This window comes from Pteropus medius, unplaced genomic scaffold (genome assembly GCF_902729225.1).
Source record: "Pteropus medius unplaced genomic scaffold, Ma_sr-lr_union100, whole genome shotgun sequence".
In the NCBI taxonomy this organism is placed as follows: Eukaryota; Metazoa; Chordata; class Mammalia; order Chiroptera; family Pteropodidae; genus Pteropus; species Pteropus medius.
The window spans coordinates 46,140,496-46,284,674 of NW_024349800.1; the positions used below are offsets into that span (position 1 = coordinate 46,140,496).

At 34.6% G+C, this 144,179-nt stretch overlaps 1 protein-coding gene and 1 pseudogene across 4 annotated transcripts; one reads left to right on the forward strand and one right to left on the reverse strand.

The window, feature by feature from the left end:
• Positions 1 to 2,188: 2,188 nt before the first annotated feature.
• MEMO1 (mediator of cell motility 1) lies at positions 2,189 to 97,662 on the forward strand. Of its 4 annotated transcripts, XM_039887465.1 has the most exons (9): positions 2,189 to 3,020; positions 34,191 to 34,272; positions 44,267 to 44,335; positions 51,270 to 51,382; positions 53,198 to 53,309; positions 67,323 to 67,465; positions 75,520 to 75,596; positions 84,304 to 84,408; positions 85,753 to 97,662. In XM_039887465.1, the coding sequence occupies exons 1-9, from the start codon at positions 2,960 to 2,962 to the stop codon at positions 85,882 to 85,884; spliced, it is 894 nt and encodes a 297-aa protein (XP_039743399.1). In that variant the 5' UTR covers positions 2,189 to 2,959; the 3' UTR covers positions 85,885 to 97,662. The 4 variants fall into 4 exon arrangements, with proteins under 4 accessions (XP_039743399.1, XP_039743400.1, XP_039743402.1 ...); XM_039887466.1 differs by lacking the exon at positions 67,323 to 67,465 and having other exon boundaries at positions 2,194 to 3,020; XM_039887468.1 differs by lacking the exon at positions 67,323 to 67,465 and having other exon boundaries at positions 2,194 to 2,257.
• On the reverse strand, positions 94,635 to 94,753 carry LOC120622241 (uncharacterized; annotated as a pseudogene).
• Positions 97,663 to 144,179: the final 46,517 nt, after the last annotated feature.

Consider the following 144,179-nt stretch of genomic DNA (forward strand, 5'->3'; position numbering starts at 1 on the left):
TGATTACGTCCTAGTTTAACAAGTCTCAGATTGATGGACATTGTGGTTGTTTCTGATCATTTGCTAGTACAGACTAATGCAGTAAATAATCCGACATGCTATTTCAGAAGATATGTTGGGTTATTAATGTTGGGTTCCGGGACTAGTGGTGCCTTATTTATTGAAGATCTGTGCTTCATAAGGAAGATTTCCTTCATGCTCTTTATTATAAATGATGTTTATGGAATGTCAAACCCAAATCCCTGGTGAATATAATGGAAATTGTTAATAATAACAAGAAAATTGTACAGTATTGCCAAACAGGCTTCCCCTGGGATACAAAGTAAGTATTTTGCATTATATGGATTTTCTTTAATTTAGAGGAGATGGGTAAGTAAATAGTTTCAACTTATTTCTGAGTAAGGTAGTCAGAATAAGATGGACGTGGGGGAGTAATGATGGGATATATTGAGAGCATACTAGAGATTATAGAAGATCCTCTAACTTTTCACTTAGCATTGTGATCTTTGCTGAATTTTATCGTAAGAAAAAATCCTTGGGGGGTGGGTGGTGGATAAAATTAGATTACTAGTTTGGAATGAGACCTAGGATTGTTGCTAGGAGCAGAGAATAATGATAATATTTACAAAGAACAATTTATAAATTGTTTTCACATACCTTAAGGATTTTCACAGCAAGTCTATGAGTTAGATATTACTGCTGTTTGCATTTGACAAATGAGAAAACTGAAGCTTAAAAAGATTAAATTGCTAGATGTCCATGATCATACAGCTGATGAGTAACAGAGCCAGGACTAAATCCAATTTCCTAATATGACCTGCCTAAAATATGAACCTTTCTTAGTTCATTGTATCCAATGCTCCCTCACTTCCTTTTTTTGGCCATGGAAACTGAATCCAATAATTTCAAGAGCTATCATTATTATCAGCACCACAACCATATCAAGTTATCTTTTCTTGAAATTTACAATGAAAAGTTTACCATTTCATCAGTTATCACTGAGTTTTGGTACTCCTGGCAGGGTACCACAGAATCCGGCTTTCCTTTTTCTGTTAATCCCTAAATGATTGATTACTTGGCATGTGCTCCCCTCATCCCTCGCAGATCTTACTATTTGGGCAGGTTAATGGTGAAGTGAGAGATACATACATTTAATGGAGATATGTTAGCCTAATAACAGTGTAGGAAAAGGTGTGAAAGAGTGAGTGTTCTAGTGACCAGGCTTTAGGACTGGGATCTCACACAAGATCCTTGGGCCTTAAAATTGAAAAAGGTTGGGGTGTGTGTGTGTGTGTGTGTGTGTAGGAACAGGATAGTACTTTTTTAAAAAATGTAGATTATAGTGTAGGGAAACTTGAATATTAGGCTGTCAGTTGTCCGCTTTGGACTCTATGAAGGATCTATTTAGTGTGAAATTCTGATATAACAATTTTATGGCTTTAAACCCCAAATCTTTGATTGAAGATACGCAACTTTCTCTTACTCTCTTCCTAGTTTTGGAATGGTTTACTTCATAACACTTCTTGGGAGGTCCAAGATATCCTACTTTGCTGTGATTATTCTATAATTTTAAAGGAATTTTTTGTTCCTGACACTCAGGTGTAATGCTGGAATTGATAAAAAAAAAATGGAGAATTGGAAACAATGTTGTATGCCGACTGTAAGGCTCTGCATTGAACTCAGCCCTAGGGACATCCCTTGAGTATAGTTATCCCCATTTTATAGATGAGAATAACTGAGGCCAGCTATACCACACTTTAGTGAGGGAGTTAAGAAGGCACCTAACAAATGTAACACGAAACAAGATACATGTTTACAGTATCGAAGCCAAGATTAGGTGGTTAGGGTGGTCCTGTGAAGCAAAAACTAACATTTGCAGGACCACAGGCACACATTACCATGTGCCTGCTTCTACAAATGAACTTCCCAACGTGGCCACAGATTTGCGTCCCTAGGAGTGAAACCTGGGGGCCAGGGGGGGTGCGAATGCATTAAGGATTCCTCTGTATGATGGGGGTACGAGCTGGACTTTCCTGGTGGAAAGCCGCATCTGCGTACCCTCTGTACTCTTCATTTAAGGAAGTTGGCTGGGGGAGGGGGCTTGCCCTGCGGCTGCGTCCTGCTCCCCTCGCCCTCCCCCTCCCATCCTCTGCTGCCTCTAAACCCCGGAGAGCGGAGCGAGCACGTTGAGATTCCTCGGCGGGCCTGGCAGCGGCTGCTGGGCATGCTCAGTGGGCAGGACCCGTTAGAGTGGCGAGTAAGGAACCGTTGGCTCTTCTCCGGGTCTGCCTTCCCCGGTTCAGGCCCCGGCCCTGGGCTTTTGTGTGCGCGGAGCTGCAGCCGCCGCTGCTTCCTCGCGGGGCCGCTCGACCCCTGATGCCGTCTGGCCTGTCCGGTTTCCGCCGCTAACCTCGCAGCGCGGCCGGAGGAGGAGCGGGGCGGGGCGGGGCCGGCGGCCCGGCGGCCGGGCGGGCAGGAGGGCCCTGCCGGGGCTTGGGGTGGGTGGTGCGGGACCCCGCGGGGGTGGGGGGGGGGGGGCGCGGAGTCACGGGGGTGGGGTCACCGGCGGTGGCTCCGGGAGGCCAACCGGGAGGGGAGGGGGCCGTGGGGGCGGCTCGGCGGAACCAGCCCCGGCCGGGCAGCAGCGGCGACTCCAGGGGCTGGGCCAGGGCTTTCCGGGCTTGGGTGAAGCCGCCGCGGGCCCCATCTTCCGGCGGTCGCCGGAGTTTGTGGTGATTGTTGCTGCCGCCGCCACCGCCCCGGCTGCCATCTCCTCCTCCTGGGCCGCCGCCACCTCCTCCTCTTCCTCCTCCTCCTGGGCCGGGCCGATCCCCTCCCCGCTGCCGCCTCCTCCTGGGCTGGGCCCGCGGTGTCTCGTCCCCTCGCGGAGCCGCTCCTGCCGCCGCCGCCGCCGCCTCCTCATTCATCCTCGTGCACCATAGGCGGCACAGGCACCAAGATGTCCAACCGAGTGGTCTGCCGGGAAGCCAGCCACGCCGGGAGCTGGTACACAGCCTCAGGTAGGGCCCCAGGCCGGCCGGCTGCCCGCCGCCGCCGCCTGGCTCCGCGCCCGGCCGGCCGAGGTCGGCGGCCCTGCCCCGCGCGGCGGCGGGAGGGACGAGGGCGCGGACGGCCGCCGGCCGCCGACCGCGTGCGGAGGGAGCGGGCCCGAGGCCGGCCTCGCCGCCTCGCCCGCCCGCGGGCATCCCGCCGGCCAGCCCGGGGCCGGCCGCCCTCGCGCTCACCCCGGAGTTGGGCGAGAGCGAGAGTGGCCGCCCCGGGCCTCCGGCGCCGTCCCTCGGGACCGGCCTCGAGGAAAGAATGTGCTCCCGGACCCGAGCCTCCTCGTCGCCCCCTCCGGCCGCCGGGAAGCGGGCGGCCGAGCGCTGCCACCCCGCGGAGCACGGTTCGCCCGGCGCCCGAGCCCCGCTGCCCCCACCTGGAGCCGGGCGACCCTCCGCCCTCCCGCCCTCTCTCCTCCCCGCCGGCGGTCCGGGACCCGGGGAGTTCTCGGAGTCTCTCTGTGCACACCCGCTCTGCTCGCCGGCTGCTGAAAGGAAGTCTCCCTTTTCCTCCGGCAGTTTAGAAAGAGGCAGTATTTCCCCCTCCCCTCTAAGGTGCTCAGCTGTCTTGAAGAGTGAAGGGTGGTGCTTTCCCACGTTGCCAGACTAGAGACAAGGTCTCCGCGGGTGAGATCTGGAAGAGGAGGGCCTTTTAAACTGGGATTTGCAGCTTTGTTTGTGGGGGGTAGGGTAGGAGTATTGCTAAGCAGAGGTTCGGGGTGGCCTCCCAGTTCTTTTGTCAGTGTTTGCATTGTTACTGTCATTCACGAAAGGGGCAGCTGGAGATGGCATCAGCACTTTTTTCTGAGCAGCCTCACCAGCCTCTAGTCGCTCAACACCAAGCAGGTGCTGAAACTACCTAACAAATTAAATTAGGTTTTGAGTGAATTAGTCTTCTGTCCACACTATTTAAAAACATTTTTGAGCTCTTTAAGAAAGTGTAGGGACTTTCCTTTTAATAAAGCTCTTGTTAGAATGACTCTTTTCTGGGATTTCTTTCAGGAGCCACATTCCTGGTATGTTAACAAAGAAAGTTCCACTGTGGATCCTAATAGTGTTCAGTCATTTGGTGTTGGCTTATCAATAACTGAGACCTAACTTTAATGAAAATCGGATCACGTTTCCCTTTGCAAACTGTTGGGTTGGAGAGTGACATGTTTTGTGAGAAAACAGAGATTGGAAGACAATTCATTTCTCTGAGGTTGCTAAACTAGCTCATTAAGTACATGCACTTTACTGACTTAAGATTTGCTGTGTTAAGAAGACACAAAAAAATCATGATGATTGGATTTGCAAGCCCAACAGGTAGCTACAGTTTTGTATCAAGCACATGACATTTAATGATTATGTCAGCTTCCCTTTATGTTCCTAAAGTACTTCATAAACATTTGATCAATTCTAACAACCTTAGAATGTCGGTTAAGCTTTTCTTGTTTAACATATGGGGGGAGGGGGCAATGTGCCAAAGACTGTACTAAACCAGAGGCAGAATAGGAATTGAGAAATGGGAGTCCCTGGTTCCTGGGTTTGTCCTCCAGTTAGTGCATTATTAATATTAAATTTATCAATGAATAGTAGTCTCTTCAGGGTTGTAAATTACTAAGCTTTCTTCAGTGTGTTTTAAAGAGTTAAAAAGTCTCAGTATTCACTTTCATGGTTATCTTTTGGTTAATTTTTTGTTTTTGTTTTCTCTACCTTTCTCTAAATGTTTTAAACTTATTTGTAGTTTGTATTGAAATGTGGGCAAATGATTATGAAGGTTTTTTTTTATAATTTTTTGAACATTCTTTGTGTAGATAAGGCATAGTTCACACTTTGGACTTGAAAAAGACTTCTTTAGTAATCTCAAGTAGAGGAGGACATAATCTAGCTCAAAACATTTTGTGATTGTAGATGTTTATCAATAGTGAACTAAAATGTACTATTTTCTAAAAATTTTATAATATACTTTCCCTGATTTCTTAATGAAATCAGTAATGCCATTTTGGTAATGCAAAATTGTCACAGAGAATCTTGTTAAAAAGAATTTTTAATGTAGCCGAGTATACTTTGATGTGGTCTTGTAATTTCTGTATTTAATATCCCAGTGTACCTATATTGATCACATTGACCACTGGAAAAATTCTACTTGTATTATTATTGTTTTTCTGGTAAACTAGTCCTAAAATGTGTAATAGGAGAGTGATGTGCTTGTGGATTGCCATTCTGTGGTTCCTACAGCATTCAAATTGTGTCTGAGGTTAAAGTGTTCAATGGCTGATATAAATAAGGGTAAAATCACATTTGCTAGTTTAGAAGAAGTGTGTGTACATATATATATGTTACATACACATACACACACACACACACACACACATCTTCATTTTTATTTACCCCTTGTTATATGGTAGATACATTGATGGAAGTATAAATTAGTCCTTGCCCTCAAGGAATTTAGTTTATTTGAAGTAAGTAATAGCTCAAGACAGCTATTATCAGATAAATTGAGACAGTGCTCTTAGGAGTTCTGAGGAGGGTGGAATCACTTCAAAGTAGGATTTGAATTGTACTTTGAAGAAAGATTTGGGAAGTAGGAAAGAACATGGAGGAACACCACAAAGATACAGAAGCAGGTAAATGTAAGTAGGTCAATTTGATAAGAATGGAAGGTTCACACAGGGGTGCAGTTCATGAGACTGGTTGGAGCTAGAGTATAGATGTCTGAATGCTACGCATCATAGGGATTTGACTTATTCAGTAGGCGGTCAGGACCAATGGAGAAGTTTCTGAGTAGGGGACTAATATGAGCGTAGCATTTTAGGAAAATTAATCTCATAGGAAGGTTAATCCTTACTTCTTTACGGATATACAGCAGGGATCAGCAAACTATGCTCACAAATCCAGCCTGCTGTCTTTTTCTTAAAGTCTACTAGCTAAGAATGGTTTTTAAATTTTAAAGGGTTTAAAAAACAAAATCCAAGATGTGCAATAGAGACCGTATGTGGCCCGTAAAGCCTAAAATCCTTACTGTTTGGTCCTTTACAGAAAAAATTTGTGGATCTCTAGTGTAGGTTAGTGGCTCTCAGAGTGTGATCTCTAGGCCTGCAGCTCGTGTTTATACTCTGTACTTTCTCCAGATTTGTTACTAGCTTTCATTTCATTATTTAAGGCCCTTGTTGTCTGTCAGGACAATTATAACCGCCTCCTGACCGGCTTTCTTTCTGTCAGCCTTATCCTCCTTAAGTCTTTTGCTCCCTGAATAACCTATCTGACCACAATTTCTTTGCGTAAAACCTCACTTGTCCCATCTTGCCGGTTGGATAAGGTATCAGTCCCTTTGTGACTTGGCATCTTCCTATCTTTCTTTGGCCACTACCCTCCACCCATCCCAGTTCTTGCCTTTAACTAACCTTAAACAGCATCTAGCAGCTGTTCATTGTTTCGTTAAATACACTGTGCTGTTTCTTATCAAGCTGTTCCCTCTGTTGGAGTGCACTATTTCCAGGATAACGCCTACTCACCTTTTAAAGACTCAGGTGTTAATACCTCTATGAAGTCAACCCTAATGCCTTCTCTTCCCCAGACTATTTTTGATGTTCCTTTGTGCTCCCATAATATCCTTTGCTTATCTCTCTACATATATTTGCCTTGTTACTTGTGGTCTTCTATAAGATTATGAACTCCTCTAAGGCAGAAACTATGTATTCTTCATTTTTTAGTACCCTAAGTACTCTGTACAGATTTTGTATATAGTAGATATTCAATAAATATTTGAGTAAATGAATGTTAAAGTGCTTGGCATATAGTATATATGGACAGAGATATTAATGTTTAAATCCTGAAGAGCAGGGGTTTTATAGGACTGTTTCAGTTAAGTCTCTGAGCATAGTATGAGTGAAGACTCATGGTGATAAGAAAGTATTAGAAATTTTGATCCAGCAGTTGGGGGATACCTTTTAATGTAAGATTTTTAAGGAAGTATGACTTACGTAAAGGAAAGTGTACAGCTGGATGACTTTTCACAAAATAAACACATTCACGTAGTCAGCACCCAGCTCAGGAAACATCAGTAACTGCAGTTCTCATCCCCCACCCACCCCATCCTTATATTTTCTTGTATTTTAACACTATAGAAAAGTTTTGTCTGTTTTCGAACTCTATATAAGTGGAATCATATACTAATATGTCTTATTTGAGCTTCTTTTGCTCAACATTACAATTATGAGATTAGTTTGTATTGTAGTTCTTTCTCATTGTTGTAGTCTATTGTGTGACCATACCACAGTTTGCCCATTATACTGTAATGGACATTTGGGTTGTTTAAAGTTTTGCTACTATCAACATTTTTGTACTTTTTTCCCCTTCGTGAATGTATGTGTATATGTATGTATTTGTGTGTATATACCTTGGAGTGGAATTATTAGGTCTTGATAATCGTTATATGGTATGGTAGTTTTTAGATTCTGCTAAAGTTTTTCAAAGTGAGTTTACAAAATACACAGTCCCACCAGTAGTGTGTGAGAGTTCCAGTTGTTCCACATCTTTGCCAATGCTTGGTACTGTCAGTCTTTATTTTTAGTTATTATAGAAGGGTGTGTGGTGTTGCATTGTAGTTTTAATTTTATTTTCCTGTTGACTAATGAAGTTGCACACCTTCTCATTGTTTATTGGCCATTTGGATTTCTGGTTTTGTGAAGTGTTTAGGCTTTTACCTTTTTTTCTATTATGCTGTTTACTTTTTTCATATTAATTGATTCTGGATATAGTCTTGTTAGATATATGTATTGTAGGTATCTTTTACTCTGTAGGTAGCTCTTTCATTATCTTGGTGGCTTGGTGAATCAAAGCTCTTGTTTTTAAAGAAGTCCAGTTTATCAATTATTTAGTGCTCTTTTGTTTCCATTTATGAAATCTTTACCTACCTCCATGTCAAGAAGTTAACTTTCCTATGTTTTCTTTTAGAAGCTTTATTTTTTCACCTTTCATATTTAAATCAGTAATTCATCTGATTGATAGCTGTATCTGTATGAAGTAGTGGTACATTATATTTTTGTTGTTGTTGAAGTAAACATACATATAGAAAAAGTATACAAATCAAGTGTACACTTTGATGAACATGCACAAATTTAACATATTCCATGTAACCAGACCCTAGATCAAGAAATAGAACATTTTTAGTATCCCAGAAGCATCTATTACATTTTAATGTTTTCTGAAATTGATTTTTTTATATCTAAGTGTATATTTAATGTAAGAAGGTTCCCTCACCCCGCAAAAATGGTTGTTATATTGATAGTACATCTTATAATTGCTGGTGTCATGGAATTGAGGAAATATATCAAAGTCTAACGATTTCAAAAAGCATTCTCGACATGTTTGCATGATATATATCTTAATTTAAGTTTTACTTTTTAAGTTCTTTTTATTCATATTTCTAAACATACTTAATAAAATTATATCAAGTTTCTGTAGTTGGAAAATCATGACTTTTTTTGGCATATAACGAGTTCTAGAGTGTCAAAATAAATCTCGGTATGTGAGAAATTGAAAAACTAATAAAGATATTCTTCTTTGAAGAGGAAAGACTGTAATATTTAGTTTTGAAATGAACTTTTTTAGGTTATGAAATAGGGTTTTCTGTATGCTGATTTTTCTTCGCATCTCATTTTATCTTGGCAAAAGGCAAGAAGGAAAGAACAAATTTAATAGGCAAACTGTTGAAGTTATTGCTTGATTACCTCCAGCTCTTTCTCATTTCTTGTTCTTTCACAAGCAATTTCCAAGTCAAAATCATCATCTTCCCTCTCTCTGTGGTGTAGTTTGTATTATCTGCTTTTGAGGTTTTCTCCATTGGAAAGTAGAACAAGACAGCAACAAATAAAAACGTTGTTCATTAAGTGTGTTCCATAGGCACATCACATATGTATGTATATTATCTTTAATCTTCAAAAGGATGCTACAAGGTTGGTATTATATCCGTTTAGGGATGTGGAAACAATGACTCAGAGAGCTTGAGTAACTTGCTTAAGGTACAGTAAGTAAGTGGAAGAGCCAGTCTGACTCTAAAACTAGAGTTTAGTGTTAGGAGCAGAGAAGTGTGGTGAAATATGCTGCCCCAAACACTGAACTCTTCTGTTCCATTTCATAACTTTCACAAACTAGAGTATAGACATTTAACTCACATTTGTATATCGTTTACAGTTTATGAAGCATTTTCTCATACATTTTTGATGTTTACAATAATATTATGATTAGGTGTAGGATAGGTAAGGCAGGCAAGTCTTTAATCTACCCGCACATTGGTATTTTATTGTTGAAAAACTAAGATTTGGAGGAAGCTAAATCGCCTGAATCATGCTGCTGGTAAATAGTGGAGGTAGGATTTGAACCTAGGCCTTTTAGCTGGAGCCTTCTGTTCTTTCTATTTATATTAATGGCAGAGTAAGTAAGTTGAATTGTTTGGAATAAGTAAGCAATCTATAATTGTCTGGTAAATATGTCTTAGATTATAAAATAGTAAAAGCATAACAAAAACACTTATAAATGTTGAATATTATTCATATAATATAAATACTGACAAAGGAATTGATATATTTTAATTAGATTAGTCCCAGAATTTGAATTGGACCTAACAAAACTTGGTACTTCTGGAGAGGTTTTATTTAATATTCAGTGATTTAATATTGAACAAATTAAGTTTTATATGAAAGGTACTGCTCTAGGGAGTAGGTGTATAGCAGGAGATGAAAGACAGAAATCCCAAGAGTTTATATTCTAGTTGGAGGAGACAGACAAAGTAAGTAAAATATGTAGTATGTTTGATAGAGGAAAGTACTATAGAAAATTATAAAGCAAATCAGAGCTGACGCATAAGGAATGTTAAAGGATGAGCGAAGTTTGCAATTTTTAAATGGCATGGAAAGACTTAACTGAGATGACATTTGAATGAAGACTTGAAGTAGTTGAAAGAACAGGCTTGCATTGTAGATAACTTTTAGGGACTAGAAGGTTTTAGGCCGTAGGACACAGCAAATTTAAAAGTCCTGAGGCTAGAGCACGTCTGGAGTATTTGAGAAACAGCAAGTATGCCGTTGCAGCTGGAATGAAGTGACCTGGGGCAGAGTAGTTTGATATGAAGTTAAGAGGTAAAGGGCCTGGAGCAGAGGCACAAAGATGTGTGGTCACATGGTTTTAGGTCTCGAAGACCATTGTAAGGACTTTGACTTGAGTGAGATAGCCATTGGAAGGTTTTGAGCAGTTGATGACATAATGTAATTAAGATTTACAGACTCACTTGACTGCTGTGTTGAGAGTAGACTACAGCTGGGAAGTGGTGAAGGCAGTGGCAAGGGCAGAACTAGAGAGACTGGTTGAAAGGAAAGGAGTAATCCAAATGAGATGATGATGGTTTGGATTGAGTAATAGCAGTGGAGGTGGGTGAGAACTGGTTGGCTACTGGATATATTTCGAAGGTAGAGCTGAAAGGATTTGCTGACATACTCGAGGTGCGGAGTGTGAGAGAAAGAGAAGAATCATGGATCTCTTTAAGTTTTATCCCTGTGCAGTTACAATAGTGAAGTTGATATTATCTCAGGGAAGATTTAAGGGAAGCATGTTTGGAAGGGGACGATTAGGAGCTCAGTTTTGGTTTTCGTTAAGTTTGAGATGTTTGCTATATAGTCGAGTATATACATGAGTCTGGAGTTTAGGGGAAAGGCCTAGACTGGACATGTAAAATTGGGAATTATCATTATACAGATGATATTTAAAGTCAAGTATCAGGATAAAATCACCGTAGGAATCAGAATAGCTAAAAAGAGGTTCAATTACTGAGCCTTAGAATATTTCCAGCTTGAAGAGGTTGGGGAGGTGTGATCATGTAAGGAAGATGGATTAAACATCTCATGAGGAGAATGACATGTCCTGGTATCCAAGTAAAGAAAATGCTTTAAGGCATCTCAACACAATTTATATAGATTTCCTTGGACATTTTTTCTTTGACAAACATATTTAAGTCTGGTCTAAGCCACCTCTAACAATGCAGCTAAAGGTTCCTAACTAACCAGTTGCCTACCTAGTTTCCATTCTTTTGTTTACACAGCATCCTGGAAGATCCTTTAAAATGTAAATAAGATAATATTCTTTTCTCAAAACCCTCCCATCATACTTAGAATCACATTTAAAATTCTTACTGAGGCTTAGGTCTTACATGCTTTGACCTTTATTTAACTTTTGATTTTATCTCCTACCACTATCATTTACCTTCTGCTGTTCCAGCCACTCTGACCCCCTTGCTCTTCTCCAAATATGTCAAGCTTATTCCTGCTTTCGAACTTTTGCGTGTACTTCATAAGATTGGCTAATCCTGGCTAGGTAGTCAAGAGAAGGTTATTTTTATTGATTCCCTTGTTTTGTTAGTCACAATTAGGAGGAGAAATAGGAAGAGGTGTCGAAAATGGGTGGCATAGATTTTCCCAAGTCTTCTGAGAAAAGTTGTCCTTGGAGAAGCCTTTGCAAAAAGGGTTAATGATAAAATAAGTTTAGGAAATGTTGCTTCTGATTTTCTCCCTTGGGCCAAGACAAGACTTGTTTTATGGCTTGTTTTATGGTCTGTCTTAGTGAGTGTTATGTGTTCCTTTGAAAATAATGTATGTTTTCTGTAGTTGTGGGGTGGAATGCTCTTTAAATGTTAATTAGATTAAGTTGGGTTATTGTGTTTAAATCTTCTATATTCCTATTGATTTTCTATTTATTCTGTCTTTCAAGTCCTGAGAGTAGTGTTGAAATTTTCAACTATAATTCTGGAATTGTCTTTTTTTTTTTTTATGTTACTGATTTGTTGGTTTCATATATTTTGAATCTATTATATGATGTGCACGTTCAGGATTATGTTTTCTTGATAAATTAGCTCTTTGTCATTGTGTATGTACCTTTTTATTTCTGGTAATAATTCTTCTGAAATGTTCCTTGTTTTATATTAATAAAGCCAATCCAGCTTTCTCTTGGTTAATATTTATGTACTTTTTCATATGTGTCAGGGGTCATTAAGACCACCTTCAGGTTTGATGATTAGAAGAACTCACAGAACTCAGAAAAGCTGTTGCACTTATGGATACGATTTATTACAGAGAAAGGACACAGATTAAAATCAAGAGAAGGAAAAGGTGCATACAGTGGAGCCCAGGAGAAACTAGGCGCAATATCCAGCTGTCCTCTCAGTGGAGTTGTTTGGACAGTGCTAATCTCCCATTAGTGATGTGTGACAAGTATGAAGAATTGCCAATCAGGGAAGCTCACAGAGGCCTTGGTTTCCAGAGTTTTAATTGGGGGTCTGTCATGTAGATATGGAGCACCCTTGTGACTGACCTTAGCTACTCAATCTCCAGCCCTCCTCTTTCCTGCAGAGGTCGTACTGATACAGTGTGGCCTAGGAGATATAGTGCGGTACCAGGAGAACAAAAACAGTTCACCATAAATCATATTGTTAGCATAAATTATCTGGCAGTGCTCCAGATATACAAAGACACTTTTTTTGTGTGTGGTAAAATTTATAGAGCAAAATTTACTGTTTTACTGATTTCTAAGTGTACACTTCTGTGGCATTAAGTACATTCATATTATTTGCAACTATTACCAGTATCCATCTCTAGAACATTTTTATCTTCCCCAGCTGGAAGTCTGTGCCCATTAAACGCTCTCTGTTGACTCCTCCCCCAGCTGCTGGCAACCACCATTCTACTTTTATCTATGAATTTGCCTATTCTAGGTGCCTCATTTAAGTGGACTCTTACAATTTATATATTTTTTATGTCTGGCTTATTTCACTTAGCATGTTTTCAGGCAAGATACATGTTGTAGCATGTATCAGAATTTCATTCCTTTTTAAGGCTGAATAATAGCCATTATATGTATATACCATATTCTATTCATCTGTTGATAGACCTTTGGGTTGTTTCCATCTTTTGGCTTTTGTGAATAATACTGCTATGAATATTGTAAACAGGTACCTGCTTGAGTCCCAGCTTTCAGTCTTTTGGTTATCTATCTATGAGTGGAATTGCTGGGTCATATGGTAATTCTATGTTTCACTTTTTGCAGAACCACTAAACTGATTTCCACAGCAGCTGCACCATTTTACATTCCTACTGGCAATGCACATCCTTGCCAACACTTATTTTGATAATCGCCATTCTTATGAGTGTGAAGTATCATTATGGTTTTGATTTGCATTTTTCTAATGACAAATGATGTTGAACATCTTTTCATGTGCTTATTAGCTACCTGTATATCATCTTTGGAGAAATGTCTGTTCAGGGCCTTTGTCCATTTTTGAATTGGGTTGTTTATGTTTTTGTTATTGAGTTGTAAGAGTTTTTTATATATTCTGGAAATTAATCCCTTATTCGATACATGATTTGCAAGTATCTTCTCCCATTCTATAGATTTTCTTTTTGCTTACTTGATAATATTCTTTCATGCACAAAAGTTTTACATTTTGATAAAATTTAATTTTACTTGCTTTTTCTTTTGTCGCTCATGCTCTGGTGTTATATCCAAGAAACCATAAGCAAATCTGAGATCATGAAGATTTGTTTGCCTCTGTATTTTCTTCTGAGTTTTATAGTTTAAAGTTTTACATTTAGGTTGTTGATCCATTTTAAGTTTTGTATATGGAGTGAGTTGGGGTCCAATGTCATTCTTTTGCATGTGAATATCCAGTTGTCTCAGCAGCATTTATTGAAGATACTGTTCTTTCCCCATTGAATGTTCCTATCAATTGGGCATAAATGGGTTTATTTCTGGTCTCAGCTCTAGTGCATTGACCTATATGTCTGTTTGTCCTATGCCAGTACCACCAGTTTTGATTACTGTAGTTTTTTTTTTACCCCATTTTTGAAAGGTAGTTTGGTAGGCATTGAATTCAGTGGTATGTTGACATTACTTTTTTTTTTTAGCACCTTATAAAGGTTCTATTGTATTTTGGCTTGCATAGCTTCTGAGGATTCTGTTATTTTTAAAATATTTGTTCCTCTGAATACAGTGTGTCTTTTTTCCACTGTTTGCTTTTTTTTTAACATTACTGTTTTCCTGATATTTTATTATCATGTGCCTTTGAGTAATTTTTTTTGAACTTATCCTGTTTGGGATTCGTCAAGTTTTTTGAATCTGTGGGTTTTAGTTTGCAGCAAATTTGGGAAAATATTTTTATTATTACCTCTAATATTTTTTCTTTTTACTCTCTTTTTTTCTAGACTCTAATCAGAAGTATGTTAGATAGCTTAATATTGTCTCACAGTTCACTGAGAATTATTATTTTTTATTTTTTACTCTGTGCTTCCTTTTGGATAATTTGCTTTGCTTTGTCTTCAATTTTACTGATTTTTTTTTCTTGTGCAGGATCTAATTTTGCTTTTAATTCCATCAGTAACATCATTTAAGTATGAGTTAATAAAACAACTGCTGTTTCACGTGAGTTTTTTATTAATCATTTTATTCATTACTATTTTCTTTTTTTTCAGATGAGAGATTTATTTATAGGTTTAAAAAACATTTCCCTCTTGTATCCTAGAAATCAGATTGACCAATGCTATTCTTCTAGTATAAATATTTAGTTGCTAGTAGTACTATTTTGCTTCAGAGCCTATAACAAGAGTAAGATTTTTTGTTTTCTGAGGTCAGAGTAACCTAGAAATTGAAAACGTATTTGAATTATGGTTTAACATTGGTTTAGGATTATTTTCTAAATTAAATTATATTTAGATTAAATTGTAACTAAAAATTAAAGTTATCCATCGAGAAGTATGTTTTTCTATACTGTCCTTGTGTATTTCATGTTCCCTTTCCCTTATAGGTAGTTTTTATCAATTTTTTGAATGTCAGCCCAGTGTTCATACATATATAAGCACATATGAATATGTCATCATTTCCTCTCCCCTTTCAGCAAACGATAGTATATTATGTAATTGTTTTATTCTTTGCCTTTTATACTTAACAAATTTAATAATTGAAGACCTTTTCATATTATAACAGAGAGTCATTCTACCTATCGCACCGTGTTTTTGGTCATTCTTGTTCTTCAGTGGAAGATAGTTATGATGCATTCAGTAAGGTGAGCCCAAAGAGTAGCTAAATAAAATATTATATGTCCAACAATTGTTTTCAAACTTTTCAGTCTCAAAATCCCTTTACACTTCTTCAAAATTATTGATAACTCCAGAGAGATTTTGTTTATGTGGGTTTTATTTATCAATGTGTATTTAATTAGAAACTAAAACTGAGAACCTTTAAAAATATTTACTTTGAATTAATTTAAAAATAATAATCAATTATACATTAACATAAGTAGCATTTTTAATGACAGTCACGGTCTCTTCCAGAATAAGGAAAATAAGAGATTGGCATTTATTAAATTTTTGCAAATGTTTTTAATGCCGAGCTTAATAGAAAACAGCTGGATTCGCATATCTATTACTGCATGCACTCTATTGCGATAGGTTCTTTTACTTGAAACATATGAATAAAATCTGGCCTTGTAGAGGTATGTAGTTAGAAAAAGGACAGATTATTTTAGTAAGTTTTTCACAGATTGTGGATATCCTTTGATGCTATAGTAAAATCCAAGTGTTAATTTTTTAAAAAGAAACTTTTATTGAAATATATTTGACATACAGCTAAGTTACACATCTTTAATAAATCTGTGAAAGTGTCAACACAATCAAATGGTGTATCTTTGAAGACAGTTTTGAAAGGATAAATTTAATTGCAATGTGGAATTTGAAAACATAGCAATGAAGTTTTCATATTCTGTTTTCAGTTGGTCTGTGCTCTACTTTGAATGGATCGTTCATCTGTACAGGGTGTTTCTTTTAATACCACACATTAGTCAATTGGAATATATATTTTTCCTTTGGTCATGCAGATCTTCCACATATTTACATATTTCATTATTTGTTGTCAGGGAATCACATTAATATCACCATTGTCATCAGAAAATTTTTTGATTTGGGAAGCTTTCAAGCCCACAGTGGTAGAAATGAGTTTGCAAAAATTTCTCAAAGCTTGAATTTTATAGTTAGCAATAGATATTGACAGTTGTTTTTCTTGATATGATAAACTCACTGTTGATTTTCAAGGAAAAATCTGCTAAATATCCAAGATTAAGTAACCATCATTTATTGTTCAGTCTTTCTTTTAAGAAAAATGGTGCTCCATAAAAAAGCTGCCAGGTCAGTTTGCAGCTTAGTCAGACAAGTGCTTTTCCTTGAGACTACCATTGATACTTCCCATTTCAGCACAGAACACCAAAATATGTGTACTCAAGGACTGAGATTTAATAAAATGTAATATTCAGCTACAGTTACATTAAAGACATTCTTAAATGAAACCTGCTTTTTTTTGGCAATTAAACAAACCCCAGAAAACCCTCAAGAACTCTCCATTGTAGTGGTTATCAATCTTAACGTCTTGCTCTACACACACACACACACACACACACACACACACTGCGCCTAGTACACACTGTGCCATATTATATACTCTGTCCGTTAATTTACGGGGGCTCATTTAGCATGATTCTTAAGAGGACAGTGGGGAGATGTGATTTTTAAATTATATATGATTTTGATATACTTTCTCCCTCGTTGTTTCTGAAAGTGTATTGAGAAATTATTGGAAACCTATGAATTAGAATTTCCCAGATACCTGCATTTTTTACCATACATCACAGGTACTTCTAATACACAGCATAGATAGAGAATCACTGCTTTGAGCCTTTAGGAAGAAAATTGGGTTGCTCAGAAGATGACATCACCATTATCAGTTTTGTATTTACCACTCAGAGTAGAAGGTGGTATCACTATTATCATCTTCGTATTTCCAGTACTCAAAGAAATTGTCTGGCACAGAGCAGGAGCTCACTAAATGCTTTATGAATGATTGGATGATTAATCTGATTAGTTATTAAATTATTGGAATGACTCTGACTTGCCAAATATATGACAAAGTTAAATTATATATTTAATTATGTTTCTTAGTGTGCTTACCTTACTAGTGTATGTTTGATAACTAAAAAAAATGTTAATCAGATAATGTACTGCTTAATAATTACTGCTTCAGTGATTTTCTGTTTAAACTTCTGATTATAGATAGCTTACATGATTTGGTTTATGCCTGCCTATCCTACCCCATCTTTTGTCATTCTTTCTCGTTCACTTTTTTTTAGGATTCATGAAACTGGTCGTTTTTCCTTCCCATTTCTCTAACATATTAATAAGCTCCTTACCCCAGGGCTGTTGTACTTGCTATTCTCTCCTCCTAGAAATCTCTTCCCCCAGCTCCTTTCTTGCCTTTTCTTATTTTTTAGGTCTCAATACAGTTGTCACATGCCTTTCCTGTTTTTTCTTTCTCCCTCTTCTTGTACTGCACATAGAATGACCATGAAATAAATAATTGTTTATTTCTTTCATGGTATTTATCACAATTTGAAGTTACTTAATTTGTTCACTTACTTACTATCTGCCTGCCTCCCTCTAGAATGTATGTTCCATGAGAACACAGACATTTCTGTCTTGTTTTTTGTTGTCTCCCCAGCACCAAATATGTAATAGGCCTGTCTTGATGTGTAATAGGCATTTTGTAAACTTTTTAAAATAAGTAGATGAATGAATGAGTGAAAAGACTATATGGAAGAAAATTATTTTTGTTACTAAATAAATATCTTGAACTTAATAAAGGTAATGGTTATACTTATTAATAATTGAGGACTACGTTAATAACTTAGTTCTAGATTATTAAGTTAAACATCACATACAGATTAGGGTTTCTGGTTTATGCAATAGTAGAGTGGAAATTTTTCTATTTATAAGTGAATAAGTGTGATTCTAAATGGTTATTAACACTAGTATAAGAGGGGCAACATTAATTTCTGGTGGAAAATAAGTATGTAAAAAGATAGAACCTTTGTTACTTATTACCATCCAAGAAGAAATCATTTTAGATTAAGTATTTAGATAAATTATCACTTTCAGCATTATAACTTTTATTTTAGGGACTTGGAAATACATGATGTCTTCTATTTTGAAAAATAATGACATCTTTTTTCTGCATTATGGAAATATAATTGACATGTAACAATGTGTAAGTTTAAGGTGTACAGTGTGATGTTTTGATATCCTTGTATGTTGCAAAATGATTACCACAGAAGGGTTTATTATATCCTCCATCACCTAATTACCATTTCTTTTTTATGGTGAGAACATTTATGACTTACTGTCTTAGCAACTTTCAAGCATACAATACAATATTGTTAACTATAGTCACTATGGCTGTACATTGCAGCCTCAGAAATACTCATTTTATAACTAGAAGTTTGTGACCTCTGACCAACTTCTCCCCGCTTTCTCTTCTCCCCAGGCCCTGGCAACCATTCTGCTGTTTCTATGAGTGCGATGTTTTTAAATTTCATATATAAGTGAGATCATACAGTATTTGTTTCTGTGTCTGACTAATTTCACTTAACATAATGCCCACAAGGTCTGTTCTTGTCATAAATGGCAGAATTTCCTTCTTTCTCATGGCTGAATACTATTCCATTGTGTGTATATACCAGTGTTGTTTTTAAATAACTAAAGACATTTTATGTTTTAGACTTAGATACAGTCATTCTGCAGTTTGTTCATCATCTGATATAGTAATAAGTGGTTTCTACATATAAGTTAATCAGAAATATTTATTAAATACAGGTAGTTTATTTTTTAAATAAACTAAGAATTTGCGGAGATAGAAAATAAGTACAAATAAACCCCCACCAAAATTCAGATGAGCCAACGACTAGTGGTAGAGCATCTGGATTCTATTTAATGATTATAGCCAGCGTTAATCAAGTCCTTACTGTGTGTCAGGCATTTGTGCTTGCTTTTCTCTCTTAATACAGCAACCACGTGAAAAAGCTGAAGCTTAGGTTGTTTAAGGTCATGAAGTTTGTGCTGGCGTTCTAACCAGCTGGCTCCAGAGTTGGAGCTCTTAACCATTCTGAATTGCTTCCTGTTCAAAGCTTTTCATAAATTAATATTCTATATTATTAAACATATTTATTTGAAAATAAGTGTTAGGAAATCATTTGACTTGTAAAATATTTTATTTTGTGGATTTCTTAGTATAAGATCAATAAAAGCAAGATAATCTTACTTAAGAAGTATTCCATATATGTAAAATTAAACTTTTTAGCAATAGGTGTTGCATAAACCGTACAATGCACATGTTTCAATATGTCGCTCTTATAATTAAAACACATTTTCAAGCATAAGAACTTTTGGTGGCTCCCCGTCGTCTGTCTGTATGGAAAACTAGCAAACTCCTTAACATAGGGTTCACTTATAAATAACTAAAGACATTTTATGTTTTGGACTTAGATACAGTCATTCTGTAGTTTGTTCATCATCTAATATAGTAATAAATGGTTTCTACATATAAGTTAATCAGGAATATTTATTAAATACAGGTAGTTTATTTTATAAATACACTAAGAATTTGGGGAGGTTAACATAGGGTTCATTTAAGGGTTCACTTATTCCAGCTCTCCACTTCTCAACTATGCAGCCTTCTGTGTCATGCAGCTGGAATTGTCATGACCACCTCTGTGCTTTTGTTCATAACTTCCTTCTGTTGGAAATACTCTGCCATCTTCTGCTTCTCTGGTTTTACTTTAAGACATAATTTAATTTAAGTTCATTTTTCTTCCCAGCATTTTTCTTTCTTCTCAACTCTTAAATCCTTCCTCAGGCACTGTGTATACCCTACCTTGTGTTATTTAGCCTTTTCCCCAACTAGATAAGCCTCTTGATGGAAATGGCTCTCACTGATACCTTTTTGTAATTAGTGTCTTATTGCAAGGGGCTCAGTAATTGCTTGCTATTAAAAAAGAGGATTAAAGCCATATATGCAATATCAGTAATGTTTTTTTGATAAACATTTTCATTTTGTTCATCTTGTCTCATTATAAGTCTTAAGATTATAATCTAAAGATTTATTTTCTTGTGGAAGATATTGGTGTTTAACTTCATCAGGAAGGGAAAAGTTGAAACTCTAAAAGGAAAAAGTGTGCTTTGTGTTTGTTGATCTGTATAAATAGCAAGAATACGATCATAGTAATTAATATTGTGAGTTTTTAGAAATGGATATCCCTTTGACATCTGATATATTTAATTATTCATACTTCAAAGCCGTTTTCTTGAATACTTTATATTGGTTTTGAAAATATATTCTTTATAGGTTTGACATATATTTCTTTCTGAATTTGGAATGTAAATGGAGACTCTTTTAAGCTCAGTATGTTTGTGCTGCTGTTCATGAGTGCTTGTCTCCTTGCAACTCTGTTTAAAAATTTTAAACTGAAAATTTGCTTCCTCATTTGCCACTTTATTTTTCCCCTGTTCAAGTGTTCAGTTGAGGAACACTAATTTCAGGAGAAACATTTTTAAAAAGTAGTTGAAATTACCTATATTAAGAGGCAAGAGGCTAGAAGTTAAATCTACCTAGTTCACAGTTTATGGGCCACTTGAGGAGAAAGTTTACAGTTTATGGGCCACTTGAGAAAGTGGTTTATATGTGCAATCCAATTTTCTAGACAGTATGAGTTCTTTTTCATTGTCTAGATTTTTAATATGTGAGAGTGCATTTTTAGTAACTTTTAGAAATGTGGCTTGTTAGTGACCAGTAATGCTAGGTCATTATAATGTATATATTTTGACATTTTTAGCACTTTTATTTTTGCCACATTTAAATGTGTTTGAGAGTGGAGACTCCTTTCTCTGCTCATTATTGCTGTGTACTTTTTCCTTTCTCTCCTTTCCTTTCTGTCTTTCTAGAGATAGTTTGTTTCTAGGCAAAGACACTTTGTTTTTTAGTACTCAGCCCACATAGTGGGTGGGGAAGAAATGAAACTAGGACACTACTGCCTTTTTCAAGATATACCCACCAACGGATATGTAAGCTAAGGACTCTTGAGATCTGGGTGGCATCTCCCATGGTCTAGGTGGTAGGGCATGAGTTTAGGAGGAGTGTAGGTTTTCACTTAATTGGGTCCAATAAGACCTTCTTGTATATATATTGCCTGCTGACTCCTGTCTCTGTCACATAGATTGGTAGATGAGAATTTTCTCCAAACTCCACCTTTGTCTAGTTAAAGGAGTTTTGTCTCAGGAGAATGCATAATTTAGGTGTTGCACTTGCTACACTGGTATTTACTTATTTTTAACATTTCAAATTTTTTTTTACATTAGCTTTACTTTCCTTTTGCAAATTATTTAGATGGGAGAAACTTTTTTTTTTCATGTTATTCTTATTTTGGCTTAAGAAAAACCAATGTACCCCCTTAGAACTCTTAGGATTTCACTACCTATTTCTGTTACTCATGGCCATTGTTTTATTTTTCTGTGTGGCATGCAGTTAGAAATAAAAGATTGAGTTGATTTAGATTTTGGTATTCTATATTTGTCCATAGATATTTCATAAGTTTATTGGAGTTTTGTGGTTTAAAATGCTGGATTTTTCAGGGATGTTGAAACCGTGAGAAAACAAGCTATGCATGTGCATGTGTTTTAATTTTTTACTTAGCAACCAATTTGAGTCATTAGAAAAGTATATAACCTTAAGTTTCCATTCATAAGTCATCTTTGAAAGTATGGAATTTAGAATGCAAGGGTATGAAGTGGAGGGTAGTTTTGTAATCAAGGAGATAAAAAGTGAGAGAGAGAGGCCTCCTTTGTAATTTATCTGAGGTACTTCTTAGAGAATTTATCACTCTATAGTTTGGCCACTAACAGACCAGAGGCTGTCTAATAACAAGAAGGTTTGCTGCTAGGGGAGGAAATCTGCTAATACTGTTAGGGTAATACTGTAAAGCAGTGCAAGATTCAGAGACTTCCAGGTCAGGAGATCAGCATTAGAGTTTCTGAGCAGAGTTGGTGATGCCAGGGTAGAAGCTGTTTGCAGTCAGCCCTGGGCCCCTTGGTGTTAATTGAAGCCAGAAGGCACTCAAGTCGGTAGATGCGTCCTGTTGCCAAGTGAGGCAGAATCAGATACTAGGATTACTTCACAAGATGAGATACCTGAAACTCTTTAACTGATGTGAGATGGTTTCATGAGTTGGCTGGGGGAAGAAATTTAAGGTTTATAGGAAGAAATAAAATAATCTTTGATGAAGTACTATTTGCCACGTCCTTTCATACTCTGATTCAGTCTTTTTGGGTTAGGCTGTGGTGGTGGGGGTGGGGGTGGGGGTGGAGTGTCTGAATTTTTAATAAGCACACCAGCTGATTCTGTTTTGAATGTGGCTCTTAAACCACAAATTAAGACACACAAGCAGGACTCCCGACTCTTGGTTGGCACTTGTGCATTTTGATGCCTATTGTCTAAGTATCCTGAACAATCCCTTAGATGACTCTCTAAGATATTTGAGAATAGAGTTCAGAACAGTAATTTCATAATTTCATACTTTTAGAAGTCTTTATGTAAACAAACTGAAAAATTTTAAACCTCCCACTAACCATGAGCACACGTTTTAAAAATTCATCATTTTATTAAGTAAATATATTTCTTTTAAAAATAGTTACTATTGATTGTCAAATGATTGGGACATATGAACATTTCTTACATGGCAGTTTTCACTTAGTGAAATTATGTCAATAACTACAAAACAATTTAGTATTCGTTGTTATTTCCATCTTCCTCTATAGAATGAAGCCCTGTATTATCCTATATTCATATAAAACTTTTTTTTCTCATCATAAAAATACTTGGTTACTATAGAAAAAATTAGAATGTATAGAGAAGGCCAAAATACTGTATCCACAATTTGACACCAAAAGATAACCACTGACAGAATATTGGTTTTATACTATTTACAAATGTGGCAACATCTACTGAATTAGGTTGTTTTGCTTAAAAACAATATTCTTTACAAAGATTTTTAAACTTATTGAATGGGGCTCACTCATATTTAGGGAGAGCAGTCTGCTTTATTCAGTCTACAGATTCAAATGTTAATCTCATCCAGAAACACCCACCCTGGCAGACACACCCAGAATAACCTTTGACCAAATGTCTAGACACCCCATAACTCATTCAAGGTGACTTGAAAAAATTTTATATTTTTTCAAATATAAAATTAACTGTTGTATCTGGTATAAGGTGTTCCAGGCTCATTTTACATTTTTTGCCCCAGATGTGAAGTCCACCATTTTCCCAAGGAGACTTGATCTTTCTTAAATCAAAGTAGCAAGTCTCCTAAATAATGTTGGCAATTAATAAATGCCCTCTGATAATTTTTTTAATGATTAAAATACAGCGAGATTCATAATTTTCAAAACTTTACCATAAAAGGCTTTATTTCAGAATTTTTATCAAGAAAGGTGTAAGGGTCATTAAATTGTCTTATATATACTCAGTTGTCTTATATATACTTAATTTTCTTTTCTTACTTTGGGTAAAGAGGTTCTTGATATTTGCTCTGTCACTCTTATGTTGACTTTCTTAATTTTTTAAAATATTTTTTTCTAATTTTTCAATTACATTCGACATTTATTCAGGCATTACAACATAGTGATTACACATTTTTATAACTTAAGAAGTGACCAACCTGATATTGACTTAATAATCTTAGTTTCTAATATAACACTTGAGGAAAGCATAGAATTAAAGCTCATGGCACACAGTCATACCTAGTACTATGCATACACATGATTGATAATTATCTTCTTTAAGCATCAACCTAAACAATTCTACCTCTTAATATATTACAGTAACCTACAATTAGAGACATAGTTGAGTTTGCCCTCTTCATATTACAGAAAAGGAAGTTGAGGCCCAGGTGTGTGAGAAAACTAGGACTGTCACCTGAATCACTTGTCTCTTAGAGTAGGCAGTGTGTTGTGTAACAGGACAGCCCCACATTTCAGAGACAGAACAAAATGGCTCAAAATCTTGTCATGGCCATTTATTTGCTGTATGAATGTGAGGAAACTGCTTTTTTTTTTAGTCTGTTTATTTTAAGCTAGAGATCATAATTGTGTTATGTGATTACTATGACAGTTAACCAAGAATAAGATTTTTAGGAGCCCAGTACTGTGTTACATTGTAGATAAACTGTAAATTTTGTTTTTAACTGACCTCCTAGTTTACAGTTTTTTTCTTCCATAATATCACCTCCTTTTTAAATTGAGTATCAAGTATATCTAAAGTAGCTTAAAACAGAACACTTTTGTATTTTTTACCACTTGTTCATAGTGTGAGGGTAACATGTCTTTAATAGAATAAAAATATTTAGACTTTTTTTTTCAAATTGTTCTGGATGACGTTACTGAAGTTTAGGTTGAGAATATTTCACTTTTCACTCTGAAATATTTTATACAAAATAACTTTTGTTGCTATATCCCCATTAATAGTAATTATTGAATATTAATCACAAATGTTTTAAATTTCATGTGTCACCATGGTGGAATGTAATCATGTTCATGCTTGTACTCCACTGCAGCAAACAGGATAATTTAGAAAGGCCATAATTAATAGGTGTTTGAAAGTTGCTTTGATTTCCTTATGAAAGCTGTGCTACTAAGACCAAATGCTATATTTTTAATTATCACTCTATAACATGAAATTCTGGCTTGAGTTTTACAGAGCAAGCTACAGGATTGTTAACCAATAATACAAGTTTAATGTGAATGTTAGAGAAAATCTTAGAAACTGTGTATCTTCCCCCAAATGCACTCTAATATTCAGGTTGTTTGCTATCTATTTAGATAAATTCCAAAAGCATATTTGAATGTTGACTTGCCCATGACATTAATAGATGGCTTTCTTTGTTGTGAGGTATAAAATTACAATTGTTAATGCCTGTCATATTTCATAAAATGAGTGAATTGATATATTTGAGGTGTTGGATACTTCATATTGGGAGATGCAGAGATGATGAAAAAGGAGGCAGTGTTAGCTGCTTTGTTTTTCTTGAAGTGGTTGTCATTTGCTATCTCCAATTAAGATCGGTGAAATGGTTATGTCTGTCTGACTATCTGCCTGCCCACCTGCTTATCTACCTACCTACTTACCTACCTACCTACCTACCTACCTACCTACTTGTCTTCTATCAAATTAGCCTGTGTAAAGGGGTTTGGGAGGGCGTTTTTATTTCCTTAATGGAATTTTTGTGGCTGCTGTGTTTTAAAAGAAGGTGCCAGTGACAGTTGTCTAAGGCCTCTTAAAGGTGTTAGTGCCTGAGCATGGCTACAGCTCTCAAAACTTTTCTGGTATAATCTTCTGGGAATGGGAGAGGGCCAGGTCCCACTTAGGTTTAAACCCAAGTGTTCTTCAATTTGGACACTTTTACATTAACACATTTGCTTCAACATTAGGTAGTTCAGTGAAAACAGTCCAAAGGGATACGGAAAGGGTTTGGCAGAGTGGATGCACACATACAGCTCTACTTCTATGTTAACTGTGCCCTTTAGTTTCCAAACTTAGTTTCCCCTCTAAGTAATCAATCTCAGAATTCCTTGGAAAGCCTTTTGTATTGATGGCTGTAATGCCTGACTACTTTTTCTTTTCTGCCTATTTGATACCTGGCATGCCCATCTCTTAGTCTACATTAGGCAGGTTTTCTTGGCTAGTTATCAAGGAAGAGTTTGCTGAGATTCCTTTTGTTTGCATTTATGATTGCAAAATCAGAAACATAATTCTTTAGATGGGTGAGCTAGCAAATGTAGTACCAATGCTTTTAGTGAAAGAAAGAAGGAAGCAGGCCTCAAACATGCCATAACAAAAGTACAAAAACAGAAATTGCATTAAATTATAGTTAATTGCTTCAAAAAGCAATTTAAGTTCTCTAGATTATCTGATAAATGATTGCTGAAGAAGTCAGAGTGGAAAATAACTCAAGTCCTTGCGAGATAAAAGAAAAACAGCCTCCCCCCCCAAACACACAAGCTGTTGAAACAATTACATTTTATTCATTGGGAAGGAATTATACAGATATTAATAAGATATTTAATGTCCACTTTTCTAGATCATACTTCTCTGGACTGTTTCTGTGTTCTCCGATTCTGTCAGAAATTTGGTGATGGATATCATACTTATGAGAGTGAAGTAAAAAGGGGGAATCCCTTTCTGATAATAGGGAAGTCTTGTCATATTGGCCCACATATATCCTGATACTCTAATGTGTATATGATATTGGTCAAATAGCAATTCTCAGCAGTTTGGTTTTATTTATTTTAACCTAGATTATTAATGTAGGTGTTGTCTTAGGTCTAACAGTGGTTTATAAATTGGACTTAGCATTTATAGGATTTTTTCCATGTCATTAAATATGTCTGTAGCATCATTGTTTATGACTACATGGTATTATGTTATATGACTGCACCATCTTTTTTTATACTTCTGGATAGGTAGTACTTGTACATAGTGCAAAATGCCAAAGATACAAATGGGTGTACAGTGAAAAGTAAAGTTTCCCACTAATCTTAGTTCCCTTGTGAGGATGCGGTCACTGATCTATTCCTTTTGTGTTCGTCCAGACATATTCTACATAAATACAAACCAGTACATAATTATGTATGATATATATTCACACACAAAAATGGTAGTATATTATACCTTCTGTTCTGTACCATGCTCTCTTTTTTTCTTCAATTATGAGATGTTCCATAGAGGGTCATAAAATTGTGCCTCATTGTTTTCCAGTTGCTGAATATTCTATTTTATGGATCTACCATAATTTATTTTACTTATTTATTTGGTGGTTGCTTAAGTTGTTTTAGATCTTTTGTTCTATCAGTTCACACATATGCAGCCATATTACGTGTTTCATTTTGTGTAGTCCACTGGGCCTGATCCATTTTTCCTGACCAAACTCTGTAAGTGAAAACTCTTACAGAAGACAATCCGTATTACACAGAATAGGGTGAGAAAGTGGCAATGTCTGCAAATCTGTTTTGTGAAAATATATGAAAAATGAAAATTCTAATGTTTCTTTTTATCTTAAGAAACTTTTATTTTTTAGCAATTGCCTGAGAAGTGTTACCTTATGTGGGAAGTGTTATCCTAGTCCTGATTCTTTCCAATAAGACAGACTTGTTTTATTTTTCCACAGATTATGTTTTGGAATTGGTACCAAATTATGCATCTTCACTAGTATCAACTGGCTGATTGTAACCCAAAGGGTGGGGTGGGAAGAAACATGCTAGCTGCAGTTTGAAGAAAACAATGATTCCTGGTAGATATGCATTAAGAAAATATTGTGGACCCAACTTTAAGCATTTGACCACTTTAAGTGGTTGCCTTTTGTGATCCAGGTTTGTATTTCCCTCACTAAAGTATTTGACCTTGCGTTAGAGTATAAACATGGTGTTATCTTCTTGCCTCTGTTTAAGCTGCTAGTAGGAGCATGGGAGTTTTGAAATGACTGTGGATATTGTGGGAATGTAGTTAGTCTACTACATTTTATGAAGTTTTGGACTAAAACAAGATTTAAAAGAGAATTTGAGTTTGTAGATCTCTTACTTTCTGTGAATCTGAGTTCATTTTCCTTTGTCATCAGGATTGAATGAAAAAGCCGGGGAGGCATTTATTGAAGTGAGAGGCTAGAAACACTGTTAAAAATAAACTTATGTAAATTTTAAAAAGTGGATCACTTATGGCTTCATAGTATTTTGGATGTAAAAATTCATCCTTTTATGTATTGCTAACTTATAGATTATGTGATTTATTTATTGTAATGAAAAATCTCAATTATAAACCTTGCAGCAGTCTGCTAGTTGTGTTCATTCACATGTTCATTTATATAGCAAGTGCACATAAACTCGTTTATGTTGGTGAGCCTCACATTTTAATGTATATCACAGTCACTTGGAGAGCTTGTTAAAAGCTTGTTAAAAGCCGTTGGTCACCATCCTCAAAGATTGGGGTTAAGACCCAGAGATCTCTCTCTCAAATAAACACATCAGAAGATTCTGGTCCGTAGACCACTTTTTGACTATTACAGAAGAAAAAGTTATGGTTTCTAAAAGGATGAAAAATTATATCACATTAATTAAAAAGATTTAATTGCAGGAGCATATAAAAATCTTCAGGTTTGTGAATAATTTAAAACAGCAGCATAATGCAGCTTAATGGGCTTTGTTTTAAATTTGACTTATCTTCTGTAAAAGCAATAGACAGTAGTTGTTTGCTAAACTTTAGTAATAGATAACTTGTGGCTTGCATGGTTCAAGTAGAGAATAAATACCTTAGAAGTCAAAATACATTTTTCTTCGATTAAAGAAATGGAATATTTAATTTATTTTGAAATGATAAATATTATTAAGGTAGGACATTAAATTTAAATTTTATCAAATGAGGGCATGAGTTAAATTACTTAATCTTTTAAAATACAATTTTGAGTAGTGAGCTTATGGTCATGCATAGTGCATGATTATGAATGGATGCAACTTTGGATAACATTTGGAATATATGTATTGAAATCTTAAAAATCCCTTAATGATTTACATCATTGCATTTCTGAGAATCTCATGAGGAAATAATTTTAACTATGGAAATGGAGATACATATTATAGAATTGTTTATGATAGTACAAATAATTGGAAACAATCTAAACATTATTAATATAAATAATGTTTAAGGAAGCAGTGATCCATTCACATAAAAATATTCAGCCATAAAATGTCTTTATTTAAAGAGTTCATAATATAGGGAAACGTTTATGCTATAATGTTATGTAAATAAAAGCCAGTTACAGAATTGTATATCATTTTAAAGCTTAGAAGGAAATTTGGAAAATATTAAGTTTGATGCCTTTTATAATTGTGGAATTATTATTTTTCCTCCCGAATATGTATTCCACCAGTTTTCAGTACTGAATATATTTTTTTAATAATGAAAAAATGGCAAACAAAAATCAATACTTTGATCTTTAAGAAAGTTTAGATAAGATCCTATAACCAGGCAATATCAAGGGATATAATGGCATCATTTGATAGGGAGGGAATTTGTTTATAAACAGGAGTGGGAATAGAGAATCCACATTAATAGGTTGTTAAAGGGATCCATGCTAAACCTATTTTCAGATTACAGTTTGTAAATGACCTGGGGGGGGTGTGTGTGTGCGAGTACCCCGTTATTTTCAAATTTGCAGCCCTTTTAGGTTTGAAATGCCAATGGAACTGGTTTTAACTATATGAAAATTTTGAGAAACTGTGTATGATTGAGTAGAATAGTGGTGATTTCCAGTTGGCCAAATATGAGTTGGTTGGTATATACTAAAGATTGTTTGGATGGTTAATTGTCCTTGTGGATTCTGAACTACAGAGTTTAGCTGAAAATGTAAATAAATTCTTACAATGTTTAAATAAATTATTGGATAAAAAGGAATCTAAGATATTTGGATTTGGCCTAACCTTTGAGGTTTTATATCAGAGACAACAATCAATTTCCTTCACAGCAAGCGTTTTTGGTTTGATACAGAACTGCACCGAATGGGTTTTGGGTCAGATTCGGTGTGACAATTCTTGTGTTCTTGTGTTCCCAAGGGCATACTACTTTCTGTGTGAGGAGAACTGTCATAGATACATAAAAACAAATAGCATCCCTTGAGATGTATCTAAAAATAAGAGAAAGTTTTGTAAATAGTATTGCAATAAATTCTAAGTATGTGGTCACAGAAAGGCGTCAGTAATGAAAAGATTTCAGGAGAACTGCTGAACTGTTATTTATTTTTAAAATTAAATGAGATTATTGTAGTTGGACTGCTTCTCTGAAACACTTTCATTCTAGTGAGAAGTGGTTCCCAAATGCCAGTCTTTGATGACTTTTTCATTCTTCTGCATAAAATATATATTAGAACATAGTGAGTATGGTTTTCACAGTGCTGCTATATTTCATCGATTTCGAGATGTACATTTTCCCATATTTTAGCATTTCTGCAAATGAGGTCTTTACAGTTAATGGCATCTTAAAATCATTGTCAGTTGTGAAATAGTTATCACTACCTACACATTCATGAACTCAATAATTACTCCTACTGATATGACTAGACAACTGCAACCCATTGATATTTCAGTTAACATACCATTTAAGGACTGTTTATGGAGAAGATGACCATTTCTGGGTTGTCTTCTGAAACCTGTTAAATCTTCTGGTGATACCTTTTGGTAAGATCAAGAAAGGTATGGCATCGAGACTGGGCAGTGTGTGTTAGTTGCTTGGACGAGAGTCCCGGAGGTAATAGAGGAACACTTTAAAAAGAAATTTTGTGTTACTAATTCTTTAAATGGTGCAGAGAGATGATATTATGGAAAAACAAGGATTACCGATGACTCTGAATTAAAAAGAATTTAGATATCAGATTCTGAATGTGAAGAAGATTTTAAGAATACCTTGAATTTCTTTTGCTTTTTTTATGAAACCATAAGAGTATTATATGAAAAATCATGTCTAAATAAGTTTAAAAGAGCTTTTAAAATAAATATAAAATAAAAAATTCTAAGTGATAAGAAAGCATATGTCTTAGTTTAATTGGTAGGTATTTTTTCTTTTTAGTGGTACACAAAATAATGGTGCATCTTACTAGTGATAACATCTTGGAGTCAATGAAATGTAGTTAATTTATTCAGTTTAAAGGATTGAGATTATCTTAAAATTGTGCTCTTACTTTTTGGTGTTATATTTGTTTTATGAAATCATGATCATAGATAAAGTTGAAATGTTTTAAATATCTTGCTTAGTAAAATAAAAAATTGGCAACCCTATATTGGTTTTCCAAATTTCTTTTTAAATTATATTGGCCTGTGAAATTCAGAGATCCACGAGCCATTGTTATAAAAAGTCTAGCATATTAACCTTATTTTTTGTGTGTTTTTCACCACAGGTCAGAGTTTATTTCTTAGTTTGATTTGAACAGATTTCACAGAATGATTAAGAGCAAAATTCTAGAGGCTGACAGTCTACTTTCGTTTGAATTTATGATTTTTGCTTCTGCTTTGTCTTTTGTTACTTTGCTTTAACCAGTCCTGTGGAATTGAGTTTATTGTGCTAATAAGCAGGTAACCACTCAAAAAAGAATGATAAAAAAAGTTGTGACAATAGGTCATTCTTTACCTTATATACATGGAATAGTTTGAGCCACACTGGAAGGCTCCTCCCCTAACCAAATATCTCTCTCCTACTAGCTTGTTTTAGTGGCTGAAATTTTCATCTGTCAGCTATTTTTGGGATTTAAAATATTGACAATTATAAGCTCCATGAAGGCAGGTATCAACATCTGTCTTTTTTATTGCTGTAACTCCAGCATCCATCTCACTTCCTGGCACATAAATAACTGTTTCATAAATATTTATTCAATTAACAAATGAAGGCAAATGTTATTTGCAACATTAAAACATTATTAGTCATAGTTATCTATAGTTTATTAAATAACTAGTAGAAAATGAAGCTGTAAGGTAATTGAAATGCAGTTTGGATAAATTCTGGGAAAAGTAAGTGATAGGTCTAGAATGGTTCTCAGGCTCTTTGAAAAGTGTATCCTCCTTCCCCTTCTTTTAGGAACCTTCTTCATGTCAGAAAAGTACAGGATTTCTTACAGGACAGTAGTTCTTTATTATCTGTTGATTGAGAAAATACATGATTTAAAAATGTAGAAGAAATTTCATTAACACTTTTAATTAAATGAATATTTCTTAATCCATTAATTGATAGATCTTATACTTATCTAGACATTATTTTATCTCTAGATAAATCTAGGTATGCATATAGTTTCGTGGAGCCCTTAGAGTCCAAGACCCTTTTTTGGCTGGCAGCCATTGATCTAGACTTGCTACTGGAGTGTGGTTTGCAGGCCAGCAAAGATTGCTGTCACCTGGGGAGGATGTTAGACATGCAGAACCTCAGGCCCTGCTTCAGGCCTATAGAATCACAATTAGCATTTTAACAAGATTCTCAGGTGATTCAAGTGTACATTGTTTGAGAAGAGTTTATAGAACACATGATTTTTGTTCAGATTGAGGTGGTTGTTGAATTTTTTTTTTTTTTTGCAAAGCAGAATAGGAGGAACAGGCCAGAGATAGAAAAGTGTGGAAAACCAATTTGGCTTACTTCTCATATCTTAGAATGATTTTGTTAATTAGTTGCATAAGAATTCCTGAAAAGCAGGAGTGTGTGAATAAAATCTCTTATTTTTATTTGCCTTTACACTGATGCATAAATTAATCTGGCTGCTTTAGTGCGCAGTTTAGCAATTTAGTAGTTGAATATGTGCATGCACTTATGATCTAGTACTTTTACTCATACATTGCAATACTATACAGCATTGAAAATGGATGAATTAGAGCTACATATATCAATATGAATAATTTTTTAAAATAATATTGAGTGACTGTAACAAGTCATAGGTGGACATTTACAGTATATATAATGTTTAAAAACATGCAGAACAAAATAATATACATATTATTTCTGGATACATATATTAATAAGCGTATAATGCAGTGATCGACACCACACTCAGAAAGTGATTACCTCTCCGGTGGGAGGCGTATAAATGGGATCAGCAAGGGATTCGGCTGTGTCTTTAATGTCTTATTTCTTAATAACAGAAGATCTTAATAAGACAGAATGTTAAGATTTAATTTATTTGGAAAGTAGGCCCATGGTATTTGTTATTATTACCTAGATTCTCTTTGTAATGTTTAAATATTTTATGATTAAAAGTTTAAAGAGCCAGAGAAAAAGGGCCAGAGAAATGGGGTGGTGGTTGGGGGAAATCAGTTTGCTAGTATTGCATATTTGCACGATAGTGGTAATGACCGAGTGAAAAAGAGCATACTAGTGGAGAAGACTGAGACAGCTGGTAAGAGCAGGGTCCCAGAGCAAGAGAAACGGTGGGATCCGGTGCAGAAGTAATTGGTTTGGCTTTTGATAGGAGCAAGGACAGTTTGCTGAAACAGGAGGGAAAACAATAAACGGTGGGAAAAGGAAGTAGTTCTCTTCTGAACTTAGGGTGACTGATGTTCAGGTTTACCTGGGCCTGCGGTTTTCCAGAATGTAGAATGTTCATTGCTAAAACTGGGAAAGTCCCAGACAAACCAGCATGGTTGGGCACCCTACATCTGCTTGTTTTTCTTTGGCAAAATGAAAAATGTGATCATCTGCTAGGTGTGAGAAGAGGCTGAAAGTTTAAGGTAAAAGGAGAAGCTATATGAGATAATTATCTTAAAGATGGGAGAACAAATTCAGTAGGTTAATGTGGTATGATTTCTGAGCTTTGCTAATCGTCTTCTGAAATTTATGGGTATAATTTCAAAGTTCCTATGGTTGTGTTTCAGTCCCATTCAGCTGTTCAGGTGGAAGTACTGTGTTAAGTGGAAAGTTGGTTTTAACTATGATTTGACATAATGGAGGAGGAGAGGAACAAAGGAGTGAGGCCATAGGCAAAGGAAAGATCACGTCTCAGGCTGGGTAAGAAGTGAAGAAGAGAGGGGATGATGGACAGTGGGAAACGGGGTGGTAGTTGCGGGGAAAATCAATCTGCTAGTATAACATATTTGCACCTAATGGTAAGGACCTAATAAAGAGGGACAAGTTAGTGCAGAAAACTAGGACAGTTGTAAGAGCAGTTGTAGTTACTAGTTATTGATATGATCATGCGAGTAGGAGATTGGAGCGGAAGGAAGAAAAGGCCATTGAGTGTGGGAGTGATCACTCCATGGATGTGATTTTAGTGATTAAAGCAGGTTTTGATGCTCTAAGAAATAGTCACTCGATTATTATCTTTTCATATACTAACATTTTTCTGTTTCCTTTTTTTATTTTGTTTAAACACTTTCTCAAATTGTACTTTATATTGTTGTTTTTGTTCTGGAATAAAGATGGTTGTAAGTAAATAAGCAAATAGATAAAAGCAAGTTTTGTTTAATCAGATCTTGGCCTTACCGTATGGCTTGGTAGACACTTTGTATGTCATTGGTTAAGTTTCAAACATAAACGTCCATACTGATGATCCCACTGCCCATTAAGCTATTTTAGTCACAAATAGGTTCAGTGAGGGCTTTGTGTATCCTTCTCTACAGTACATTGCTTTGCTGACTCCAATTTCCCTCTCTCTTTTTATAGGACCTCAGCTGAATGCACAGCTAGAAGGTTGGCTTTCACAAGTACAGTCTACAAAAAGACCTGCTAGAGCCATTATTGCACCGTAAGTTTTAAGGATCTTTACCCAGGATTGTTCTTGTGTTAATTATTAATAAAGAATGAGTATCTACTGGTCGAACTAAAAATCAAAAGCCAATTGCTGTGTTGAATTGACAAAATTATGTTCAGTAATATTCATGTGACTTTCACTTTAACTCAAGGTTAAAGGAAATTGGCTATTGTATTTTGTCAGATGGAGTAATTTCAAAATTTATTCTTGATAATAAAAGGGTTTTAAAGCAGAGAGTTGCTTACATTAGGTAAACTTGATGATTTCAGTAATAATTGGTTTAAATGAATAAGTTCTAGTTTAATCATTAAAAGATCTTTAATCCAGATAATTTGTAATTTATAATGAAGAAGATGCTTTAAAGCATAATACAGTGCAATCTAGAGTGATAACTAGAGTTTTGGGGGAAAAGTAGATTTAGGAAAAATATTTCAATGATTATTGTTCTTTTAAATATTTTTTTCAATTACAATTGACATTCAGTATTTTATATTCGTTTCAGGTGTATAGCCTAGTGGTTAGATATTTATATAATTTACAAAGTGATCCTTCCGATAAGTCTAGTGCTCACTTGGCACCGTACATAGTTATTATAATATTATTGACTATATTACCTATTGCTGTACTTTCTATCCCCGTGACTTTTTGTAACTACCAATTTGTTCTTCTTAATCCTTTCACCTTTGGAGTAGATATTTTTGTGATGAAAAAAATCTGTGATGATTTTGTCTTTGACTATTAGAGGGTTTTTTAGAACTTAGAGCCAGCAGATACATAGTTAATGATGTGCCTGTGTGTGATATGAATTCAATTAATTTTGATTTGGTTTTCAGTGCTATTCTTCAAAACATATTGTTTTAGGCACATGTTCACTTTTTTCTGAGAAGAGTAAAGGTTGGAGTTTGTGCCATTTCTCTCAGCAGAATCTTTTATGCCACTTCTATTGAGTTAAGGGTGGTACCCTGATAAATATTAGTGAAAAAAATAATAGGAACCACTTATTAAACAGTGTGAGAATTAAATGAATAAATACACATAAAGAGCCTACGTTAATGTTTGGCACATAATAAATATTTCATAAATATTCGGTATTTTATGTGCCAGACATTTTGTTAAATACTCTATTTGTATGATCTAATTTGATTTCCTTTAATAGATACAGAAGACTGACTGTACCACTTACAAGTTATTGTGCTTTTGTCTCATTGGTATAGTTGGAATAATAATAGTACCTCTATATAGTTGTTTTGATGATTAAATGAACTAATCTTTATAAAACTTTTAGAATAAGAACTTGCAATTATTTGTTTAGTCATTCAGCAAATATATACCAGGCTAAATGCCAAATGCTCTTCTTTGTGCTGTTTTTTGAGTAAATCAAAATTACTATTCTCATAGTGTTTGCATTTTAATATTTGGGAAAGACAGACGGTAAACAATTAAATGACAATATCTGTGAGGTACTAAGAAGAAAAATAAAGCAGATCAAGAAGCTTGAGAGTGACAGTGTGGGTAGGAAGTTGCTAGTTTATGTAGGATGGTAAGAACAGGTCACCCTGATGAGGTAGCATTTGAGCCTAAATGATGTGAGAGAGAAATTATGCAGATACCCAGGGAAAGAGGGTTTCAGGTTGAGGAACAGCAAGCACGAAAGCTCTAGGACAGGATAATGCTTAGTGTGTTTGAGAAAAAGCAATGAGGCCGATGTAGCTGGAATGACGTGTGTGAGGAAGAGAATAGTGGATGAGATAGGCAGCAGGGGCTAGATCATGGAGAGGCTTTGTAGGCTATCATGCTATCATAAAAACTTTGGTTTTTATTCCAAGTGAAATGGCAAGTCATGAGAAGTTTTGAGCGGAAAAGTGACATGATCCGACTTAGATTTGAAAAGTGTTACTCTTGCCTGCTGTATGGATGTTCTGTTTTGTGGGAACAGGGAGTCCAGTTTAGGAGGCTTATTACAATAGTAGAGAAAAGAGATGACGTAGTGGCTTTGACTGAGGGTTAATGGTGAGAAGCACTGTATTCTGGCTATATTTTGCATGTAAGGACCAATAAAATAGAAGAGTCAAGGATGATTCAAGTTTTGGCCTGTGAAACTAGAAGAATGGAATTGCTTTTATACTGATAAGAGATAGAGAGGAGTGATCATGGGGAGTAGAATTGTTTATGTAGAAGCTAGGATTTGACTTTGACCATGTTAAAGCTGAGGTGCCTATTAGGTGTCCAAGTAGAGCTTTCAAATGGGCAGCTAGATACAGGAATCTGTAGAACAGGGAAGAAGGGCCAGGTTGTGTTGGTATATATATCACACTTAAAGTCTAAACAGGATATAGTTGCCTAGGGATTCAAATAAAGATATGGAAGAGAAGAGGTTCAGGGACTAAACCGTTAGGCAATCCAGCTTTATTTAGAGGTCAGGACGAAGATGGGCATTTACAAAGGAGGTCCTTTGGAGGACCAGTGAGCAAGGAGGAAAACCAAGAGTGAGTGGTGGCTCTGGGAGGCAACAAGATGAAAAACAATTTAAAAAGGAGAAAGTGATCGCTGTGTTAAAATCTGCCAATTGGTCAAATGAGATAAGGACTGAGAATTGATAACTGGATTTTGTAATGTGGAGATTGCTGGTTACCTTGATAAGAACAATTTCTGTGAAGTGGTGAGGATGAAAGCAGAGTCGGTGTAGGGTCAAGAAAGAATCTAAGAGGGAAATAAAGATGGTATAGAAAGTTTTTTTTTTTTTTTTTTTTTTTTAATGAATTTTGCTGTAAATGAAGGAAATAGGGCAGTGGGAACATGGTGTCAGGAGAGAATTTTTATTCAAGGTGGGAGGTATTAAAGTGCTATGATGTTGACGAAATAGTGAAATAGTCTGGTAGAGAAAAACAAAAATGATGCAAGAATAAGAGGGGACGTTTATATAAGTGAGATCCCTGACTCGGTGAGAAATAATGGCTCTCTTTTTAGGATCTCGTGAAATAGGTTGTATCATCTTTTCCATTAGTTTGCTGGTATTTGACTATTACCCTATGCTACCTTCCTAGGTAAAGCTTGTTCTAAATCTGGGAGCTGAGCTGAATCAATATATAATTAAGTTGAGGTTGAAAAAGTAGCTAGACTTGCTTCCGTCTTGTAGTAAGTTTAAAATCGAAATCATTGGCAGTGGCCTGGGAAATGACATGTTTGAGCTAAGTTCCAAATATACTGACTTGTAAAAGATTTCCAAATTACCTTAAGTTCTAAAATGGATATTTGAAAATATTTTTGGCTTTGCTGTGCATGTTTCTGCTATATGGTGACTCTGTAGTTATGTTTATACATTCACAGGCAATTTCCTTTTTGTTAACATATAAAACTTTAAGTATAGTCATTTATCTTATATGGTTTCTAGAGGTAATTATTTTCTTTTCCAGAGTTACTTTTTTTTGAGATAGAAAAGCAACAACAAATATTTTATTGTTATAAAAGCACAAAGGGGTCTTTGTAAGAATATGCTTATATAGGAATTAGAAAACTTAAAATTTTAAGATTTCTAATTTTATTTCCAATCACATTTATCAAAAACATACTTTAAATTTTATAAATTCTAGCTCTCTGGGGCCAGCTTTTCATAGGTTTTGCCTTGATACATAAATCATATAAGGGGTACCTTAAAAAAACAAACTCAGAACCTAGATAACATACTTTTGAAAGGACTTAAACAGATTGCTCATTTTTATATTTATGTCAATTAAATAGAATGATGCCACTAAGGAATGAATATTGACCTGTAAGCCAACCATTGATCAATCTTAAAGAAGTCTAACCTATATGACATATAGGCAGCCATATTTGGGGGAGTCGAGAAATTTAATTTGATTAAAAAATATCCTTTGTTTGAATTTAGAACTGCCTTATCTTGAGGCACAGGAGACAGTATGTGGCCCAGGGATATATATTGAAATAATCTCATGAAATAGGAGTTCCAAAAGCCTTCCTGCCATGACTGTCAGACATCTTGATGCCAGAATTGTTGTCTGTTCTGCAGTCTGCAGGAATATCTCAACGACCCTTAGAATGGAGCTGTACAGGTATGCATCACTTAAGAAACCTCTTACTGAATATAAAAATATAATCAGATAATTGGGGAAGGGGCTTATATATAATAAAATTATTTTTTTACTACAAAGCAGATACTGTGAATACTGAAAGCCCCTGTCTCATACTTTTAAAATAGAGGTTGATTTGTTAGTAGTTAACCTAGTAGGAATAGTATGGAATAAAGGACACTTTCACTTTTCATTTTATACCCTTCTTCATTGTTTGACTTTTTTACTGTGTACATGTATTACTTTTAATATTAAAACTAGTTTAAAAATTTTAAAAGCTAAGAAACGTTTATATAAAAGACCAGTTTGTACATACACACACACACACACACACACACACACAGAGCAAAGCATACCTGTAGAGCTCTACCAGTGTATATCATGAGACAAATGAATCTTCATAAATTATGTTGTTACTTTAAGTTACTGGAGATGTGCAACTTGTTTACTTCTCATCCTTGTTTATGTTAGCAGCAGGTTACTCATGGCAGTATCTCAAATCCTATAAAGGCTAGCAGTAGAAAAAAAGTCTAGGTATGCAACAGTGTAGTTTATTCTTATTTGACTTGAATAACTTTAATAACTTTAATTAGCTCATAGTATTGTTTACTTAATATTTGTGAGATTCCATTTTGTAAAAATAAAATATTCTGAATAATGACTATCTAATCTGGCCTTTTTTTGATATAGTTATCTAATATTTTTTATTGAAGCTAGAATTTTGAGGGCCATCGAGCACAGCAAAATAAAACTTGAGAGAGGCAATAGGGAGGCTGCTGCCTCTGAAAACAGTTATCATTCAGGTTGATCGCATATGTTCACAGCTGTTTTTAAATTTGATTTCTAGCTTTCTAGGTCATACTTTAGGTTAAGTATATCTTACAGACTTTTCTTATTCCTGGAGATCTTATTTCATTTGGTCCAATCTTTTTATTTTGTATTTTGCTGCTATTATAGAACGAGGAATACAAGAACCTGACTTTGTCTAATCCATGCTAGTGTTCTTTTATTATTTCCTATATCCTCTTTGATGAAAAACTTCTCATAGAATGTGTGGTGGATTCTTGGCAGTCATAGTTTATACTATTCACTTATAACCTTGAAGGTCTCAGAATGAACAAGTGAAAGTCCACGTCATGTAGTAATTGGTAATTTTCCTGACATAGGAATTTAAATTACACCACACTGCAAGGTTGCTGTGTGGGAAACCGTCACTTAACCTGTGAATGATCATGGACAGTGGCCTTGCATCCTCATTTGATTGCAGCTCTGTTGGCACAGAAATTCTATAGGGTTAGGAACTGGACTTACTGATGTAAAGGGTCTGCTGTGTGGGAATAAAGTGAGAAGCAAAAGTAGGATCAGTTTTTAGAGGCATGGTTTAGCCTAATGACAGATTGTAGGTATTAAAGTATAATTTTGTATTCGCCTGCATGAGAAATTACATTGAGAACCAGAGTGACCAGGTAAAGCTAGCAGGGATGACTTATTGGGTATTTTAATAGCTTTTAAAAGACTGACTGGGACATACTTTTATGATGCATACTCACATATCTGTAGAGCTCAAATTTTCATTGATCTCCTGGCTATTATGCACAAAAGAAAAAAACCTTAGATGTTCCCTTGGTGAAGCCTCCTTTATTAGGAGTGACCCCTTAATGAAACCTTGTTTCCACATGCATGTAGAATCATAGGTTCTATTAGCAAGAGAAGGATGTAGAAACAGGACCAGTGGTGAGATTTGATGATTATTGCTGTATATCTGGGCCAGGATAAAGGGAAGTATTAGAAAACCTCTTTTTTGAAAATAGTCTTGGTCCTTTCATGAGTTGGAGTTCCTCATGATGGGGGATACAAGGGATGGTGTACTTAATGATTTTTTTAAAATGCTCTGCAATGTATTTTCTCTCCAAATTAAGACTCTTCCTCTCTTTTTGTAACTATTTTGTTTTTACTTGAAGCAGACTTTTAAATCTTTAGCTTCGGAAAGACAAACCATGAAATCTGAGTTCTACTATAAAACATATTTACCTCAATCATATTTTCAAAACTGTCTTCCTTCCTTGTAGTCTTATAGGATAGATGATTCTGTAAGTATCCTTCCAGGTTTTGGGATCGTTGCTTTTCCTGCTCCATGGACTTCTTACCTTCTTCAAATATATAAAAATCTCTTTGGTGGTTAAGAATGGGTTCTAGAGGTCTACTGCCTGGCTTTAAGTCCTGGAGTAGCTACTTCATATCTGTGTGACCTTGAGCAAGTTTCTTAACCTTTATGCTTTAGTTTCTTCATCTTTAAAATGAGGAAAATAATAAATCTATCTCATAGGGTTGGTGTGAGGATTAAATGAGTTAACACTTTGAGTCACAAGAGTGCCTGACTCATAGTAGGCACTCAGTAACTATTAGTTATTACCATTATCATAAGTATCCTCCTCATCCTCCCATACCTGCTTGGGCACTAAGTTGTAACAGCACTCTAGACCATGACATTCCTACTTCATGCCATAGTTTCCAAGAGAGCTTTACTTAACATTTCCTGCTTCTAAGGTGTCCTTTGTGCTCATGTTTTTCAGAAGTACTGGACTAAAAACAGTTTTATATTGTCACCCCTCTGTTCAAGAGCATACAACAGTTTTTCAGTAGCTTGTGTTATCAAGCCCAGATTCCTATCTGACTCTGGCTTACCATTACTTTCTTGTTCCACTCGGGACAGTCTCATATTTTCTCATCTGCATCGCACATGGACATTTGTTCATGTTCTTTATGCCCTTCCTTCATGCCTTTGCCCTTCTACTCTTACTATTTCTGTCCTTCTCTTACTTCAAGAATCCAGTACTTTCAAGAAGCCTTTTTGACTTCTAAGAACCGAGCTTGGATAGAAACAGGATTGGTAAAACTGGGAGAGACTCGGACTAGAAAGACAGGTTGATTTAGAGATCAGAGTATGGATTGGGGGTCAGAACCTTTAAATTCAAGAATGGGAAATACGAACTAAAATCTGAAAACCACATCTAAGATGGTGGGACTGGTTTAAGGTGTAAGGATGGAAGTGAAGGGATGGGATATAAGTGACAACTTGAGAGCAAAGCAGTGTTGAAAATCTGAGATGTCAGATCCAGTTTTGAGATAGAACAGGGCAGATCCAGATGGATCAGATGGTTTTTAAGATCCACATGGCCAGGCAAGATAGCATATTTCTGAACTGGCAAAGGGGAGCCAGTAATGTTAAGATAAGGAACAGGTGTTAGTCTGAAGCAGACAGTATTGGGGTCTTGGGACTGGAAGATTGGGAGCATAACCAGATAAAATAGAGCCCTTGGCTAGGCTACAGTATCAAGATCAGTACAGGATGGCAGCCAAACTCTAGGGCTGAGCCGCAGAACAACTTACATTTCTTTCTGGCTAAGATTAGGAGTGTGCTGTGAGAATATTTCTATATTGGGCAACTTGATAGGCTCCCTTGGATAGAGTGACTACCATTAATCTGACCAGTAAAGCCCTCAGTGGTTTCTGTGTGCTTAGTGTATGTCCCATATTACTTAGCTCTTGATTAAGTATGCTACTATCTTGTATTGCTATGATTGATTTATCAATCTCCATGTGGAGATTGTGAGACTCCATATCTTAAGCTAGTTCAGATGAGGACCATTTATTGTGGTATGATTAACATACAGTTGCATATATGTATAGAGTACACTTTGATATATTTGAAATGTATATACACCTGTGAAACCATTACAACAATTAAGATAATGAACATATTCATTATCCTCAGAAGTTTCCTTGTGCCCTTATGTAATTCCCCTTTCACATTTACTGATATAGTTTCTGTCACTATAGATTAATTTTTATTTTCTAGAGTTATTTAAATGGAATCATAAAGCATGAACTTTTTTTTTTGTTGGACTTCTTTTACTCAGCATATTTCTTTCTTTATCTTAACCTTTTTTAGCATAATTATTTTGAGTGTGTCAATAGTTCATTCCTTTCTATTGCTGAAATATTCTATTATATGGATATACTTCAGTTTGTTTATCCATTCACCTTTAGAGGGTCATTGAATTTCCACTTCTTGGCTGTCGCAGGTAAAACTGGGATGAACATTTATGTACAATTCTTTGTGTGGACATAATGCTTTATTTTTTCCTTTTCCTTTTTTTCTTTTTAGAAGTGGAATAGCTTGGGTCATATGGCAGGAATATGTTTAACTTTTTAAGAAATTGCCAAACTGTTTTACAGAGTAGTTGTACTGTTTTACATTTCCACCAGTATAGATTTAGTTTCAGTTCTACATCCTTGCCACACCTAGTATGTCCACTGTTTTTAATTTTAGCTATTCTAGTGGGTGATTAGTGGTAGTTCATTACAGTTTTAATTTGCTTTCCTTAATGACTAAATTTTATTGAGCATTCTTTTGTGTGCTTATTTGCCATCCCCGTGTATCCTTTGATGAAGTATCTGTTCACATCTTTTCCTATTTAAATTCTTAAAAATATTGTGGTAAAATACACATGACATAAAATTTACCATCATAACCATTTGTATAAACAGTTCGGTACAGTGTTAAGTACATTCACATTGTGAAAAACCAATCTTCAGAATTCTTTGTCTTGCAAAAATGGTTACCTGTTTTTTTAAGTATTGGGTTTTGACATTTTTAAATGTATTCAGATATAAATTCTTTGTCAGATAAATGCTTTACAGATATTTTATCTAAGTCTGTGTTTTGTCTTTTCAATTTACTGTGCATCTTGAAATTGACCACAGTGGGGAATGATTTACTCCCCATTCATTGGCAAATTGCTACAGGGCTTTATTTTTTGTTCATTTTCTGTATTTAAGAAAGAAATGACAAAGGGTTAATAATGCAAATTCAACTTAAAATTATGTTGTGTCTGTAGCCTTAACATTGTGAATAGCACAAAAAAGTAAGGAAGGAAATATTCTTTCTAGTATTTGAAAACTATGATCAGCAAAGAAATCATTCAAAGTTATTGTTTTTGTCAGTTGCAGCCATCACTTGGCTAGGGATAAGAGTTCAGCTAAAATCAGTGAAAACATTCTGTGACAGTTAGTTGGCTTATGTGGAATTTTCAATAAAGTATTATATGTTTTTTCATTATTTGTAAATTGTGTGGTACATACATAATTCAGTAAAATTTACAATAAGCTTATGTATATATGTGTGTGTGTGTCAGTTTTTTTTTCCTACAGAACCAGTTGTTAAACATTACCAGCATACTCCTGGCCACACACTAATTAGTATTAAGTACTAAGGGAACCGTTTCTAGACTCATGTAACTTGAATGAGTCAAGAAAGAAAAATGAGTTCCGGAAACGGTCATTCTGTAGGTAATTAGTGACCCATTCTAATGCTGAGACCAGAGGATGAAAGAGATGAGTATTGGAGAGAGAAAATGAAAGGCATAATACACAGAAGGCCAAGTCAATTATCTTACTGATAAAGACACAGAGGGAAGTTTGTTGTAGGGTGCTTTTTTTTTTTGTCTGAGTTGATTTGCTCTTGGTGTTATCATTGTTATATGATATTCTGCTAATGGTATTGAAGGGGAATATTAAAAACTCATACAGTATTAGTGTTACATTAGCAACTTCTGGTGAGCCTTGAATCTCCAAATCTAATCCTTCTTCAGACCAAAAAATTTACAAAATAGTTTTTAAAATTAAAAATTGGAACACAGAACAATTATGTGTTTCCTATTATTGTCCAGAAGTTGCATTGTTAGTTACATTGCTTTTTAATCTGTACACTCAATTCTGTTATATTTACCATAGTTAACTTTTAAAAATTTTAAATACAATTTTTAAAAAAGTTTTATTTTTCAGAATATCTTGATTTTGAATTTGGTAATTAAGTTTAAAAATATTTTGTTTTGTAGCCATGCAGGATATACGTACTGTGGGTCTTGTGCTGCTCATGCTTACAAACAAGTGGATCCATCTATTACGTAAGTAATATAGTTAGAGACCATTCGTTTGTGGGAAAAGATTGGGAATTATACTGGAGTAATTTGTTTTTCATACTTATTGTTATTATGTACTCTTTCATTAGGAATTTGACTTTTTACAAATTTGATTATAGCTTATTTAGGTTATGAAAGCTTTAATATTGTCTTTCATTATCTGAACATTTAGTTTTTACATTCCCTTTAGTTGGTAAAATGTTTAGTTCTGGAAATGTTAGAAGGTTAATATTATATTGTGATTTATAAGAAATATATTTTGGTCATTTAAGTGATGACCGAAATATATTTCTTATATATATTTGGTCTTAGTTCATAGTTCCTGACTCACAGGTTCCAAAACCCTTGGAATTTCTTAAGGACTGGATGTGACAAAGGTGCCCTCTTATTATAGAGAGGTGTAATGAGGTGACTTTTGGACCCCACCTAAGGATGGAGGCTGGTTGCCAGGACAACCAATCATGCGATTAGAGGGTTGGAATTTTTAGGCCCATTCCTGACCTCTGGGGACTGGAATGGGCCTAGAGGTTGAATCAGTCACCAGTGCCCAATGATTTAATCAACCATGACTACGTAATGAAGCCTCCACAAAGATTGAAAAGGACAGAGTTCAGAGAGCTTTTAGGCTGGTGAACACATGAAGATCTGGGGGAGACTGGCACCCTGGAGAGGGCACGGAAATTACATGCTTTTTCACCGTACCTTTCCCTATGCATCTCTTCCATCTGACCGTCCCTGAGTTATATCCTTTTATAATAAACTAGTGATCTTAGAAATAAAATGTTTGGGTTCTGTGAGCTGCTCTAGCAAATTAATCAAACCCAAGGAAGGGGTCATGGGAGCCCAGGTGACAACCTGGGCTTCAGACTGGCATCTGAAGTGGGGGTTGGGGGAACATTTCTTGTAGGTCTGAATCCTTAACCTGTGGCACCTGACGCTATCTCTAGGTAGACAGTGTCAGAACTGAATTGAATCCTTGGACACCCAGCTTATGTCCAAGAATTGCTTGTTGGAAGTGTGGAGAACACCCCTGCCACCTGTCCCCCCTCCCCCACACGCATGTTGGAATTGGGTACAGGAATACTAACAGTTAAATATTTAGGTTTTTAAATTTTTCTTTGAAAACCTGGAGAGGAGCTCTTTTAAGAAAAATTCAGAGCTCTTTGTTCTCTTTTAGTCATTTTGTAATTTAAAATTCTGTAGTGTACTTGTAAGTTGTGGTTAACGAAAGAAGAATAATTTTTCATTGACAGAATAAAGTACCTGAATTATTTTAGAATCTGATAGTGTATTTCTTACGATATTTGAAGCATGTAAGCGTTTAATAATTCAATGACAGCTTTGAAATTAGCTTTAAAAAATCTTTCTGGCAAATTGAGACTGAGCAGCATACTATTGTCTAAAATGAGAAAATTGTGAACTTTCTAATGCTTAGTATACTACTCTCTAAAATAAGAAACATGAACTTTCAAAGGTTTTTGCTGGAAATAGCCACCTAAATTACTTAATTTGCTGATCACCATTTTATTTTAAATAGTTAATTCACTGTATGTGGACCAGTATCAGGGTCCAGTCTGTATTGCCAGTCGTACACACACTGTGTGAATAGATGGAATCGATCATCTTAATTTTGTCCTGTGTTGATTGTTAGGTTAGACCTGTACTATAGAGATGAAGGGTAATTAATCAAAAGAAGTAACTCACAGCAGCCATGAGTTTTAAAAAAGATCTCACCCATAGCCTACTCCTTTGCCTTCGAGCAATTTGTTCAGTTTTTTAAAACGAAAAAGCTGCTCTTTTTGTTTTTATATAGTGTGTTTTGTACATTGTGTCATACCTTTGTTGAAAAATATTTTTAGGAAGTTTTCAATAATAAATAAAATAATAATGTTGCCAAATTGATGATATTTTGGTTAGCCCTGCCTCATTTATGATGTTTTGAGGGGTGTCCTTAACAAACGTGTCTTGATATATATTTGATATGCAATCTCAACTAAATTATTTCATGAATAAGAACAAATAGAAATTAGATTGGAAAGATTTTCAGAAGCTTTGACCCTGACTTATAAACCACCAAGATTAGTTTATGTAACAGATTTTTCTAAACCTTTTTCTATTTGGCAGAGTTTTTATTGATGATGTTATCTGCTAGAAGGGTACCCCCAAATGAAATTTGGCCTTGGAATACATAGAGAGATACAGAGCAATATAGATAGAAGTGGAAAGCATGTGTTAAATAAGTTGATAGAAAGTGAAAATGGAAAGAAAAAAATAATAATAAAAAGAGAAGAGAGCTAAGGGCTAAGAAGATGATAAAGGAAATCAGTAAAAGGAGAGGCAAATGTATAATGATGTAATCAGCTTATTTTTGTACTTAGTATATAATAATTGAATTCTGAATAAATAAATTTGAAGGTCTAAGTGTTAACAATAATAATTGAGTCATAGTTGTATTCTCTTGAAAGTGGCCTTTCTTGAGATTTGCAGGGTGTTCGGAGTCCTTTGAGAAAAAAGAAAGAACATCCTTTTGGGAACTATGAGAAGTATAGAGAAAAAATAACAATCAAAGAAAGAAGGTTAAGTTCTATACCACTATCCTCCATTATTACCTTCCACACTAATTCATTCTCTACGCAGTAACTGGGATCATCTTTTGTACTATACTGTCTTGCGTTTTGAAGACATCGTTTACCTTCACATGATTTTTGTAATATCCTTCATGGAACATTTGGAAAATATTTGTTCATTAATTTGTGCAAATCTTTCAAATGTTGATGCTTATCATACAATGTAAAAAAAAAATCACATTTGTTAATATTACCACCAATGTCATCAGAAAAATTTTTCATTATTGGGAAGCTGTTAGTCTCAGTAATAGAAGTCTTGCAAAAGGCAAATTTTCACTTAAAAGCTTTAATGTTTTCTTTAAAGTGGCAGGTTCATTTTGTTCATCTTCCTAGAAAATTTCTGCCGAATACTTAAATCTGTCTGCAGTCATTTTTTGAAGTAAAAAGTCCATTCCATGAAAAATCGTTTAGCTCACAACTCACAATTACACTAATACATTTCCCTGAGACACCCTTCTGTATTGTGGCAGAAATGATCTGTGCATTTATCATCGCAAATTGAATTCATATTTTTATATAGACTATTTTTATAAAACTGTACTCAAAGTTCAAGGTTTAATGAAATTAAGTGAAACCGGCCTTAAAAAGCTTGTTGGATGAAGAATCCATGATACTTAGTATATATTGACTCCATTAGCTTGATCGTAGTTCTGATGTGCCATTGGTTTACCCAGCCTCACTTTTGTACCATAAGCGAAGATGTCATCTCAGTGAAAAAGGCACATACCTTCTTTGTATTATTATGAAAATAGTTTTTTTTTTTTTTAAATTTTGTGGATTCCTTGAAAGAGTTTTGAGGATTCCATAGTCCACACTTTGAGAACTGCTGTGATACAGGGTGATTGGATTTAGAGTGTAGATAAGGTGTTGGGGAAGGCATCTCTGAAGAAATGATTTTTAAGCCAAGCAAAAAGAACAGTAAGTAGCACTTGTGAAAGCTTGTAGGCAAAGCTGTATGTGTCATCAAGTAACTGCAAGAAGACCAGTGTACATAAAGTATTGTGATCAAGGCGAAGAGTAGTACAAGATAGGGCCATTTCATTTGAGACTTTAGACCCAGTGTAAGGATTTTAGATTTTATCCTCTGACCATGAAAAGCCATTGAAAGACTTTTTAAGCAGGGGAGTGATATGATCCAATTTATGTTTCAAAAATAGCACTCTGGGTGTTTAAGAAAATTTTAAAATGATACATTTAGTTAAGTTCTTTTCCATATTTATAGTTGCAAAAGTCTTTTTCTATTACTAAAATTGTAATTAAAAACTGGAACTCAGGGTATACTTAGACAGTAACTTGATTCATATTTTTGCAGGGCAGAAAAAGCACCAAGCAATCTTATATGGGTCCATATGACATTTTATTCTTTAGTTAGAATACCTCCATTTGCCATGGAACACCTTTAAAAAATTACTTGTGTTCCATTATTTAGAAAAAAATAGTTGAATATGAGGGCAGAGACTCAGGTAACTTACGTATTGGGTACACAGACAACACTCATCACAGTAAGTAATTCCACAAGTGTGAATTTTCTGGAGATATTATATGTGAACTATACTTCTGAAAGAATGCTTACTGATTTATCCCATTTTTTCATATTAAAGTTTTCTCTTACATGTGTGCCAACAGTGATGATATGCTAATATTTAAAAGTTACTTCTTTAAAAACAAAGTACCTTGCAACTTATCGAAGAGGGGAGAGAAAGTGGCATTGTTTTCAATGCTCGTATTACTCTTTCTCTCCAAAATATTTCTATGGCCTTAGTGTTTATGGGTCTAGCAATCTAGCAAAAAAGAAAAAAGAAAAAAATAGAAAGGAAAATGCCTTATCTTTTATTTACACTACTAATTTTCTTTTTGTTAGCATCCAGCTAACAAAAGACCCATTTTGCGATTACTACTGGTTCAATATACACGTCTTGTCTTCTTCTCTTCAATGATACCTAGCTTTTTTTGGTTTGTTTTTGGGTACATCACTATTAAGGGTTTTATGCTGATGAGACCTAAGCTTCCTTTTCCCTATTATCTCTTTTAACCAGATGTGGAACTTCACTATGTTGCCTTTGGGTGAGTTTCCGCCAAACTGGAAGGATGTGTTGGGCACATGTTTGGCTAATCCAGGATTCAGGGTGCTCTTTCCCCAGCAGTCTTTATCTTTCTAGCTAGGTTGGGTCTGACAAAGAGGCAGGCAAGGTACATACATAGTCAAGTATTAGAGGAGGCAGTTAGACTTCCCAGGCTGACCGTGGGTCTTTATTTCTGAAGTAGTGCTCATCTTGTGGTCACTGTGAGAACATTGTTACACTTAACTATAAAATGATCTATACCTCGAGTTTAGATTGATATTTTAAAAGTCATTTCATATTTTAATTATCCTGGATTTCCCAGGAGAGTTCTGATTGTAAATATTCTATCCCTCTCTCTTTTTATAGACATGTATTCTTCAAACATAAAAATATATTTTTTTCATATTTGGTTCTTAGTTCGTGTAAATACCTGTCTTTAGACAAGTCACTTCAATACTCAAGAATTTACCATTATGTATGTTCTTCATTAGACTTTAATTTTAAAAATTGTGATATTTATATGCTGTTAAGATAGGAAAACATAGTGTTATCTCTTTTGTTCATTTAGGAATCTATAGATTTTATCTTATTTTTATGAAATGGTTATTGAGTTGATCATAATGATAATGACAGGAAGTGAGTGTTAGCAGCGGGGAGGGGGGCGGGTAGGGGAGGCAGGAAAAGAAGTGTTTCTGACTAGAAATGGCCTGTGAACGAAGTCTTATATGTTTGCTATGTGTAACATCTTGAGGTGATTTTGGGATTCTAAACTGAGAATCGCTTTTTCCTTGTCCACATCTTTCTTATCTCTTACCCTTTCCAAATAACAAGTAACACATAGCAGATAATAGGTTAATTTTCTTAGCTGTAATAGAATTTTATCACTATATTGCTAAAGCACACATTTCTTGTCCTGCAAGTTTTTGATATGAAAGAACTAGCTCATGTCTCAGTCTTTGTTCATTAATTTAGTAATGAGTAGTACTTAATTTTCTAGGTACATAGCCTATCGTGTATTCTTTTCTCAGAATTTTGGTTCTTTCAGGGTGTGTGTGTGTGTGTGTGTGTGTGTGTGTGTGTAAATTTCATTTATATGAATCTGGAGAATAGAGGAAATAGATGGTTTGGGAATTTAGATGGTAGAGATGTTTGAACTAAAATGAAAGGAAGTTAATTTTACTCTTGATGTTAAGATAAAAGGATTATAAAGATTTAAGCTACTGTTTAGTCCAGTTTTTTTCTTTAGCCTACAGTGCAAATAACACATAATCAAATTTCTTTGTTTTTGAGAATGCCTGCTTCTTGAATGGGAACAGAGAAAGCTTACACAGAATTCTTCTCAACAAGATGCCTTTTTTCTCTGCCATGGAAGAAATGTGGAAATAGCTTTATCAGAATACTGCTTTGTAATGATATTTTATATGGAATTTTAGAATTTATACTGTTATGCATTTTTATTAAAGTTGTGACAGACCTTAGAAGGTGAGTTTAGACTTTGTTAGAATGTTGAGATTTTATTTAATAGATGAAATGTTTAAAATTCAATTACGGTAGCTATTGAAAACCTTCTGTAAACTAGTGGTTGTGAATACCGAGATGATTTTAAGCATAGCAGGTTGATTTACTGTAGATAGCCAGTAACTGGTATTTCCAGGTGTTGACCATGGTTCTTTTTAGTGCCTTCCAACAAAAAGATTGGAGCTAATCATTAGTAGGTATATTAGTTTGCTGGTGTTGCCATAACAATACCACGAACTAAGTGGCTGAAACAACAGAAATTTATTTTCTCGCAGTTCTGGAAACTGGAAGCCTGAGATCAAGGTGCTGGTAGGGTTGGTTTCTCTTGAGATCTCTCTCCTTGGCTTGCAGATAGTTGTCCTCTTGATGTTTTTTCACATGGTCACCTCTCTGTGCATGTGCGCCCGTGGTGTCTCTTCTTATAAGAACATCAGTCATATATGATTCAGTTCTCAACCTCATGGCCTCATTTTAACTTAATCACATCTTTAAAGATTTTTATCTCCAAATTTGGTTACACCCTTAGATACTGGGGGTGAGACTTCAACATATGAATTTCAGGGGAACACAATTTAGCACATAACAGTAGGCAATGAAATCAAGGAAAACAGTACTACATGTAATTTTTTTAAAAATTACTTTTTTTTTTTGCTTTAATAAGGTTTGTGTAGAAGTGCAATTGTTCTGTGTTTTTTGTTGTATACCTCCTAGCCGGAGAATTTTCATCCTTGGGCCTTCTCATCATGTGCCCCTCTCTCGATGTGCACTTTCCAGTGTGGATATATATAGGACACCTCTGTATGACCTTCGTATTGACCAAAAGAGTAAGTATATAGAAATCTTATAGCTTTTAAACAGCTAAAGGTTTTTCAATAGGAATTCAAAGTTAATTAAAAAACTAAAAATATGAATATCATAAGTACTATCTTAATTTTTAAGATAATATTTGTTTTATATACAAAAAAATAAAAACAAAAAATCTTCCATATGTCTAAAAGACAACCACAGGTTTTCTGCCAGCCACAAAAATTGTTAAATCCCACTAGTTTCCAGACTGTAATGGTTCCATTAACAGCCAGAGAAGTAGCATGTAGTCATTGTACCATGGGACAAGAAAGTAGTACCTACAACAGTTTGATGAAAAGTTTTGGGCATGTTAGTCTACCTCTCTATATATCAGTCACTTTCCTCACAGTAGATAGATAATGGTGATAATGCCTTATTTCCTATCAAATGATTTTTAAGGGAAAAAAATGAGACCATAGTTGTGAAACTCTGAAAGAAGGGTGCTACGTAAATCTTGTGTATTTTATTTTTAAAATATCTATTATTTTGATTTATTTTTTTGGTAAGCTTTTAGAAATCACATTTTTTATTTATTTGGGTCTCATATATTGAATGTGTAAAATAAAACCTTTGACTTGAAATAATACTTTTTGGAGATTGGGAGAGGATAATTTAAAAAAATGCAGAGTAATATAGAGAATAATGTTACAAATATTCATGTACTCATCATCTACAATTGACTCAAAATTTTCCCCTCATCTGAACTCAATTTACATTCTCAAAAGTAACCACTTTTATGAGCTTGATGTATATCCTTCCAGTTCATCAAATTATATTTTAAGTATGTTGAGCACTTACTGTTCCAAGAAGTTTTGCAAAAAATACTTTCATACAGTGGAAGAAGCCATTTACAAAGGAAATGATCATCTTTATTTTTTAGGCATAAATATTCATAATTTGGGTTAAGTATCATAGAGTATTAGTAATTTGTTATTAAACTGTGTCTTATTAATGAAGCCGAAGTATTACTAGTATTATTCCCTGGGATGGTTTTAAGGGACACACTTTATTTTTCAAAGCTATTGGAGCATTCAGAAAATCTTGGTTTTGGATAGCCTGCCAATGAAGGAATGGAAGATTTTTAATTGGGTATAATTTTGTAGAAAAAAAGTCATAGCACATTTGTAGTTCTTTCCTTGATATTGGTAAGCACATTTCTTTGATGCAGTTATAAAAATGTTGGTTCTGTTCTAGGATAAGACAGAAATACTCATATCTTTTTTTATATTAAATTTCATCGTTGTACAATATCACACTTTAGGTACAATTCATCATAAGGGTCTGAATTACTAGATCATTTTAATGTAATTTATAGCATGGTACTGTGGTGAATTTGTCTTCTGGTTTATCCCACAAGCTTTATTTTTAATTTTGAGAAAAATGGCATTCTTAGTGGGAATTTTCTGTTATTATTATGCAGGAACCTGAGATGTGAAATGATCATCCTATACATTTCATTAAAAAACAAAACAAAACTCAAAAACTATATTAATCTCATGAGTAAGGACACCAGTAGTTTTTCCGTATTTCAGTAGGAGTTCTAATCAACTGTGCCCTAATACAGCTATGTAATATAAAAATGTTATGGTATTATATGTATTATTGTTTTGTCTGGTATGTAAGAAGCTTGTTTTTTCTTTTTTAAAAATAGAAATAGGAAAAAAATGAAGGAAAATATTAATGTGGTGCTTGTCTTTTGCCAAAGCATGTAGTTTTGTGTTACTGGGTAGAGTCTCATAGGATAAAGATATACATTAATATGTTTGTTTTACTATATTTTGAAATCTCTTTAGTTTACGGAGAACTATGGAAGACAGGAATGTTTGAACGCATGTCTCTGCAGACAGATGAAGATGAACACAGTATTGAAATGCATTTGCCTTATACAGCTAAAGCCATGGAAAGGTATATTGATTAATATAAGAAATCCCAGAGAAATCATAGATAATAATTTCTTTGGAATTATTTTAACTAGGGTAAGCTAATCATTAGAGTAAGGAGATTAAAAATTTTTATTTGAAATGAGATAAAAATTTGGGGTTGGATTTTCTTAATGTGGGTTGAAGTTGGTTTTGAGTAGTTTGCTTGTGAAGGCTGAATGTGGGAATTAACATGGTTGTTTTATTAGGTGGAAATTTTTAAAAAAACCCACTCGTGTATGTGTTTGTGTGTATTGATTTGCCTGTTATTTTATTCATTCGACACTTACTTAGCAATTACATTCTCTTATGGTATGGCGCTATAAGTAAGTAATAATAATATCTTAGATTTGGGTGTAACTTTGGAGGTCATTTATTTTAGCTTTACACAAAGTACATGAATCTCTTTTATAATATGCTTGATAGATTAGTGAGTAACAGATTGCTGCAAAACTTATCGGCCTAAAATCACAACTATTTTGTTGCTTACAAGTTTTGGGTCAGGATTTTGGGCAGGGCATGCCTTACTCTGGTATACAAGATGTTCACCGAGGTGGTTCACATGGGGCTAGAAGATCAACATGGCTTTAGAGCTGGTCTTTAGTTGAGACACCTCATTTGTTCTTTAAATGGCCTGTTTATTCATCTAACAGGGCTTTTCTCTCTTCTTGGCCTCTTTCTAGAAGGATAGCCTAGATTTCCTTACATGATGATTCAGGGTAGCAAAAGGACAAAACAGAAATTTCTTGACCTGTGAAGGCCTAGGCCTGAAACTACGTAGGATCATTTTCACTGTATTCTGTTTTTTAAAGCAGAACACAATATTAGCCAAAATTTAAGTGAAGGAGAAATAGGTTCTGCCTCTTGATGGGAGGAGTAGCATGTGTATACAGGAATAGGAGGAATTGTTGGCAGCCGTGTTTGCAGATAGACTATCACAGTTCTTCCTCTGGTGGACAATTCACCTCTTTTCAACATGCAGTGTGTACACTCCTAAGATGCCCAGAAATCTCAGGTTCAAAGTTCATTATTTTATGATATGCATTAGCTTGAGATGTGGATGAAGCAGTTCCTTGGGTACAGTGCCTCTTTGGATACCCATTAACCAAGAAGACAAATTATACTCCCCTTCCTGTAGACACTCAATATATAATTTTGAGACAGGGACAGCTAAGCACAGAGGATGCTCTGATGGAGAGTGAAAGAATGGGAAGCATAAAGCAGTCTTTGGTCCAAAGCAATTTTGATGTAACCAGGGAATCGAGAACATTCTTAATTATGGCTTAGTTCTGTCTTCTGGTGGTGGCTTTCATAATTCATTATTTTTCTCAGCTCTTGGCTGTGTCCTTCAGGCTCTTCGCTCTACTCCCTGAAATGGTCCTTGTTTGTACCTGAGTAGCAGTTTCACTCTGCTTCATGTATGTGACAGGCCTCTTTTCATTTGGAACAGTATTTTTCCTCCCCCCAAACTAATAGAATTCCATTAAACACTTGGTGGGTTTTCTGTATATCCGATTATAAGGGCATTCTATTAGACAAAAGTCACATTCATATTTTTTTCTGAGACAGGACTCTCTCTACTTTGGATCCCAAGTTAGGGTCCTCTAAGTTTATTAGAAGCCTGTTTGCCTACCTGAGAGAATATGTAAGCACTGTCTTATGTCTTTCTGAGGCCTTAACAAAGGATCCTACAGATGCATTTTTGGCGGGATGATTGTGAGCCCATGGTTTACTGGTAGCACTCTGCATTTGGTCTTTGCCCTCATGCTGTTTCTTTGACAGTATTTTGCTATCAGTAGAGGCTAGTTATAAGAATCGGTTATTTTCCAACCAAACAACTCCTGGTTAGAAATACAGTTGACCCTTGAACAACATGGGAGTTCGGATTGCCGACCTCCTGGACAGTTGAAAATCCACATATAACTTTGGACTCCCCCCACCAGATTTAGCCACTGATAGCCTACCGTTGACCAGAAGCCTTACCGATAACATAAAGTCAATTAACACATATTTTGTATGTTATATGTAATATATATTGTATTATAATAAAGTAAGCTAATGGAAAGAAAATGTTATTAAGGAAATCATGTGGAAGAGAAAAATATGTTTACAGTACTGTACTTACTGAAAAAAATTCATGTATAAATTGACTCATGTAGTTCAAACCTGTGTTGTTCAAAGGTCAACTGTATTTAAAAAAATTCTGCTTGTAATTCTTTAGCTCGTTTTTCTTCTTGTACCGTCTTGTATATGGCTGTAAAGAAGCCATTGACACTTTGAATATTTTGCCTGGAATTTTTTTTTAGCTCGATCTATAGGTTCACTCATGTATATTTTTGACTTTCTAAATTATTCATGTGAGAGTTATGCTAATTGTTCTGCTAGTATATGATATGGATCATCCTTCTTCAGGCCTCCTGTAGCAGTTTCCTTACTGCTCTTCCAGCTTCCAGTCTCCTGTTGCCCTTATAGCTTCTGTCTGCCTCTATGTCCCAAAAGCCAATATTGTATGTTTTAGGTTTCTGTTACAGTAGTACTCTTTCCGGATACCATTTTTTATCTGCAGCATGACAAACCACCTCAACGTGCTTATTTGTTTATGGTTCTGTGAGCTAGACATGTGGTTGGGGTGAGTGGCTACAACTCATCTTCTGTATCTGCCAGTCGAAGCAGGTTGACCTAGGCTGAAGGTTCCAAGATGTCTTCACTTCCTGTCTGGGGCTGTGATATTGGTTATCTGCTGAGGCACCTTAGTTCTCATCTTGATGCTATTTCCATTTTGTTGTCAGTCATCCTTCAGGGCCTCTCTACATGCTGTCCTTCACGAGCAGGATAGCCTTGGACTTTGATGAAAAACATGGCAATTCAGGATTGCAAGAACTTAAAAGTAGAAACTTTCAGGCCCCTTAATACCTAGGCTCGGAAACTGCACAGTATCACTTAGGCCACAATCTACTCATCAAAGCAAGTTGCAAAACTAGGTTCAAGAGGAAGAAGAAATAGATTCTACTCTTGATGGGAGGAATTTTTGATGATTGTATTTGCAGACAGCCTGCCACAGTACCACTGCATTTGATAGTTCCTTGGGTCTTGTAGATAAGTCTGTTTCCCTTGCCTGACAGTTACCTAATCTGTTCCCTGCTCAAGGGCAGCCGGTCTACTCTGTACCCACCACTGTACTTGGTACACAAAAGGATTTCGGTAATTAATTATTGAGTGAATTAATAGCGATCTTTTCATTTTCAATACTTTTATTAAATGTTTTCCCAAAAATGAGGTCAAAGATTCTTTTTTATTAACTGCTTTTCATATCATGAACACATTTCCATGTCATTTTTACTCCTTTTTATTGGGTGTACATAAGACTTTATAGTATGTCTGTGTAATACTTTAATCAATTTACCATTTAATTAACTTTTCCCTTATTTTTCAATACAAGTTATTTTTACAGATTTACAAAAGTTACATATCTAAAGTATTATTTATAATTCTGTGTGTTATTTTAAACAGATTTAAACAATGATGTTTATTAGAGCTTTTTAAAATAATAATGAGTAGTATAAAGGAGAAAGCAAAATGACTCATAATCCCTTGCTCAGTTAACTCTGTTGACATTAAGAAAGTACACGTACGTGGCTTGAAAAGATAAACAGTATCAGAAAGTACAAAATAAAAGTCTCTCTGCTTCCCCTCAACCAGTGTTTACTGATAGTAAAAATTATGCATTTTGTGAATATGTATGATTTATATTTACATGTTTATTTGTGTAAATTAAAACATGTAAGGAAGAGATCATATCTTGTTCTGATCCTTTTTCTATATATTATCTTTACCATAGAAATTCATGATATTTACTATTGCATATAATTGCTTTTGGGGAAATTAAGTTAGGATATGTAGAAACCATCTATCTTGGAAAAAAACTAGTTAACTCAAAATAACAGTATTTCATCCCAACTTTTCTTTTTCTCTGCATTTTACTCTGTTCAGTTATCTTTTCCTCTCCTTTACTCCTTTCTCTATATCATCCCCGTTCACTGTTTGTTTACAGTTTATATTTTTAGTTGATTTTTTTTGGTAATTTACATACAGGTAAATGTACTCTTTATTTTTTGCATTTTTGAAGGATCCTTTATGGGTGCTCTTTTTTTAAAAAAATAAATTTATTTAAATTAGTTTCACGTATACAGTACATCAGTTAGCCATCTGTATTGTTCATAAAATGATCCCCCAATTGCTCCCTTCCTCCTCTGGCCCTCCGCTTAGCCATCATATTAATGCTAACTGCATTCCCTATGCCGTGCTCACCATCCCCATGACCAGCTATCAATTACTAATTTGTGCTTCTTTAACCCTTCACCCCATTCTCCTCAACGCCCCTCCTCACTGTCCATCACCAAATTGTCCACTATTAAATGTATTCTTTATGGCGTAGAATTCCATGTGTATTTACAAATGTTGACTTGTAGATAGCCACACAATTAAGATATAGAACAATTCCTTTGCCTCAAATTCATTGCTTTTTGTTCAGAAAAATGTACAGAGCAAATAGGATGCTTTGGTAACTTTGAAAGTGTTTGAGAAGTATGGCCCTGTAAAACTGTTCTTGTTCACTGTAAAAATATCTTCTTTCCTTAGCCATATAGTACTTTTTCTTACTGCCAATATTTTGGAACATGGACAACTCAAAACACAGCTTAGTGTATTTAAATTTGTTCCATCTTCTACTTTAGGTTTTAGCCAGTCTTAAAATTCATTGTGGTTAGGATTCGATAACTCTTGGAGTACTTAGACCATTATTAAAAGAAATCTTTATTTTGCATAGTTTACCAAGCTAGTTAAACCTAAGTCTTGTAATTCTTATGTTTATTCAATTAATTATATTTTGAGTTTCCTGAGAACACTACTCTCAGATGCCTTCGTATGATATCAGATACTATTAACTAAACAGTTTGTCTTGTTCTTAACATCTTGCATTAAATAATACCTTTGTTAAAATTGATGAACCAGTATTGATACATTATTTTTAACTAAAGTTTACAGTTTAATTAGGGTTCTCTCTTTGTGATGGGGTTTTGCCAAATGCCTAATGTTGTGTATCTACTATTATAGTACCATACAGAATAGTTTCACTGCTCTAAAAACCTCCTGTGCTCTACATATTCATTCCCTTCCCCAACTCAACCCCTACCTAACCTCTGGTAACTACTGATCTTTTTATTATCTGCAGTCATTTAGTCATATGATTTCTGGAATGTCATATAGTTGGAATCACAGAGTATGTGGCCTTTTCAGTTTGGCTTCTTTAACTTAGTTATATACTTTCCAAATGTCTCATATCTTTGCAACTGAAGAGTTTATGGGAATAGAAAAAAGAGTTGTGCAAGCGAAGAGGTAATAGTTAAGGGAGCACAGAGGCAGCTTCATGGAGGAGATGGCGTTTGAGTGGACTTGGAAGATGGCTCTAATTTTTATAGAATGGGGCAGAAGGTATTTGTGGAAACAGGAGTACCATAGACACAAAGTATAGGAGTAGGAAAATCCAGGACTTACTTTAAGAACAGAAAACTATTTGACTTAACCTTGCGGGAGATGCAAAAGGCTTGGCTAATAACTGAAGTCTGTCTGTAGATGTTTTTTTTGTTTGTTTGTTTGGCCTGCATAGTTAAAAAGTTTTTCAATATATATGAATGTTTTTATTTGGATATTGGTTCTACCACTTCCTATATGTGTGAACAGTTGAATGAAGTATTCAGCTTTTCGCACATATATGATATCGACCTGGGGCTGGAGGCATTTGAGTAGGTGACCTTCGGAGACACAGAGTAAGAGGGTTAGATTAGAAAGTTGGAACAGTAGATTGGGACCAGATTATAGAGGGCACTGAATGTCATTTTAGGATATTTGTATTTTATTCCATGATTGGTATAGACCTAGTTAAAGTTCCTCAGCCAAAGGAGGGTGAGAGGTGATTAGAACTTGCCTATAAGAATACTAACACCTTGATGATGTGATAGTACTGTGAAGGATAGATTAGAGTTGGAAGAGACTGATAGAAATAGTTCCACAAAGAAATCATAAGAGCTTTGAAGTAAGGTAGTGGTGGATGGGGTAGCAAACTGAGCAGTTTATGGGAGACATGTAAAGGTTAGAATCAACAGAACTTGGTAAATTTTATAAGTGGGGCAGCAAGATGATTTTAAGAGAATGCAAAAGTTTAAGGCCTAATAATATGCCATTATGAGAGAAGGTAAAGCTAGAAACAGGTGTAAATTTAAGAGAATGTAGAACATGGAAATGTTGACTTGTTTCTCACAAAATACTGGAATTTATATAATTCTGACAGTAAACTTGGCCAATTTATGATCCTTTTTTTTCCTTCAGATGGTTGAGTTTACAGAATAGAGTTTATATGGCTCTCTAGTACCTGAAATATACCTGTCCTTGTAAAATCTTTCTTATTAGTGTTAGTACTCATTTGGAAATTCAGAAGGATATAGTCTTTGAAATTGATTTTGAGAATCTCATTAGATTCACTTAACTGATTCAACAGTGAAGATTTTTAATAACTTAAATGTTAATTTTAGTTGTCATTGACAGCCAGCTTACTTTACCCCTTTTACCTCTTTCCTCCCCTTCCCCAGTTCCTGGATCATGTTAGATTGTTCTTTCTCACAGTGAGAGTATTCTGCATAAAGTCTGCATGCATGTCACTGTGTTCTGAAGGTGAATTTCATCAAGAGGAAAAGATGAGAGAAATTCTTCCTTATTGGGCTCCCTGAAACTCAGCAGTTATGATTCATTTATGCCACTTTGTCTTTAACACCTTTTTCAAGGGATCTCTAGAACGAGTCAGTTGTATTCATGACTATGGTTTATTAGGAAAGAAATGAAGCACAGGAATAGCAAGGGAAAAAGACATGTTAGGCAGAATCCTGAGGAATCTGGGTGCAGGCTTCTAACATTCCTCTCTCCCACTAGGGTTGCCCGAATAGAATGTGCTTCCTTCAGGATGTAACATGTAACATTTCTGGCCAAGGAAACCTGCTTTAAGATTCAAAACACAGGATATTTACTGGAGACTGGTTGTTCAGGCACTCCGCCTGCGTGTAACTAGCCACAGCTACTGAAATTCTGAACTCCCAGAAGGAAAGCAGCTGTTAGCCATAATCACATTGTTTATAAACCATCTGGGCAAGCTGGTACAGTGTCCCAAGTGGGTAAAATAACCATAATCAACATAAGGAACATTATAAAAGCCAAGTTCCCAGATGTCAATCAAGGACAGTCTTACAAGCAGGCCCTTCTAAAGACTGCATAACAGGCCTGCTATGTTAATTCTCCAGCAAAATTCCTCTTTCCCAATTCCAGGCTGCTGCATTGCCATTCCAACTCTCTGAATTTTTGTCTCACAAGCCATCCTAACCCTTATTATAGCTTGGGTTTGTATTAGATCTTAAGACTTTCCTTTCCTTTCTGATTGTGGCCTCAATCAAGGTTTTCAAATATTAGAAATGGTCAGAGGAAAGTAAGATCTGTTCTTGGATTGTTAGTCTTTAACACAGTGAAATGGCTTGGCTTATCTCTGGACATAGAATGGAGATTTTCTACTTCTCTCCAGCTTAAATGACAGCCACAAGAGCCGTGCCATTTTCAATTGTGTTCTTGTTCCATGTCTCTTATACTCATGGTTATTTGTATATTTCTGCCTGTCTTAAAGTTAAATCTTTTTTTGTGGTCATTTATTGAGATTTTAGAACAAACATCATTTTTCTTTATATATTTCTGAGTTTTCCTTTTTCATGAACATTGATTTGCTTTGAGTATTACCTGTATATTAGGAATTATGGAACGTGGAGGATCTCTGGAATAATAGCGAAAAATTTTTTGTTTGTCATAATGGAACAATGTCAAGTTCTAAGACCATGAAAAGGATGAGCAAGAGGTAGTGTAAGACATTTGAGAAAACTGGAATGTCTTTTATTTTTACCAGAGTAAAATTTTTTGTATTTTATCTACATATGTTTTATTTCCCCCACCCCCCAGCCATGAATATTTTTTATCGAAAATAGGAAAGGACAATAAATCCTATAGTGGTATTTTTGTGGCAGCAGTTTCAGCATCTTTGGGGAGAAGGATAATTTTCCTTTTGACTGGTTTAGTTATGATTTTTTTAAATTCTCACCATGAGAAGCTCTGGACTGCTTCAGAAATCTTTAGGAGATTGGACGAATTTGTATAGAGAGGAACATTTTTGTAGTAATTAATGTTGTTTGGGGGACGCATATCCAGATTAATTTCAGAGAAAGCAATAAACTATTTGTATTCTGTACTTCATCTAGTTTAAAATGTCATCAATTTTAAGATTTCATTAACTTTTTGCCACTAATTAAGTAAAAACCCTGACAGAATATTTTCTAATCACTTAGACTATTTAAATCAGAATTCACATTTTTTTCTTGTGAGGATTTTTAAGATCTACTCTTACCAACTTTCAAATATGCAATATAATATTAACTATAGAATTAACTATGTAACTGTGTTAACTATACAATTCACATTTTTATGTTGGAATTTTTGTATTAGGAGCATTGGCATTACAGCATTATTGTTTATTTTTAAAGAGAGTGCTCCACTATCAATTCTGGGATTTCAGTTCTCTTTAATCTGTTACACATCTTAGATGTATTAATTTTCTGCAACATGGTATAAAGTATAGGATAGAAAAAGAAGGGATAAAACATTCCTCTACATTACTGAAGTGCTCACAAGAGCTTTGTAAATAGTATTAGCTTGTTTTTTACTGATGACAAAATTGAGGCTTAGGGTAGTTTTAAGTAACCTGTTGCAGATAGCCTAGCTTGCAAGTGGCAAGGATGGATTTTCTCCCTTTTTTTTTTTTTAAAAAAAAAACAGCTTTATTGAAGTGTGATTTACATCCTATGAAATTCATCCATGTAAGAATCCAACTCAGTATTTAGTAAATTTATTAAGTTGTGCAACCACTCTCACAATCTGGTTTTAGAATGTTATCATCACCCAGAGAGAAACCTGGTATATATATTCTAGGGCAAATTCTTGCACTCACTCTCAACCTGAGGCAACCATTTATCTGCTTTCTGTCTCTATAGATTTACATTTTTTGGAAATTTTATATAAATGGGATCATACAAGATACAGTCTTTTGTGTGTGTCTTTTTTCATTTAGTGTGTGTTTTCGAGGTTCATCCATATTGTAGCATATATCAGTAGTCCATTCCTTTTTATTGCCAAATAGTTATTCCATTATCCGAGTATACCACATTTTGTTTCTCCATTCACTGGTTGATGGACATTTGGGTCATTTCCATTTTCAGCTGTTAAGAATAATGTTATAAACATCCTTGTAAAAGTCTTTATGTGAGCACATGTTTTCATTTCTCTTGAATAGGTACTTAGGAGTGGAATTGCTCGGTTATATGATAGGTCTATGTTTTAACTGTTTTAGAAACTGCCCAATTGTTTTCCAAAGAGAAGACACCATTTTCTATCGCAGAAGAAATAATGCATGAGGGTTTCGGTTTCTCCACGTTCTGGCCGATGCTTGTTATTAATCTTTTTGATTATAACCATTCTGATAGATATGTAGTGTGACCTCATTTTGGTGTTAATTTGCATCTCTCCTATGACTCATGATGTTGAGCAACTTTTCATGTGATTATTGGTCATTTGTGTATCTTCTTTTGTGGAATGTCTGTTCACATATTTTGCCCTAGTTTTAATTCGATAATTTGTCTTTTTCCTGAGTTGTAAGAAATATTACATATTCTGGCTACAAGTTCTTTATTCACATATAATTTGAAAATAGTTTTCTCCCATTGTATGACTTGTCTTTTCCTTTTTTTTTAGTAATGTCTGTTGAAGAGCAAAAGTCTGATGAATTCAGTTTAGTATTCTTTTCTTGTATGGATTCTGCTTTTAGTAATATATTTAAGAAACCTTTGCCTAATCTGGGGTCACAAAGATTTTATCTTCCAAACAGGAATTAGCAGCCTATAGTGTAAAGACCACATCAGGCTCACAGCTTGTAATTGTAAATATTTTATTGGAACATAGCCACACCCATTCATTCACATGTTGTCCATGGCTGCTTTCTCTTACAGTGATAGTTAAGTAGTTGCTACAGAGATTGTGTGGCTGAGAAACCTAAAATATTTGGTTATGGCCCCTTTCAAAGGATGTTTGCTGACCCCTCTTCTAGAAGTGTTACAGTTTTAGCTCTTGTTATGTCTGTGATCCAATTTGAATTGTTCTTTTGTGTGTGGCGTGAAGTAAAAGTCTCAGTTCACCTTTTTTTTCATAAGGATGTGCAATTATTCCAGTACCATTTGTTGAAAAGACTATCCTATAAATTATGAGTCATTTACCTTTCACTGCATTCAAGATTTTCTCTTTGTCTTTGGTTTTCATTAGTTTTATTATGATATATCTAGGTGGAGATCTCTGTACTTATCTCAATTTGGGTTGTTGAGCTTCTTGGATCTGTAGATTAATGTTTTTCATGAAATCGAGAAAGTTTTCAGCCATTCTTTTTTCTAATATTTATACTGTACCTTTTCTGGGACTCCAGTTGCATGCATCCTGGTATGTTTGATGTTGTTTACAAGTCTCCAGTGCTCTGTTCATTTTTCTTCAATTTTTTTTCTGTTCTTCAGATTAGATTATTTTATTTAAAAATTTTTCTCATTCTTTATGTAATATCAAATCTGCTCTTCAGACCATCTAGTGTATTTTCCATTTCAATTATTATACTTTTTAACTCTTAAAATTTCCATTTGATTCTTTTGTAATAGTTTGCATTTCTTTGTTGATATTTATTATTTGTTTGGTCTTTGTCATTCATATAAATGTACAACTTCTCTAAGCATAGGTTCTTTTATTTCTGCAAACACATTTATAATAATTGTTTTGAAGTCTAGTAAATCCAGTATCTGGCTCCACTTAGATACAGTTGCAACTGGCTACTTTTTTTTTTTTTTTCAGATAATAGGTCACATTTTCATGGTATATTATAGCAACTTGATTCTAATTTTATTAATTTTTTCTGTAGGTGATAGTGGTGATGGTGGTGGCAGTGGTTGTTTCATTCATTTATTCGTTCATTTATTTTTTAAAAAGTGACTTTCATGGATTCTAACTGCATTATCTGTCTCCCACAGTGCGCAGCTGCTGATGTGTCTCCTTAGCTCTAAAAAAATTCTTATTTAAATTTTTTACTTTGGCTTCCTAGAGTTTGCCCCTGTGCCTGCATTGCTTAGTGCTTAGGTTGTGCTTGAACACCTTGAGCCAGGTGGATTGTGTTTTGGGAAGCACATTCAAAGTTCAGGCTGTTTTCAAGTTTGCCTCCTTTACTTTCTGTTGGATTTTCTCTTATCTCTTTGTGCACTCATGCAGCTTTCTAGTCAGCCAGGGATGTGTGAAAGCGTGGTCTCTCTTGGGTCTCTACTTTTGCTTGTGCATACTCCCACCCTCTCAGTTAGTTGGCATTCTTGGGGAGTTTGGGACCTTATGGGTTGCCCCTGCACATATGTGCTGCCTCCTAGTCAGCCAGGGCTGTGTGGAGGGCATCAATCCTCTCCTCAGACTATGTTACCTTATCAAGTTCCTCTATGGCTCTCTCCTTTCCAGGATCTCCGTTAAATTTCTAGGTAGTCCTCAGGTTTGCTGCTCGCTTCAGCTGATACAGTAATCCCAGGCTACAACAGTTGTAGACTTTTCTGTTTCCTGCTGGGTGTGGGTTTTCTGCTCTCTGCTCCAAATCAAAGTCATTCCCCCTTCAGCAGCAGCAAAGCACCTGGTTTTCACAGCCAACCTCACCTTGCTTGGAACCGTGTTGGTGGAGTGGAGAAGAGGGTGGAGGCAGTCCTGGTAAGATGCCAGACTTTCACTGTTCTTCCCAAGAAGTACAGTTTTTTTCATGAATAAGCTCTCCTTGTGTTTTTGCCTTTGTTTGATTTCTGGAGCACAAAATGGTTGTTTTTTGACAGTTTGTCCAGTTTTATAATTGTTTTTCGAGGACAAGACTTTGTATTCTTTCTCTTGTGAAGCTGGTCTTCACAAATTAGATTCTAAAACCTAGGAATATTACATTTCAAAGCCAAATGCTTTTTTCTCTAATTCATGCTTTGTGGGGATAGAGAACAGATAACTGTTTAAAAAGATGAATGGCACAGAAAGGGAGATGTATGAATCTTGAAACAAAGTTTATATTTCTAAGTTGTATGAGACTTTTATTTCTGTATAGATTTGCAAACCGAAACTGAGGTTGATCAAAGAGTTTGGTGGCTCTTGTGGAGAGTAGACCTGTTTCTTCCGAGTGAGCCAGCTATTGTTGACAAAGTGCTTTTCCTGTAGTATTCTTGGCTTTGTAACAGTTTTATGAAATAGGTGTTGTAATTATGATCATTTTACAAACAAGAATATAGGTTAGTGACTTACCCACGTTTTCAAAGTTTGTATGTGGTAGTGATAGTACTTGAACCCATTTCTTCTGACTTGATTTTTTATACTCTACATTACTGCTTTCCTGTCATGTCATAATTACTTGTAAACTCTTTGATGATCCTAGTGTATTTATTTATGTAGGTAGACATGAAGTTAGAATAGTTCATAATAATCTTCTTGAAATTTTACTAGAGCTCAAATTTTTTTCTTTCTAGCGATAATCACTCTTTACGTATTGAAGAGCCCCTATTCATTCATGCAGTTAGCTGTTAAGCAGGTTGTTAAGAGTCAGAGAAAGATATCCCATGGCAGCTTCCTCTGCCAGCTTCCTCTTTTTTTCTTACTCCATAGATGCAGATTCTGCCCAAGAAGCCCCTGCATTGCAGAGGGACTGGAAATCTGTATGATCTGTTTATTTCGCAATTGACAAGGGTAAGGGGGCCTTTATGGGGGAGGCGCTTGGGTGCCCTGAATTTAGCTTTATGAAGCTGGGCTAACATTTAGTTTGGGAAAATTTAAATTTAGTATTTTTAAAAACCCCTTTATGAATTCTGTTTGTCCTACACCAGCTAAGTGTCAGATTATCATATTAAAAAGCATTTATTATAATGGTAATTTTTTTCTCCCCTTAAGTCCTGGTCAAAACAAGTCAGACAAACATTCTAAAATTCCAAACCTGGGATCACTTAGAATATAGATAATACTGAATATATGTAAATAATATTTTACTATAATGAAAATTTTGAAAGGTTTTGGATAAAAGTCTGTTTCTATGGCCCATCATAGTTATTCTTTATTAATCTGCTCTGTTCCTTTTCCATAAATCTGTCAATCTGTAGAGTAAAAAAGGGACTTGTGGATATGCCATAAACATCGTGGGTGGGCGTGGTGTCTTTTTCTTGCTGCTAGAAATTAATACTTACTTCCTTGAATTCTGTGTTCACCCTAGATGCCAGTAAAATTTGAGTCGTATCTTCAGACTGTCCTCTGTTTATTAGTATAGGTGTAAAGTGTAGTTGGTGAATCTTACGGGAGCCAATATTAAGTGTTGTAAGTCTCACTTGGCAGGTTTATATAACAAGTGCCAGAAATGGTGATATTAATAGGATTAAAATAGGTGAGAAAGAGTTGAAAATTGTAGAAGGATTGGGCAGGTAATTGTAGCTTGATGGGTAATTGAGAAAAACTTGACCTGGTGATGGCTTGATGGGCTTATTTTATTTTTATTTTATTTTTACCTGGTAGTAAAATAGCTTTGTTTACCTAAAGAAATACTGTACATTTCTGTAATTTAAATAGATATTTTGAGTATTCTGTACCTCATATTTTTAAATGGTCTTTTTTAAACATTTAATTTATAGATTTTAAGAATTCAACAATATTATGTGTATTCTCTTTACCACTATTAATAAATGTTCCACTTTTTAGTACAAACACATTGGAAACTTTTTATTCTTATACTTCTTAAGTGACTTTTTTTCTGTTTTTTTGTTTTGTTTTGTTTTGTTTTTTAAAGCCATAAGGATGAGTTTACCATTATTCCTGTACTGGTTGGAGCTCTGAGTGAGTCAAAAGAACAGGAATTCGGAAAACTCTTCAGTAAATATCTAGCGGATCCTAGTAATCTCTTTGTGGTTTCTTCTGATTTCTGCCATTGGGGTAAGTTCTAGATTTTAACATATCATGGTAGATATATTATATACTGTGGTTAAAGGTATCTTTTCATTCCAAGCTCGGACTTTCAGTTCTTTATCATTTTTCTTGGAAAGTTTTACTTTTAGCAGCAATGTTTAAAAGTGAACAAAAAAGTCTTTTGGTCATTTAAAAAGGGTCAGATTATAATAGTGGATTATGGCTACATTTCCAAAGGCGACTGGTATAATTGGATTCACACTGTGAGGGCATCCTTGCTTAGACACTTAATGCTAGTGGGAGTTAAGATCTTTTAACTCCATTTCCAGATAGACTTGTATAGTAGATTCCCTGAAGTTGTTTTTTTGGTGGACAAAGCAAATTTTCTTCTTTAGAATTTAGAAAAGCACTGTGTGCTATGGCAGTCCTTTTCCACATTTCCTGTTTTGTAATTAGTCTTTTTTCTTTCTTTTTTTTCCTTTGGTGCTTAATTTTTTCTCATAGTTGCCATCAGTTAGAGCTACCCTGCAAAGATTGTAACATGTTGGCTATTAGCACTGTGATCTTCATTGGTAATGGTTCATAAGGGTAAGGACTCCTAAATTATTTCTGTTATTATTGTGAATTAAAAGAATAAGGAAGCTTCACAGTGAGTAGATCATAAAGGAAGTGAGGCATATGTGGATGTCTCTTTTAGTAAATTTTGTTTTTCAAATTCTTTGGATAAAAATTGCTCTCATTTTACTGTTTTAGAACATTTCCGAATCATATTCCTTTTAGGACATCTCTTTGGCTCATGTATTCATTGGTTTAAGGATGCCAATATCTGTTCATCCAATTATTTCTTTGATTATAAAGAAAATATAAGGCACAGGACTATAAATCTTAAGATATGAGTGCTAGGATGGCCAGAAAAACATCCTCAATGAGACATAGGGTGCCCTGGCTTTTCAGATCTTACTGAATGCCAGAGTTGATTCAACATTTATCTGGCCTATTTTAGGCTGGTATTTTCTTTACTTAAGTCATGCCATGAGTGGCCTTGAGATTTCAGTTCAAAAAACCCTTCCCCCTAATGCTATAGATAAATATTTTTGTTTAAGGTACTCATTTTTCAACCGGGGCTAAATATCCTCCTGGGGGTCATTTGGAAATGCCTGGAGACATTTTTAATTATCACCGTTGGGGTGGTGGGTGGGGTAAGGGTGGGGTGGGGTGGGGTGGGAGGTGGGGATGCTTTTGGCACCTCGTGAGTAGGGTCCAGGGAAGTTGCTAAACAAACATCCTATATAATGCATCCTATATAATGTGGAAAGCCTCCCACATCCAAGAATTACCTGCACAAATGTCAGTAGTGCTGAGGTTTGGAGCCCTGGTTTAGGGGGTGCAGGAAGCTACCTGCCTTGCCCAACTTCCTTAGAGCTCTCAGCGTTCTTTAATAGCAAGTTCTGTTGGCTAGTTGTTTTGCTACCTTTGGCAGAAGTTATTTTTTATGGATATAGTATGTTACTTAGATCTGAGGCCTACATAGAAGTTTAAAGAGTTCTTTTCTTGGAAATTCTGAAGTTTAGTAATAGTCGATCTTAAAAACTAAGGTGTCTCATTGAGAAAAGGCCTTTTTCCTTAGTATTATGAATTTGAATTGGCAATGTTTTAGAAATTAAAAATTCTTGGAGCATGTGCTCCCTGCCTCTTCACTTTTAAGGCTCTCATGAATCACTTAAAATCACTCTATAATTTACATATTTGGTTCCCTGATGTTGTTCTTCAGAGTTTAGGCTTTCCCTCTAGGCTGGCACCATGTGCAACCACAACATAAATCCAGATAAAAAAACATCAGTGAACATATTAATGTTGCTCTTTTCTGTGGAATCATCTTTTTTTACCTCATTAATGAACTCTAAAGTAAATAAGCCCTAGTCACTACTATATTTAAGTACAGTGTCGAGAGAGAAAAATGATTTTTTTCTTTTACATTCTACCTACATTCTCAGAAAATTATTTAGGCCATTTGGTCTCCTGATTTCTTGAAAATTTTGTTATTTAAATTGTAAGATTTTTCTGGTGATAATTACAAAAAAAGAACTCAGAATTTCCAAAAGTCAATAAATGTTAGCTATGGAAATTATCCAGAGACAAAAACATATATAAATATATATGTAATAGAACTATATAGGTAATAGAAGTATATAAGTAATAGAACTTTCTCAACTATTTGTTTTTTGTAATATTGCTGTCACTACAGTAGTCATTAAGTGCTTACTTTGTATTTATGGAAAGCACTGTATTAATTCTTATTAGGAAACTTGATAGAGGTTTGGGGTGAGTTGAAGGTGTTGCATAGATACTATTTCAAGATTAGTAGTCTTTTTTCTATAATAGTAATAGTAACTGTTATTCTTGTTAAGTAAGATTTACTTTTTGTTTTACATGCCTATTGAAATAATAAGAATCATTGGCTAGCTATAGGTTAAACTCTCTTTACTTAGAAATTAAGTTTCATATTTCTCATATTTATGCTTTAGCGGCATTAGTCATCTTTCCTAAATTGATGAACGCTATATTCCCATCTCCAAAATCTAGCTTTTTCTCATGAAGATAAGTACTTACTGGTTTCTTCTTTTTCTTCTTCTTTTTTAAAAAAGATACTATGCAGTTTGATTTTACTATATCAAAGTAATGATGTCACTGAATTCTAAACCATTTCACAGAGAGGATTCAGTTCCTTAGGTACTCAGAGACCTTAAAAGTTTCATTGAATTAGGCTCTTAACAACTCCACATTTTGAAGAAAAACCACTTACTTGATTATGGTACAGTTGACAAATTGCTCAACTATATTCAGTAGAATTTTTTTTTTGTTTTTGTTGAATAATGACATTAGAGTATTGACAGTGAAAATTTTTCATTACTAGTCAGTGTTTCTCTTTATAGATTGTCTGTGAAAAATAAAGAAATGTGGTAATTGAGAAAATTGGGAGACCTCTATGTAGTTGGAAGGATTTTGCCTTGTTGACCTTGTTTGTTAGCCAGTGCCCATTACACGAATGACTTCCTTTTTTTAAAAAGTGTATTTTGCTTTAAAGATGTTCATCTTTCAGATCGCATTTAGCTTTTATTTAGAATTGAAAGACATACTAGATAAAAAGTAGAAAGACTAAAATACTCTCAACTTTTCTTTTTGGGTGAGACAAGCTAAGGAAGAATCGAGAACCTAGATTCTATTATCCTCCTTTCTCCTATCCCTCAGTGACCCCCTCCACCCGCCTCTCCCCCCAAAAACACCCTGAATTTCAATTTCTGCCTTTTTTCATTAGCCCAATAGGTATTTCCCCGGTAACGCAATGATCCCACCTCTTTTCATCTTTCCTGTTAGTATCAGGAAGAGTGGCATAAGTGAAAGGACATTTGCTGCTAGTATTTGATTTTTGCAATGGTTAAGTAATGTTCTCACACTTTGCGTGCTTGTCAAGTTCCACATCCCATAGGACGGCTCCATGTAAGAGAAGTTGTTGGAACCTAATTTAGTTTTTCAATCAGAATTTTCATTTTATTTTCCTAAGTTTCATTTTTGCTCTTGTTATATACTGTTAATATTTGTGTTTTCCTGAGACCTCCCTGAAATTTATGTTTCCAAATTTAGATTAACAGCTTTTGTTAACATTATTTTCAGTTAATTTTTAATAAGTTTGTAAGTAAAACTGGATCTAACAAATTGATTCTTTAGAAGTGAATTCATGCTTTTATTTAATTTTCCTTTTATGGTGGTTTTAAGTACAAATTATTTTCAATAAATTTACTTGGTAAATGTTAATGATAATAATTTTTATTAAAATATGAGTAAATTTTACTACTGTTACTTCAGCAATTTTGGATTTTTATTTATAAACTTACATTTGTTTAGGTTTACATAATTTCTTTTTCACAAGTATATGCCACCTATTAAAAGTGGCATTTCCTTAATATTTATGGAATTTATATCTTTAACTAGATTTTTGGTCTAGCATAATTAGCAAGTGATTATTTATACATACTCTTCTTCCTTTCTGTTGTTAGTCTCTTGGATTTGAGGGTATTACTATTTTTAAAATATTTAAATTGGTTGGAGTATAAGTTTGTTAATTCCTGAAACATACCTTATTCTACCTTAGATATTTGTCTTCTCAAATATTAGTATACACTGATTTCACATATATAGGGTTTTGATCTTTTGCAAGTTTGAGTGAAAGCTAATACTTTTACATTATAACTAAGGCTTCAGAATCAAAGGACTAGTATTTTGCTTATAAAAATGATGAATGGCCTTATTTGATGCTACTTAGAAATGTTTCCTTTATGAAATGCATCGGTTTTTTTTTTTGATAATGATTTGAATTATGAATGTTCCCAGTTTAGGTCCTTAATATAGAATGGCCTAATAATCTATCCCACAGGTTGTTGTGAAGTTTAACTAAAGTGTTTGAAAACATTTAAACATACAAACAAAGTATTAAGTGGTTGTCTAACAGTGCAGTTTTTACTGGACACATGTCTGAAAGTCTGTCTTACTGACTGATCTTTTGGGGGCTTCATAGATCAACTTTCCAAGCTCATTGTTTGTTTCTGCAATCCAGTGTTTAGCTTAATGTTGAGGTATTTAATATTTTTTTCACTTTTTGTTTTGAGGTACTTAAAAAGTAGTGTTGGTTCTCGTACCATTCATTGTTATGTTTGTCCTCATTAGTTGACTGTTGTGTGTTAAACAGACATCCCTGGAGCTTATTCTCCACACTCTGTGAATCCACTCATTAATCACCAGTCACCTTTGGAGATGGGAAAATTACTTACCTGTATTTCTTTTTCTCAGAAAGCGTGCTCTGGAATGGATTCACAAATGAGCTACCCTCCTTCCCTCAAAGAGTAAGGTTTCTGCTTTACAGGATTTTTTTCTTGGGTTATTTTTCCTCTCATCTTTTGAATTTGAAAAGAACTGAGGGAAGGCACCTGAAGAAACTACTGACATACTCACTAGGGGAGTTCCCAAGCTTGTGCTGCCCCTAGGGGCAGTGTCAATGGCTCTTAAAGCTAGAAAGCTCATACTTGGAGTTGAAACAGGGGCTCAGAGAATCCATTTTCCCAGTGTACCTTCTGAAAGGATAAGTTTCAGGTAAGTAATTTTCTCTTACTATGCGATATGCTTTATTTATACCTATAAAAGTACACAGGTTTAGTTCTCCAGGTGTATAGGCAATGTATTTGTTCAGTTTAGGTGCATAAGCTTTACTGCTTGTTAGAAATATTGTAAAACAAATATGTCTGCTCATGAGGTACATGAAATCATAATATATTTTAAGTTAACAATAAGTATTTAATAAAGGTGCATTTATGATCAGGGTATTGTGTTAGTGTTGTCATTTATTTTATTCTTTATTGAATAAAATCTTGATAAACTTACTTTTTTAGGAATTAGAAACAGAAAAAGGTCTTTTGAATTCAAATTCCAAGCAGTATTTAAAGTTTTGTGTGTGTATGTGTTAGTGCATGTGTGCACACACATATATACACATAGGCTAGGATGATGGCAGTTATTTACCTCAAATTAGATGCTTTCTGTATGTATATTGACCAGAATGAATTATTCAAGTAATTTTTATATATTTCTACAATTAAAAAAATTATTGTGAGATAGTGTGAGTTGTTATAAGTGAGATTTTTTTTCAGTATAAGCTATATATAGTGTGGATTTAGCCCAAGTGTTATATTCTTTAGTGCTTATCAGATATTTCTACTCATTTCTTTATCTACTAAATGTGAGGTGGCTACTAGTGAGTAACAAAAAAATAGCAAAATATTAAACATTGGCTCACTGATATTCTGTGTATTTTGTCTTATTAAAATAAATTACAGTTGATTTAGTATTTTAAGTTTCAAACATTCTGTATATTTTTTTCTTCAAAAGTAGTTTTTAAGTGAAACTTACATTGAAAGTGGTCCATATTAACAAGACAGCATTTTAAAATATACATTTCACTTACGGTTAAGGTGGGTTTGACCACCTTCATCCATTAGAAACAGCAGTTCTGAAGTTGGAAATAAGCAAAAAAGACTTTTGAGTAAAAAATGGCAGTCTCGAAGTACATGCATTTTTCTCTGCACCTGAGAGTGGCAGTTATGTCCCAGTCACGGAGATTATTGACAGCTAAAACTAACAGCTACTTCCGGAAGGAAGAAAAAGAGAGTGCATAGTACATACCTGAAACAGTTAAGGTTCAGAGAATATTCATCTTGATTTCTTCCAAGGATATTACTTTTACTACAGTGACATTGAGTCAAAATTTTCTCGTCTAAGATTATTCATTTAATCTGATTCAAGGATTTTGGGCAGCTTATCAAAAGAACTTTGAAATTGAAGTAGAACTTTAATATCAATGATTTGAATCAGTAAGTTTTTGTGACTGACTTTAGATTTGGCTTTGAGTCTTCTGACAGACACCTGGCAAATAGGAAAAATGGGGTCAATTATATAGTTCTCATTATTAGGTAGGAGGAAGTACATAAATTCTTTAAAGACAAACAAATCTATACTTAACTCTAAATTTTGAAAGAAATGTCTATGAATTACTTAATACAGAGGCATTGAGCGATGAAATGTCACTGTTTAAGTTTTTTTTAAGTGCAAGGACTGTAACGGATCTGCGTTTACAAAAAAAGGTTTTTATATTCAGAAAACAGATAATTGTCTCAAAAACTTATTGCCTGATTCTAGGATATCATGAATTGTTAAAATGCAGTATTGATTTAGTAATGGCTCTGGGGTGGATGAGGGGAGAACTGCTACATTGAATAATTGCACATAGTAGTATAGGCAAAAAGTTAAAAAGTGACCGTTAACGAAATAGGTATATTATAAAAAGGTGACAATCAAAAATGGTCATCATCAACAAGTAAATGAAATGTTAAGAACTGTGCTGTATGGTTTTTCCAAAGACATCAAAAAGGTTTTATAATTTTGCACTGCTCCTTTTTTATAAGATAATATATTTTAGTAAGATAAAAAACTTAAAAATCGTAATTATCCAGCCAAAGAAACCCATCTTCTCAGGTGTGAGGATAGTAATTGGATATGTGAACTTGCTCTGAAAACGAAGCACAAAACACAGTGTGTGCATACATGATTGGTGTACTGTAATCTTTCGAAACGCATTTTGGTGAATCTTTTAAAATAAGGAAATATAAAAGTAATGAGTTCTTGGAAATACATTGTTGAAAGAAAAGTTTAGATGTATCTGAAATGCAACATAATCAGTTTAATAACAATCTGCAATTAGATATGAATATGTTTAACTTTGGGGTTTCCTATGACTATAGTAGGAAGCAAAATTATTTCCTGAGTCTTTTGTTTTCTGTCTTCTTTTGAGCTTCTTCCATTTTACCCTCTCTGTTCTTTGGAGAACAGCTAACCATTGAATGTTCTGTGCTTGTTTCCTTACTGAAATTTTATTGCCAGAGTAGGACTGTTTATTCTTTTGTGAATCCTATTTTAAGGCACTTGTATTGATCCTTTTCCCAGTAGAAAGTTTTGCAAAAATGAGAGAAAATTTTTTGAGGTCATAAAAACCACACAAGCCACATGTATCTCTGATCTACACATTTTTTTTTTCTGTAATAGAGATCAAATCTTTACATTTGTACAAGAAAAGCTAAGATTTCATTGATTTGTTACATTGAGACAGTTTCCTTAAATTTTCTTGCATCATATTCTTTGGGTTTACTCTTCATTATAGACTGATATATTATGTTTAACAATGCTTCTAACTTTTAAGCTGTTTTGTTTCCTTAGTCTTTTGTATTGCTCATGACTTTAAGGTTTTACAATTTGAAGTAGTTTTTAACATCATAAAACTCTGGTGACATATCATTTCTTTATTACGTTCCCAAATATGCCTTTTATTTTTATGTACAAGGGCTCTTGGGAATGATTCTCTCAGAGGCTTAAGCTGTGACTTGCCTTCCATGAGAACTGAAATTATTTGGTAAGCGCTTGCTTTCTTTTTAGCTTCTAATTTTTCCCTATTTTATTTTGTACATGATATTTGTTTCAAGGTCAAAGGTTCCGTTACAGTTACTATGATGAATCCCAGGGGGAGATTTATAGATCCATTGAACATCTAGATAAAATGGTAAGTCTTTCAGGTGTGGGGTTTTAATGCTCTAAGGTTTTTTCTTTAATTTCAGATTAGTGATTCAAGGCTTAATATGTTGAAATATACAATGGACTAATAATTCTTTCCCTACCTTTAAATGTACAAAATATAGTTTGTAATCATATGAATATTGATTATAAAAATAATCCCTGTTCTGTTAGTACAAATTTCCTTCATCCTAATTTTATTTGATTAATGAGAGTACTTAAGAATAATTAGATACAGCTTTTAGATACTCTTTGGGAGTGTGTGTTAGTTTTAGAGACAACAGGAAACTGATGCCATTATTTAGTGTTAAGTAGAGACAACCAGAGCAGTTTTTTAATTTATTACTTTGTTTTATTTTTTGGCCATTTTGATTTTTCTTAAATGGAATTCAATTTGTTATTTTAAATATAGAATTTTAAAATGTGATTTTATTCTTATCTAGCCCAGGAATACAGTAGACATTGATCCTGTTATTTTTTCCTTGATGTAGTATGGTAGTACTTCTTTTAATTAAAAAGTCATATAAATCATTTTGGTGTTTACTCATAAATAGAATATTAAACTTGGCAGATATATCACTAACTTACTCTGACCTTGGACAGATCATTCAATTCTCTAGTCCTCAATTTGTCATCTATAAGGCGAGAGACTTGGAGTAATTGGTCTCTAAATTATCTTTAAATTCTACATCTTTAATTCTTACATCTGTGATCTGTTAAAATCAGCTTTACTGCCTGTGAGAAAAGCTTTATGTGTATATTTTAGTACAGGAACATATAATTTATAGTAGATAAAATATTTTAGTACATAAAATCTTTTAGTAAGAAATCTGGATCTGAAACTATAGATAGATTATATCACGTAGCATATTTTATTAAAAGCCAAATAGAATGAATGCAAATTTAGTTACTTAGGAGATTTTATTTTTTTAATTTATTTAAATTTATTACTTTAAATCCAATTATGGCTTATACTTTTACCTTTGGAATTTTGTCTGGATTTTAATTTACTGACTTTTCTTTTGGCTTTATTATGTCATTGTTTCAGTCATTTGAGTCTTTTCTGGCTTCTCTTATTTTTCTGAGGTTTCATTATTAGTTCCCTCAGCAAACTTTGCTGGTTCTTTCATCACCTATTTTCTTCATATAGCAAATGGTTAATGGGTGTCTATAATGCATCTGGTACTGTGAAGTATTGACAGTATTAAGAACAGAAAACATGGTCTCTGACTTAATGGAACATACCGTCTAATCTTCAAACAATCTTAGAATGAAGTTATTACAATATAGAAATGTAAAAAATATTTAGGCAGCGTGGACACACTGGTTTCCTTATTATTCTTCAATGATGCCATATATGTGCCTAGCCTAGGGCTTTTGCCCGTTTTGCACTTGTCTGTTAACTTATGGCTTTGCTCAGCTTTCACCTTCGCAAGGAGGCCTACTGACCACTCTGTTTAATTTTGCATCCTATATACTCTGCCTTTTCAGGATTCCCAGTACACTTTACCTTGCTCTACTTTTTCTTGTAACAAACTAAATATTTTACTTATTTATTGCAATTTTGTTCGTTTAGTTTTTTGTTCACTGATGTATCGAAAGTGCTTAGAATAGTGATTAGAACATAAGTAGGTGCTTAATAAATACTTCTCAAATGAACAATTTAGTGAACATAATGTTCGTATATACATAATTAAGTTAAATAAATACCAATAAATATATATTTAATAATGTAAATGCCCAGGCACAACTCTATTAGAAGACACAATGAAATAGTTAAATGCTTGTACACATAGTATTATTAATGTAGCAGCTACAAATGCAAACTTAACGTAGTTATTTTGTATTTGTGACTCACATTACTAAGTTGCGTGACTGGGTGACTTGATTTTCTAAAATGTTGATCAATTCTTAGTAAACTTGTAAACCAAACAAAGTGTTTAGTCTTCTTTTACTTTATAAGATAGATTCCTGGGAAATCTGTGTATTAAAGTCATGCAAAGCTTCTTTGTATTTGTATGTAAAATGGTGTTAGGATGTATATAATTATAAGCAGTTTTTTTACCTACATGAACATGTAAAAGTGTCATGGGATAAGAACAGTTCTTTGTGTGTGGGACTGTCCTGTATTGCAGTCAGCATCAGTGGACTCCACCCATTAAATCCACCAATAGCATCTTTAATTTTAAAAATTGCCCACAATTTTTCATTATGTCCCTATGGCGAGTAGTTGTTCTATGACTTTACTGTATTTTTCTTCTTAGTACTTTGTTCAGTGATTTGATGGATGAATGGATGGGAGAGTGGTGAGAAATGAAGCCAGAGAATCTAAAACAGGCTGTTTAAAGGATATTAAATAGGAAGGCGATAAAATCAGATTGTATTTGAATAGATCATATAGCTGCAGTGTAGCAGGTGGGTTGAAAGGAGGCCAAGGGGGTACGTGGGTAGACTCGTTGGGTAATTGAGGTGAAAAGTGGTAATTTGGACAGTGGATGGTGATGGTGGAGGAAGGGACAGAGTGGATTTATTCAGTATATTTGAAAGACACGTTTACGATAGGACTTGGAGATCCAAGTATACTTGCGGGGGTGGGGGCGGTCAAGGATGGCTCCTAAATATCTGGGTTATGCTGCTTGTGGGATGTTATTCTCTTAAATTGAAGCAGAAGAAGATAGGAGGTAGGAAGGCCATAAATCTTATTAGGGATATGACATCCAAGTGGAGATGTCAATAAAGTAGGCATTTGGATTTTCATTTTGCCAATTATTTTTGAGTACATTTACAGCTGTAGGCACTGGTGGAGATACGGCAGTAAACAAGCAGACTTGATCTCACAGGAATTTTATTCTTACAGGAGGGAGGTACACATTGTTTTAAAAAAGTAAGGATGTAGGTAAGTTAGTTTCTAATAGTGATGGGTGCTATACAGAAAAGATAAAAAGGGGTTTGAGATAGTAAGTAATTCGAGGCTGATTGGAGAAAGACTTCCTGGAGGAGGAACATTAAACTGAGATGTAAATGATGAAGAGCAAACCAAGTAAAGATCAATCAGAAGGAAGAGCATTCTACACTGAAGGAACTGCCTGTGTAAGTGTGTTAGAAGAAAAGAAGAAAGGCTAGGATTGCAGGAGTATTGTAGATAAGGGTAAAAATGGTATAATCTGTGATAAAAGAGGTAGGCTGGGATCAGATAATGGAGGGCTTTATATTTCCAGGGCAAGACATTTACATAAGTGCAATGGGAAGAGAGATGACGTAGTTTGCAGTATTTTAAAGGTTACTCTGGTTGTTGTAGAGAGTGGGTCCTACAGCAGAGTCAAGAGTAGTAACAATGGGCCTTGGCAGTAGTTTAGGGAGAGAAGATTGATGGTAATTAAGGCCAGGGCAGAGATGAGGTTGTCTGCTATAGTAATCATCAACCCTGTTTTTACAACTGAAATAATTCATGGAACTTTTTCAAAATAGACTTGCCCATACTCTCCCCCTGGAGATCCCTTTTCATTTGTGAACTTGAATTAGGCAACATTTAATTTGGCAAATGTAAGAATCCATAAATCAGTGATTGATGCTTTTAGCACAGGGAAGACATTTTCCCCAAAACATTGGCTTACCTGGTACTCTGAAGTGAGTGAACATAATAGCATCCTTTGACTCTAGAATTGTGGTCACATTTAAATACTTTATATTCTTTGTTATTCTGTATATGCGTTATATATAAACATTCATTCTTTTAGCCTTTCTCCTAACTCTCTGCTGATTGTTAATATTAAGAGTACTAGCTTTATTTGTCTCTTGATGTATCTGATCAGTTAGATTGATAGACTTTGGTTTCTTAATTTGAGGCAGAGCAAAAACAGTAACATTTACCCATTGGCATAGATCTCATAACTTCTGAAAGTGTTGCTTTTTCTGCTAGCTGCTAAGACTTTGAAACTAGAGATTTTTGTTCAAAATGTTTAAGTAGAACCAATGAGCTTTAGGCTGACTTCTGAATCTGCATCTGAATTACCTTACTGTAGATATCTAAAGTTACTAGAGCATAACTTTAAAAATTTTATTTAAATAGTCTGAAATACAATTTCTGAATAAATATCAAGTATTCGATTTTAATATTTGATATAATATTCAGAGTTGATTGTTGTCCATTTATTGAAGCATTTCTATTTGTATAAAAAATTTTTAAATGGCTCATAAGTGTTCTGTTCTTTTATTAGCATGCTTTTAATTCAAGTTATAAGTCAATTCTAGGAGTTAGAATAAATGGATTAAAATAAGAATGGTTGGCTCTGTTTTATATTCATGTATGTATGTTTTTATACATATATGTATATATGTACACTCACTGTTAGCATATTCATTTCATATAATGTGTTTTCTTAATTGATTTAAATAACCAAATGGTGAATATCCATCTGTATATTCCTTTCCTTTCCTAAAGTGCATTTTATGTTATAAATAATTTCATTTATTCGAGAGCCAGTATCTTAGTTTCTACATGCAATCTTTCCTGAGCAAATACAGTGCAATGGTTCTCTGTGTATTATAAAAATGTTAGCAATTCTGAATTATAATAATTATACATTTTGAAAATAAATTATTTTTAAGTAGAAAACTTTAGGTTTAACTTGTTCATAATTAGTGTATTAATTAAGTTTGGTTCTTCTTTGTTATTAGAAAAGTCTTATTAAATGTAGTTAGTAAAAAGCTAGAAAAGAAATGAAAGTATTTCTAGGTTGTAGAACCAAATAAAAGTCGCTATTCTTATTCCAAAATGTTTATATCTTTAGCATTTGAATATCTTGGAAATTAATTATGTGAAATAAACATATAATGAAAGAAAAAAAAAAAAAAAGGAAATCCTGATCTTCCAGATGTTGAAGTTGTGGGGACGGGGAAGATAACTACTTATAGGAGATGCAGAGTCTGAAAGTCATAATGTTGTCAGCTATTGACCATGGCTTTTGGTAATTAGTACTTTGTAATTTCAGTAATTACAGTGACAAAAGCAGAATGTATTTGAAGACATTGATTTTTAACTTTTTAGATCACATACTTGAAACATTAACCATTCTTATACATATTTTATATATGTTACATGATCAAATATTCTTTTTTCTGTACCACTTTTGATGTAGACCAGTGTTTCAGTGTGGACATTGGCAAATTATTTATGATTTGGCAGAGAGAATCTGAAAATATCATTGTAGTCATCCTTATAACTTCTTTTCCTTCCACATTTATTAGTAGTTACTTCATTTACTTCGAACTTCATCCACTTCCTTTCTTCCTACTCTTTTGATAATTAAATTATTTCTGTTTATCTATTCATTCTGCTTTCTCTTCAACTTAGTTTTATAACATCATCTTTAAGGTACCTATTTAAGATAGCTACATATTATCTTTAGGATAGTACATTGCTTCTTAGCACTGCTATCTTTAGGGTGTTTTTTTTCCTCGTAAAATTTCTTTTACTGTTAGGTTTTATCTTGATACCTTTTACAGAAACCAGAATATTTCTTTTTCTCATCTTACTTCCCTAAATATGTACCCATATCTCTAACATAAAAGTATATCCTTACTTAAAAAAAGGAATCCTAATGATTTGATAATATGGTGGTTAATTATGTGCTCATAATTAAAAGACACCATTCTAGTTCTTATTTCTTAAAGACCTCTAAAAAAGTTTTGGTACTCTTTTGTGTTTGTTACTTTAGAAGGAGATTACTTGTGGGTGATAGTATTTAAAATTAAATAAAATTTAAATTAAATATTACATATAGATAAACTTTTTAAAAAGAGAAGATCTTTTTTTATTATTATTATATTAGAGTGTTGAATTTACAGTTCTGTCAGCTAAAAGTTTAGGATTGCCACTTGGGATTTGACATTACAAGCTTTCATTCATTACTTGGAGAGTCAGCACAATGATATATTCCCTCTGCTCTTGTTCCCCTCAAGGTAGAGAGTTAGCTTTCAAACTGAGGCTTTCTTGCTGATGCTGCTAAATTGCTCAGAAATCCAGATCATGATGTATAGACTTTTGGTGTTTATAAATGCTAATTTGAATCTTAGAGCTGAATGGGTTATGACCTACTTCACTGCTTCATATTAGATTAAATTCATGTGAATAAATATTCAATATACTAGGCTGTAGGCAAACTTCCCATTACCTGGACTTTATATTCACTAATCATATCTTCCAGTATTTTAAGGAATAGAAAAGTTAAGCATATTTGAGAAGTTAGGCATATTTGAGAAGCATTTTATTTTCATCATCTTGAAATTTTGGCAACAGTATTAAGCTAGTGTTTTCATCTTCTTGGAATTTTGGTAATAGTAATTTCAAAATTGTTAGCATCAAAACTTAAAATATATACAAAGTGTATTTGCCAGTGTTCTGTATTAGTTAATGGATGTCTTGTTTTATTATCATTATTGCTATTGTTTGTGTACTTCATGAATTTTCTGATTCTAGAAGTTTACTCATGAGAAAAGCCTTTTTTTCTCTCTGTCTCTCTTCTATGAAAAGGCATACTTCTTGACTGTCATATTTGTCAAAGAATTGAGTGTAATGAAATTAATTCTTGCCCTAGTAGGTACAAAACACAGTTAAGAGAAGTAAAATTTTAAATTTAATCCTTTAGCTTCCATCATCTCAATTTAAAAATTTCCCTGTTGTAATTTAACCATTAAATCTTAATTTTGAACATTTTATTTAGTAGCGTTTTTTCTACACTTAAAATTTTATGTCTTTCTATATGAAATTTCTTGGCCAGTTACTTTGAATTCTTAGTCTTCTGAAGTGTGATGATTAGCTTCGTTCCCTTTGAATTCAATATATAAATATGATACGTTTGTGAAAAAATGTGCTTTGAGATTTAAACATTAGGACATATATTGGAACCTCAGTGTTAGGTAACTTATTAATGAGTAGAATTCTATTTAAGGTAAGCTGTTTTAGACTTCATCCAGGAGCATTCAAAGTTCTTTTACAATATGTATACCTATGATAGCCATGTGAAGTTATTCTAAGAATTGTTAGTATGTCTTTTGTTATACTATATGAAGCAGTGTAGGCAATGAGAACGATCCTAGGATTAGAAATTTAGAGGCAAGCTTTAAATCCTTTTTATGCCTCAGTTTTTTCATCTTCAGGTAATTATATCTTGATTATCTGTATTTATAGAAGAGATTTGTTACTTCATCTCTAAATTACTACTTAGTATAGAAATATATTGTGTGATTTTCTTTGTACCAGAATTGTGATACAGATTTATCTTAGGTTTAACTTTTAAGTTAGTTCTCATTTCTGTGAGCTTGCACCAAATGTCAATGGAGACTGCTGACCTGGAAGCCTCCTAGTTGGCAGGGGAAAACCAACTTAGCATTAAATACTGGTTGTGGATAAGTCTGAAGAGTGGCTAATTGATGTGCAAGTAATTGAAACTTGATTATACATGCATACGCCTGTCTTTCAGATATATTTGTAGAAAAATGTGGTCATGTTTATGAAGGACCTGAATTTTTTGAAAAACTTTCTTTATTAATTAAATTTTGATGTTGCCACTGTAGTATTTGTATGTCACCCACTGATTACTATCATTTTTCAAATGAATGTTTATCTGATTAGGTGCTTTTAAGCTATGCTTGTTTTATTAAAACATGTTGAAATATAATTTTAAAAAACCACACAAAATATATCAGTTAACTTCCTAGTTAAACTACCATTTACATTTCTCCCAGAGGATATTAATCCAGTTTATTGAATACAAATGTAAAGTATTTTACCAGAATAAGAAAACAAGGTAAGGTAATTGCTGAATGAATTGAGTTAGAATCATTCATTTATTTGCCTGATTCAGATGAGTTAAAGTTGCTCTATAGTAATGTGTTATCAACACATTATTTGAATGCATTTGCAGAATATGAACTTAGTGTGAACAAATGTCCAAGTCATAGTGGTGGTTTTAATTGTAGCCTAAAAACTTTGATTCTGAACTTAAGTCTTGAAAATAAAGCATTCTCGTTTAAAGTTTTAAAAAGATAAAAAGATTTTCTTTTTTTTTTAACTTGTTTATAAAAGACCTATTTTGCTTAAGCTTTATTAATCTTTTGTGGGTTTTGAATTAATTAAAAATATGTAAATTATATTCTTAGTTTGTAGTATCTTTTTAATCAGCTACCTAGATAATTCCTGATAATTTGAAATGCCTTGTATACTCTTGATATTTAAGTATTGGTATGGAAATAGGTAAATTACAATCAACTTTTGATTATTTATGCCAGTGGTAGGAGAAATAATGGATATGGGGAAAAACAGACTATATCAAATTTAATTTTAGATTTTATATGAAAAATTTCACAACAGATTTACTTTTGTAAATATTTTATATAAGAAAAATATACAATTGTGAAATGTTGGAGGATTGTGAAAATGGTGTAGAAACACCAGAAAGTCAGAGAAAACTAAACTGAGGATTAAAAGTTTTCTGTTAATAAGTGTTATGTATTATTGAGTGTTGACTAATCGATGAATGAGTTTGGTATTTCACAAGTTTTATTAAATGTATTTACTTTTCTTTAATTGAAAAATTAATATTAAGCTCTGTGTAATAGTTTTGAAATGAAACTAGTAAATAATAGTGTTCTTTTTTTCTTTTTCATTTTCTTTCTCTCTCTCTCTCTTTTTTTAGGGTATGAGTATTATAGAACAATTAGACCCTGTATCTTTTAGCAATTACTTGAAGAAATACCATAATACTATATGTGGAAGACATCCCATTGGGGTGTTATTAAATGTGAGTATCACTAAGAAGCCTTGATTTTTTAACATTTGATCCTATGATGTTTCAAAATATTTTAATTGTTATCATCTATGATACCTTATTAGCTTTGGTTTAAGTACATATAATCAGTTTTCTTTCTAGTACCTTTAAGAAAATTTCTATTTCCATTGTTTTGGTTGTTTGAATAAAGTTATTTATCACTGGAAGATAGGCCAATACATTCTTTTAAATACAGAAAGTTATTTAGAATAGAAACCCCTTTTTCTCTAGATTCTCAGCCAATTCCAATATGTTCTTTATAAATATAAACCAAAGGAGTCTTTCAGGAGATATGTTCTCATTAGTTTCTTGGTTTTATTTAGTGTCTAGTCTATATGAAAAACAAATTGAAGATATTGCTCTTGAACTTTAGATATTTATAAGTTACTAAAGCAAGATGGATGATACTTATATGTTTTTCTCTTTACAACGAAAACAGTATTTCATTTAAAGAATGGTAAGAGACAGAAATTTTGGTTAGCTATATTTTCAAAAGAGAACATTTTTTTTCTCCGATAAATAAAAAAGTATGGATTTTCTGAAAGATAATGTAAGACTCTTTTAAGGAAGAAAAAAGTGTATGCTCAGGAATAGGAGGAGGAAGTAATTATGGGGTCATTGTTAGGAAAGGCAGAGAAATAATGGAGAAGGTAATATAGTCTAGAGTAGTTCTAGGGTAGGCACTTGAAGACCAGTGTTAATTTAATGTGACTTGAAAGACAATACATTGTGGATATTTTGGAAGGGTTTTCTTTTCAGCAGTATTGATTATCTGGAAGAAAAGCCTGTAAAGGGCTTAAGCTATACTTATTTCCTAACATCTGAATTGGATCAAATAAAATTTTAATAAAATAAATGATGAACCAATACACAAAGTAAAAATCCTGATATACCTCTTAGATCTGGAACCTAATTTATGTCATTTCAGATTTAGTAAAAGTCAGACAAAGACTCCAGCATTTCAAGATAGTATAAGTAGCTAAGATTTAGTTTACAGAATAGAGAGAAAGATACTGTGGGTTTTTGTTTGTTTTTTAAAGTGGCCTTATTAAAATACAGAGAGAAGTTGCGGTGGAAGATGACTGATATTTATTGAGAAGCTATATTAGGAGAAGTTCTTTGAGAGAATGAAGTAAGACATTCTCTCTTATTCCTGTTGAGCATGAGGTGACGAGAAAGTCAAGAAACAAGTGATGAGAAGAGAGAAAGAGAGATCTAGGCTTCAGCTATAAAGTAGACCATGTTAAGCCACCAACACATTCAAAGAGTGCTCATTTTTTTTACATGTCTGTCATAACCAACTTTTTCTTTTTCTAGGCTATCACAGAGCTCCAGAAGAATGGAATGAATATGAGCTTTTCCTTTTTGAATTATGCCCAGTCAAGCCAGTGTAGAAACTGGCAAGACAGTTCAGTGAGTTATGCAGCTGGAGCACTCACGGTCCACTGAAGCTCTGACTCCTCAGGGATGCCACCTGCACATACTCATACTCTGTTCGGGGTCCCAGCCTAGCCCTTACCAAGATACTGGTCCTGGTTTGGGGGGATTCTGAAACCTCAAACTAATAGAACTTTCTTCTCTTCTTTTCTAGTAGGTGTAGTCCTTCCTTAATTTCAACTCGTTAAAAAATGCTTTATAGTTTAGGGCAGTGGAAGGAAGGCTGGCATCAAATATTTTGATCAAAAAAGATGGCAATGTAAAGGCTCAGTTATGGCAGACAGTTTTTGAAAGTAACTTGTAAAGCATTTACCATATCCTAAATTTGCACTCTTTGCAGACTTGTGCACATATATTCCGCTTTCAGAATAGTTTTGCAAATTGTACACAAACAAAACAAAAAAGGTGGAAGCTTTTTAATAAAGAAATTGCATTTATAAATGATCTGTATTAGAATATAATAAATCTCCAGTTATAGTCAATTACTACCCATGTTGTACAACAGATACCTTCTATTTTAGTTGCTAATAAAGGGCTACACAACTCAAAAATAGTCTGATTTAAACTTATTGCTCTGTGGTATATATGAAAATTGTTTTTTATTAATTCCATCTCAGAATTTTTATGTTAAAAGTGGTAAACTTCAGCTCTTATATAAAAACATGTTAGGATGTATTTTATAATTTGCATATTTATGTGATTTTTTTTATCACAGACATTAGAATCATATTTAAAAGTTAGCTTTTAAAATTACATACAGTTTGCCTTTTTGTTTGTGACATCACTTTGTGTCATTATTATATTGTATATTCAAGATCGGTAAAAGAACATAGTTGTAGTTCTTTACTTCAAAGATAGTGTTTGATAGGCAGTGGTCTGCAAATGAGGAAACACTGAATATTGTTCTTAGAGATTTTCAAATCATTGCAGACCATACACTGCTGCTTTTTTCAGTGCTTTAAGCAATTTGACTCTCTTACTTGAATTTTTAGCAAGAAATCATTAATAATATCAACAACAAAAAGCCACTGGATTTTCTTATAGTTCTACAATTTTTTTTTGTCATGATTTTTGGTGCGGCTCTTCCAACTAAAATAATGGTATGGTGTTGTATTTCTTTCTTTAGCGTAGACCAATTCTAGTCACTTTGGGATAATATGTAATTAGTTAATTATTGGCCACCACGCATGTACTAGATAATACTCATTTTAATCTAACACTGGGTATCTACATTACATTGGAGAGTGTTTATATCTTCAGTGTTATGCCAGAATAGCACAATTTTTAGATGCCTTGCACCAATTTTATTTAAAGATTTACATTATTATTTAATACCAACTTTTTATACTCAAGAATTGAGATAAAATGCTATCTTTTGGATTCAAAATTACCTACCTATACATGTGTGGAAATTATACTCTTATGTATTACTAATTTATTTCCCATCAGTTAGATATACTTTTGAGTGCTATAAATATTTATTCCTTATTTATTATAGAGACTATAAAAATTTTAAAATTGACTATGGAGTGAATTTTTAATGTTTTATGAGTATAAAACTAATACATGATTGTTATGGAAAATTTAGAAAATACTGAAAAGTATAAAGAAGAGAAAAATTATCTGCAATCTCACTATCCAGAGATAGCACTGTTAATACTTTTTGTATTTCCTTTCAGTCTTTGTCTATGCTATTTATATGTATGAGTGTGTATATGTGTTTGTGCGTATGCATAATCACAGTATTGAGATTATACTGGCCATATAGTTGTATATTCTACTTTTTGTAACTTAACATCACAACTTCCCCATGTCTTTGAAAATGTGATTTTTAAAAATGGCTGCCTAATATTCTGTTGTATGAATACACCATAATTGAACCCGTTCTTTCTTTGGATATTAGATTGATTCTGATATTTCACAATTATAAATAATTAGTGGGATGGACATCTTTGTATGTGAAATTTGAACTCTATGTTAAACTAGGTTTTTAGGATATATTCATAGGAATGGAATAATTGGTATAGATGCTGAGAACTTTTTAGGCTCTTTAAAATATGGCCAAATTACCCTTCAGAAACTTTGTGCCAAATTAGCAATATATGAATATTCATCATACTGCTCCTTCTCCACTATTGATTATTATTTTTTCTAATCTTTTAACAGTTTGTTAAGCAAATATTTGTTTTTTCTTTTGATCATTCTAATTAATGAGTGGTTTTACAATGAATTCTTTTTTTGCCTTCTGTTATTTTATAGTTGATTGATTAATAAAACACAAGCGGGTTGCTTAGGTTGAGTGGGCAGTAGCCTTATAAGTATGTTTACTGTACATTTAAATTCTAGAATATTTCAACATCACTCTACCCTTTCTTAGAATATTAGCATCTTTTATACTCAGTCATTAAGTTAGAAAGAGTTCCAAACTGATAGTTAAATGTTGGCTTCTAGTTCTGTCTCTGCCACGAATTAATTCTCTCACCATAAATATTTCATGTTGTATTGAAACTTTTCTCATCTGTAAAATGTAGAGGTGATCGCTTAAGCACTTTCTAGTTTCAAAGTACTTTAATGTTGTGACTTTATTCTTTAGAGATTCTGGTATCAGTTATGTTAAAAAGCCACAAGATTGAATTAGATTACAAGTATTATCTTCTGATTTCACTCTACATATATGAAGAGTTGTTATGGAAAAAGAGGTTTTTTTTAACACAAGGGGGAAATTAATTTGCATTATTTAATGTGATTAATATTACCTAAATTGTTGAACTTAAGCTTTCCTACTTTAAGTGCCTTTAAAAGTGTTTTCTATTTGAAATCCAAAATGTAAAGGAAATTATGTAGTTCTATACAGTTTCTTCTTTATTTTTACTTTGAGTTATTTGCAGCAACTTTCTTTAAACCTTAGATTACACAGATCAATATATTCATAGATTCTTCACTGTTCCATTAGTAAGTCCTAGAGAAATGTATGTTAAAGATTAGCTCAGTGAGCAGGTAAGTAAATGCTTGGTCCTGGGTGGGCAGCAAATCTCCATACAGAGTAGAATAAAGGACTGTTTGGTATTCTACTTTTTATATTTAGATATTCCAATATGGATGGCAGGCATTCTTAATTAGGTAATGGTTCTCAAATTTTTCTTTGGTAGCAGATATTTCATTACCCTAGATTAGAGATTGGCAAATGTTTTGGGTAAAGGGCCACATAGTAAATATTTTGGGTTTTGCACATGAAACCATCTCTTTTTCAACTATCTACCATTGCTATTGTAGCACAAAAGCAGCCGTAGACAATTTATAAATGGGTGAATGTGGCTGTGTTTTCACTCAAACACAAAAAGACATTGAGCTGGATTTGGTCTGTGGGCGGCAGTTTCCTGCCTGTCTCCTGTCTTAGATGGTGTAGTTCACTTGTAGTTCAAATTCTTAGCTAGTGATTTAAACTGCAATGAGTGGTTGTATCATCCCAACCCTCTGTCAGTTTGATGTGGTCTAGTTGCTAGGTTTGAGTGTTATTTAGGATTATAAAGGTAAGTGGAAAGTAGGTAACAGAAACTAGGGACTCTTAGAAACTTGTGTTAAAGCACTTTGAGGACCTTTTATTTGCTAGAGCTCATTGAAAGGTTTGCTTTGCTGCCATAAATTAAGAGTGATGAGTGGAGGTTGTGATTGGTTGTTGCAAATTACATAAATTATTCTAGGCGCGTGGCTACCTAGATAGAGGTGGAGAATGGATCAGATGAACCTTTCTACCTGAGCATTTTAGGACATTAAGAGAGATTGTGAAATGTGAGACTTTATTTTGCCATGTAAAGACTTTTGGGAAAATAACTACCATCTTCCATCACTATCACTCCATTTACCGCTACCTCCCCCCTAAGTATTGAGGAATGACATAAGCTCAGAATAATAAGCATTATTTAACGTGAATATTTTTAAGTTGATGGAAAAATTACTACACTGTTCTTTTCTCATTTACTCTAGATCACTGAAAACTTCATCAAGGAGTGGTATCAGTCCATAGACTGACATGACAGTTGGGAAGTGCTGTGATATATAGTTGCTGAAAGACATAATGTAGTTATAAAACTATTACTGATTAGGAGATGTAGTTAACCACATGCATTCCGATATTCAGAGTAAAACTTTGATATCATTGTGTTAAATTGTAAGTGCCACATATTAAGGGCGTCATTATGAACTATAGATGAATTATAGAGTTGATAGGGAGGCAACTTTTGGAATGCTGAAGGGCATGAATACTATAGAAAGTGGGATGCAATTAAAGAAATTGGTGATATTTATTTTGGAGCAGATAAGTTTAAAGAGGGAGTTTTCTTCAAGTATTTGACTGCCATTTGTAAGAAGGAATCAAATTCTTTGTTCCAGGTGGAAAAATTAATTGTAAGAAATAGAAGTTTCTGGTTTCACACTTAATGTTCTAAGTGAAAATCGGGTCTTTAAAATCATTCAGAGCTTGATCGGGGTTTGTAGGTAGGATCCCGGTACTAACCACATCAGCATTATTTGGTATAGATCTAAAATTATGGGTCACCAAGCTGAAAAAAAGCTAATGAAATTAGTATAAGTAACATGAAACTGATTTCATTTATGTAAAACTCTTAAGGGCAGTCATTTTTAAGTAAAAATTTATTTTGATCATTTAACACTAACTTTCAACACATTATAAATTGGTAAGATGATTGTTATTTAATTGTTATTGATGGAACACTGGACCCTTAGAATAACTAATATACTTTTTTTTTTTTGGTTTCAGTTAAAATATTTAAATATAAGCTAAAGTTCTCCCTTTTACTGAAATAAATTTAAATTGGTCTTTGAATAAGTGACTTAGTTTTCTTAAACAGTGATGTTTCTTAAATCTAAAACAGAGCTATATCAGGAGCAGAAAAGAGTATTGAGGGAGCTTGCACTTTTTTATACCCATTAATGTCAAAATGGCTGAAGGGGAACCTGGAGCAGCTGGCCGATAAGCTTTTTTTGCGCTCTTCCTTTTCTCCTACCCTGTAAATAGAACTGAGTGGCATGTCACCGTGTCTTCATTGACCATGCTACACATTTGGTAAAATTACCCTCAACTGATGCTCGTAACTGGGACTTCTTTTTAAAAGTCACTGTTGTGGATGGGTTTATTTGCTATCACGAGTTCATTGATATTTTCTGCTTGTTAGGTAATATGTGAAGAACTTCAGGCTTTTAGATATGTCATTTATTCAAGGGTTCTACAGTGATCCTACAGTGATCCCACAGTGATTTGTACCCAGGATGTAATACATTTACTCTGTATGTGTATTTGTGTAATTCTAATGCAAAGTTTTGGCCAATCACCCTATAAAAATCATGGAAAAAAATTTAAAAAACAGTTCTGATTTTTAAAGCCATAATGTAATACAATTGATTTTTCATATAAATTGTAAATTATGTTCAAATGCATATTTTATACTGTAAAGTGAGGTTTGTAACTTTACTAGATGTAGTGGTATTTTTTTTTCTGTCATCCTGATAATGAAACCAAAGAGAATATAAATACCATTATTGATTGAGAAGCTATTGAAGGCCAAGTGTATTTGACTATGAACAAGACATGAGTTCTGGTCTTTAAATCTGCCAATGTAAACTTTTGGAAAATATTTTAATTTTTCTGACCATGATATTCTCTGAATTAGTTACTGAATGTGATGTTATATACGTTTAAGTAAAGAGTATTAAAAAGATGAAAACTAAAAACACTAGAATGATATATGAATGACAAGAGTTTTGTGAATTTTTAAAATTAAATATTTAGACTGTTGAACTAGATTTAATAAAAGTATTTTTAACTTAATTTTATAAATGGAATTCTTTTTCTAAGTTTTTTTTCCTATTTAAAATTTATCCATTTGAATCTAGCACATAATAGGCATTTTGTTAGTGTTTCTTTAATTTCGATGAACTGAATTTTAAAAGAAGAACAAAAGGCAATCTTCATATGAAATGTTTTCTAAAGGATTGGAAAACATAAACTTTTTAATTGGAAGCCCTTTTTAAATGGGCTTTTTTCATTTTCAGTTTTTAATCCAGCTTCCTTCCTACTTTTAAAAGACAATAGAATTTAGCACTTCGTAGATTCTTTGTGATGTTAAATGAAATAAATGGTAATGTGAGTGAGTGATCTGGTAAATTTGAAACCATTGGCCCATGATTCTTAACTAATATTTTGCAATATCTTCTGGTGTTTACTGTTATTTAAAGTGTTGCAGAGTTTTTAAATCAGTTAATTAAAATGTGTTTTAGCTGCTTGCCCAATGACATGTCCAGCCAGCTCTCAAGTAGAAAGGCACTATGGAGAGCTAGAAGCATTGCACGGAATCCATTTTCATCTTTGCCAGTGAGTTACTGCTGATTTGCTGGAACAATTCACTGCTGTTTTCAAGAGCAGAATTTATTGTTTTGTTAACATGAGTTAGAATTAAATAATATGACTCTTAAGGGCCTTTTTACCTTTGACTTTTTATGACAATAATACAAATACCTTATTATTTAATATATTGTACTTTTAATTTTTAAAATACATTTCATAACTTTTTTTTCCTCTTAACTAGCAACAGTAAGTAGGCCAGACATCATTCTATTTACTGCTAGAGAACCTAAGGCCCATACAAATGAGTTATCTAAATTTACATGGCTAGTTAGTATCAGCTAGAACAAGAATTCAACTCTTCTAATTCTCAGTCGTTTGTGTTACAAATACTATACTGTATTATTCTGTATTTTATTTTTTGTGCTGGCTGTTGAATTCAAATAATAATGAATTTTGCAACTTTTAAAGTGGGAATCATTCATGGAAATGTCTATCTAGATTAACCGAGGCAAAAATAGATTTCTTTTGGTAGATTAAAATTCTCCTAAGGACTCTGCAGATTTCTCTTTTCTTTGCTGGGAGGTTTACTTTTAGACCTCAGAATTCTGTTCTATTGCTTGCATCATTAAAATGCACTGCTTCTTTGTAATGGGACAGTGACAAAAATGAAATTTAAGTTATTTGGTATGTGAGTCTTACTGATATTGAGACTTTACAGCAGACACTTGACCATGCATGAAGTGTCCTGCAAGCACCTGTGACTCTGCCTTGGATTTTCTCGCCTGCACACAGGGCAGAGTGGAAGTGCTAGGAAGATGGGAGCCAGCCATCAGCCAGTGATGGATGGGAATTGGAAGATAATAATTCCAGCTTCCTTGCCCTACTGGTGGTACTCTGAGACATATTTCACATTGTCTCCTCAAGTTTCCGGTGGGACTGACTGGACCTCATTTCCCACAGCAGGAAATTCTTAAATATGTATTCCTAATTTTCTTCCTCTTCTCTGCCTCACTTCCCATTTCTTTATTATGTTTCCTGAGACTACCTCCCAGATGAGCTTCTTGTCTTTGAATCCTTGTCTCAGTCTGTTTCTGTGACAAACTTACATGTTTGATTTGAGAAATAAGTCATTACTAGTGTTCTTGTTATTAGGAAAGATTTTTTTAAAGACAATTATTTAGGTCTAAAACAAATATTTTAATATTCTGACTAGTTTATCTCATAATCACATCCATGTTTAATTTAAATTTTTTGGCTTCATTTTATAACAAAAATTCAAGGTAAAAAATCTTAGGTAGAAATTAAAGGTAAATATCTCAATGGAAATCTTTCTACCAGATCTATTTCTTTCTTCTTTTTTTTTTTTTTTTTTAATTATGGGCCGATTATCCAAATGACTTAAGGACACATTGGATATTTTGGTAGAAATTAAATTAAGACAGAATTTATTTCAACCAAAATTATAGATTATTTTCTCATCAAATCCATAACTTTCTCATTTCTTACCAGGACCTGCTTGTTCCCAATCAGGGACCAGGATTAGCCTTGTCTAACATTGACTGTAAGGATAAATTTAGTTCCTGGATAATTTCACCAAAGATGATTCTGTGATCCTTGTTAAAACTTTTTGTGATCTTATTAAGGACTAAAGAATATGGAGTTTATAAACAATAAGCTCTATATTAAATTTTGTGCATAAGTGCATCTTTTATAGTTCTTTGATACCTTTTGAATTAGAAATACAGGTTTTTATATTTTTAAAATATGCTGTGGGAAATATGTATTCATTTTAGGCATATGTTAGTTATTAGTCATCACCTTTCTTTCCCATGTAAAAATTGTGATTTATGTGCCTGAAATGTATCCTTTTGATTAGGTTTATGACATGCAACATAGATGAATTTAAGCAAGCTTATACTTCTGTTTATAGGGCCACTCTAAGAGTATCATGCACACATATTTTCCTACAGAAAAAATAAAATAGTTAAAGAATATATTTTAATTAGTTATCCTGATTGTAAAGTAACATCTTTAAACATCTCTGTATTTTTTTAAGGAAATATACCAGCGTGTGTACAGAGTGTTTTCCCCCAATGTAATTGCCTTGTGGTACCTTCAGATTCTGCCATGTTCTTTTGAGTACATGGCAGAACATTTCTTGACATTTGAAACTGTATTTGTATGTTAGAAATGGTCAAAGGGCAGCTGAATGATTAGATTGGATAATATGGTTTAGGGGGAAAATATGTTAGTTATAAAGAAATAAGTCTACCTTTCTCTTGAGATGCATCAAGCTTGCCTAAAGTGGAAACTCTCCCTAAAATCTCCACAGTGGTATACTGGAATAAGTGTATAGCCTTAAAATAACTTTTTGTTGTTGTTTGTTTATTTATTTACCTTACGCCTACAGCACCTGGTCTTCCTAGGTGGTCTCCCATCCAAGTACTAACCAGGCCCGACCCTGCTTAGCTTCCGAGATCAGATGGGATTGGGCACATTCACGGTGGCATGGTCATAGATAAATTAACTTTTTGCTTGTAAATACAAGTTCTGTTACTTCAAAAAAATAATCTTGTTCCATTTTATTCACATTACATCTACCCAGCTAATTAATAAATTCAGTCAAGGCTTTTGGCATTTCAAATATCTCAATATGGTAGATTGAAAACCTGGTGTAAGAACCAGAGATGATTTTTAAAAATGTGTCAAGAAAGCTGGCCCATTTCCTGAACACTGTATACTTTCTATAAATAATATTAGATAAAATGATTAAAAATGAGGAATATCTTTTAAAAGTCTTTACTGGAAGCTGACTTCTTGTGTTATATGTGAACAATCTCATGATAACTTGATGTAAAACAAGCTTGAAAAATTGTCTCCTTTTAAAAATTTATGTATTTTTCATCACCAGTAGGCCACTTACGCAGTACCTCTGAGGTATTGAAATACAACCCGGCCTTTTTAACGTTTAAAAAATGCCTCCTGCCTTCTATTAATGTTAAGTACTTGTATTCGAGAATGTTGTATTTCTGGGTATTTGTTAATTTGATGGATTTTAAAAGATTAGTCTGTTCCTGAGAGCTCTTAGGTACTATTGTCAGAGAATATTAACTTGGATGAAACAATGATCCATGTTTTAACAGTTAAAATATTAAAAAATTTCTATTTAAAAAGCAGATCTCTATAATTGTCGCAGATAATGTTATAATTTCTGGTTCTCATAATTGTTTTTGTGTTAGGAAAGTATTCTACCTTGCAGTAACTGATTTGTAGTTTTTCTTTTACAAAATTTCACTTTTATTAATGCAAAAGTAATTTTTAACTAAATGTTTACATTATCGAATGGGGAAAATACTAAGTAGACTGAAATTAAAGCATGGTGTTTTGTATGGAGTTTGTGATTGAATATCTAAAGGTTGTTAGTTTTCACTCAGGGATTTACAGAAGAGTTAATAATAGATTCAAAATTGTTTGATTGTAACTTACATATTACATGTAGAAATTTTGCGTTAAGTGTTTTTTTAATTTTCACATTTATGCTTATTTTTTAAATGGAGATTTAAAATTTTCAGATAATAGGAATGTAGGTAAATATATAATATTTAAAATGTTACTAGTTTATTACTTGAAAGGAACTTTGGTTCAGTGAGTGATATCAGCTTTTGTATGGTGCAACTACATGTTCTTTTGTCTTTCCTTGAAATTTTATCTAAGAGATGTCTGCCTTAGGTGTCTGTGACTGAAGTTACTCCTGCTATAAAATGGCTTAGAAAATATTTTTAGCAGAAATTTCATAGAAATTTCAGTACTACATGGTAAAAAAAGCTTTCTGGTTAGAATCTTGAGCTTTTCTTGTTCTTTTCTACCCAATTATTTCCCACTACCCCTAGGAAAACTAGACATTTGTAAGTGGAATAATGTTCATTGAATTTCAGTCTTTTTGCCCAAGGTGAGCAGTACTGTGATAAGGAGATATAAAAAAATTTACTTCCCTCTCATAAGAGAGCTTACAGCACTTAATATTCTTAAAGAATAAATCTTTACCAAGTTTTGTACTTACTTATAGATCAGCCTAGAACACCCTCAAGAAAATAACAGATGGATTGTGTAGCAAAATAGAGATATTGAGATTTTTGAGCATGGAGATTTTGTCATGTTAATGAAGAATAATGTTCTTTCAATTGAAGATAATGAGGTTTTTAAATGGAAAATATAAGACAAAAATGAATATGAATAGTCAAATATTTTTTAAAATTTAAACTATTAAAGATAAATTGGTTATTCATAGGGAAAAGATACTGTATGTTTTAATTATCTTCTATGTATTTGAGAACTAAAGCAGTAAATGCCAAGATTTATCTGTTTCTCTTCCCTATTTTAGTTGAGATCTTTCACCTTATAGTTAATTGACACAGGTCATTATATATAATAGTATTACTAGTTTAATTCTGTAACGCTTTTTATCTCCTAACATTTAAAAAGACATTTCCTCTAAGATAAAATATACTGATATGAAAAGACACTGATCTCCTCTTTGTTTTATTTTTCCCCTGTATATTACCATCAGCAACAACAACAGCAGCCCTGTTTTAATAGCCCTGGGGAGGCTACTTTTACCTGGGAGAAACTTCTTCTAGGTGGTCTAAACCTGTGCCTTCTGGTAATAAGTGATCTATTCATTCTCTGGGATCCTTAGCCAGAACTTTATTTTTTTAATACTCTTCATACAGCAGCCCCATGTTTGGGTGCAGGAGTGGTGTTGGGTACATTCTCCTCCTTATAGTGGTTTCTAAGATGCTTTATGGCCTCCGCCTTCCAAAAAAAGTAGCAACCTCTATCTTGCCCTTTCTCCCTTTCCCTGATTTTGTTTCTCCAGCCTCCTTCATTGAAATACATATGGGAGAATATGACTCTGTAAGTATGTAATTACTGTATTTCATATTCTTTCCCCATGACTATTTTGTAACTACCAATTTGTACTTATTAATCCCTTCACCTTTTCCACCCAGCCCCCCAACCCCCCATCTCACCTGGCAATCATCAGTTTGTTCTCTGTATGAGTCTGTTTCTGTTTTGTTGGCTCATTTATTTTGCATTCATTTTCTTAATTGGCATTCATTTTAGCATTATCTCCTAACTAAGCAGTCCTACCATTAGTCATACTACTTTAGTTCATTTCCTTCTAAATGTCAGTGTCAATTTAGGTAGCCTGTAAGTGTATTGAATATAAGGAAAAGGGGGAAGGGAAGAAATAACCATTTATAAAGGTACTGAATTTTATTGCTTATGGTAAATAATGTTTTAATCTTTTGCCAAATTAAAATTTTTTAAAGAGAAAAAAATTTATGCAAATGTTTGTAAACGTGTATGTAAATATGTTGTTCTCTTTACCTCCTAAAAATCATTAATAAAAATGGATTTTTAGTTTCTTCTGGAATGGGGTTCCTTTGTGTATAGTAGGGCAAATTCTGCAAGCTAAAACAACACTTCAATCTGCGTTTCTTTTATCACATGACATTAGAAGAGTTATAGCTTTTTCTATTTTGTTGTAATTTTTCAGTGTTTCTTCCCCTTTTATATGAGAAAGAATGTCATTGATTTCATTGAGATATAATTGACATTGTATTAGTTTTAGGTGTATAACATAAGGATTCGATATTTGTATATATTGCAAAATGATTACCACAGTAAGTCTAGTTAACATCTATCACCACATATAGTAACAAAATTTTTTCTTGTGATGACAATTTTTAAGATCTCTTTTCTTAGCAGCTTTCAAATATGCAATACAGTATTATTATAGTCACCATGCTATACATTTCATCCTATGACATGTTTATTTTATAACTGGAAGCTTGTACCTTTTGACCCCCTTCACCCATTTTGCCCACCCACCATCCGCTATCTCTGGCAACCACTAATCTGTTCTTTGTATCTATGAGCCTTTTTTTTTTTAAATTGATTTCACATGTAAGTGAGATAGTACAGTATTTGTCTTTCTCTGACACATTTCACTAGCATAATGCCTTTAAGGTCCATCTGTGTTGTCACGATGGCGAGATTTTTTTTTATGGCTGAATAATATTCCGTTGTATATATATATCACATTTTCTTTATCTATTCATCCATTGATGGACACTTAATTTGTTTCTGTATCTTGTCTATTATACTGCTGCAATGAACATGGGGATGAAAATATCTTTTTTTTTCCAAATATCTTTTTGAATTAGTGTTTTCATTTTCTTCGAATAAATACCCAGAAATGGAATTCCTGGATCATATGGTAGTTGTATTTTTAATTTTTTGAGGAAGCTCATTCTATTTTCCATAGTAGCTACCCCAATTTGCTTTCCCAACAACAATGCATAAGGGTTCCCTTTTCTCCACATCCTCTCCAGCACTAATTTCTTCTTTTTTGTTTTTGTTTTTTATTTTTGGATGAAAACCATTTTAACGAGTGTGAGGTGATATCTCATTTTGTTTTTTATTTGCCCTTCTCTAATGATTAGTGATGTTGAGTATCTTTTCGTTTACTTGTTGGCCATTTGTCTTTGGAAAAATGTCTTTTTAGATCTGCCCATTTTTTAGTCAGATGGTTTTTTTCTATTGAGCTGTATGAATTCTTTATATATTTTTTATATTTGCCCCTGAGCAGATATATAATTTGCAAACATTTTCTGACATACAGTAGGTTACCTTTTCATTTGTTGATGATTTCCTTTGCTGTGCAGAAGCTTTTTAGTTTAATGTAGTCTCACTTGTTTATGTTACTTTTGGTTGGGGGGTGAGATCCAAGGGTTATCACTTAGACTGATGTCAAGGAGCTAAATGCTTATGTGTTTTTTCTAGGAGTTTTATGGTTTCAGGTCTTATATTCAAGTCTTTAATCCATTTTGAGTTAATTTTTGTGTACGGTGTAAGACAGTGGTTCAGTTTCACTCTCTGTTGGTTTCTGTGCATTAGATGAAACAACCACCTCTCCCAGTCCTGAAGGAGTGGCTCCTTTTAGGAGAGGAACCGTATTGTTCTACCCTGCCCTAGGTCTGGTTGCCTCTCAAACCTCTGTTATTGTCCAAGCAACCTGTTTTACTTTTAATTTGAATGTGTGCTTATACCTGCCGGTGTCCCAAAGGGGAGGGTCTCAGTCAGCATCTAGGTTCAGGGGATTGGAAGGCAGACATTCATGGAGCAGCTTTTAAAGTATGCGAAGATAAACAGTCCTATGGGACCGCAAGTGTAAGCCCTTCTGGCTACCAGAGTCAGGCTATCTGGAAGTGTACCTTGGGTGATAGTTGCAAAAATTGGGGCTCGAGTCAATAACATAAGCTCATTTTTGAGAGATACTGATGAGTTGTAGCGAGGCAGAGGGAGGGTGCAAAGATGGCGTCCGCTGGCCTACATTCTCTGGGAGCAGTTCCATAACTTCTAGCTATGTGGCAAACCTGAAAGCTGCCCCTCAGGCTGAAGCTCCAGGAAAAGCAAATGGGCCTCTTTCTCAGGAAGACTGAGAATGTATTTCAATCTGCTATCCTTGCAGTGTCTGGGGCATGGTCGTCTACCATGAACTGTCTTTCCTATTACTATAGTTCTGTGGGGCCCCGGAACATAAAGCCCCACTGTCCGCCAGAGCCAGGAGATCAAGGGGCATGCTCTGGGTGGAAGCCACAAAAACGCTGGCAGCAGACTAAGTAAAAGCTCCCCGCCGGGAGATATCTGCACTCTGGAGTGTGGCAGAGGGAGAGTGTGTAGATGGCTCTTGCTGGCTTTTGTCCTAAAGGATATCCCAGCAGTCCCCCGCCCCTCCAGCCAGCGCTTCAAGATTAGCAAGCAAATCTTGGGCGCGCCTAGTCTGGGCACTTTTCTGTGGCTGTTTCTGTGCTCGGCTCTGAGGTGATGAGTCTGGGTACTGGCCCTTTAAGAGCCACTTCTCAGTTTGCCACAGCCCTTTGGGTCTAGTGGATGCTAGCCCCATTGGTTTTCAAAGCCACATGTTTGCGGGGCTAGTCTCTTAGGTGCAGTTTGTAAAAGTTGAGGTGCTCGATGTGGGGTACGAACGCCAAGCTCCTCGAGCGCTGGGCTTGCGAGTTCCCCCCAGTGGTGGGTTGCTGCACTGGTGGTGGGTCTTAGGGTGAGATCGAGTCTCGGCCTCTCTTGCCGTCTTTGATGTGGCTTGTTACTTGTTCGCTCAATGTGAAGGGATTGCTCAGCTCGTTTTTATGTCTTCAGAGGAAATTATTCCATATGTTGCTATGGATTCTGTGTGTCCCCGGGAGGAGGTAAGTTAAGGATCTTCCTGCGTCACCATCTTGAATTGCCTCTCACTGGTTTTTAAATGTTATTTTGTGGTGAATTAGGTCTCGAGACTGGTTGACCAATAGCATTTACTAAATATTGAAAAACTAATGATTAATTGGTCATCTCTGTCTATGATATACTTTGATTCATGGAAATTAGTTCAAAAAATGAAAAATCGCTCTTTTGGAAAAAGGAATTTTAATATGGCGTTGCGTGTACATTGTGAGAAAAACGGCTATCCTAACAGTATTTTGCAGAGTCTTCTCACATCATATAAACATTTATAAAAATTTTGTGCTTGATTTTGGAGTACACGCATGGAAAGAGGAGAAAAAAATTCAGAAGTAAGTGGCACACGGAGAAGGATTAAAAAATGAACGGTAAAGTGGAGAGGATTGACTATATTTTTAGTTTTGAGAAAGAATGTGTTCTGGGTGATGATGAGCTCTTTTCGTTTCAGTCAATAATTAGTTTTAAATGGTCATAAGTGGATCTTGGGAAAAACGTAACTCGTGTAGCTTCAGGAGCATTAAAGAGTGACATACAGTCATGGAAAGTTCTGGTAAAGAAAAAGGGAGATGACTTCATCAAGAATGGTTCAGGTTAGATTCGGCCTAGAAAAAGTTTCAAAGATTGACTTAGAAATTTATGTTGGCTCTGGATGAGATTTTAGAATTGATTATTAAAGGTGATGCATGAACATTTTGGTGTGGTGTGTGTCATGGGTTGGGGGTAGGGAAGGAAGCAAAAAGGAATATCTCAAAATGAAAGTTTTAGAATTATTGCTTTATCTTAAATCCAAATCCCTAAACAGAATGGTCAAGATTTTTACTTGATGGATGACCTTGTAACACAATACAGAGTATTTATATACTCAGACATTATGTATGTGAAGCTCCTAGACATTTCGGTAAAAAATAATAATTGATGTAAAAGTGTAGCTTTGGAAAATGCAAAAGTTTAAAGTTTTTTATTGTTGTTGTTAATAACCACTATTCTTAAAACCACTATGAAATTTGGGAAAATATGAATTAGTGCTTTTGATATAGAAAAATGTTAACTTTTTACTGAGGTAAACTTTACTTCAGTAAAATTTAAAAGATATTTATATCGAAATTCTTTAGTTTTACTTTTCTGGTAATCAATTGATACTCTTTAATCTGGCACAGAAATCAAAGCATCTGCATCTGTGGATTCGAGGGGAAGTAATGTCATTTTAGACCTGTTAGCTGTGCTTTTTAAATAGTGTACTTAAACGGTTTTTCTTTTTTGGCAGTACCCTTACAATTTCTTTTAAAATGTCACATAACATTTAAAAGTTTTTTTTTTTTTTTGATAAAAGCATTTAATGAACATTATGAGTATATTATTATGTACCCAATAGTTGAAAATGTTACATAACATTGTAATATTCAGCCAATTTGTAGGCTATAATACAGGTCAGATCACAACATAAGAAAGTACTGTTTAAAATAAAATCTGCATAACAATACAATTCAAAAAATATATGGAGAGTAGACTTTCAGTAGAAGAGAATTTGGATACTTTATTAGGATCCCCTTGAATAAGATATGCCTATCAAGGAACAAGAAAGACCTTTGTCTTCTCTTAACTTTCCAGAAGTCATGCACACAGACAGCTGCTATCCTTGTGGCAATACCTTGGGTAGCTGACCACCTATTCAGCACTTGGTACTTTCTGTAACTCCTCACAGCTCGCCGGGTATTCTTTTGATTATTCTTAATGATTACAAGTCTTAATGTTGGGATATTTAAGAAATTAGTTTAGGCTCTTGGTAGATAAAAATCTAATTTTTTACCCATGAAATCTAATTTTTAACGTCATTTAAAAGAATAGACTTTTAGAGAAGTTTCAGATTCACAGAAAGAATGAGCAGAAAGTACAGACTTCCCATATATCCTCTTTCCCCCACACAACCTTTCCCTCTATCAGTGGCTGGAAGCAGAGTGGTACACTTGTTCAAATCCATGAACCTACATTGACACATCATTATTACCCGAAGTCCACATTTTTCTTTAGGGTTCACTCACGGCTTGATAGTCTATGGGTTTTGACAAATATGTAATGACATGTGTCTACCATTATAGTATCAGACAGGATAGTTTCACTGCTCTAAAAATCCTCTGTACTCTGGCTACTCATCACTCCCTCCTCTGGCAACACGAGTACAGATCTTTTCACTGTCTCCATAGTTTTGCCTTTTTCAGAATGTCATACAGTTAGAATCATACAGTATGCAGCCTTTTCAGATTGGCTTCTTTCACTTATTAATATACATTTAAGATTCCTTTGTCATTTTACGGCTTGATAGTTCACTTCTTTATAGCACTGAATAATACTCTATTGTTTGGATGCACCATAGTTTATTTATCCATTTAGCCGCTGAAGGACGTCTTGGTTGTTTCCAAGTTTGGGCAGGTTTTTATGTGGAAAAACCATTTGGGTAAATACCAGTAGTGTGATTGATGGATTGTATGGTAAGAGTATATTTAGTTTTGTAAGAAATTGCCAAACTGTCTAACAGCGGCAATGAATGAGAGTTCCTGTTACTTTATGTCCTCCCCAGCATTTGGCATTGTCAGTGTTTTGGATTGTAGCCTATTAACTAGTTTATGGATTTTTCGCAAAGGGAATTTATCCATGTATTGTTGTTGAATTGGTGTGTTCATTGAGGTAAGGAGGGTCCAGGGCTTCCTATTTTGTTATCTTGCTGATACCACTCACCTATAGGACACTTTTATGTCATGACTTCAAAGGAGTAACCAGCCAGAAAAAAAAATTTAAAAAAATTAAAGAGTTATCTTCTTCGATTGTTTATGAGAACTCTGAAGAGTTAAAGTCTTTCCTGTGAGACATATCTAGGATGAAACTATGTTACGTGGAGTCAAACTATGTAAAAGCCCCAATATCACTATAGTGAAATTTGTTTGCATATCTCCCTTTTTCTATTCTTAAGGCCTCTCTTACTCTTGCTCAAAAAATGAAACAAGTTCTGGTTCTGAAAACTCTGGTTACAATGGTTTGATCCGAGGAAAGCCCCGTCTCTTAAAGCGACCTGCTGCGGGGTGATTCAGTGCAGTTACGTGGTACCGCATCTGCTGGTGTCCTAGCACAGTGTGTATCATGCCACTTTGAAGTGATACATTAAGAGATTGAATGGTGAACATTTATTTACAAATTTCCCTTAGTGTCCTTCTGTCAGAGTTTAACTTGAAGGTGAGAGAAAGATTTTGTTTTGATATTTAAGTTCATATTAAATCTACACGTAGTATTTGTGCAATTTTCTAAGCTAGCTCTCTAGACAACCACAGATTATAGCAGCAGTAAAACTTAAAAGTAATAGTCACTACTCCTGTGGGTAGGCATGACTGCATCCGCCCATCTGTGGACTCTTTCTATATTAGTAACAGGACATGTGGCTGTACTTCAGTGCAGCTTCCCATATTTTTGCCACGTCAGAGGATTTGATGTCATCATTTTGTGATATTTCAAAATGAGGTGTAGATTCTGGAAGCCTAGTGCTTGACTGGGTTATGGACAATCTGAGTCAGAAGGATTCCAACGTTCTAATACGTGAGGGGAAACAGGAGTTAAAACGGTTACTATGGTCTGATCATTTTCTTGTTATTTTGATGGTAATATCTTTAAAGGTGTATTGTTACCTGAATTCCAAGTTTTAAGAAATACACAGAATTTCGGAATTTCAATATTCCTTATTATTCTCACTTCTTCCAGGAGGTCTTTTGATCCCAAAGTATCATAGGCCATTGGAAAAATATTAGGGAATAAATAGTAATGAGTCTCAAAGATTTCCTCATTGCATAAGAGAATATAATAGTCAGTACCTTTCAAGTGATGATGTATTTAAAGTATTCTGTAAACTTAGATTGACTTTTGAGGACAGCTGAATTGTGCACAGTCTTCAGATGTAGGAAATTCTCATCACCACCATATTTTTAGGTAGTAGAATCTAGACCTTGAGAAGTCAACTGGCTTATTGCCTTAGCTTTGAAGCAGACTTGTTCTTTCTTTAATTTCCAGGGTAAACCTCATAACTTTACCAAACAATATTCATGTGTTCATTTTTCCCTTATGTACTTGAAAACATTTTCAACTTCCTTACCTAACAACCCCAGACTACTCCTTCCTGGCCTAGTTTTTCCTTGTCCTTGAATCTTTCTTCATTGTCTACTTCCTTTTAATCATCTTCAATGCTCTTTTCTGGGCTATTTCTTTATCATCCTTGGATAATGGGAACATGATGTTACAATGAAGTCCTGGGCCTTGCTGCTTCCATATTTTACCTCCTACCTCCTAAAATAAGGCCACTTTATCAAGTTGCCATGACAGTACAGTAACATTTGTCCTCTCAAGAAAATGCTAGAGTGTTCTGCTGATAGTCGATTGCTGTTTGTTAGGAAAGTATTGGCTCAGTGAATGTTCTTCAGCCATTGTGTCTGTGCAAGATGATTCTACCAGTATGTGTTAGTTACCTATTGCCTCATAACTGCAACAAAAGTAGTGGTTTAAAACCACACATATTTATTATCATACAGTTTCTTCGGGTGAGGAATTTGGGCACAGCTTAGCTGGTCATCTGCCTCATGGGTGCCTCATATGGCTTCAAAGTATCAACCAGTCTTATTCAGGGGATTAACGTTTCCCCAAAAATTAGGTCTGGGGGCGTGGAGGGTAGTGTTGCATGGTACAGGCCTGCCTTCCTCCTGTCTGTGTTTGACCCATTTGCTTTGTTTCCCATTTACAACTCTTATACTCATTCCCTCCACAGCTTGAAGGAATTTAACTAGCTCAGTGGATTGGGGACATAGATTCTACCTGATGACATAGTCCAGCTATTTCCTCTTTTGGACTTAAATTATGGTTTTTGAAAGAAATACCTAAGAAGTTTATGATCATACTCTTGTTTTATTTGCCAGGAAGAAAATATACCAGATAATATTTCATCTGTTATCATGAAACATATGAAATATTATGGTTTAAGAATTTTCCTACTTTTGGATAGTTGATAGTTTTCTTTTTTCAACGTCTTAAACAGTGTTCTGGTCATTTATATAACTATCTTCATTTCTGGTTGTTTTTTCCTTAGGACAAATTTTTAGAAATGAAAATATTGTTTCAAAGTCTCTCCCCCAGCTTTATAGAGATATAATTGACATACAACATTGTGTAAGTTTAAGGTGTACAGTGTGATGATTTGATACACTTCATATGCTTATCACAATAAGGTTAGTCAACATATCCTTCACCTCACATAATTAACATTTTTTGCTGTTGTTACGGTGAGAACAGTAAAGCTCTACTTTCACAGCATTTTTTGAGTATACAATATAATATTAACTGTAATCACCGTGTTTCAAAATTGTAAGTTCTTGAAATATTTTGACTACACATCTTGAAATATAAGTGGAAGGTTGTAGTTCTATATAATAGTTAACAGTTTCCTTCAAAATTATTATCCTGATTTCCTCTTCTAGTCAAAAAGAGTTATAGGGACTTGACTTAGCTTTCCACTTTAAACAGCTAGAATACTGGGTGAAATATAACAACAGTATCAGACATTGGACAGAAATGGAGGACTGGGATTCATAAACAAAGGGAAACACAGGTTCAACCATATGATTGTACCAGAACACTGCCTAGAGGCAGTTCTCAAGTCTTAGTGTGGTGAAGGCACGATAGATGAGCAGAACAGAGTTTGGGGAGACTGAGATGACTTGAATTTGTTGAGTAAAGTACCATAGAGGAGGTTTCCTTTACAAAGAAAAGGCTCTAGAGATCTGCAGAGGAATTCCATTGAGTCTTTGGGTGAATACTAACCTATGTATGTTTGAGGGGCAATTGTCTGAGGCTAGGAAAGGGATTGCAAAGGAGTAGGCATAATGGCTTCCAGGGCTGACAGGACTAGGAATAGGTTGTTCCCATCAGCCAGAGTGGAAAGACATTATGATGTACGGGAAGAGTTCTTAGAAAGTGTTAATTTAGCCCTAGACTAGGGTTCTACTCCGTACCTGTCCTTAAAAAGCTAATGAGCAAGACTCAAAGTCTAACTGACCCAAAATAACCAGGCCCAAATAAATATCAAACATATTTAAATGAATTTAACAAAATCTAGCATTCAACAATGAAAGATTCAGAATGTCTAGCATCCAATAACAAAATCAGGTGTGCGAAGAGGCAGAAAAACAGAACCCATAACTGGGCAGGGAAAATCAATCAATAGGAGATCCAGAAATGCCAGAGGTACTAGAAATAGCAGATAAAAACATTAAAACTGCTCATAAATAATGCTCCATGTGGTCAAGAAGGCAGAAGAAAATAACATGGTGAGAGACATGGAAGATTTAAAAAGGCCAAACTGGAACTTCCAGAAATGAAAAATATAAGATCTGAAATGAAAAATACACTAAATGGGATTAACATTAGATTTGCACAAGACAGGACTGTCCAGAGTGAAACAAAAACAGAAAAGAGTTGAGAGGAAAGAGAGAATAAACAATGCATTGGTAATTTATGTGATAATATTAAGCAGTTTAACATAGGTGTAATTGGGGCCCCAGGGAAGAAGGTAGGGAGAGGCAGAGGGACAGAAAAGGTATTTGAAGATATAGTGTGCAAAATTTCCTCAAATGTCATAAAAACTGGAAACCCGCAGATCCAAAAAACAAAGAATAAATGTTAAGAAATCACAGCAAGGCTCATTATAATCAAATTGCTGAAAGCCACTGATGCAAAGAAAATCTTAGACCGGAGGAAAAAAAGACACAGTAAGTACAGAGAAACATAGATAAGAAGGACAGCTGATTTACTGAGAACTACATGGAAGGATATCTTGAAAGTACTGAACACGATGGAAGGATATCTTTAAAGTACTGAAACAACAACAAAAAAAAACTAAACATCAGATGTTTACTCAAGATCACAGTTTTGAAAATTGAAGTTGAAATAAACATTTTTTTCAGACAAAAGATGAGATAATCCATTTTCGGTAGACCAATACTATAAGAAAAATAAGTTTTCCCAGCAGAAAAAAATAATACCAGATAGCAACTTGGATCCACACAAAGAAAAGAATGTTGGAAATAGTAGATATGTGAATAAATGAAAAGGATTCTCTCTTCACTGTTAAATCTCTTGAAATAATTGTTTAGAGCAAAAATATCAATAATGCATTTGGGGTCTATAGCATATGTAGAAGTAGAATGTCTGGAAGAAATATCAACTCGTGGGAGTGGAGAATGGGAAGTATGCATTTGTAAAGTTCTTACAGTATGTGCGAAGTGGTTTAATGTTATTTGAAGATAGAATGTATATTGTAAACTCTAGCAATTACTAAGACAATAACAAAACAAGTATAGCTAATTAGCCAATACTGGAAATAAAACGGAATTATTAAAAAAAAAAACAAAACAACCCAGTGAACTCAAAAGAAGTCAGGAAAAGAGGAAAGGAACAAAGAGTACAGGAGGCAAATAGAAACAACTGAAAAATGTTATTTATATGAATAGTTATATTAAATGAAAATGGTCTAAACACATTTAAAAGGTAGATATTGTCAGTTTGGATTAAAAAGCAAGACCCAGTTTTATACAAACTAATTCAGAGAAAGCTGGAGTGGCTGTGTTAGTCATGTGAAATATACTTCAGATCAACAAACATTACCATGGATAACAAGGGGCATTTCATTATGACAATGTGGTTAATTCATGAAGAGGAAATAAGAATCTCGACTCTTTTGTACCTCATAACAAAGCGTTAAAGTACATAAATCAAAAACCGACGGAATGGAGAGAGGAACTAGACAAATTCACAGTCACAGTTGGGATATTTTAGAAGACCTTTTTCATAACTGACAGAATGAATTAAGAGAAAATCAGTAAGGATATAGAAAACTTGAACAATATTATTAACCAACTTAACCTAATTGGCACTCCACCAAACAACAGCAGAATGTGCTTCCTTGTAAGGAACATTCACCAAGGTGTACCACATGCTGGGCCATAAAACAAGTCTCAATACATTTAAGAAGGTTGAAATTCTTCAAAGTATTTTCTCTGATCACAGCAGAATGAAATCAACATTAATAAAATTATCTGGACCAACTTCAAATATTTGGAAATTAAACAACATACTTTTAAATAATCAATAGCTCAAAGAAGAAACATTTTGGGCTGAATGAAAATGAAAACAAAGTTTACAGGATTTAGCTAACGCAGTGCTTAGAGGAAAATTTAAATGCTCATTTTGGAAAATAGAAGCGATTTCAAGTTAATAATCTAATCTTCCACTTTCAGAAACTAGAAAAAGAAGAGTAAAGTAACCTGAAGTATAAAGATGGAAAGCAAAGACAGAGCAGAAATCAATAGTATAGTAAACAAAATAAATGGAATCATAACTGATTTTCTGAAAGATCCATACAATTGAAAATTTTCTAGCCAAGTAGATCAGAAGACAAAAAAAAAGTGAAGAAACAACTAATAACAAGAATGGAAGAGGGGATATCACTACAAACCCTATAGGTACCAAAGTAAGGAAATAAAGTTGACAACTTAGGTGAAATGGACAGTTCTTTGAAAGATACACTGCCAAAGCTCAAATTAGATAATTAGAAAATAGTCATGTCTTTTAAAGGAATTAAAGTTAGATACCTTCTGATAAAGAAAATTCCTGGCTTAGGTGACTTCACTGATAATGCTCACTAAACATTTAAGAAAGAAAGAATGCCAATTTCACACAAACTCATAAAAAGAACAGGAGGGATATTTCTCAAGTTATGAGTCCAGCATTACCCTGACAACAAACCAAACCAAAACAGAAGAAAACAAGCAAAAACTCAGAAAAACTCATTATAAGAAAAAATAGACCAATATCCCTCATGAACATGAATGCAAAAATTCTTAACATTTTAGGAAATGGAATTAAAAAACCTATCAAAAGAATGATAACATCATGGTGACTAAGTGCATTTTATCTCGGGAATGCAAACTTAGTTAACATTTAAGAATCAGTCAGTGTAATCCACCATATCAGTAGAATAAAGATGAAGAGTCATGAACATCTCAACAGATGCAAAAAACTCGTTTGACACCATTTAAGATAAAAATCCTCTGGGAACTAGGAATAGAACACGCTCCTGCTCAACCTGATAAAGGATGTCTACTATAAACCTATAATTAATGTCATATTAATGGTGAAAGACTGAATGCTTTGCCCCCAAGATTGGGTATGAGACAAGGATGTCTGATCTAATTACCTTTATTCATCTTCATACTGGAGGTTTTCAACAGTATAGTAAGGCACACAAACAAGCATACAGATTTCAAAGGAAAGAATGGACATGTCTTTCTATGTAAATGGCACGATTACCTAGAAAACCTATAAAATTTTTGAAAAAAAAATGCCACTGAGAAAATAAGTGAATTTAGTAAGCTCATAGGATTCAAAGTCAATATTCAATTTTATTTTTATGTTCTTGAAATTTATGACTGGAAATTGAAATTATTATCATTTAAAGTAGTATTAAAGTATAAAACACTTAGTTGTAAGCTTAGTAAGATACTTCATTACCTGTACTCTGAAAACTCCAAAATATTGCTGAGTGAAAATAAATTAGTGGAGATATATACCATGTTATTGAATTAAAAGTCTCAATTACAGTGTTAATTATAATCAAATTTATATATTGAGTCAATGAATTTTCAATTATTAGCAAACAGAGTTTGTGTTTTCTTCTAAGCTTTCTATCTATAATTCACATATAACATTGTGTAAGTTTAAGGTATAAAATATGATGATACATGTATAGTAAAATACTACAATATCATTAAACACATCCATCACCTCAATTATCTTTTCGTGTGTGTAGTGTGAGCATTTAGGATCTAATTCCTTAGCAATTTTTAAGTATGCAATACCGTATTGTTATCTATGGTCACCATGCTGTGCATAAGATCCCCAGAATTTATTCATCTTATAACTGGAAGTTTTACCATTTGACCAATATGCTACTAATAAATAGTGAGGCCAGTGTTTCTGCCAAGCTTTTGAGAACATACAATCTCTAGGCCTTCTGGCTGGGTAAAAAAAATAATCTTTCAAGGATTGAACAAAGTGACCAAAGCCTCCACCGCAGGGGGCAGTGATGCACCTAATTTTCCTAAATATTCACATCTTGATCATATTCTTCTACTTATCAGTATGGAATATTTTTCAAATATTTACTTGAATTTTAAATCTCAAATTGAAATTTTTGGAATGTGGTTCAAGGACCAGTTGCCTTATAATTACCTTGAGTGTTTATTAAAACTATATGTTCCTCAGCTCCATATCAGAGCCGTTGAATCAGAATCCTCTGAGGATGGTCTGGGAATCTCAACTGCTAGCAGTCATCCCATTTAAATTTACACATCGAAGTTTGAGGTCTACTGAAGAGATTACAAAATGTGTAGTTGGGAGTGTGGTTAAATTCATGTTACTCTATCAAATGTTAGATAGCTTTAGTATCAGCAGTTTTCAGATAAAGAATTTTACTTTCCTGGAACGGACTGCAAGTCAGTGATATAACAATCTGATTTTCTGTAAAAGGAGGCCATGTTACAGACTATGGACTTGTCCAATTTTTGTAGCGTTAACATGATATTAAGTCAACTCTAAATTTCTTTTCGCTTCACCTGAAAAGCCCTTAAATCAAGAAAACAGTAGTCATTAATCACATAGATCTTAGTTTTGATTAAATTATAACAGTTTCCCAGAAAAGGATTTGCAGGACACTTTACATCCAGAATTGAGGATATTTCTGAGTATTCTAAAAAGGCAACACTACCAGTTTCATGTGGATATTTAGAGAAGTTTCAAAGTCCAGGCCTGACCCTTAGGAAAGACTTGCTTCTCTCTCATCCAAAAGTGCTAAAAAAAAAAAAAGCTCAGTTTGGACTTGTGATTCACAGTTGTAAAGTGCTGGTTTTAGAGCCAAATGTCAATCTGGAGCCTGACCTTGGATGAATTAATTTCTCTGATAATGTTTCCTAATCCATAAAACTGAAACAATAATAATTGCTTTCTTTTCGTATTGTGAAGTGAGATATTGTGTGTACTGTGTTAAGCAAGGAACTTGCGTATGCCAACTATTTGTCAGTTTTTATTATTTTCTCTCATATTAAACTCTCATGAGAATCAATTACTTACTAGATACTGGAAATGGAGAGTAAAATCTAGTTTAGAAGAACTAATCTAAAAGTATTTTGATGGGTTCTTTTCAGGTTTAATTATAAAGATTTAAATACAAAAGTTTAATTGCAGGCTGATCCAAAGGGAAGCCCTGGAAGCAACCAAGTTATGCTTGATCAAACTAACTGAAAAGCATGCCACTGAACTTGTTACTTCTCTAACAATTTTATTTTCATTATATTAACAGTTGACACATTTTAATATCAGATTTGAATCAATGGAACTGTGAGGGAAGAAGAGAAAGGGAAATAAAAGTTCTTGAGAAAGCCTTTGGGTAGAGACAGTGTCACACTCCGGGGACAATATTTTCTGAGAGAGAAGCTAAGCAGCTCACTTGGGGATTGTACTCACAGCCACAGTCTTAACACCAGGTGCTAAGCAACTGAGCTCAAATACCTACATTTTCTAAATTAAAGGTACAAAGAAAATAACTTCAGAAAAGGAATACCGGATTCTTAGACTTTTATTAATGTATTGAGCACATTATTGACTACCTAATATAATCCAAGGTTTTTGCTTTCAGAAATGAGGTACGTGCTCTGGCTTCTTGGAGCACTCAGTCTCGAAGAAGAAAGAAGATAACTTGAGGGAAGATAGGCTCACCCCACAACTACGCTATCATGTATATTGTTCATAGGATAAGTGTTCTCTTTTTGGGAACAGCCAGAGGTAACCAGAACCTACCTAGAAAACTGTGAGTCTTCTCTGAATAATTCTAGGGCTGACATCCTGCCATAGAGACATTAAATCAACAGGAGGGCTGGCTCAAAGTTGCAGACCCCAGATTCGTTACATTTTCTACATTAACTCTTATGAATATTCTTGAATGAAGTCTGTGTAAACATGTACTCCAAGTGAACGCATATAAACTAACTTAACCAACCAATAAAGCAATCATACTTGATTCCTTTAAAAATAGTGATTGAGTGCTCTAGCTCGAGTCAGACATCTGCATTTGAATCCTAACTTTCGCAAGAACGACATTCGATTAAACTCTTTTATTTGCGAAATAAAGATAATAATAAAGAATTGTTCACAGTTAATGAAAATAAATATATTTAAAGTGCTTAGCACAATACTTAACATGTTTTAAGTTCTCAATTAGTGCTTGCTATTATTAAACTATATCCTAACAGTCATTCTTGAAAGGAAAGGAGGAGAGAAGGAGGGAGAGTTTTAAAAGGAGAAAAGGAAGAAAAGAAAGAGAGAAGGAAGGAAGAAAGGAAGGGAGAAAGGAAGGAAAAGAGGATGGATGGATGGAAGAGAGGAAGGGACAGGCAATGGAGGCAGGGATGGAAGGGAGAGAGACAGGAGAGAGGGAAAATAGAAAAAAATGAAAGGAAAAAAGTCAGTCAATACACTAGGTGTCAGCATTGTACTTCGAATAGTTCTGCACACTCAGTGCCTACTCTGGTTTTATTTAGAGGGTGTCCAAGTTGAACTGGCTTGGAATAGGAAGCTACATAAGTAGATCTGGGAAATTCAGATCTAAAACTTCAAAAAGAAGGATATAACAATATACTGGCTTAGGCCACTGTCACCAATTATCTTTCAAACTGCCAAACTGTTCAAAGTTGCTGCCTATCTCATTCGATTCCTGCTGTTTTCGTAAATGCAGCATATCAGAAATAAAGAACAATCTCATTTTTGTCCAGGATGCTAGCATTTTCTCATCTCTATTCTTTAAATCTTACAGTCATTTTCAAGGAAGATCTGCATTCTAATCTTTCCTTTCCTACTTATTAGGCATATAAATAATGTAATGCCTGTTTTAACTACTACACAGGACCATTGGCATGACTTTTGAAAAATATTTTTTAGAGCTTTACTGAACTGTAATATGTTCTTATTATTCTGTATACTTCGCAAATATTAAGAGACAAATGAAAGTAGAGATGGCAGAAGAATTGATCCAGTATTCTTTTTGGGATGGAGATGTAGTTGACATACAATGTGTGAGTGTAAGGTGCACAGCGTGCTGATCGGATCCATTTATATACTGCAATGCGATCAGCACCATGGTGTTAGCTAGCACCTCCATCGTGTCGCATAATTTAATTTCTTTTTTTTTTTGTGATGAGAACATTTAAGATCTAGCCTCTTAGAGACTTTGAAGTATATAATACAGTATTGTTGACTGTAATCACTATACTGAGCATTGATCTCTAGAACTTATCTTCTAATTGCAAGTTTGCACCCTTTGACCAACATCTTTCCAGTTCCCTCAGCCCCCAACCCCTGTCAACCACCAGTTTACTCTCATTTCTATGAATCTGGCTTTTTTACATTCCACGTATAAGTGATATTATATACTATTTGTTGTTCTCTGGCTTACTTCACTTAGTATAATGCCCTCAAAGTCTGTCCATGTTGTTGTAAATAGCAAGATTTCCTTCTTTCTCATGGATGAATAATATTCCAGTACATATGTATGTATGCATATGTATATTTATATCATCTTCTTTATTCCTTCATCTGCTGATGGAAACATAGATTGTTTCCATGTCTTGAGTCTAGTGAATAATGCTGCAATGAACATGGGAATGCAGATATCTTTTCGATATCCTATTTTCATTTCCTTTGGATATATACCCAGAAGTAGGATTGTTGGATCATATGGTAGTTTTATTTTTATTTTTTTATGGTATCTCCATATTGTTTTTCATAATGGCCGAACCAATTTACATTCCCATGAACATTGTATGAAGAGTCCCTTTTTTCTGCATCCTTGCCCCACTTGTTATCTCTTGTCTTTCTGATGATAGCCATTATAACAGGTATAAAGTGATATCTCATTGTGGTTTCGATTTGCATTTCCCTGAAGATTAGTGATATTGAACATCTTTTTATGTATTTGTTGACCATTTGTATATCGTCTTTGGAGAAATGTCTATTCAGTTCCTCTGCCTATTTTTTATTCTTTTTTTTTTTTTCTTGTTGTTGTGTTCTATGAGGTCTTTATTTACTTTTGGATAGTATCCCCTTATCTGATATGTGGTTTGCAAATATGTTCTCCCATTGCATAGATTGCCTGTTCATTTCATAGATAGTTTTCTTTTGCTATGCAGCTTTTTCATTTGATATAGTCCTACTTGTTGATTTTCACTTTTGTAGCTTGTTCTTTTGGTGTCATATCCAAAAAATTACTGCCAAGAGCAATGTCAAGGAGCTTTCCCCCTATGTTTTGTTTCTAGGAATTTTTTTTTTTTTTTTTTTTGGTTTCAGGTCTTATTTTAAGTATTTAATACATTTCAAGTTAAGTTTTGTGAGTGGTGTAAGGGATCCAGTTTTATTTTTCTGCATGTGCTTGTCCTATTTTTCCAGCACTATTTATTAAAGAGACTATCCTTTCCCCATTGAATAGTCTTGGCTTCCATGTCAAATATTAGTTGACTGAATATGTAGGAGTTTATTTATGGGCTCTCTATTCTGTTCCATGGATCTAATGTGTCTATTATAATGCCAAGTACCAAACTGTTTTTATTATTCTAAAATTGTAGTATAGTTTGAAAGCAAGAAATGTGATACAGCCATCTATGTCCTTCTTTCTCAGGATTGTTTGGCTATTCAGGGTCTTTTGTGATTCTATACAAATTTTAGGCTTTTTTTTCTATTTCTTTAAAAAATACCATTGAATTTTTAATACAGATTATACTGAATCTATTGATGGCTTTGGGTAGCATGAACAATTTTTTTTAACAATATTAACTCTTTTCATCCATGAACATGGGATATCATTTTTTTTCCCCCTAAGGTGCCTTTGGGAGCACTACCCATCTTGTATTTGGCAGAGAAAGCTGCTGTCAGGCCCAGAATGTGATCTTACTTTACCCTCTGGCTCTTCTTGATGAAGTTTGTCTAGAAAGAGCTCTTAGCATTTAGTGGCAGGGGTAGTTGAGAAAACAGATTCTTTTTATTTTGTTCTGTGTATGGTTGTGAGAATTTTTTTTTTCAACTGAGGGGAAGCATCCTCTGCTCCTTTACATCTGAAAGACTTCTCACTCCATTTTTGGTGAGCAAAATGAGCTTTTCCCTGGGGGTCCAATTTCACCCAAGTGTGGGGTCCCAGGCAGAGCGGAAAGCCAATCTCTGGCACCTTTTTTTCTGTGTTCCTGGCTCTCTAGAAGACCCTGGCAATTCATTGTTATGGATACAGGTCTCTGGAAAATGGAAGGTTGCTCAGATGAACTCTGGAAACTTTTTAGCTGTGACCCTGAGTTCTATGAATCTGTCTCCAAAGTGGTTGGTCACTACCTTGAGCCCCTGCTTCCAACCCCGGGGTCTTTTTTTGGAGGCAGTCTAATTAGGTGAGATTAGCACAGGGCACTGCTCCTCCAGGGCACTTCTTTCTCACATTCTTGGTGGTAGTGGTGATGATCACCTCCACAGATAGCTGTGGTTTTCAAGTGGAGATCCACCCACTCTGAGCCCAGACACACATTGTTAGTTCTCAGGGGCTGGGTGTGGCACTAGGAGCCCACTGATAAATAGCCTTGCCTCACATCTTGACAGGTGACTCTTTCTTTGAAATGCCACATTTCCTCTCTGGTAAAATTGAACCTGATGGAGGGAAGTAAAGCTCTTTACAGAAAAAAACTAAGTAGATGAATGGATAAAGAAGATGTGGTATAGACATACAATGGAAATTATTCAGCCATAAAAAATAAAATAAAATCTTATCATTATGACAACATAGATGGACCTTGAGGGCATTATACTCTAGTGAAATATGTCAGACTGAAGCCAGTTAGTTAAAAGTAAAAATAAAAACAATAAGATACTTACATATAACCTTTTATCTTCCTGGAGGGCCTAGGTTTATATCTCGTCTCTATTTTATTACAGATTCCAGGAGGCAAAACAGTCCTTTAGTTGGCCAGTAATCTGCCTTGCCCCACCTGGCCTCTTTCTCCTGGGCCTCCTGTGTCTGCCGGCCTAGTGGCTTTCCATCTATTGTCTGTGAGGCCAGAATCAGCTATGTCACTACTCTGGACTGTATGTGTTTCCACCTTGCATGTCACAGAAAGCCTGTGGTCTTGGAAGATGCCCTGGAATATGGTTCCATTTGTTTGTTTCTTAGTTTTTTTTCATTGGAGTCTTGTAGTTTTCATTGTACAGGTCATTCATTTCCTTGGTGAAATTTATTTCTAAGTATTTTATTGTTTTTTTTTTTTTAATGCTGTTTTGAATGGAACTCTTTTCTTTATTTCTTATTCACATATTTTGTTATTAGTGTATAGAAGTGCAGCTGGTTTCTGTGTGTGTTGCTTTTATATTCTGCAACTTTACTGAATTTGTTGGTTAATTTCGGCAGTTTTTTGGTTGAGTCTTTAAGATTTTCTATATATAATATCATGTCATCTGCAAATAGTGGAAGTTTTACGTTTCCCTTTTTGATTCGGATGCCTTTTATTTATTTATTTATTTACTTGTTTTTGATGCCTTTTTTTCATGCCTAATTGCTCTGGTGGACTTCCAATACTATGTTGAACAAAAGTGACAAGAGCGATCACCCTTGTCTTGTTCCTGATCTTAGATGAAAAGCTTTTAGCTTTTCACTGTTAAAATATGTTAACTGTGGGCTTGTCATATATGACCTTTATTATGTTGAGATATGTTCCCTCTATACCTCTTTGTTAAGAGTTTTTATCATAATGGATGTTGAATTTTGTCAAATGCTTTTTCTGTATCTATTGAGATGATCATATGATTTTATGTTTCAATTTGTTAGTATGGTAAACCACGCGTTGATTAATTTGTGAATATTGCACCATCCTTGCACCTCTGGAATAAATCCCACTTGTTTGTGGTGTACGATCCTTTTAATGTGTTGTTGAATTTGGTTTGCTGAGGATTTTTGCATTTATATTCATCAGGAATATTGATTTGAAATTTTCTTTTCTTGTGGTGTCCTTGTATGGTTTTGGTATCAGGGTAATACTGGCCTTGTAAAATGAGTTTGGAAGTGTTTCTTCCTCTTTTATTTTTTTGGAAAGAATTTAAGAAGGATTGGTGTTATTTCTTCTTTGAATGTTTGGTAGAACTCACCATTGAAGTCATCTGGTTCTGGGCTTTTCTTTTGGGGGAGGTTATTGATTACTTCTTCCATCACCTTACTAGTAATCAGTCTGTTCACATTTTCCATTTCTTCATGATTCACTGTTGGTAGGCTGTATGTTTCTAGAAACTTATTAACTTCTTCCAGGTTGTTCAATTTGTTGGCATATAATTGTTCATAGTAGTCTCTTATGATCTCTTGTATTTCTGTAATATGGCTACAGCATTTTAGAGTGGACAAAGCATGGGATTTATTTTGGGTACTGGTCCAGAGATACAGGTGGGATCAATCAATAGGTCATTCCATTAATATAGCACTACGGCCATATGAGAATGGCAATAAAAAATTGTCCTTAAAAATGTTCTCGGAATATTTCGATGTGATTAGCTTTTATAGTTCCTAATCAGTGCTCTTATATGAAGGCTTAAATATGAGATATATGGCTAATTTCTTCTTAATCTTTTGAGTTGGCATCCTTTATTTGGCTTTGTGAAAACAATTCATAGCTATGTAAATATCGTTTAATAATCTCTTCACTATATTTAGAGCATCTCACTTGTGTAGCACTCTACAAAGTGCTTTCACATAATCATTTGAGTTTTACAACTCTATGAACTAGATAGGAAATGTATTGTTATTGACCATTTCAATATGCTCTATTCTGTGGCAGGCATTGGTGATTCGTAGTGAACCAAACAAACATCTTATTCTCATGGAGCTTATGTACTAGAGGAGAGAGAGAGATAATAAATAAATAAATATACATTTATGTCAATGTTATACAGAAAAATTAAGCAGGGTAAAAGGGACAGTGAATACAGGAAATGTCAATGAATGCTGCTTTATGTGGAGTGATCAGGAAAAGCTTCTATGATGAGATGACATTTGGACAAAGGATTCCAGAGGAAGAATATTTCATGCAGAGGAAAAAGTAAATATAAAGGCCTGGGGAGGCAATTTGACTGGAGTGAAGTGAGCAAAGGAATGGTAAAAGACAAAGTCAGAAAAAATAAGTAAACAGGCTACGAGTAAGAGTAACTGCATTGCTCTTGATCATTCAGTAAGTGACAGAAATGAGTTCAAACACAGGTCCCCTGACTCCAAATCCTATTTGTAAACCATTTTACTTCAATGACATAACCAAAAGTAGTAGCTGCTCTATTAATGCTTATTCAGTGCATCTAAGGAACTGAAGAGGAATATCAGAAAGATAATGTTAATTTGCAAGATTTCCTTTTGGGCTGTTATAATTTGGTTTCATTTATGACAACCTCTTGGCCAAGGACAAGACCAGACCTTAACTGGTCAACTGAATAGGCAACTAAAACTACCTCCACTACTTCTCTCCTAATTTAAAATTTCCCCCTTGAATGATTTAATCACCTGTCCTTTAGCTTTAATATTGAGACAAGTTCTGACAGCAGGGGAAATGGGAAATAGAGTAAATATTAAACTTGGAAGAAACCGTGAGATTATTGGACACACACACACACACACACACACAAGAATTACATATACTTATATACATGCACACAAAGATACACATACACACATACTACTCCCCACCACGGGAAACTTTTATTGTTAATGTTAGTGGTAGCAATAGATATAAATGATGGTATAGATATTATAACATCAAAAGATGTCTATTCCAATAGGAGCTACTCAATGAGTTCATACCGTAATCACAGGTTGAATCAGACTAATATGAATTCTAAATGTAAATTTTCAATGATAATATGATATAACAATATGCAAACATTAAAGGTGAGAGTATTATAAACATAATGGAATTAGGTAAATAAGAATCTACTTTCTTTGGAAACAATGTTATTGCCTATTAAGTGATAAATTAATACATGATTTAGACTGAGCATTGAGCTAGCTCTCTCTCTCTCTCTTTTTTTTATTAACCCTGAGAGCTAGCTCTCTTTTAACATACTTCTAGGAGACTTAGCTTTACTTAATTATTACAGGAAATTATCAATTATTTTGGTTTAGAGATTGCCATGTATTACCTAGCACAATGGAGCTTAAACGATGAGATTGGGAGACAGCATAGAGTGATAGTTGAGAGAGCACAGTCTCTGGATTCAGGCTGTATAAATTGAAACCCAGCTCTACACTTATTAGCTGTGTGATCTTAGGCAAGTCTTAAGTGTTCTCATCTGTAAACTGGTTTACTAATACCATTCCTTTGCTCACTCACCTTATAGGATAGTGAGGCTTAGTAAGTTACTTAATATACATGTAAAGTGCTCAGAACAATCTTGACACATAATAAGAACTAAAGAGGTGTTACACTATTTTTATTAACATGGATTTAATTAATTTCTTGCAGGCAGGATTGATTGACTTAAAAACAGTTTGGATATATACTAACGAATGTGAGGTCTGTAGTGTTATGGGAGAGCTTGAGGTTTGGGGAGTTGTTTCTCCATGTTTGACTTCTTTCTGAGCAAAATGAGAAGTTCTTTATGGATTGCTGCATTATGAGTTTTGACCTTGGCTAGTACATTTGAATGAGGATGAGGTGCCTGAGGAAAAAGACATGAAATAGGGACTCTCCTCTCCATACAGGATAGTGGCCCACTGACCTCACTAGATCTTTCTTCTGAAGGAAAATTGAATGTGATAAGGCAGGCAACATTCTCGATGCAGAGAGAGATTTGCAGAGAAAGAATGGAAGAGGATCAGAGCAGTGTTGCTTTGGTGTCCTCCAAATTGTAACGGGGGCAGGGAGGATGGCCTGTAGAATCAGTGTTGGTGGTAGAGTTCTCCTTAAGGGAGAGAACCATCACAGTAGATTAGCTATTATGGCTGTGGAAAGACTGATTCTCAGGACATGCTCTGGATGGGTTATAAGTGAGACAGAGAGATAGTTGGGGGTTTGAGTGAGCCAGGAGAGGAAATGAATCAAAGGAAAGACAAAGGGGGCCCAGGAACATGAGAAAGTAGAGCTTAAATACAAGAGACAATCAGTGAAACTTTCCCGGAAGCAGGGGTAATTGAGATCTTTTAAAATAACAGGAATATCTAATCCTCGATACTTTGTTGACTGTGCCACACTGCGGCGCAACCCCTCTCTATTGCCCCAGACTCTCAGCCTTGAGTTAGTAGTGTTCCAGAAAGAAAGGTGATTAAGGAGTCCACCAGCTTGATAAAAGAAAGTGATCTGAAATACAGATCAGATTTCAAGAATTTAGTGAAAGTGGGAATTCAGAATTGAAATGTAACCCCCACCAGGCACCCAGAGATATTAGAAAGATTGCCAGTTTTCCCGATTTACATGGGATGGAGGTTTGAGCCAATTTACTTAAACCTTGGAAGTCAAGATGAGTCAAGCAAGTGTAAGACTTGGGAGCTTTCAAGTGGCTGATTCATGATATGATACCATAAGCTCTGTCATTTAGAGTAGTGGTGTTCAAAGAGTGACTCTGAGCACTGGCTTTGTAAATTTCTCCTCACCAGTAAGAGTTTCATGATGAACTGAGTTTGGGAGGTGATGGGCAGTCTACCACTCAACTTACTTTGCAGAGCTGCAGCTCACATTAGTGTGTTATAACTCTGGGAAGTCTGGCAGTGAACATTAAGATTGCCTAGTTGCTTTTTTTTTGAAGCCTAAAAAAAAAAAGAAAACAAAAGAACACATTTTGGTTTCCAACTACTTGCTAGATTTTTCTACCTTTATTTAACAAAGACATTGCCAAATCAACATGTCTAAAACTAATAGTCTTTCCTATGAAGTACAATTATCCTCTTGTTGTTTTGCCATCTTCGTTAACAAGATCACCCCCACCTAAGTCATCCAAATTAGAAATCTCTATTTATTTTTATTTCTGACCCTTTGTTTTCTCTCACACCTGCCACACACATGATCCATTTAATTTATTATCAGATCTTATTGATGCCTGTAAAATCATATATCCCTTGCTACATGCCAGAATGCCAGAGTTTTTATAATTTTAATACATGATGAATATTTAAGATACATCAAATCCACACGACATGAAATTATGTTTCCATATTTCAAGCAACAAACAATTGGAAATTGAAATTTAAAAATACCATCTATGATAGCATCAAAAAAATGCAATATACTTAGGGATAAATCTGACCAAAGATGTGAAAGACCTGTACACTGGAAACTACTAAATATTACTGACAGAAATAAAGAAAATGTCAATAAAGAGAGAGATATGCCTTGTACATGGGCTGCAAGTCTCAATATTGTTAAGATGTCGGTTCTCCCCAAATTGATCTATAGATTCAGCACAATCCCAATCAAAATCTCAGCAGGCTATTTTAGGTAGAAATTTGCAAGCTGATTCTAAAATTTGTATGGGAATGCCAAGGACTTAGAATATCTAAAACAACTTTAAAATAATAAGAAGAAAGTTGGAGGGCTAGACTATTTGATTTTAAAACTAGTTATTAAGCTATAGTAATCAAAACAATGTAGTATTGGCATGAAGATAGACAATTACATCAAAGGAACAGATTACAGAATTCTGAAATAGACCCACACATAAATGGACAATTTACTTTATTTTTTATATCAGTGCAAAGGCAATGCAATGGAGAAAGAATAGCCTTTTCAACATACGGTGCTAGAATGACTGGATATATATATATATAGCTTGAGTCAATACCATGCACCATATAGAAAAACTAACTCAGAATGGATCATATACCTTAATGTGAACCCTAAAACTATAAGAAAACATGGAGGAAAATATGTGACATTGAGTTAGGCAATATTTCTTAGAAAAGACACTCAAACCACAGTCAATAAAGACAAATTGATAAATTAGACTTCATCACAATATAAAACTTCTGTTCTTCAGAATACACTCTTAAGAGAGAATAAAAAGAGAAGCCACGGACTGGGAAAAAATTTTTGGAAAGCATATATTCGATAAAGGACTTGATTCTAGAAATATAAAGAACACTCAAAACTCAACAATAAGAAAACATAACCCAATAAAAAATGGGCAAAAGATTTGAATAGATTCTTCACCAAAGAAAATGTATAGATGGCAAATAATTACATGAAAAGCTATCTAATATCACTACTTATTAGGGAAATGCAAATTTAAAACTACGATGAGATACCACTACATACCTGTCAGAATGATTAAAATTAAAAAAAAAATTGAGGACAGAGAAAGATGGCGGACTAGGTAAAAGCAGGGTTTGTCTCCTTCCAGGACAGCATTGAAATTACAACCAAATTATAAAATAATCAACGCGGAGAATCACCTGAAGTCCAGTTGATCATAACAACTACATCTGATAATATAAAGGAGCCACATCGAAGCCGCAGGCGACCAGTGCTATGAGCCGCACTTCATCGGTAGGGGTAGGCATATCACTGCTGCCATCACGGAATTGGGTAGATATTGAGGGCCTGTGGGCCAGTCTCAGACAGTAGCTGGTTTTGCTGTGACCTGGGTCTTATGCAGGAACTCGCAACAGTTACCAAATTTGCAGCAAGACTGAGACTGTATTGATCTGACTGCCACTGTCTCTCTGAGACCCCGCCCCCCCAAATTGCAGACTGCTCGGAGCACTGTTATTGGCTTGCTTCCAAGCTCAGCTCCGAGTGATTCAGGACCAAGTGTTCACAGCAGGTGGCTATCGTTGTGAGTGGCCTTCCCAAACGCAGCAAAAGCAGCCAGCCCTGTAAGCTACATTTCAATTCCCAGAGGGCGACCAGTGCTATGAGCCGCATTTCAAGGGAAACCATGGCAGAGTGAGAGGTCCTCAGATTTCTCCCCTTGAAACAATAATAAGCTGAACATTTAAAACTCAACAAAAAACGCCCAAACTGCACACCAGCACGTCTCAGCGTGGGATCTGTACATAAGAGCTACCATAGGTACTTTAAGGCATAATATAAAGCAGGAATCCTAGAGGCTTAGATGCCACCTACTGGAAACCAAAAGAAAAACACCTTCTTCACAACAGACTACAGACAGACCTTGATATAATAAACCTTCTTTCTGGAAAACAGCATAGTACACTTCCATTAATGCCTAGGCAGAAAAATAGTCCATTAAACACCATGAACAACCAAGATGACAAGGCATCTCAGAAGGAAAGAGAAAAATCTCCAGAAAAGAAGCTTAAAGATATAGAAATATGCGACTTAAATGACGGAGAATTTAGGATGGTACTTCTGAAAAAACTCAATGAGATCGAAAACAAATCACATCAACAATTTCAGGTATTGAAAAACAACTAGATGAGCAGAGCAAGGAGATTGAAACCCTCAAAAAGAACCAAATAGAACTTCTGGAGATGAAGAACACACTGCAAGAGTTGAAAAATGAAATAACAAGCTTAGGAAATAGAGTTGACCAAATGGAGGAAAGGATCAGTGATATCGAAGACAGAAATCTAGAAATGCACCAGAAGGAAGAAGAAAGAAACTGAAGAATGAAAAATAATGAAAGAGAAACACAAGAACTAGCTGATACCATCAGGAGAGGAAACATAAGAATAATAGGCATTATTGAAGGGGAAGAAAAGCAGCAGGGACTAGAAAGCATTTTCAGACAAATAGAGGACAAGAATTTCCCAAATCTAAGGAATGAGCTGGAGCTTGGAATTCAAGAAGTCAACAGAACACCCAATTATCTCAACCCAAAAAGGCCTTCACCAAGACACATTGTATTAAAGTTATCAAAAATCAATGACATAGAATTTTCAAGGCAGCAAGGGGGAAGAAAATGGTAACATATAAGGGTAAACCCATTAGATTATCATCGGACTTCTCAGCACAAACCTTACAAGCCAGAAAGAAATGGAATCGAATATTTAAACTATTGAGTGAAAGGAACTACCAGCCTAGAATAATGTATCCAGCTAAGCTCTCCTTTAGATATGAAGGAGAAATTAAGACCTTTCCAGACATACAAAAATTGAGGGAATTCTTGACTACAAGGCCTGCGCTACAGGAAATACTGAAAAGGGTCAGCTCACCTAAAACAAAATAACAACAACAACAATACATAATTAGGCAAATAGAAGCAGAGAGTGCAACCTTTATTAAGAGCAGGGCATTATAGCTCAAATAATAAGTGAATTGTTATAATAAGATAGTAATGAATGTTCAGCATACATAGGGACAAATTGAGAGAACAATGACTGAAGGGGAGGATTCAAAGATCCAGATTCACAAAGGGGAATGGAGATAAGGCATGTACAAAAGAAAATAGACGACTGTGTGTGTGTATATATATATACATTTATCTTTTACATATTCATAATGGTAACCACACACCAAAGATTCAGAACTGAAATATATAACATGAAACAAGAAGAACCAGAGACAAAACCCACAAAAGCTAATCAAAATAAAGAAAACAAAGACACGAGGACAAGGAAGCAATAGAAACAGCAAGCTACCAGAAAGGAAAAGATAAAATGGGTATAAGAAGACCTCATATTTCAATAATCACCCTAAGTGTAAATAGATTGAACTCACTAATAAAAAAGGCACAGAGTTGAAGAATGAATAAAAAAACAAAACCCAACCATATGCTGCCTCCAGGAGACACATCTCAGCTCCAAAGACAAATATAGACTCAAAGTGAAAGGGTGGAAAATGATATTTCAAGCAAATGGCATTCAGAGAAAAGTGGGAGTAGTGGTACTATTATCAGACGTAATAGACTTCAAAATAAAAAAGGCAAAGAAAGGTACTGAGGAATACTTCATAATAACAAAGGGATTCATGCACCAAGAAGACATAACACTTATTAATATCCATGCTCCCAATCAGGGAGGCCCGGAATATGTAAAGCAATTAGTAACAGAACTAAAGGGAGTAACAGACCAAAACACTATCATAGTAGGGGACCTAAATATTGCACTGTCGGATATGGACAGATCATCCAAACAGAAAATCAATAAGGAAATAACACGTTAGACCAACTGGACATAATTGACATTTACAGAGCCTTCTATCCCCAAACAGTTGCTTATACATTCTTCTCTAGTGCACATGGAACATTCTCAAGAATCGAACACATACTGGGACACAGAGAGCCTCAACAAATATAAGAGAGTTGAAATCATACCAACTATATTCTCTGATCATAATGCTTTGAAACTAGAGATCAACTGCAAAAAGAAAGCAGGAAGAACCACAAATACATGGAGATTAAACAACATGCTACTGAAGAATAACTGGGTCAGAGAAGAAATAAAAACAGAGATCAAGAGATACATAGAAATAAATGATAATGATAGTACAACATATCAAAACTTTTGGGACACGGCAAAAGCGGCATAAGAAGAAAGTTCATATCATTACAGGCCTACCTCCAAAAATAAGAACGAACCAAATAAACAAGCTAACTCTTCATCTTAAAAAACTAGAAAAGGAAGAACAAATGAGGCCCAACGTCAGCAGAAGGAAAGAAATAATTAAAATTAGAGCAGAAACAGAAAAAAAGAATAGAAAAAATAAATACAACAAAGAGCTGGTTCTTTGGGAAGGTTAATAAAATTGACAAACCCCTGGTTAGATTCACTAAAGAAAAAAGGGAAAGGACATAAATAAACAAAGTCAGGGATGAAAGAGGAGAAATTACGACTGACATTGCAGAAATACAAAGGATCAGGCAAGAATACTATGAAAAAGTATATAACACCAAATTTAATAACCTAGAAGAAATGGACTAGTACTTAGAAAAATACAATCATTCTAGAGTGAATCAAGAAGATCTGGAAAACAAATAGATGGATCAGCAGTATAAAAATTGAAATAATCATCAAAAACCTACCAAAAAGTAAAAGTCCAGGACCAGATGGCTTCACCAGTGAATTCTACCAAACATTCAGAGAAGATTTAATACCTACGCTCCTCAAACTCTTCCAAAAAATTGAAGAGGAGGCGATACTTCCTAACTCATATTATGAGGCCAATATTACCCTGATACTGAAACCTGGTAGAGATAACACAAAAGAAGAAAACTGCAGACCAGTATCTCTCATGAACGCAGATGCAAAAATCCTACATAAGATACTAGCAAACCGAATACAGGAACATATTAAAAATATTATACACCACGATCAAGTGGGCTTCATCCCAGGGGCACAGGGATGGTTCGACATATGCAAATCAATTAATGTGATACACCACATAAACAAATTAAAAAATAAGAATCATATGATCATATCAATAGATGTAGAAAAAGCCTTCGACAGGATACAGCATCCATTTATGATCAAAACACTTAACAAAATCGATATAGAAGGAAAGTATCTTAACATAATAAAGGCCATATATGACAAACCCTTAGCCAACATTATTCTTAATGATGAAAAACTAAAAACCTTCCCTCTAAGATCAGGAACTGGGCAAGGCTGTCCACTATCACTACTGTTATTCAATATAACATTGGAGGTCCTAGTGAGTGCAATCAGACAAGAGAAAGATATAAAAGACATCCAAATAGGAAACAAAGAAGTCAAACTGTCACTATTTATGGATGACATGATTCTCTATATAGAAAACCCTAAAGACTCCATAAGAACACTACTAAAAACAAAAGCAAATACAGTAAGTTTCTGGTTATAAAATCAACGTTCAAAAATCCATAGCATTCCTATACTCTAACAACAAAGTGTCAAAAAAGAAGTGGAAAAAAAATTCCTTTCACAATTGCAACAAAAAGAATAAAATAGCTAGGAATGAATTTAATGAAACACGTGAAAGACTTATATAATGAAAACTACAAGACTCTATTAAAAGAAATCGAAGCAGATACAAAGAAATGGAAAGATATTCCGTGTTCTTGTGTCGGAAGAATCAACGTAGTTAAAACGACCATATTATCTAAAATATTATACAGATTTAATTCAATCCCCATCAAAATCCCATCAGCATTTTTTAAAGAAATAGAACAAAAAAATCATCATATTTGTATGAAAGCACAAAAGACCCTGAATTTCCAAAGCCATCCTGAGAAAAAAGAATGAGACTGGAGGCATCACTCTGCTTGACTTCAAATTATATTACAAAGTGACAGTAATCAAAATGGCATGGTATTGGCAGCAAAACAGACACATGGACCAGTGGAACAGAATCGGGAGTCCAGAAGTAAACCCATATTTATATGGGCAAATAATTTTTGACAAAAAAGCAAAAAACATACAGTGGAGAAAGGAAAGCCTCTTCAATAAATGGTGCTGGGGAAACTGGAAAGCCACCTGCAAAAGAATGAAACTAGACTGTTGTCTTTCACCACATACCAAAATTAACTCAAAATGGATTAAGAACCTGAATATAAGACCTGCAACAATAAAATGCATAGAAGAAAATATAGGAACAAAACTCAAGGACCTTGGACTTAAAGAGGATTTTATGAATTTGACCTCAAAGGCAAGGGAAGTAAAAGCAAAAATAAATGAGTGGGACTACATCAAACTAAAAAGCTTATGCTTAGCAAAAGAAACTGTCAACAAGGTAAAGAAACAGCCATCAGCATGGGAAAATATATTTGCAAGCAACGCCTCCAATAAGGGCCTAATATCCAAAATATACAAAGAACTCATATGAGTCAATAACAACAAAAAAAAACAACAATCAAAAAATGGGCAGAGGATCTGAACAGACACTTCTCCTCAGAGGACATACAAATGGCCAACAAACATTTGAAAAGATACTCAACATTGCTAGCTATTAGGGAAATGCAAATCAAAACCACAATGATATCATCTCACACCTGTTAGAATGGCTATAATCAATAGGATATGTAATAACAAATGCTGGAGAGGATGTGGAGAAAAAGGAAGCCTCATATACTGCTGGTGGAACTGCAAATTGGTAAAGTCACTATGGAAAATGGTATGGAGATTCCTCAAAAAACTAAGAATTGGTCTACCATATGATCCAGCAATCCCTCTACTGGGTATTTACCCCAAAGACTTGAAAAATTATATCCATAAAGGTATTTGCACACCGATGTTCATAGCAGCATTATTCACGGTGTCAAATTCTAATGTACACCTGAAAATTACATAATTGTATTAATCAGTGTTACCCCAATAAATTTAATTAAAAATAAACAAACAAACAAACAAATAAATGAATGAATAAAATGATAGAATAAAAATAAAAGTTTGACTGGAAAAAAAATTAAAAAAGATTGACCATACCAAGTGTTGGAGAGGTTGTGGAGGAACTGGAACTTTCGCGTGCTGGTGGTCTGAATGTAAAATGGTACAATCGCTTTGGAAAACAGTTTGGCAGTTTCTTAAAATGTTAAATATAAATTTACTACATGAACCAGCATTCCACTCCAAGATATTTATTTACCGAAGAGAAAAGGGAATGTATATCTATATAAGTATTTGTACACAAATGTGTATAACAGCTTTATTTACAGCCCCAGATAATAAGCATCCCAAGTTTTCATCAACAGATGAATGGATAAACAAATGACAATATATCTATACAATGCAATACTATTGGCCATCAAAAGGAATGAACTGTGGATACAGTCAACAACAAGGATGACCCCCTAATTATGCTGAGTGAAAGAAGCCAATCTAAAAAGAGTATATACTATGTGCTTTCATTCTTATAAAACTCTATAAAATTCAAACAAGTCTTTAGTGACAGAAAGCAGATCAGTGTGGGGAAGAGAGGGTCAGAAAGGAGTGGAAGAGCAAAGAAGAGAGGAAAAAGAAGGGTTATAAAGGTACATGAAATGAGACTGGGTGATGATCCAAATGTTTACTCTCTTGATCGTAAGTGATGATTTCATGAGTGTTTACATATTTCAAAACTTATCAAATCATACACTTAAAATATGTGGTTTATCTTATGTCGATTATATTTCAATCGAACTGTTTTTTTAAAAGAGGTGGTTCCAACATCTGTTTGAGTGTTTGAGGTGTGGGTGGGTTATTCAGGTGAACCGGTTTAGGGTTGGAAAGGGAATCTGGAACTTGCGGGGGAAACTGGGAAAAAAGGGTTTCAGGAGTAAGTTCCTCTCTCTCTCTCTCCTTCCCTTCTCACTTTTCTCTTCTTTCCTTCATCTGATCACCATAAAGACTTGAAATGATAAATATTGTTTGTATAGTCAATAATTACAGGTATGAGAAAGGCTGGGTGCATCGAGGAATGGGTACGAAGAAAGGTTATTGTGGAAAGAAACGTTAGAAACACTTGGCAGATGTTTGAAAGGGATACCGAAGAATAAGAGAAACCAGTGTGATTAGAAGAATGGTGGGCACATAGGGAAAGAATTAGTACAAGGGAATGGGTGGACTACATTGTATTTTCCAGGGCTCGGGAACATCTCCACTGGGATAAAGAACAAACCAACCAACCACAGGGACTGTGCTAATTAATGCCCTATTGTTTCTGATGGAGCAATGTGTTGTTTAAAGGATAAAATGCACAAAGCTAAGCCTCAATGAAACTGATATCCTCAGCAGATGGGAGACATTTCACATGTAACCCTTCAGCTAGCTCAACAAAGCAAACAATATTTGCTTGGAACCTGCAACTTCTGCTTTTATAATTAGACCATATGAAATGCTGAGAGCCTTTAAAGAGGCGTAGTAATTTATCCCCTGATATTTGGCATAAAGTGAAGAACAAAAATTTAATTTTATAGAACAAGAGTAGAAAAAAAAAGTATTTAGAAACACGCGTGATGTCTTTGAACTGGTGTTCTGACTGCAGGCTCTTTGAGATGCTTTTCAGCCTTTTCTGCTGCCCCTGCCTGAAAAGGCCTGATGATAATTTCTAACAACTGCTCAGTTCTTGGATTAGTAATAATTTATAACAACTGCTCTGTTCTTGGATTATACAAATGCACCAAGGATGAATTAGTCAGTTATTTCAGAGAAACCACAGGAAATTGTAGAAAAGAACCCAACAGGGGTTGAATTTCTATTTTCTTATATTTAAATTCCTATAATAATAAAGAAATGATTATTGAAATCTTAAGACTTTCCAGGAAAGATTTAATATTAAGGTCAATTGAATGAAGTATCTTATCCAAAGTCTTTAGAAAGAAATGGGCTGGATTTTATACCTGTGGCTTAAGTTAACAGTATTCATGGGAGAGCAGGAACCAAAGAAAAGCCAACCAACTGATCCAACAAATAAAAACTGAAACTCACAAAAATAAAAACACTCTATATACCAAATAAAGCATTCTATGATGAGTGGGTGGTATATAAGATGGCACTCAGACCTCTGTTCTGACTTTGATTAGCTGTGTGTCTCTCTGGGTCTCTGCTCTTTTGTAAGAGGGCCCATAACACCTAGGTTACTAAGAAAATGTGATGAGGAGTACGAGAAGGGATCTATGGGCGAGTGCTAGGCCCAGGTTACCCATAAATGATCATTTAGTTTCCTCCTCTTTGTCAGAGAATAACCAGTGCTGACAGTTTAGGGTGCAGGCAGATTGTTTGCTGCAGAGTATAAACCAATACCAGTCTCCCTTCCTTTGCTGCTTCTGCTCCTGTACTCTCATTGGGAGTCTGAATGAAAAAGGTTCTCTCCTTCTGACATACAGGTTTGGGTAGGGTTAGCCAGGAATGTGATCTGTCTGGCTTTTTCCCTGCTGTACTATGTCCTTGACCATGTTTCCACCAGTCTGTGGCCTCTGTGCTCTGCACTAGCCAGGCTCAGGTGTTGAGTCGTCATGGATGAGAGAGTAGGAGGTGAGGAGGCAAGTTATGTGGGTAGCTCAGAGGTGGTATTTCTAAATTCTTCTGAAGTGCCTCAGACAGGGCACTAGACTGGTAGAGGCAGGTCCTCTCCCCAACAAGCTTCTCCTTTAACCTTCCAAATGTCCTACACCCTATCAGGGGAGGGAGTGGTCTGTAGCTTCAGCACCAAAGGAGCGGAAAGTCCTATCCCAAAGAGAGGGTTCTTCTGTTCTGGCTCTCAGTTTCTATTTTGTTTTTAAACTTCAGGTTTCCTTTATTAGGAGGGATTTAAATTCACTTACAATAATAATCATCATTTGTTATCTGTCACATGCTTTATATTCATTAACTCAATTCTCACAATAACCTTGTAATATGCATATTAGTCCCATTCTACAGATGAGAAATTGGAGGTTTAAACAGCTATTAGGATTGCAAAGCGACAAGTTTAGTGACAGTAGTATTAGAGCCCAGATATATTTTATTTAAGAAAAGTTAAACCTGTTGTCTCTAAGCCTTAATTTACCCGATTCTCCACTCCCTTCATGCCACCTTGCACCCCCGAAAGGCATTCTGGCCTGCAGCAAGTACTAATTTAAAGGATTTATTTTCCATGTAAATCCTGAAATGTGATCTCTCTCTCATTGTCTCATCCCCGGGATGCCATTATAGAGAGCTTGCCAGCTGGGAAAAGATGCAAAGGACCCCATAGCATCAGTGAGCACAGTGTGTCCTCATAAAACTGGTGCTTTAAAAACAGCTACATTTTACTGAGAATTTAAATAGCCAAAAATTGAGAGTGATTTTTGCAACTGAACGAATGGAGCTGCATTAATTATATATGAACCTTATTCTGAAGTGGTCCTCAGTTCAAAAATTCCAAAGGAAGCTAGAAGAGTACAGTATGCAACCTTCTCTGAGGTGACTGATCTATCGGTCTTCTCAGGTTAGGAGGTCTCATTGGGAGCAGTTATGAAACTGAATTGTTTTATGGCTTTACTCTTTAAAAAGGCTCTTTTAAGCCCACAGAGCAAAACAAGGCTGGCCCATCTCAGAGCTCCAGGGCTAGATCTTAAGTACATCAACTTTTTTTCTAGCTAAACAAAAGCAAACACAGTATTTCCTCTAAAATTGAAAAAAATAAAATTAAATTAATGAGGAGTAGTCTGAGAAACAGGGTAAAAAGAAGGACAACTTATTTTGTAAGAATGAACTTTCATTCAGAATCTGAAGTCCGTGTGAATTGAATCTGTTTTAATTTTCATTCACATAAAGGCCTAGGCCCAGGTCTAAAAGTATTACCATAACATTCCATGAAAGACTGTCCTTTGTCATCCACATTTTAGTTGAGTGATTGGAGCAATAGAATTCTCTTTCTAGTCAGAATGGACATAGAAGCATGGATGGTCGTGCAGTATGCACAAAGCTGTTAGCAAAACTCAGAAATAAGCTTAGATCTCATTGCAACAAATGTAAATCTTATATAACAGGATTCAGGGCATTAAAATTTTAGTGTTCAGTATGACAAACTTTTATTGCCTCAGAATTTATTTGTTGTTATAGGCGTTCAAAGCACCTTATTTATTCTGAGAGAATCAGTTTTTATGATGGTAATTAACTCTTCAACAGATGAGGGGGAAGCTGAAGTTCTGCCTTTCCAACCGGCTCCCAGGTGATGCTGAAGCTGGTGTTCTGGCAACCACACTTTGAGTGGCAGAACCTTAGTTTTCTCATATGTAAAATAAGGATGGAAAGTACTGGTTGGGGAGATTGTTAGGAACAGTGAATGAGGCAGTGAGGTAAAGCATTTGATACATAGGAGGATTACCCAAAATATCAATGTCTTGCTCTCCTTTCCCCTATTTTATTCCTACCTATCTCTACAGCTTGTTTGACTTTTCAGTTTTTCTCAGTTGCAGTTTTCACTTGGTTCACTTACATAATTGTGTGGCATAATCAGGTTCATGGCAGAAAGGCATGTATGAATAATTAACAATCCTCCTCTGCCCTCTTTCTCCAAATCAGTGTTTTATATGATATCCAATGTTACATGGAAAATCTATGCCAAATATGAATGCTCAGAATTGAATTGACAAGCAACTTATTCAAAATAGATCCAAACCTTTACTTAACCGTTAACAAAAAATTGATAATTTGGGATCACAGAACAAAACCTAATTATATTCTTATAAGATACGCTTTAAAAATAATTTTTTTCCACAATGGTTAAAAATAAAAGAATGGACAAAAGTATGCCGCACAGTTAAAACATAAATGAAATGAGGGTTATAAACTTAATACCAGACATCTTAGAATTCAGTTCCCAAACTATTCTAGACAGTAGAAGAAAACACTTCCCAATTCATCCTCTGAGGCCAGTTTTATCTTGATACCAAAACCAAAGACATTTCAAGAAAATAAATCTATAAGCCAATCCCTTATGAACATAGATGCAAAAATCATTTATAAAAAAATACTGCAAACTCAACCTATCAACATATAAAAAAGAATTATATAGATCCCAAATTGGACTTTTGAACACAAGGATGGAGTGCTTTAACATTTGAAAATCAATAAATGTAATATACCACATTAATCAAAAGGACAAAAATTACTTGATCGGTACAGAAAAAGACACAGAAAAAGAATTTGATAAAGTCCAGTTCCACTCAGGATAAAAAGTGTTTGACAAACTATGAGTAGAAAGGAAATCCCTCAACCTGATAAGGCTCATCTGTGAAGGCCTATAGTTAATGTTATACTTAATGGTGCAGGAGTGAATGCTTTTCCTCTAACATTGTGAACAAGACAAAGATGCCATTTGTACCACTTCTATTCAACACTATACTGAAGGTTCTAGCTAAGGGAACTGTCTTAATAGATTCAGGCTGCTGTCATAGAATACCATAGATTAGGTGGCTTATAAACAAAATAAATTCATTTTTCATAGTTCTAGAAGTTAAGTCAAAGATGAAGGTGGAGGCAGTTTGGTGTCTGCTGAGAGCCCACTTCCTGGTAGACAGCCATCTTTTTTTGCTGTGTTCTCACATGACAGAAGGGGCAAAGGACCTTTCTCAGGCTGCTTTCATAAGGACAATAATCTAGTTCATGAGGGCTCTGTCCCCATGGCCTAATTACCTCCAAAGATCCCACCTCCTAATGCCATCACATTAGAGGTTAGGATTTCAACATGAATTTTGGAGGGACACAAATATTCAGTCTATAACTGACAATCAGTCAAGAAAAAGAAATAAAAGGCACCCAGACTAGAAAGGAAGAAGTAAAACTATTCACAAATATCATGATCATGTGTATAGAAAATCCCAAGGGACCCACTAAAGACGTATAGAATTAATAAACAATTTCAGCTAAGTTATAGGATATAAGATCAATATGAAAAATCAGTGGCATCTCAATATCTTAGCAATAAATAATCTAAAAATGAAATAAAAATAATTCTTTTTGTAATAGTTTCAAAAAGGATAAAAAAGTAATTTTAACAAGGAAGTTCATTTATCAAGGGAACATAATAGTTAACACAACTTGACAAAGATAAATACACTAAAACAGAAAAACAGACTAATCTTACTATGACTATAAATGAAAATGAATAGATAAAATACTAGGCCACAGAATCAGGAGCACTTCAGAAGAAAAATCCATTATGATCAATTGGGGTCTAGTCCAGGAATACAAGGAAAGGCTCATTTTAGAAAATTAACAATAATTTTTCATAAACAGGAGGAATAAAGTAGAAATAGTGGAAATTTTAATTGAAATAATAAATTAATCTCAGCTCAAATATCAGAACCATGCATTTTATTTAGCATTTAGCATTTATGCTAAAATCAGGAACAAGTGCCTGTTAGCACCATTATTACTTTACGATGTGCTGGAAGTACTAGCTAATGCAATTAGAAAAGCAAATAAATTATAGAGACATACAAATTATAAAGGAAGAGATAAAACTCTCATATAGAGGTGGCATGATTGTATACTTTGAAACAGAATAATTTAAAAACCTACATGAAACATAACAAAATTCAATAAAATAGTAGCATACAAAATTAATACAGGGGAGTCAGTAGTGATGTATTTATATAGCTATATATACATTGAACTAGTTAGGAGGTTAACCCTCACTTAAAACAGTAATAAAAAGATAAAAGACCTAAGAATTTAGCAAGACACATATGAAGAAAATGAAAACTCTCCCGAAAGACACAATAGAAGATTTGAACAAATGCAAACTTTTTGCACGGTAGAAAACAATTTCATAAAGTTGACAGGTCTCCCAGGTTAAATTATATATTTTATATAATCTCATTAGAAACACCAATACATTTTTCCCCTGAAATGGTAAAATTTATTCTAAAATTCATATGACAAATGAAACAAACAAGATCATTTGGTGATCATTTTGCAATACATACAAATATTGAATCATTATATTGTATACCTGAAACTAATATGTTATATGTCAATTATACCTCAAGAAATAAAATAAAAAGAAAGAAAGAACAACCAGGAAATTCTAATAGAGAACAATGGGGGAGGGTTTACCCTATCAGATATTAAAGCATAAAAGGTCAACAATTTTAAAAGTATGGTAATGGTGTTTGAAAGAGGCAGATGGGCCAGTGGAACTGAATAGTGTCCAGAAATAAACGCATATACATATAGGAATTTAGGAGATGATAAAGTGATAAATCAGTGACGGAGGTTGGGGGAGGTGGATATCTAAATAGTGTTGGGACAACTAGAGAGCCTAGAGTCTAAATAGTGTTGGGACAACTAGAGAGCCTTTTTATCTAGAAAAAGATATGTTCTAGTAGAATACATTCCAAGTGAGTCAAAGATTTAGATATAAAAAATGAAGCCATATCAATGCAAATAAAATGCAACAACAGTTGTTTAAAAGTCTTTGTCTAGTAGATCAACCATCAGGTCTTTAGGGAGTTTCCGTTGATTTTTTTTTCCCCTTTGATGGGCCATACTTTCATGTTTCTTTGTATGCTTTGTGATTTTGTTGAAAACTGGACATTCGAATCTAATAATGTGGTAAACTCTGGAAATCAGATCCGCCCCCTCTCCCCCCTTTCCCCAGAGTTTGCTGTTTTCTGGACTTTTTTGTGTGTTTTCACTGTTATAGGTCGTCTCTGTGTGAAATATCAATTTGAGTATAAACTTAAGGTCTTAGGTCTTTTCTGAGCCTTTACCTTTCCCTGGGCATGCATGGTCACTTTGTAATTTTCCCTGTCTATGCAGTTTCTTTATATCCCCTGAAAATTACTTTAGCTGGAGCGTGGGAGGGGCTTGCAACAAAGTAAGGGTGTGCTACAACAATGGTTACCTGTCTGTCTGTACCTCTGCGATCAGTAGCAACAATCAATAATCAGAGCATAGACCCTTTGTTTGGAGGACCAGGTCTTTTTTGCCTACCCTGGCTCTCATAAGCTATATGCAAGCTGTTCCAGGAATATATATGCACAGCTGCCTGCCACGTGGCTAAGGGTGAAGGTTAGGTAGCTAATATCATGTCAAGAGCTGAAATTGACCCAAATTAACCACACTTTAGTAGAAGTCCTTTCTGAATTTCTTTCTAGCCTGCTAGCATGCCCTCTGACTTTCTATCTCAAGACTATGACATCAATTCTTACCTGAATTTGCAGCATGCTGGTCTGCCCTATAGATTCTGGACTTGCCATCTTCCGTATATATGTGAGCCAGTTTTCTAAGATAAATATCTCTGCCTCTGTCTCTCTCTTTATCTATCTGTCTGTCTGTCTATCTATTTATCTATCTATCTATCTATCTATCTATCTATCTATCTATCTATCTATCTATCTATCATCTATCTATCGAAAGAGAGAAAATGGAGCAAAGAACAATTGAGACAAGTAGCGAATAAATAGCAAAATGACAAACAAGTCAAACCATAACAAAGTTAACATTAAATGTAAATGTTCTAATTACTCAATTGAGATGACCAACTTGGATAAAAAAGCAAAACCCAATTATATGCTGCCTCAAGTAATGCACCTAGATTATAAGAACACAAATGGCTTAGAAGTAAAAGGATGGTGTATCAGTGTGGGCACTTCAGAAAAACAAGCATAACCCATAGTCTCGGTCTCTCTTTTTCTCTCCCTGTCTGACTTTAAAATTAATGCTTCTACTGTGCCATCTAACTTCTGATAGATATTGTTTATCAATATAAGGTTTTTAAAATATCAGTAATAAATTAGAGTTTTGTTAAATAATTTTTTAAGATTTTGTTGAAATGACCACATGGTGTTCTCCTTTGCATCTATTTTGAATAAAATTAGTATATTGTTTTCTATCTGTACTATCCTTATTCTGTATTGGTATAAAAATTATCTTAGCTTTTTAGAAAAAGATAGGAAACTTTCTCCTTTTATATGCTCTATAAGTCTTTGTGGGCTTGTTTTAGTAGCAAATATTTTTATTACTTTTACATGCTTTTATATGGTTAGTATTCTGTTAAGTTTTCAAAAAATTCAAAAAGCTTTTTTATTCTATTTTTCTTTTAAACATCTTTATTGAGATATAATTCATATATATCATAAAATTTACCCATTTAAAGATACAATGTAATGGTTTTAGCATATTCAGAGTAGCAAAATGTAGTAGGTTTAATGGTGTTCCCCTCTCAAAAATAGACCCACACAGAACCTCAGAATGTGATCTTGTTTGGAGTAAGGACCTTGCAGATGTGACTAAGTAAGGTAACCATCTCAAGGGTAGATCACTCTGGATTAGGGTGGGCCCTAAATCTAATGACGATCGTCCTTATAAGAGACAGCAAAGGAAAGACACGGGGAGACACTGGGGGAAAGCCATGTGATAATGGAGACAGAGAGTGGAGTGATGCATCTGCAAGCCAAGGAATGTCAAGGAAAGGCAGAGCCACCAGAAAGAGGAGAGAAGCATGGAATGAATTTTCCTTCAGACTCCAGAGGAACCAATGCTGCTGAGACCTTGATCGCAGACTACTGCCCTCCAGAGCTGTGAGAGAATACATTTCTTTTTTTTTTTTTTTAAGCCACCAGTTTGTGGCAGTTTGTTTTGGCAGCCCTAGGAAACTAATACAGATTTTGGTACCAGTGACTTTGGAATTGAGCAATGGATAGGGACTGAAAGAATTTTGAGGTATGTGATAGAAAAAAGCCTGATTTCCTAGAAATGCAAATGTTAAAGATGATTCTGTTGAGTACAGAAGAAAGGAAAGAGTATCGTAGAGAAAGCTTCTTTCATCTTAAGGGATACATATATAATCATGAGCAGAATTGTAAAAATATGAATGTGAAGGATGCTTCTGGTGAGATTGCAGAAGGGAATGAAGAACGTGTATTGGAAAGTGGAGGAAAAGCAGTCCTTTCATCAACCACAAAGTGAAGATCTTAAAAACAGCCAGAAATAGACGACAAACCACGTACGAAGGAATGACAGATTAAAACCTGACAAATAATGAAAGCCAGAGATGATAGAATAATATCTTCAAAGCACTGAAAGCAAATAACAGCCTACTTTGAATTGTATATTCTGGCAAACAGCCTTTCAAAATTAAAGGTGAAATAAAAAAAATTTTCCGACACACAAAAATTGAGAACTTATCATTGACATGTTTTCACTAAAGAAACTTCCCAGAGACATACTCAGGAAGAAGGAAATAATCTGAAAAGGGAAGTCTGAACTGCAAGAAAGAATAATAAGCCAAGAAAGTCATGTAGGTAGTTGTCAATGGTCTGCAATAGCTTTGGCTGAGATGACTCAACCCACCTCCATGTGCTTGTCACTTTTCTCTGGCAGGCTAGCCTGGTCATGTTCTTGTGGCAAAAAACAAAAACACCCTCCAAAACCAGAGAGAATGCAGAAAGACACAAGTATTTTTTAAAGCTTCTACTTGTATCAAGCCTGCTAACATTCTATTGGTTAAGTCACATGACCAAACCCAGATTCAAGAGGAGAAGTAGACTCTACTATTATACAGAGTTCCAGGCCAAAGGGAATGGCTACAGAAGGAGGTGAAGAATTGATGCCATATATTCAATCTACCATAGTATAAAAGTAAATTCTAGAAGAACTAAGCAAATAATATGATCTACTAAAATTTGGTGGTGGAATAAAAGGAAGAGGATAGATAGAAAGTGAGAGGAAGTAGAAGTGAGGGTGATATTAAAAATGTTATTTAACAACCAATAAGGCATGGGCATCCGTTAATTAGAATAGACATTGGCCATTATAAGAGTTGGATCCTGGGGAGCATTTGCTGTGGGAGACATTGATCTGTTTGTTGCATGGAAGGTTCTGGCGGTCCCAGAGGAGAGGTAGGGAAGGGCACTTTGAAGCCTACTGTGAGAGTACGTCAGTATTTGAGCCACCGTTACAGCTATAGTAGTGAGAGACTGTGTATTACAGACAGACAATGGCCAGACCATATATAAAAATAGAACTCTGATGCACAATCTGCAACAACCGTCCCAGGAAACTAGCCCATTATCTATAGTAACTCCACCTCAGACTAGTCAGAGAAAGCCGAAACCGCACACGTAACCAATTACGTAGGATGCCTTGCTTCTAGTTAGCCTACCTACAACTTACCTACCAGTAGCCTCCAATTAAGGCATACTTGAAGACTTCCCTTTTTTCCCATTATAAAGCTTTCTCATTTCTCTGCCTGCTTTTGAATCTGTCAAAACACAAGTGATGGTGACTGACTCCCTTGCTGTAAAAAGCTCTGAATAAATCGCCTTTGCCTGTTCTCATTTGGTTGATCATTTATTTCCACAGCAGTATGCATGTCTGAATACCACTCCTGAATGGCAATGTACTAATGTCATCATTGCTCATTATGGGGAGCTTATAGATTCTGTCTAAAGAAATAAAGGGTTAAGTGTATATATAGAGATTAGAAATTGGATGTATCACATACAATGATAGTAATTTTATCAGACAAGATATTTTCAGCTGCATGTTACAAAAATAACCCTCGATTTATTTAAACAAGAAATAAGAGTCTCTCTCACCCTGCCCAAGGGGGTCTGCTTCTTTTCATGTGTGTTTTTCAAGTCAGTGAGATCAGTGAGTGAGGAAAACGTTTCTCTTCACACTTTCTTCTCATGTCTTGGTTGGCCAGAAGTCTGTGGACTGGCAAGAAAAATGGGACCATCCTGCTTTGCTTAAATCAGTTATGAATCATACCTTTGGGGCTAGAAGAAAAGATCCCATTTACTAGCAGCAAATACAATAAAATACTCAGAAATATACTTAACAGGAAGTATAGAGCCCCATAAAAATAAAAAATTTAGTGCTATTGAGGGACATAGAAGACAACTTGAATAAATGGAAAGGCATACTTTGTTTTTGGACATCAAGACTCAATTTCACAAAGATGCCATTTTGTAAATTTATAAATTTAATGCAACTATAGTGGAAATACCAAAAAGATTTTAAAACCAGACGAGTTAACTTTAATACTTGGGTGGAAAGGGAGAGGTGCAAGAATAGCCAGAAACAATTTTTAAATTTGAAAACTGGCTTTTTCTACAAGGTGGGAAGGTGCTGGGAATCAGTTGTCCCTCCACTAGACATAATTTCCATGGCAATGGAAAAGTATTATTTACAATTTAAATAATTAAATGAAATTTATTTACAATTTTACTTTAGAATTGTAAAATAGCTCAAAGACATGGAAAGGCCGAGATAAGCTGATGAACTAGGTAAAACACTCACTAATCTTTTTCTGTCCATTTCTAAGCTTTCATGAATTTTTTTAAAATTAAGTTTATTGGGGTAACATTGATTAATACAATTATATAATTTTCAGGTGTACATTATCATTTGACATCTGTATATTCTATTGTGTGTTTACCGCCCAAAGTCCTTCAACCTACCATACATATTTGATCCTTACCCACTTCACCCTCCCCCTACCCCCTATATTTGACCTCCTTTACTCCATCTACCTCCTCCTCTACTCCCCCACCCCATTAGTAACCACTAGTCTATAGTCCTCTGGTAATCACTAGTCTGTAGTCCATGTCCATGAGTCTCTGTTTCATTGTCCTACACATTTGTTGCTTTTAGGTTTATATCCCACATATAAGTGATATTATGTGATTTTCAACTTTTCTGTCTGGCTTATTTTGCTTGGCATGATTATCTCGAGGTCCATCCATGTTATCACAAATGGCAGTATTTCATCTCTTCTTATGGCTGAGTAATATTCCATTGTATATGTGTACCACAGCTTCTTTAGCCAATCATCTATCATAGGACACTTTGGTTGCTTCCATGTCCTGGCCACTGTGAATAATGCTGCTGTGAACATCTGTGTGCAAATATCTTTTTGGAAATGGGTTTTCAAGTCTTTGGGGTAAATACCCAGTAGAGGGATTGCTGGATCATATGGTAGATCAATTCTTAGTTTTTTGAGGAAACTCCATACCGTTTTCCATAGTGGCTGTACCAATTTGCAGTCCCACCAGCAGTGTATGAGAATTCCTTTTGCTTTCATGAATTTTTCTGACAGTACTCTTAACTTGTGATCATAATAATCTCAAAAAAAAAAGAAAAATTATTTTGATCATAAAAATAAAGCTAATTCATTAGATTTGACTTTATTTTTTATTATAGGTGAAGCGAGTGTTAATTTACTATAGAAGCCTCCTAAGTTTGCTTTGTCAAATCAGGAGCCATGTGGTATTGAAGGGTTACAAAATTAAGTTCTATTTGGAAATTTTCAAAGGAATCTTAGATTGCATTTTTAAAAACCTCTATTTGGGAGGATTTTTGACATACGATATGATATTAGTTTGAGGCGTATAACATAATGATTCGATATTTTGTATATATTGCAAAATGATCACTACATAAATGTAGTTAACATCTGTCACCATACATAGTTACAGAACTTTGTTTTCTTGTGATGAGAACTTTCAAAATCTACTCTCAGCAACTTTCAAATACACAATTCAGTATATTATTAACTATAGTCACTATGCTGTATGTTACATCCCTATGACTTAATTATTTTATAATGGGAATTTTGTACCTTTTGACTCCTTTACTCGTTTTTCACCCTGCCCAGCTGCCTGCCTCTGGCAACTATCAATCTCTTGTCTGTATCTAAGAACTTTTTTTTTTTTTTAGATTACACATATAAGTGAGATAAAATGGTATTTGTCTTTCTTTGTCTGACTTATTTTATTTAGCATAATGCCCTCAAGTTCCATCCATGTTGTTGCAAATGGCAGGATTTATTTTTTTTTTATGGCTGAATTTTATATATATACATATATATATATATATATATACACACACACACACATATATATATATGTGTGTGTGTGTATATATATATACAGACACATATATATATATATAAATGCTCAACATCATATATATATGTGTGTGTGTATATATATATATATATATATATATATATATATGCCACATTTTTTAAAATTAATCTGTTGATAGACACTTTAGTTGTTCCCATATCTTGGCAATTGTAAATAATGCTGTAATGAATAAGGGGGTATCTTTTTCAGCGAGCGTTTTTGTTTTCTTCAGACAAATACCCTGAAGAGGAATTGTTGGATCATATGGTAGACTTATTTTTAACTTTTTGAGGAAGCTTGATGCTGTTTTTTCATAGTGGTTGCACCAATTTACATTCCCACCAACAGTTCAGGGATGTTTCCTTTTTTCTACCTCCTCTCCATCACTTGTTATTTCTTGTCTTATTGATAATAGCCATTCTAAGAAGTGTGAGGAGATATCTCATTGTGGTTTTAATTTGCATTTCCCTGATGATCAGTGATGTTGAGCACCTTTTCATGTACTTGTTGGCCATCTGTATGTCTTCCTTGGAAAAACATCTATTCGGAACTTCTGCCCATTTTTTAGTCAGATTGTTTTCTTTGCTATTGAGTTTTATGTATATACATATTGAGTATATGTATATACATATACACAATAAGTTTCAGCTGTATGCTTTAACATAAGGCACATATATATTTACATTGTGTGTTCACCACTCATAGTTAGATGCTTTCTGTCACCACATATTTGTCCCCCTTTACCCTGTTTACCTTCCCCCTACCCATCGCCTCTGGAACCACTAGTCTATTGTCCATAAAAATAATTTTTTAAAAAAGATAAAATCATGACTCTAATACAAATATAAAATGAACATGTGTTAAGATTTTATTTAACCAATTTATTAATGAGGAGACCAGTATGATATCACAATCATTGCCTTGTTCCCAGTAATTATCAAAAACAAACCGAAAACTCAGAATGGAATCTCATTGGTCTGGCTTAAGTCATTTATGTCCATATTTGAACTGATCACTATGGCCAGGAAAATGGAATGCTCTGATTGTCCATGTTTGGATCTATGCCCATAGAGGGACTGAGAGTGGGGGAGGCGTGGTTCTTCAATAAAAAATGGGGGTGTTGGTATTGCCAATAAGGAAGGAGGATGGATATTGGACAGACAAATATAACAGCTGTCCACTCTGTCAGTATTTGGCTGAGTAAAAAAAATGGAAAGACTAGAGATGGGGAACTAAATTTGTTCACTATAATAGGCTATCTAATACTGGAGAGATA

Bases quoted from the DNA above. Each gene is read 5' to 3' on its own strand.
- MEMO1 (XM_039887465.1), top strand. From the start codon at position 2,960: ATGTCCAACCGAGTGGTCTGCCGGGAAGCCAGCCACGCCGGGAGCTGG. The intron at 34,273-44,266 runs GTAAGTTTTAAG...TTTGTTTTGTAG, and splicing joins GCTAGAGCCATTATTGCACC to CCATGCAGGATATACGTACT. The intron at 67,466-75,519 runs GTAAGTTCTAGA...ATTTGTTTCAAG, and splicing joins TTCTGATTTCTGCCATTGGG to GTCAAAGGTTCCGTTACAGT.